The sequence below is a fragment of the Ranitomeya variabilis genome, chromosome 7 (genome assembly GCF_051348905.1).
Source record: "Ranitomeya variabilis isolate aRanVar5 chromosome 7, aRanVar5.hap1, whole genome shotgun sequence".
Classification (NCBI taxonomy): domain Eukaryota; kingdom Metazoa; phylum Chordata; class Amphibia; order Anura; family Dendrobatidae; genus Ranitomeya; species Ranitomeya variabilis.
Window position 1 is genome coordinate 59,581,696 of NC_135238.1, and position 144,179 is coordinate 59,725,874.

At 45.2% G+C, this 144,179-nt stretch overlaps 1 protein-coding gene across 2 annotated transcripts; it reads left to right on the forward strand.

The window, feature by feature from the left end:
- The first annotated feature begins 18,400 nt into the window (after window positions 1-18,400).
- ERCC4 (ERCC excision repair 4, endonuclease catalytic subunit) lies at window positions 18,401-75,066 on the forward strand. Of its 2 annotated transcripts, XM_077275167.1 has the most exons (12): window positions 18,401-18,860; window positions 29,632-29,812; window positions 31,788-31,983; window positions 43,046-43,253; window positions 44,767-44,947; window positions 45,542-45,661; window positions 46,765-46,875; window positions 56,444-57,020; window positions 57,766-57,858; window positions 63,440-63,552; window positions 72,916-73,577; window positions 74,962-75,066. In XM_077275167.1, exons 1-12 carry the CDS (start codon window positions 18,687-18,689, stop codon window positions 74,992-74,994), a joined length of 2,649 nt encoding a protein of 882 aa, XP_077131282.1. In that variant the 5' UTR covers window positions 18,401-18,686; the 3' UTR covers window positions 74,995-75,066. The 2 variants fall into 2 exon arrangements, with proteins under 2 accessions (XP_077131282.1, XP_077131281.1); XM_077275166.1 differs by lacking the exon at window positions 74,962-75,066 and having other exon boundaries at window positions 18,480-18,860; window positions 72,916-73,729.
- The last annotated feature ends 69,113 nt before the right edge of the window (window positions 75,067-144,179 follow it).

Below are 144,179 nucleotides of genomic sequence, written 5' to 3' on the forward strand. Positions count from 1 at the left end.
AGTTACATTGATGGCCGGCATCAGACTAACTGAGGAGCAAGGCTAAATAGGATACTCCCACATCCTGATGGAAACAGGTGAATAGAGGAAACAAAGCACACCAGACACCAGTACCACAAGTGACCACCGGGGGAGCCCACAAACCGAATTCACAACACAGGACTATCCCTAAGTACTCCTGTACCTGGCTTGGCACTACTCTGGATTTGGGCATGTTCAGTAGCCAACCTAGACTCCACAGAGAAGCCATGACCAAATCCAACTGTTGGAAAGTAGTGACCACGGCACTCAGGGATTCTTGGGAGGTGCTCAAGTAGGGGATCCAACCCGTCAATAGCAAATATAATATACTTGGCACTCAGGAGAAATTTGTAGAAAGGTTCAAAAAGTAGATTTTTATTCTAGTGCATCCAGCTCAACATCAACATAAACGTTTTCGGTCTCGACAACTGAGACCTTCATCAGATATGGTTGGCAAATGCTGTGGTGTATATACAAAAAAGATAAAAGAAATGCTTTTGAATAAAGAGAATACAGAGAATACTGTTTGCACAATAATATATGAGAAAACAAAAAGACGAATAATACGATCCATATTGTACTAAACAAAATGACAGTCTGCATACAAACATAAACAGTGGCATGCAGCGCAGATGGCAGAGATAGGTGGATCCGGCCTGAATTAGCGTGAGTCGTGAGTCCTGTTCAACGGAGTGCTGGAGAGTGTACACATGTTAAGGATAAGCTGAGTAGGAGAGAAAATATACATAGGTAACATGGAACGGGTGACATGAGTAGACATCGGGATGTGACCTGGTGGTGGGTCTGATGTGACATTGAACCCACTGTCCTAGGTAAAGGATACGGAAAGTGGACTACCCTCCACTAGTAGGTGTGATATACAGTGAGATATCTGCAAACATGAAGAAAATATACGCATCAGAGTTGGCACAGTGACGGAACGTGGGATAACCTATGGAATGCATGCCAAAATGACTAAAGGGGTGACCACCGTTAAACCAGACTGCTACTAAATGATATACGGACAACCATGGTCCAGGGAGTTTTACCTGGAGGATACCGGTAGTGTGTGTGAGAGTCACACACTGCGTGTGTAGCCGAGGAGCGGGAATGCAATGCGTCTGTAAATGCAAAGATAATACATGGAACCGTGTGAGACAGCTCTAAGAATACCACAGGAGGCTATCAAGGGCCTGGAGGTCATACCTGAAAGCACTGGACGGCAGTGTAGGGCGCTAGTAGTAATGCGAGATACTCGCAAGGTGAGGAGCGCTGTGGACAGAAGGTATGAGCAGGGGATTAAATGAGACCAGAGCCAACGTGGACAAAAGGCCAAGCCAGCGGGGAGCTGGAACCGGTTATGGTTTTACCTGAATGGTGCCGCTGCCAGGGGTGGAGAGGACGCTGCGCTGCTGTGGAGAGGACGCTGTGCTGCTGTGCAGAAAGGCGCTCCCGGGGCTGCTAGGAGAAGCGCAGCACTTCCGGGTATAAGAGCGCGCAGGGAAGGGTCACCTGACGTCTGACGTCATCGGAGCATGTGACCGGAGAGGCCGGCGCGTGCGCAGAGGAGCTCATGGGGCTAACAGAGAGAATAAGCACAGGGAGCAGTCAGCGCTTGTGTGGAAGGCTCAGGGGGACAAAGTGGATGAATGTAAAGCTGCATGGCAGCATGAAGGAAGGGCTGAATGTTGGGGACAGTAGTATGGAATAGACTATCAAAAGGGCCATCTGGTATGGGTCACCCCGATTATATAGAGACATGATTAACCCTCTATATAAAGGCATATAGTGCATACTATACCGTGTGCAGTGTTACGTGCAAGAGGTGCGTTTAACGATTCTGTGGAGAGAAATAGAAAAGAGCACAAGTTAGAGACATCCATGATGACTACAATGTTACATTATACAAGCCAGTGCTAAAATTTACATTAAAAACAATGACAACATATGTGTACGATGTTACAAATAAGCCGAGACGTCGTAGTCTCTATTGAGTCCCTTTGGTTCTAAGGTTTGCAGGGAGTAAATCCAGTAAGCCTCCCTTTTGAGAAGTAAACTAACGCGGCTTTGGCCCCTTCTTGGAGTATCCACCTGTTCCAGGACTTGAAAACGGAGTTGAGATATATTGTGGTTTTGTTTGGAAAAATGGTGGGGGAGGGGTAGATGTGTCTTATTGCAGCGGATTGTAGATTTGTGTTGAGCCACTCTGTCTCTAATTGGCTGTGTGGTTTCACCCACATATGCCAGCCCACAGGGGCATTTGATGATGTATATAACATGTGTGGATTCGCAGGTAAAGAAACCTTTTATGGGAATGGCCTTGCCCGTCTGAGGGTGAGAAACCGAGGGCCCCCTCTGGACATTGCTACATTGTTGGCAACTAAGGCACGGGAATGTACCTTGTCTCTGGGTTTGTAAGAACAATTGTTTGGGCACCCTAATATTAGAGCCAATGTCCGCTTTGACCAATTTATCCCTAAGATTTCTAGCTCGTTTGTAGCAGGGCATAAAAGGTGTTCTAAATTCTGGAATACCAGGGTAGCTTTTTGTCAGGATGCCCCAGTGTCTCCTGATGGTAGACTGAACCATATTGGAGAAGGGATGAAATGTGGAGACAAAAGGAATTCTCTTGCGGTCATTTTTGGGTCTGACCACTGAGGTATTGCGTTGGGCCTCTGTGAGGATGCGCTGTGGATACCCCCGGTTGGAGAATTTTTGTTCCATCTCACCCAGTCTTGTTTTTTTGATCTTGTCATCTGAGACAATCCTTTCAACCCTGTGGAATTGGGACTTCGGGATGGAATTTTTTATGGAAGGTGGATGACAACTGGTGAAGTACAGAAGGCCGTTACGGTCCGTTGGCTTGGTGTATAAATCAATAGATAGGCGGCCGTCCCTTTCCTTGTAGATAAGGGTATCGAGAAAGCTGATTTTGAAGTTGTCATGTTGTAAGGTGAAACCGAGTTCGGGCCAAATACTGTTGATGTGTTGGTCAAAGGTTATTAATGACTCAAGGGGACCGTCCCACACGCAGAAGATGTCATCAATATATCTGCGCCATACCCTACAGTGGGAGGTAAATAGAGGATGTTCATACACAAAGTCGTTTTCAAAAGATGCCATGTATGCGTTAGCGTACGGGGGCGCTACGTTCGCGCCCATTGCAGTACCCTGCAGCTGGGCATAATAGGAATCTTGGAACATGAAGTAATTGTCTCTCAGGACTAGGTTTAACAGGTCCGCACAGAAGTGACGAATTTTGATGTCAACTTTATTGTCTAGCAGGAGCCTATCGGTGGCAGCAAGGCCTTTATCATGAACGATGGATGTGTAGAGACTATTTACGTCCCATGTGATTAGTAGGGAGGAAGGAGATATAGGGCCTAAGGTTTTTATGACTTGAGTGAATTCACCAGTGTCCAAAAGAAAGGACCGGGTGGTTTTAACAAGTGGAGTGAGAATTTTCTCTAAGACTATGGACAGTGGTGAGAGCACAGAGTCTGTCAGGGAGACAATGGGCCGACCCGGAGGTTTAACTAGTCTCTTGTGTATTTTGGGTAGGATGTACAGGATAGGAGTTATCGGGTCTTTCTTAATGAGAAAATCTCTCATTTTACTGTCTATGGTGCCAGTTTGCATGTGAAAATCAATGATTGGTGCAATTTTCTTCACCAACTCATTGAGGGGGTTGTGTGGTATCAGTTTATATACCGTGGTGTCCCCCAGCTGTCTGTACACCTCCTCCAGGTAATCAGTTCTATCCATTATTACCGTTGCTCCCCCCTTATCCGCCGGTTTTATGATAAGAGATTTATCAGACGCCAGTTGCTCCAATGACAGTTTTTCAGAAGGTGAAAGGTTGGGCTGAAAATGGAACTTCCCTTGTTCCATTTTCCGAGTTAGTGAATGGATGTCCCTTTCAACAAGGGATACAAAAGTTTCCACTGGGGGATCCGACCGGGGTGGCATGTAGGAGCTGTGGTTCCGAAGCCCCAGGCTCTGGAGTTCCAGGAGAGTTTTTTCACCCCTGGCGGGGTTCACCACCGGAGGTTGTGCTGCAAAATGGACCCGAAGTCTGAGGTTCCGGTAGAACCTTTGAAGGTCCATACTAAGTTCAAAAGAGTTGAACTTGTATACCGGGCAGAAGGACAAACCCTTCTGGAGTACAGCCAGTTGTTGTGAGTCCAGGTTTTTAGATGAGATATTTACCACTAGGGGGAGATCCATACCTGTGAGCGTGTTGTCATCTGGTCTCTGGAGTCCCCGGTGGCACTGGCCGCCCCGCCTCGTCTTCCTCTTCTGCGACCTCGGTTGTTCCCTAAAAAAGAAGCAGAGCTTGAGGTACCGGGTCTGCTGTCGGTGGATCCAGAAGAGCTTCTTGAGCTGTGTCGCCTGGTGGAAGGCTGAGTATCTCGCCATTGATAGACCCGGTTCTGCAGGTAGTCTTCGGTATCCCGTAGGAACTTTGACCTCTTTCTCTTTTCGACCTCCAACCTGTGCTGTCGTAGTTGTTCCTGATTTTTTGTCTTTAATTCCTGGAATTCTTCCTGGGGCATCGTGCTGGTTAGTTGAGACTCGATGGCCTGTATCTGGGTGTTGACTGAGTCCAAGTTCTTTTGAAGATAGGAGAGAGTGAGCGTCATCAGATCGGCTGAGCATTTATTTAGGATGTGTTCAAATTTTTCACAATACTCCTTGTCTTCCCTGAAGAAGGTTGGTTGTAAGGGGACCCGCAAGCCACGTGGGATCCTATGGACTCGAAGGTACTCGGCAATGGTAACGATATGTAATTCAAGATTAACCGCTCTTCTGGATTCACGTTCCAGGTCACGGTTCTTTAGTTCCTTAGTTGGAATTTGGAGAAAATCGCTGGGTGCGGTAACTTTAGAGAGAATTTCTGCCGCCTCTGCTGCATTGAAGGAAAAGGTTTCAGACATCGTCCAAGGTGCTCGTGTACGGAAACAGCATATGGAAAGTAGTGACCACGGCACTCAGGGATTCTTGGGAGGTGCTCAAGTAGGGGATCCAACCCGTCAATAGCAAATATAATATACTTGGCACTCAGGAGAAATTTGTAGAAAGGTTCAAAAAGTAGATTTTTATTCTAGTGCATCCAGCTCAACATCAACATAAACGTTTTCGGTCTCGACAACTGAGACCTTCATCAGATATGGTTGGCAAATGCTGTGGTGTATATACAAAAAAGATAAAAGAAATGCTTTTGAATAAAGAGAATACAGAGAATACTGTTTGCACAATAATATATGAGAAAACAAAAAGACGAATAATACGATCCATATTGTACTAAACAAAATGACAGTCTGCATACAAACATAAACAGTGGCATGCAGCGCAGATGGCAGAGATAGGTGGATCCGGCCTGAATTAGCGTGAGTCGTGAGTCCTGTTCAACGGAGTGCTGGAGAGTGTACACATGTTAAGGATAAGCTGAGTAGGAGAGAAAATATACATAGGTAACATGGAACGGGTGACATGAGTAGACATCGGGATGTGACCTGGTGGTGGGTCTGATGTGACATTGAACCCACTGTCCTAGGTAAAGGATACGGAAAGTGGACTACCCTCCACTAGTAGGTGTGATATACAGTGAGATATCTGCAAACATGAAGAAAATATACGCATCAGAGTTGGCACAGTGACGGAACGTGGGATAACCTATGGAATGCATGCCAAAATGACTAAAGGGGTGACCACCGTTAAACCAGACTGCTACTAAATGATATACGGACAACCATGGTCCAGGGAGTTTTACCTGGAGGATACCGGTAGTGTGTGTGAGAGTCACACACTGCGTGTGTAGCCGAGGAGCGGGAATGCAATGCGTCTGTAAATGCAAAGATAATACATGGAACCGTGTGAGACAGCTCTAAGAATACCACAGGAGGCTATCAAGGGCCTGGAGGTCATACCTGAAAGCACTGGACGGCAGTGTAGGGCGCTAGTAGTAATGCGAGATACTCGCAAGGTGAGGAGCGCTGTGGACAGAAGGTATGAGCAGGGGATTAAATGAGACCAGAGCCAACGTGGACAAAAGGCCAAGCCAGCGGGGAGCTGGAACCGGTTATGGTTTTACCTGAATGGTGCCGCTGCCAGGGGTGGAGAGGACGCTGCGCTGCTGTGGAGAGGACGCTGTGCTGCTGTGCAGAAAGGCGCTCCCGGGGCTGCTAGGAGAAGCGCAGCACTTCCGGGTATAAGAGCGCGCAGGGAAGGGTCACCTGACGTCTGACGTCATCGGAGCATGTGACCGGAGAGGCCGGCGCGTGCGCAGAGGAGCTCATGGGGCTAACAGAGAGAATAAGCACAGGGAGCAGTCAGCGCTTGTGTGGAAGGCTCAGGGGGACAAAGTGGATGAATGTAAAGCTGCATGGCAGCATGAAGGAAGGGCTGAATGTTGGGGACAGTAGTATGGAATAGACTATCAAAAGGGCCATCTGGTATGGGTCACCCCGATTATATAGAGACATGATTAACCCTCTATATAAAGGCATTCTCCAACCGGGGGTATCCACAGCGCATCCTCACAGAGGCCCAACGCAATACCTCAGTGGTCAGACCCAAAAATGACCGCAAGAGAATTCCTTTTGTCTCCACATTTCATCCCTTCTCCAATATGGTTCAGTCTACCATCAGGAGACACTGGGGCATCCTGACAAAAAGCTACCCTGGTATTCCAGAATTTAGAACACCTTTTATGCCCTGCTACAAACGAGCTAGAAATCTTAGGGATAAATTGGTCAAAGCGGACATTGGCTCTAATATTAGGGTGCCCAAACAATTGTTCTTACAAACCCAGAGACAAGGTACATTCCCGTGCCTTAGTTGCCAACAATGTAGCAATGTCCAGAGGGGGCCCTCGGTTTCTCACCCTCAGACGGGCAAGGCCATTCCCATAAAAGGTTTCTTTACCTGCGAATCCACACATGTTATATACATCATCAAATGCCCCTGTGGGCTGGCATATGTGGGTGAAACCACACAGCCAATTAGAGACAGAGTGGCTCAACACAAATCTACAATCCGCTGCAATAAGACACATCTACCCCTCCCCCACCATTTTTCCAAACAAAACCACAATATATCTCAACTCCGTTTTCAAGTCCTGGAACAGGTGGATACTCCAAGAAGGGGCCAAAGCCGCGTTAGTTTACTTCTCAAAAGGGAGGCTTACTGGATTTACTCCCTGCAAACCTTAGAACCAAAGGGACTCAATAGAGACTACGACGTCTCGGCTTATTTGTAACATCGTACACATATGTTGTCATTGTTTTTAATGTAAATTTTAGCACTGGCTTGTATAATGTAACATTGTAGTCATCATGGATGTCTCTAACTTGTGCTCTTTTCTATTTCTCTCCACAGAATCGTTAAACGCACCTCTTGCACGTAACACTGCACACGGTATAGTATGCACTATATGCCTTTATATAGAGGGTTAATCATGTCTCTATATAATCGGGGTGACCCATACCAGATGGCCCTTTTGATAGTCTATTCCATACTACTGTCCCCAACATTCAGCCCTTCCTTCATGCTGCCATGCAGCTTTACATTCATCCACTTTGTCCCCCTGAGCCTTCCACACAAGCGCTGACTGCTCCCTGTGCTTATTCTCTCTGTTAGCCCCATGAGCTCCTCTGCGCACGCGCCGGCCTCTCCGGTCACATGCTCCGATGACGTCAGACGTCAGGTGACCCTTCCCTGCGCGCTCTTATACCCGGAAGTGCTGCGCTTCTCCTAGCAGCCCCGGGAGCGCCTTTCTGCACAGCAGCACAGCGTCCTCTCCACAGCAGCGCAGCGTCCTCTCCACCCCTGGCAGCGGCACCATTCAGGTAAAACCATAACCGGTTCCAGCTCCCCGCTGGCTTGGCCTTTTGTCCACGTTGGCTCTGGTCTCATTTAATCCCCTGCTCATACCTTCTGTCCACAGCGCTCCTCACCTTGCGAGTATCTCGCATTACTACTAGCGCCCTACACTGCCGTCCAGTGCTTTCAGGTATGACCTCCAGGCCCTTGATAGCCTCCTGTGGTATTCTTAGAGCTGTCTCACACGGTTCCATGTATTATCTTTGCATTTACAGACGCATTGCATTCCCGCTCCTCGGCTACACACGCAGTGTGTGACTCTCACACACACTACCGGTATCCTCCAGGTAAAACTCCCTGGACCATGGTTGTCCGTATATCATTTAGTAGCAGTCTGGTTTAACGGTGGTCACCCCTTTAGTCATTTTGGCATGCATTCCATAGGTTATCCCACGTTCCGTCACTGTGCCAACTCTGATGCGTATATTTTCTTCATGTTTGCAGATATCTCACTGTATATCACACCTACTAGTGGAGGGTAGTCCACTTTCCGTATCCTTTACCTAGGACAGTGGGTTCAATGTCACATCAGACCCACCACCAGGTCACATCCCGATGTCTACTCATGTCACCCGTTCCATGTTACCTATGTATATTTTCTCTCCTACTCAGCTTATCCTTAACATGTGTACACTCTCCAGCACTCCGTTGAACAGGACTCACGACTCACGCTAATTCAGGCCGGATCCACCTATCTCTGCCATCTGCGCTGCATGCCACTGTTTATGTTTGTATGCAGACTGTCATTTTGTTTAGTACAATATGGATCGTATTATTCGTCTTTTTGTTTTCTCATATATTATTGTGCAAACAGTATTCTCTTTATTCAAAAGCATTTCTTTTATCTTTTTTGTATATACACCACAGCATTTGCCAACCATATCTGATGAAGGTCTCAGTTGTCGAGACCGAAAACGTTTATGTTGATGTTGAGCTGGATGCACTAGAATAAAAATCTACTTTTTGAACCTTTCTACAAATTTCTCCTGAGTGCCAAGTATATTATATTTGCTATTGACGGGTTGGATCCCCTACTTGAGCACCTCCCAAGAATCCCTGAGTGCCGTGGTCACTACTTTCCATATGCTGTTTCCGTACACGAGCACCTTGGACGATGTCTGAAACCTTTTCCTTCAATGCAGCAGAGGCGGCAGAAATTCTCTCTAAAGTTACCGCACCCAGCGATTTTCTCCAAATTCCAACTAAGGAACTAAAGAACCGTGACCTGGAACGTGAATCCAGAAGAGCGGTTAATCTTGAATTACATATCGTTACCATTGCCGAGTACCTTCGAGTCCATAGGATCCCACGTGGCTTGCGGGTCCCCTTACAACCAACCTTCTTCAGGGAAGACAAGGAGTATTGTGAAAAATTTGAACACATCCTAAATAAATGCTCAGCCGATCTGATGACGCTCACTCTCTCCTATCTTCAAAAGAACTTGGACTCAGTCAACACCCAGATACAGGCCATCGAGTCTCAACTAACCAGCACGATGCCCCAGGAAGAATTCCAGGAATTAAAGACAAAAAATCAGGAACAACTACGACAGCACAGGTTGGAGGTCGAAAAGAGAAAGAGGTCAAAGTTCCTACGGGATACCGAAGACTACCTGCAGAACCGGGTCTATCAATGGCGAGATACTCAGCCTTCCACCAGGCGACACAGCTCAAGAAGCTCTTCTGGATCCACCGACAGCAGACCCGGTACCTCAAGCTCTGCTTCTTTTTTAGGGAACAACCGAGGTCGCAGAAGAGGAAGACGAGGCGGGGCGGCCAGTGCCACCGGGGACTCCAGAGACCAGATGACAACACGCTCACAGGTATGGATCTCCCCCTAGTGGTAAATATCTCATCTAAAAACCTGGACTCACAACAACTGGCTGTACTCCAGAAGGGTTTGTCCTTCTGCCCGGTATACAAGTTCAACTCTTTTGAACTTAGTATGGACCTTCAAAGGTTCTACCGGAACCTCAGACTTCGGGTCCATTTTGCAGCACAACCTCCGGTGGTGAACCCCGCCAGGGGTGAAAAAACTCTCCTGGAACTCCAGAGCCTGGGGCTTCGGAACCACAGCTCCTACATGCCACCCCGGTCGGATCCCCCAGTGGAAACTTTTGTATCCCTTGTTGAAAGGGACATCCATTCACTAACTCGGAAAATGGAACAAGGGAAGTTCCATTTTCAGCCCAACCTTTCACCTTCTGAAAAACTGTCATTGGAGCAACTGGCGTCTGATAAATCTCTTATCATAAAACCGGCGGATAAGGGGGGAGCAACGGTAATAATGGATAGAACTGATTACCTGGAGGAGGTGTACAGACAGCTGGGGGACACCACGGTATATAAACTGATACCACACAACCCCCTCAATGAGTTGGTGAAGAAAATTGCACCAATCATTGATTTTCACATGCAAACTGGCACCATAGACAGTAAAATGAGAGATTTTCTCATTAAGAAAGACCCGATAACTCCTATCCTGTACATCCTACCCAAAATACACAAGAGACTAGTTAAACCTCCGGGTCGGCCCATTGTCTCCCTGACAGACTCTGTGCTCTCACCACTGTCCATAGTCTTAGAGAAAATTCTCACTCCACTTGTTAAAACCACCCGGTCCTTTCTTTTGGACACTGGTGAATTCATTCAAGTCATAAAAACCTTAGGCCCTATATCTCCTTCCTCCCTACTAATCACATGGGACGTAAATAGTCTCTACACATCCATCGTTCATGATAAAGGCCTTGCTGCCACCGATAGGCTCCTGCTAGACAATAAAGTTGACATCAAAATTCGTCACTTCTGTGCGGACCTGTTAAACCTAGTCCTGAGAGACAATTACTTCATGTTCCAAGATTCCTATTATGCCCAGCTGCAGGGTACTGCAATGGGCGCGAACGTAGCGCCCCCGTACGCTAACGCATACATGGCATCTTTTGAAAACGACTTTGTGTATGAACATCCTCTATTTACCTCCCACTGTAGGGTATGGCGCAGATATATTGATGACATCTTCTGCGTGTGGGACGGTCCCCTTGAGTCATTAATAACCTTTGACCAACACATCAACAGTATTTGGCCCGAACTCGGTTTCACCTTACAACATGACAACTTCAAAATCAGCTTTCTCGATACCCTTATCTACAAGGAAAGGGACGGCCGCCTATCTATTGATTTATACACCAAGCCAACGGACCGTAACGGCCTTCTGTACTTCACCAGTTGTCATCCACCTTCCATAAAAAATTCCATCCCGAAGTCCCAATTCCACAGGGTTGAAAGGATTGTCTCAGATGACAAGATCAAAAAAACAAGACTGGGTGAGATGGAACAAAAATTCTCCAACCGGGGGTATCCACAGCGCATCCTCACAGAGGCCCAACGCAATACCTCAGTGGTCAGACCCAAAAATGACCGCAAGAGAATTCCTTTTGTCTCCACATTTCATCCCTTCTCCAATATGGTTCAGTCTACCATCAGGAGACACTGGGGCATCCTGACAAAAAGCTACCCTGGTATTCCAGAATTTAGAAGACCTTTTATGCCCTGCTACAAACGAGCTAGAAATCTTAGGGATAAATTGGTCAAAGCGGACATTGGCTCTAATATTAGGGTGCCCAAACAATTGTTCTTACAAACCCAGAGACAAGGTACATTCCCGTGCCTTAGTTGCCAACAATGTAGCAATGTCCAGAGGGGGCCCTCGGTTTCTCACCCTCAGACGGGCAAGGCCATTCCCATAAAAGGTTTCTTTACCTGCGAATCCACACATGTTATATACATCATCAAATGCCCCTGTGGGCTGGCATATGTGGGTGAAACCACACAGCCAATTAGAGACAGAGTGGCTCAACACAAATCTACAATCCGCTGCAATAAGACACATCTACCCCTCCCCCACCATTTTTCCAAACAAAACCACAATATATCTCAACTCCGTTTTCAAGTCCTGGAACAGGTGGATACTCCAAGAAGGGGCCAAAGCCGCGTTAGTTTACTTCTCAAAAGGGAGGCTTACTGGATTTACTCCCTGCAAACCTTAGAACCAAAGGGACTCAATAGAGACTACGACGTCTCGGCTTATTTGTAACATCGTACACATATGTTGTCATTGTTTTTAATGTAAATTTTAGCACTGGCTTGTATAATGTAACATTGTAGTCATCATGGATGTCTCTAACTTGTGCTCTTTTCTATTTCTCTCCACAGAATCGTTAAACGCACCTCTTGCACGTAACACTGCACACGGTATAGTATGCACTATATGCCTTTATATAGAGGGTTAATCATGTCTCTATATAATCGGGGTGACCCATACCAGATGGCCCTTTTGATAGTCTATTCCATACTACTGTCCCCAACATTCAGCCCTTCCTTCATGCTGCCATGCAGCTTTACATTCATCCACTTTGTCCCCCTGAGCCTTCCACACAAGCGCTGACTGCTCCCTGTGCTTATTCTCTCTGTTAGCCCCATGAGCTCCTCTGCGCACGCGCCGGCCTCTCCGGTCACATGCTCCGATGACGTCAGACGTCAGGTGACCCTTCCCTGCGCGCTCTTATACCCGGAAGTGCTGCGCTTCTCCTAGCAGCCCCGGGAGCGCCTTTCTGCACAGCAGCACAGCGTCCTCTCCACAGCAGCGCAGCGTCCTCTCCACCCCTGGCAGCGGCACCATTCAGGTAAAACCATAACCGGTTCCAGCTCCCCGCTGGCTTGGCCTTTTGTCCACGTTGGCTCTGGTCTCATTTAATCCCCTGCTCATACCTTCTGTCCACAGCGCTCCTCACCTTGCGAGTATCTCGCATTACTACTAGCGCCCTACACTGCCGTCCAGTGCTTTCAGGTATGACCTCCAGGCCCTTGATAGCCTCCTGTGGTATTCTTAGAGCTGTCTCACACGGTTCCATGTATTATCTTTGCATTTACAGACGCATTGCATTCCCGCTCCTCGGCTACACACGCAGTGTGTGACTCTCACACACACTACCGGTATCCTCCAGGTAAAACTCCCTGGACCATGGTTGTCCGTATATCATTTAGTAGCAGTCTGGTTTAACGGTGGTCACCCCTTTAGTCATTTTGGCATGCATTCCATAGGTTATCCCACGTTCCGTCACTGTGCCAACTCTGATGCGTATATTTTCTTCATGTTTGCAGATATCTCACTGTATATCACACCTACTAGTGGAGGGTAGTCCACTTTCCGTATCCTTTACCTAGGACAGTGGGTTCAATGTCACATCAGACCCACCACCAGGTCACATCCCGATGTCTACTCATGTCACCCGTTCCATGTTACCTATGTATATTTTCTCTCCTACTCAGCTTATCCTTAACATGTGTACACTCTCCAGCACTCCGTTGAACAGGACTCACGACTCACGCTAATTCAGGCCGGATCCACCTATCTCTGCCATCTGCGCTGCATGCCACTGTTTATGTTTGTATGCAGACTGTCATTTTGTTTAGTACAATATGGATCGTATTATTCGTCTTTTTGTTTTCTCATATATTATTGTGCAAACAGTATTCTCTGTATTCTCTTTATTCAAAAGCATTTCTTTTATCTTTTTTGTATATACACCACAGCATTTGCCAACCATATCTGATGAAGGTCTCAGTTGTCGAGACCGAAAACGTTTATGTTGATGTTGAGCTGGATGCACTAGAATAAAAATCTACTTTTCAAATCCAACTGTTGTTTGCAATGTTGGAATGAGGTCCCTGCCACAAGGAGGTCGTCCAGATAGGGAACTATTAGAACATTCTGTTCCCGTATGTGAGCCATCACTTCTGACATTATCTTCGTGAACACCCGAGGTGCGATAGCTAACCCGAAGGGGAGAGCCCGGAACTGGTAGTGTTTCACTTCCCCCTGGATATTCACTGCTAGTCTGAGATACTTTTGATGATTCCTGTGGATAGGCACATGGTAATATGCGTCTCGTAAGTCTAGAACAGTCATGAAACACAAGGGAAAGAGTATTTTCACGCAAGATTTTATTGTCTCCATTTTGAAGTGTTGAATCTCGAGGAAACTGTTTAATCTTTTGAGATTTATGATCGTCCTGTATGATCCGTCCGGTTTCCTCCGAAGGAAAAGGGGAGAGTATAAGCCCATGCCTCTTTCCTGGTATGGGACTTCTTGTAAGACTCCCTTCTGGATTAAGTTCAATATTTCTTCCTGGAGAGCTGACTGTTCGTGTGATTGTCTCTGCGGTGTTACCATGAAGGAATTGCCAGGAGGAATGCGGAATTTTAGTTTGAGACCTTCTCGTATTATGCATAGTATCCAGGAACTGTTTGAAATTTTTTCCCAGGCTGGAAGAAAACCGGCTAGTCTCCCTCCGACCCGGGGAATACCTTCATTGGGTTTTCTTATTATCGGATGGGGGGGGTTTGTTGAACAAAAACCCTCTGTTCTTATTTCTTTTGTCTTCCCATGCATCTTTATTTCCTTTTGGGGGTCTCCTTCGCATGAACTTTCTGTTCCGAAATGGACGCCTGTAAGACTGGTTGGGGAACCCGGGAAAAGATTTCTTCTTATCCCCCGCTTTGTCGAGGATGTCGTCTAATGTTGATCCAAACAAGAATTCGCCTTCGCAAGGTATTGAGCATAGCTTCGTTTTCGTTTGCAAATCCCCTGGCCAACACTTTAGCCACAGGGCACGTCTTGCAGCGTTTGAGAAGGAGGCTGACCTGGCTGGTAATCTAGCTGAATCTACCGATGCGTCAGCCAAAAAGGCTGCCGCACCTTTGATCACAGACACTGATTTTTGAATTGTCTGTCTTGAGACTTTTCCCTTTAATTGGTTATCCAAGTGCTAGAGCCACACCATTAAGGCGCGGGCCATGTAAGTGGCCGCGATGGCTGGTTTTAGTCCACCCCCTGCCGCTTCCCAGGAGCTTTTCAAGAAAGTCTCAGCTTTTCTGTCCGTCGGGTCTTTTAAGGTACCCATGTCCTCGAAGGGTAAAGCGAACTTTTTAGAGGCCTTTGCTATGGCCACATCTAATTTTGGTGCCTTAATACAGGATGAGCAGGCTGGGTCATCGAAAGGGTACTTTCTCTTGGGAGTCAAGAGAACTTTTTTGTCTGTTTTTTTTCCATTCTCTCTTGATTAGAGAGTGAATTTTTTCATTTATTGGGAATGCTCTTCTTTTCTTTTGTTCCAAACCGTTGAACATTATATCCTGCGCCCTTTTTTAGGGCATTCATCTACCAGACCCATTGTTGTCCTGACGGCTTTTACCAAGGCGTCTGTCTCTTCGATAGGGAAGCAACTGTGTCCCCCTTCTGAGGATAGCGAACAGGTGTCAGAGGCTGATGAATCACAGATATTTCGCTTTCCGACTCGTCCACACTAGATTCAGGGGATCTGACTTTTTTTGCGTTTTATCTTTGAGGTTTTAATGCCTTTGAGGGCACTCTCCACCTGACTCCTTATTAATGATTTTATGTCTGAGGCAAATGCCAGGGATTCCTCCTGAATCGTCTTCTCTATGCAAGTGCTGCATATCTTTTTCTCCCAGGAGGAAGGAAGCTCTTCTGAACATATAGCACATACTTTGTGCTTTGATTTGCCTGTACATTTTCTTCCCTAGGAGAAAGAGTAACCCCGTATTAAACTCAGCACTTTCACGTAGATCACTCACCTCCTGTGGATAAGAGATACCGTCTCAGACCTAGGGACTATATCCACCAATGGATTCGTCACCGGTCGTGTGGTTTTTGCAGAAACCCGGCTGCGTTGTGACTCTGAGCGTCCGCTGCTGCTGCGCTGTTGAGAGGAAGACTTTCCCTTGCGCTGATGCTGTGAGCGCTGGCGCTGTACCTGCGCTTGCTCAGGAGATAATTGTACGATCTCCTGCGCATCCTGCAGCTCCTTGTCGCTCATACTGGTCTCCGCACTGCGTTTAGTTCAAAGGAGGTTTGAATTGTCCACGTTCTTCCGCTTGAAAGCGCTCCTTTAATCGCTCGCGCCGCCGGTGGACGTGGCGATCTGCGCATGCGCCCGCCTGACTTCCGGTTTCCCGGACCACAGGCGCTCATATAGGGGAAGAAATAAGCGGGGACGCCCGCGCGCGCCTCAGCATTCCGTCTGCCGGCGCCTGCCTGCGCCCTGTTTGGAGCTTCCGGTTCGGACGGCAATGGCGCCGCCATTTCAGCGGTCCCACATGTCGCTCCGGCCCCCCAGCCTCCATCCGGCTTTGTCTGGGACCTCATGGAAAAGTAGCCGCCGCTACCTCCATGTACCGCTGTGCCTTGGTATAGAGGATATTTTGGTGACCGCCGCCACCTCCTCCTTCCTTCCTTTTTTTTTTTTTTACCGTGGGGAAGGCAGGCTTGATCCTCTTCACTGCCTCCCCCTTCACACTCACCCATAAGGCCCGCCGACCCCAGCGGTGGTGCTTCAGGGAAGGGAAAAGGGGGGGAGCTAAAACCCGCTCGACCCAGCCATGGCAGGGAGCCCCCTGTCAGGAAACGACTGGACCGGCCCCTGGAATCCCACGAAGATCCTTCAGGTCTGGACCGGCCCCTGTAATCCCACGAAGATCCTTCAGGTACGCGCTGTAGGTTCCCCGTCAGGGACAGGAAACCAACTGATGTGGGAGAGAGGTACGCCCTTTTTCACCTGTAGGTTTCCTGTCCCTGGGGGCGGACCCCTCTCTCTGTGGTCCCATCATGGGGATAGAGAAAGGTGAGCTCACACAATTCTACGCATGTGAAAATGATTCAGCTGTCTAGAAGCCTTCATTCACCCATCTATCTGTACATAGGCTCCCCATCTATCTGTACACAGGCCCCTCCGATCTATCCATACACGGACTCCCCTAACTATCCATACACAGACCCCTCTATTTATCCGTACACAGGCCCCCCACAGTTAGGGACCCCCTATCTATCCATAAACAGCCCCCCCGCCATAAGGGCCCCCTATCCATCCATACACTGACCCCCGCCATAAGGGACCCCTTATCCATCCATACACGGGCCCTCGCCATAAGGGACCCCCTATCCATCCATACACGGGCCCCCGCCATAAGGGACCCCCTATCCATCCATACACTGACCCCCGCCATAAGGGACCCCTTATCCATCCATACACGGGCCCTCGCCATAAGGGACCCCCTATCCATCCATACACGGGCCCCCGCCATAAGGGACCCCCTATCCATCCATACACTGACCCCCGCCATAAGGGACCCCCTATCCATCCATACACTGACCCCTGCCATAAGGGACCCCTTATCCATCCATACACGGGCCCCCGCCATAAGGGACCCCCTATCCATCCATACACTGACCCCTGCCATAAGGGACCCCTTATCCATCCATACACGGGCCCTCGCCATAAGGGACCCCCTATCCATCCATACAGGGGCCCCTGCCATAAGGGACCCCCTATCCATCCATACACTGACCCCCGCCATAAGGGACCCCTTATCCATACATACACGGGCCCTCGCCATAAGGGACCCCCTATCCATACATACACGGGCCCTCGCCATAAGGGACCCCCTATCCATCCATACACGGGCCCCCGCCATAAGGGACCCCCTATCTATCCATACACAGTCCCCCGCGCCCTCTCCCCCCTCTGAGCCCCCCCGCAACCTATCCCCCCAAAAGGGTCAATACGGGTATCACTGTGGGCACCCTCCTAAAGGGTTAATACGGGTATCACTGTGGGCACCCTCCTAAAGGGTTAATACGGGTATCACTGTGGGCACCCCCCCTAAAGGGTTAATACGGGTATCACTGTGGGCACCCCCCTAAAGGGTTAATACCGGTATCACTGTGGGCACCCTCCTAAAGGGTTAATACCGGTATCACTGTGGGCACCCCCCTAAAGGGTTAATACCGGTATCACTGTGGGCACCCTCCTAAAGGGTTAATACCGGTATCACTGTGGGCACCCCCCTAAAGGGTTAATACCGGCATAGCTGTGGGCACCCCCCTAAAGGGTTAATACGGGTATCACTGTAGGCACCCCCCTAAAGGGTTAATATCGGTATCACTGTGGGCACCCCCCTAAAGGGTTAATACCGGCATCACTGTGGGCACCCCCCTAAAGGGTCAATACGGGTATCACTGTGGGCACCCTCCTAAAGGGTTAATACGGGTATCACTGTGGGCACCCCCCCTAAAGGGTTAATACCGGTAGCAGACGTCCGCTGCCTTGGCATGCCGCCAAAACGAGAAGGCGGGAGAAGGGGGTCGGGGCGTGTTTCTCTGTGAGAGCACCCCGCCCGCCTGCCCCGCCTGCTATTGCACTCTCGGGCGGCGCGCAGTAGCCCTAGCTACTGCGCATGCGCCAGGTGCACGCGGCCGTGCAGCCTCGGGCGGCGCGCAGTAGCCCTAGCTACTGCGCATGCGGCAGATGCGCGCGGCCGTGCGGACGCGACTGCCGCGCGTGCATGTGACGCATGCGCAGTCAATCGACGGGACTGCCCACAATGCCTAGTCTCTCCACGGTCACTGCTTGTATGGTCTCACAGCAAGGACTTGCAGTCTGCCTGAAGGGTTGGCCGCGAAGGATTGTGGGATGCCGCAGTGCGTGCCGGGAGTCCCACAACCCGGAAGTGGCTTTCGCCGGCCTGCCGGCTCGTACAGTGTCAGGTTTCCTCACTATTCACTGTCAGGAAAGCTCCATGATCCGCGCAGCCGCACAGGAGCAGATGCTGCACTCTGGCACCCACCTGTGCTGACACCAAGTGCTGCCCTGTGAGGAGCCTTCTGTTGGACCGAGGCTTCAGCTGCCGTAGTCGGGATCGATCATGGCTCCCCTCCTGGAATATGAGAATCAGATCTTCCTGGACCTGTTCCACGAGGACGGACTGGTCATCGCTGCCCGTGGCCTGGGCATTGACCGGATCCTGCAGAACTTCCTGCGGCTTTATTGTGACCCGGGGAACCTGGTGCTGGTGCTGAATACGGGGACCGCGGAGGAGGTAACAGGGTGCAGGAGGTGACGGGGCGCAGGAGGTGGCGGAGGAGGTAACTGGGCGCAGGAGGTGGCGGAGGAGGTAACGGGGCGCAGGAGGTGGCGGAGGAGGTAACGGGGCGCAGGAGGTGATGGAGGAGGTGATGGGACGCAGGAGGTGATGTGGCGCAGGAGGTGACGGAGGAGGTAACGGGGCGCAGGAGGTGACGGAGGAGGTGATGGGGCGCAGGAGGTGACGGAAGAGGTAACGGGGCGCAGGAGGTGATGGAGGAGGTGATGGGACGCAGGAGGTGATGGAGGAGGTGATGGGACGCAGGAGGTGATGGAGGAGGTGATGGGGCGCAGGAGGTGACGGAAGAGGTAACGGGGCGCAGGAGGTGACGGAGGAGGTGATGGGACGCAGGAGGTGATGGAGGAGGTGATGGGACGCAGGAGGTGATGGAGGAGGTGATGGGGCGCAGGAGGTGACGGAGGAGGTAACGGGGCGCAGGAGGTGACGGAGGAGGTGATGGGGCGCAGGAGGTGACGGAAGAGGTAACGGGGCGCAGGAGGTGATGGAGGAGGTGATGGGACGCAGGAGGTGATGGAGGAGGTGATGGGACGCAGGAGGTGATGGAGGAGGTGATGGGGCGCAGGAGGTGACGGAAGAGGTAACGGGGCGCAGGAGGTGACGGAGGAGGTGATGGGACGCAGGAGGTGATGGAGGAGGTGATGGGACGCAGGAGGTGATGGAGGAGGTGATGGGGCGCAGGAGGTGATGGAGGAGGTGATGGGGCGCAGGAGGTGATGGAGGAGGTGATGGGACGCAGGAGGTGATGGAGGAGGTGATGGGACGCAGGAGGTGATGGAGGAGGTGATGGGACGCAGGAGGTGATGGAGGAGGTGATGGGGCGCAGGAGGTGACGGAAGAGGTAACGGGGCGCAGGAGGTGACGGAGGAGGTGATGGGACGCAGGAGGTGATGGAGGAGGTGATGGGACGCAGGAGGTGATGGAGGAGGTGATGGGGCGCAGGAGGTGACGGAAGAGGTAACGGGGCGCAGGAGGTGACGGAGGAGGTAACGGGGCGCAGGAGGTGATGGAGGAGGTAATGGGACGCAGGAGGTGATGGAGGAGGTGATGGGGCGCAGGAGGTGACGGAAGAGGTAACGGGGCGCAGGAGGTGATGGAGGAGGTGATGGGACGCAGGAGGTGATGGAGGAGGTGATGGGGCGCAGGAGGTGACGGAGGAGGTAACGGGGCGCAGGAGGTGACGGAGGAGGTGATGGGACGCAGGAGGTGATGGAGGAGGTGATGGGGCGCAGGAGGTGACGGAAGAGGTAACGGGGCGCAGGAGGTGACGGAGGAGGTGATGGGACGCAGGAGGTGATGGAGGAGGTGATGGGACGCAGGAGGTGATGGAGGAGGTGATGGGGCGCAGGAGGTGACGGAAGAGGTAACGGGGCGCAGGAGGTGACGGAGGAGGTAACGGGGCGCAGGAGGTGACGGAGGAGGTGATGGGACGCAGGAGGTGATGGGGCGCAGGAGGTGACGGAAGAGGTAACGGGGCGCAGGAGGTGACGGAGGAGGTAACGGGGCGCAGGAGGTGACGGGACGCAGGAGGTGACGGAGGAGGTGATGGGGCGCAGGAGGTGACGGAGGAGGTAACGGGGCGCAGGAGGTGACGGAGGAGGTAACGGGGCGCAGGAGGTGACGGAGGAGGTAACGGGGCGCAGGAGGTGACGGAGGAGGTAACGGGGCGCAGGAGGTGACGGAGGAGGTAACGGGACGCAGGAGGTGATGGAGGAGGTGATGGGGCGCAGGAGGTGACGGAGGAGGTAACGGGGCGCAGGAGGTGACGGAGGAGGTAACGGGGCGCAGGAGGTGACGGAGGAGGTAACGGGGCGCAGGAGGTAACGGGGCGCAGGAGGTGACGGAGGAGGTAACGGCGCAGGAGGTGACGGGACGCAGGAGGTGACGGAGGAGGTGATGGGGCGCAGGAGGTGACGGAGGAGGTAACGGGGCGCAGGAGGTGACGGAGGAGGTAACGGGGCGCAGGAGGTGACGGAGGAGGTAACGGGACGCAGGAGGTGATGGAGGAGGTGATGGGGCGCAGGAGGTGACGGAGGAGGTAACGGGGCGCAGGAGGTGACGGAGGAGGTAACGGGGCGCAGGAGGTGACGGAGGAGGTAACGGGGCGCAGGAGGTAACGGGGCGCAGGAGGTGACGGAGGAGGTAACGGCGCAGGAGGTGACGGAGGAGGTAACGGGGCGCAGGAGGTGACGGAGGAGGTGATGGGGCGCAGGAGGTGACGGAGGAGGTAACAGGGCGCAGGAGGTGACGGAGGAGGTAACGGGGCGCAGGAGGTGACGGAGGAGGTAACGGGGCGCAGGAGGTGACGGAGGAGGTGACGGGGCGCAGGAGGTGACGCAGGAGGTGACAGGGCGCAGGAGGTGGCGGAGGAGGTGACGGGGCGCAGGAGGTGGCGGAGGAGGTGACGGGGCGCAGGAGGTGGCGGAGAAGGTGACGGGGCGCAGGAGGTGAAGGAGGAGGTGACGGGACGCAGGAGGTGACGGAGGAGGTAACGGGGCGCAGGAGGTGACGGAGGAGGTAACGGGGTGCAGGAGGTAACGGGGCGGAGGTGATGGGATGCAGGAGGTGACGGAGGAGGTAACGGGAGGCAGGAGGTGACGGAGGAGGTGACGGGGCGCAGGAGGTGACGGAGGAGGTAACGGGGCGCAGGAGGTGAAGGAGGAGGTGACGGGACGCAGGAGGTGACGGAGGAGGTAACGGGGCGCAGGAGGTGACGGAGGAGGTGACGGGGCGCAGGAGGTGACGCAGGAGGTGACAGGGCGCAGGAGGTGGCGGAGGAGGTGACGGGGCGCAGGAGGTGGCGGAGGAGGTGACGGGGCGCAGGAGGTGGCGGAGAAGGTGACGGGGCGCAGGAGGTGGCGGAGGAGGTGACGGGGCGCAGGAGGTGGCGGAGGAGGTGACGGGGCGCAGGAGGTAACGGGGCTCAGGAGGTGACGGAGGAGGTGACGTGGAGGAGGTGACGTGAAGGAGGTGGTGACGGGGCGGAGGAGGTAACGGGGCGCAGGAGGTGACTGAGGAGGTGACGGGGCGGAGGAGGTAACGGGGCAGTGGTGCAACCGCTCTTCGCACATCACTAGACGGGTCCGGACAGGAGGGCGCTGCTCGTCTGCTGCATCGCTGCCTTCTGACACCCGCCGTGATCCTTTAAGGACACAGCCATTGTTTTAAATTTCTTTGCTTTCGTTTTTTCTCTTCCAAGAGCCGTGCCATTTTTATTTTTCCATCCACATAGACGTATGAAGAGTTTTAGGAGTCTTTTTTTTGGCAAGGATGAGGTTTGGTTTTGAATGGCACCATTGTTTTTACCTTACTGTAAAATAAGAAAAAAGTCCAGGTGGAGTATGATGGGGAAGTAAAATTCAATTCCACAATTGGTTTTAGGTTTTTGTTGTTACGGTATTTTGTGCTGTAAAAATGACCTGGTGATGCGACTCATCGGGTCGGTGTGACTACAGTGATCCCAAACTTATATCATTTTTTTTTTTCTTAAAGGAAGTCTCAACACCCCCCTCAACCTCCCCAACAAAAAAAAACCTAATTAAAACTACTTATGAAGCTGACATAACTCATAAAAATGATGCCTGCAGTATAAATTTTACTACTTCAGTGCGGTGGTTGTCGCACCCGGCGTCGGTGCCGTGGTTGTCGCACCCGGCGTCGGTGCCGTGGTTGTCGCACCCGGCGTCGGTGCCGTGGTTGTCGCACCCGGCGTCGGTGCCGTGGTGTGACAAACTCTCTTTACAGCATCACTCCAGCGGGTTTTTTTTAACCGCTGGAGTGGTGCTTTAAATGTAAGCCTCCTGCTCCACGTCGTATACTCACCCTCCGACGTCTTCACCATTTTTCAGTGTCAATCATGCAGTAAAATCTTGTGAGCGCAGCTTCTGAGTGGCCGGAAGTCAGAAGTTGCGTCACAAGCTCTCATTGTAAGTGTATGAGAGCCAGAACCAGGATCTCATAGACTTACATTGATTAGTGACTTCCAGTGTGCTAAATGAAACACTGGTGAAACCAGCAGGTCACAAACTGCAGGAGACGGAACGGCGGCAAAAACAGATGAAAACACCAGAAGGCGAGTATCAGGCAGCGAGCAGGGGCCTTTTTTATTTTAAGCACCACTCCAGTGGTGAAATAAAAAAACAAAATGCTGGAGTGGTGCTGAAAATATATTAAGGACTTTGGGTGGAATTGTCAGATTTTGAGACTTGTATCTTTATTATTTTGTCGATGTGACCATGTGAGGGCTTGTGTTCCCTGTTTCCAGGTCGTCCCTCATGACAGCACCACAAGGAGGTTGCTCTTCATATCCTTGATAGGGACAGGAACACAGAAGAGGTTAAATAGCCCCTCCCCACCTCCACCCTTCAGTGTTTTTCCTGTCCCTATCAGGGACAGACGCAGGAGAGAGTTCTCCAGAAGATTTACCTGATATCGGAGTCAGGTCTTGGAGCAGACGCTCCTGACTGCGGTCCCATCCTCCTGTTAGGGGGCTCTGGCCGCGAGAGTCTTGCGGAGAAGACTTCTCAGAAGTTGCTGGAGACCGACGGAGGTACCTCCGCAACGAGGTTGAGCTGTGTGCTCCCAGGGCCTGTCTCACCCCCTCACAAAGGGGCTCTGAGACTGCGGCTGCGGTGTCCGGCGCTCCCTCAGGCTCCACGTGCGGCTGGCGTCGTTCCCCGGACTTCCGGTCCAGCGCCCGGTCAGTGACGACTTCCAGGGGCGTGGCCGGATTCCTGGGGTCGGCGGCGCCCAAGCATTTCCGGATACGCCGGAAAGCCTGTGAGGGAAAGCAGTGACCGGAACAGAATGGCGGCCGGATGGTGCGCCAGAATCCAGGTCCCAGGCTGGTCGGCGTGCGTTCCGGAGGACGCATGCGCAGTACAGCGGGGCACCTGGAATTACCGTGGAAGCCGGCAGCTGAGCTCGGAAGGAGGACGAATCAGATGTCTTGAAGCAGGGTAAGACTGACTACTTAATGACAGACAACTGACAGCACACTTGACTCAGTAAAATGGAAGGTGCTAGTCGTCCAGTCGTCCAATCCTTAGAGCTGCCCATGGACCATGTGAGTAGTACGTGGTATGGGAGACATTACATTACCTTAGATCCGTAGCTACAGGGGTCTCCCTTACATTTACAGGATAAGGACATCCCTGAAAGGCCGGCGGTAAAGAAAAGGACCATCAGATGTCCGTTATGCTCCGTCAAGCTCCCAGACGGCTATAAAAAGAAGTTATGCGAAAAATGCATCGCTAAACTTCTAAAAGATGAACAGGCTTCGTTACTAGATGATATAAAGACCATGATTCGAGACGAAGTCCAAGCTACGGTGTCTACAATGGTGCCACCCCAGTCTCCACGGTCTCCACGACCTAAAAGGCCCAGATGGGACATGGACCTAAGTTCCGAGGAAGGAGAGGTCTCGGGGTATTCCGATCCAGGCTCAGAGGAACAGGGTCCGTCGGCGGTATCACCAGAAGAACGGAAGAGATACCGGTTTTCATCCGAAAATACGGACATACTGCTCAAAGCAGTTAGAAGCACCATGAAGATAGAGGACTCGTCTGAACCACTATCGGTTCAAGACGAGATGTTCGGAGGCCTAAGAACTCGCAGAAAGAGTTTTTCCGGTCAATAACCACATTACAGCAATGATAATGGAAGAGTGGGAAGACGTGGGAAAAAAACTAGTAGTCCCGAGAGACTTCAAGTACCGTCTTCCCTTCGATCCAGAAGAAACTAAAATCGGGGAATCAGTTCCAAAGATTGATATTCCTGTGGCTAAGGTCACAAAGAAAACGGCTATCCCCTTCGAGGACTCATCAGGATTAAAGGATCCGATGGATAAGAGGTCAGAAGATCTTCTCAAAAAAGCCTGGGAGTCATCGGCCGCCATTATGAAAACGAACATAGCGGCTACCTCTGTTGCAAGATCTATGAGTCTTTGGGTAGACGAGTTGGAGAGTCATATTACAGACAGAACCCCAAGAGAAGAGATCCTAAAATCTCTTTCAGTGCTGAAAATGGCGACTGATTTTATGGCGGACGCTTCCGCGGAATCGGTGCGTTTTGCTGCCAGGAACAATGCACTGTCAAACGCAGCAAGAAGAGCCTTATGGCTGAGATCATGGTCGGGAGATACCCAATCCAAAAACAAGCTGTGTTCGATTCCATTTTCAGGATCTCACGTGTTCGGTGCAGTTCTTGACGAGCTACTCGAAAAGGCGTCCGATAAGAAAAAAGGCTTCCCTGAAGAGAAGCCAAAGAAGACACAATTTTTTCGTAGAACTCGCTCTCACCCAAGACAGGACTACAGAGGAAAAGGGAAGTCCGGCAGATGGAGCTACCCTAAAGGGGGCAGAGGAAGAGGTTCCTTTCGAGACCAGTCATCAGGACCCAGCAAACAATGACGCCAACAATATAGGAGGAAGACTACAATACTTCCTGGAGGGATGGCAGAACATTACTCAGAATCAGTGGATTCTGCAGACAGTGGCACAGGGGTACAAGATAGAGTTTACTCATCTACCCCCCAAGAGATTCTGTTTGACACAGACGGAGTCATCAGCAGTACATCAAAGACTGCTAACGGACATACAGGAACTCTTAGAGTTACACGTCATAATACCGGTACCCCATCATCAGCATTTCCAGGGGCATTACTCCAGTCTGTTCTCCATAAAAAAACCGAGCGGAGAATACCGCACAATAATAAACCTAAAACCATTAAACAAATGGGTGGCGTACAAACGCTTCAAGATGGAATCTCTCAAGTCAATCGTACCGTTAATAAAAAAGAATTCGGTAATGTGCACGCTAGACCTCAAACATGCGTACTATCATGTTCCCATCCACCCATCACATCAAAAATTCCTCAGATTTGCAATAAGAAGTCGCAGGGGGATTCTGCGTTTCCAGTTTCAATGTCTACCTTTCGGTCTCTCCTCTGCCCCAAGAATATTCACAAAGCTCATGACAGAGATCATGGCCCACTTGAGGGAAAAAGAAATTCTCATTGCACCCTACCTGGACGATCTGTTGCTGGTAGCAAATTCATCCCAACAGATGGAAGAATCCTTAAGAGTTACCATGTCACTCCTGAAACATCTGGGGTGGGTAATAAATTTAAAAAAGTCGAGTCTCGAACCAGAGACACACAAAATATTTCTGGGTGTACTTCTAAATTCCGAGCTGGAATGCTCCTTCCTACCAGACCAAAAACAACGGTCAATCAAAAAAGAATTTCAAACGATAAAAAAACGGAAATACATTTCCATCAGGAAAGCCATGAGGATCCTAGGACTGATGACCTCGTTCATTCCTAGCGTACAGTGGAGTCAGTTTCGCTCCAGAACGCTCCAAAAGGAAATTCTTTCGGTATGGAATGGAAAGGAAGACTCCTTAGACAACAGGATGCGGTTATCCAGCGAAGTAAAACAATCCCTCTCATGGTGGATCGATATAAAAAACCTCAAAAGAGGAAAACCATGGAATATATCTCCATGCGTAAACATAACGACCGATGCAAGCTCAAAGGGCTGGGGAGCCCACATGGAAGGACGATACCTTCAGGGGACATGGCCACCATTGGTACCCGACAGTTCCACCAATTACAGAGAACTCAGAGCGGTCTGGGAAGCACTAAAGGGGTGCCAACACGAGGTGCAGGGACACCATATCCGAGTCTTCTCAGACAACTCGACCACGGTAGCCTTTCTCCTACATCAAGGAGGACCGAGGCACCGTCCACTTCAAGCGCTAACAGAGACAATATTCTCCTGGGCAGAAGATACTGTGAAGTCCATCACAGCAGTTCATCTAAAAGGCTCACAAAACCAAATAGCGGATTTTCTCAGCAGAGAGAAATTGCAACCGACAGAGTGGTCTCTAAACGGAGAAGTCTTTGCTCAGCTAATCCAACAATGGGGCACTCCGCAGGTAGATTTATTTGCCACAAAGGACAATACAAAAACAAAAGAATTTTTCTCATTAAATCCAGGAGACAATCCAACTGGCATAGATGCCTTGGCTCAACATTGGGACATGGAACTTGCATACGCGTTCCCTCCCCTAGCTCTAATTCCCAGAGTTCTGAGAAAAATTCAGGAAAGTCCAGCGGTAGTGATCCTAATAGTGCCATATTGGCCCAAGAGGAGCTGGTTTCCTCTGCTGAAGTGGATGGCGATAGAAGACCCAGTGCTACTACCGCTGAGGCGGGATCTTCTGACGCAGGGACCGCTGGTCCATCAAAATCTAAAGATGCTACAACTCTCAGCATGGATCTTGAGAGGGAAATCTTGAGATCAAAAGGACTGTCGGACTCGGTTATCTCAACCATGAAGAAAAGCAGAAAGCCGGTAACCTCTGCTATATACCAAAAAATTTGGAAGAAATTTTGTACTCATACCAATACTTCAATATCCGTTCTACAAGAACCAGATATCTCTCAAATCTTAAATTTCCTCCAAACAGGCTTTGATATGGGCTTGAGGCCTAGTACGCTAAAGGTACAAATCTCAGCGTTAAGTGCCTTTTATGACTATCCATTAGCAAACCAGTCAGAACTTTAACAATGAAAAAGAACGTTCTCTCCATTCCCTGGATGTTAAGAGAACAGTTTTGCAGTATTTGAAACTTACAGATGGCTGGAGAATTGATCCAAATCTCTTTATACAGATGTCGGGGAAAAATAGAGGCAAAAAAGCCTCAAAAGCGACTCTAGCTAGATGGATTAAATCTACTATTTGCGCTGCGTATATATATATGTGCGTGTGTGTATATATGTATATATGTGTGTGTGTATATATATATATATATATATATATATATATATATATATATATATATATATATATATATATATATACACACTCACCGGCCACTTTATTAGGTACACCATGCTAGTAACAGGTTGGACCCCCTTTTGCCTTCAGAACTGCCTCAATTCTTCGTGGCATAGATTCAACAAGGTGCTGGAAGCAATCCTCAGAGATTTTGGTCCATATTGACATGATGGCATCACACAGTTGCCGCAGATTTGTCGGCTGCACATCCCAAAGATGCTCCATACAAGGCAGGATGGATCCATGCTTTCATGTTGTTTACGCCAAATTCTGACCCTACCATCCAAATGTCGCAGCAGAAATCGAGACTCATCAGACCAAGCAACGTTTTTCCAATCTTCTACTGTCCAATTTCGATGAGCTTGTACAAATTGTAGCCTCAGTTTCCTGTTCTTAGCTGAAAGGAGTGGTACCCGGTGTGGTCTTCTGCTGCTGTAGCCCATCTGCCTCAAAGTTCGACGCACTGTGCATTCAGAGATGCTCTTAGGCCTACCTTGGTTGTAACGGGTGGCGATTTGAGTCACTGTTGCCTTTCTATCAGCTCGAACCAGTCTGCCCATTCTCCTCTGACCTCTGGAATCAACAAGGCATTTCCGCCCACAGAACTGCCGCTCACTGGATTTTTTTTCTTTTTCGGACCATTCTCTGTAAACCCTAGAGATGGTTGTGCGTGAAAATCCCAGTAGATCAGCAGTTTCTGAAATACTCAGACCAGCCCTTCTGGCACCAACAACCATGCCACGTTCAAAGGCACTCAAATCACCTTTCTTCCCCATACTGATGCTCGGTTTGAACTGCAGGAGATTGTCTTGACCATGTCTACATGCCTAAATGCACTGAGTTGCCGCCATGTGATTGGCTGATTAGAAATTAAGTGTTAACAAGAAGTTGGACAGGTGTACCTAATAAAGTGGCCAGTGAGTGTATATATAGTGAAGTAAAAAACATTTGGTATGTACGTGTCTGTAAAAGTCCAGTCTATCAAATTATAAAAGATAATAACTCAATTGATTTAGTTACCGGTAATCAGTTAAATATTTTGATACACTGGACTTTTACAGAAACGGCATAAAGAGTGACCTAAACCAGCCAGAATTGCGTTTTTAAGATACAGAAATGCCATAAAAAAAAATGCAACAAGAATCGATCAAAACATCGTATCTACCCCAAAGCGATATCAATAGAAACGTCAGGTCAGAGTGCAAAAAACAAATACTCCCACAGAAACAAAAAAGTTATACGAGTTGGAAAATAGTGACACAAGCTACCGTAATTTATTTATTTTTTTTACAATTTTCCCATTTTTTATCGCTACCTAAATTTAAAAAACAAACAAAACTAGACTCGTTTATCGTCCTATTCGTAAAAAAATAAAAACATTGCATAATTTTTATTTATTTATTTTTTTGCACAGTTTCATCGCACTTGGAATTTTATTTTCTCGTTTTCCAGTACATTGCGTGTTAAGGTGAATGGCGCTATTGAAAACTAAAACTGATCCCGCAAGACAGACACGTCTTCATTTGGCCGTGTAGATACCAATACATTTTTATGCTATGGTAGTGTAAAATTGAAGCTGCGAGTGATCAGCGAGCATGGCCGGGTGTTATCCGAATGTCTACGGCATGCTCGAATAATATGTTTACGTCCCTGCGGCTGTATCGGCAGACGATTTGGATGTATTAGCGCTTTGGACACAGCACATGTTCACTGAACCGTGCGGACTCACTGCGTTCAATACGTTATCTGAGCACGTTCGCCCATCACTAGAAGCTGCACACAATCTTGGTATCCGTGTATGGCCACCGCTTATGGCCTCTCTCTTTGTCATTTTCTATATAACGTGTGCTGCTTTGTCATTTCAGGAGTATCTGATTGAGCAGATGAGATCTGAAGGAGTCGCCCATTTGCCTCGTATTATCACCAATGAGGTTGGCAGTAATGAACGCTATGACGTCTACACACAGGGGGGAGTGCTGTTCGTCACTAGTCGCATCCTTGTGGTTGATTTCCTCACTGATCGGATTCCTGCCAACCTGATAACTGGTAAGTTCCTCAGCACTTGACGGGAAGAGCCATCATCCCTTACATAAGGAGCATTAATCACTTACATTAGGAGCATTAATCACTTACATTAGGAGCATCACTGCTGTCAGTCTGGCGTGAAGAGGAAAGGCAAAGCAATTACTATATCATGAAATCCTTCTCACAGAGTGCAGTAGAAAACACCTTTGTCTTTATCTGTTCCTCATCTCAGCCAGGGAATAAGGTGAAGAATTATGGAATGCTCGGCCCACACTCCACCAGGGGTCTTGAGTCTGAACTTTGGAAAGAAATGATTTCCGGGCTGTCATGGTGGTATATAGAATAGGAACCACTGCCTTAGACCATTTTACTAACAGGACTATAAATGTAGGAGGTAATGGGGCTGGAATTGTATCAGGACCTTGGAGCTTCACAGGGTACAAAATGTAGCTGCCATATATTAGTACGTTATCTTACTGGCCTCCTAAGCTCTGTAGAAGCAGTATCATTTCTCATTATATTTTGATTTGAAGCCCAGGAGAAGAGGTTCTCCAAGCATGTGATCTGTTATTAGCGCTGGCAGTGGCCGGATACTGCACAGCTCCATTCATTGTGTAGCGGCCGCTGTTGGGTGCTGGTGATCAGCTCTTACCTGCCCCACAATGTAACTGTTCAGTGTTTACATCCGGCCACTGCTGGTGATTCTCCTGCTGCCACTGACATCATGTCGACAGAGAAGCCTCTTCTCTTCTGCCATGTCAACAGGGCCGTCACTGCCGATGTCATGCTGATTGACAGTCGTCTCCCTGCTGCTTAACTGAACAGAGTCTGTCTGTCTCAATCTGCATGACGTCAGCAGTGATGTCCCATCAACGGAGTAGACCGGGAGAGAAAGAGCTGATCTGCTGATGTGAGGTTAAATGAAGCAGGATAGTCCCCTTCTGAGTCGGGCAGAATAGCCAGCTACCTGCCAGAAAGGTCTTATGGCTCTAACTTATTCTACAACACTTGATATGCCAATTGGGGCTAACTATCTTGATAATACTGTTCTGATCGCCCCTCTCTATCCAGAGATTACTTCAAACCCTGGAGAATAAATGTGGCATCCGATTCTTACATCCTGGCACTAGGTGTACATAAAACCCTGCTTATCCTAATTTCACCACTAGATGTCAGCAGAGCCCTGCTGTCTTCCCCTAATAATAGTATCCTATCTTGCAAAATATTTAGACGTGAGAGTCCTCAGTGGTTGAGACCTTTTAATGGCTAACTGAAAAGATGGTAACAAATTAAAAGGTCTCAACCACTGAGGACTCCCACGTCCAAATATTTTTCTATCTACTGGCTAACACGATACCAAGATATATATCTTTCCTGTATCCTATCTTGCACACATTTTACTTATTAACCATTGGGATTGCAAACAAGACTTGGATACAAATGGGGCCACTGAAGCTTTTTTGTCATAGCTTTACAGGGAACCTGTCACCCCAAAAATCGAAGATGAGCTGCGGCCACCGGCATCAGGGGCTCCCACCTTACGATGACGTCCTCTTCTGGTCTTCAGGCTGCGGCAGCGGCGCAGGCGTACTTTGTCTGTCCTGTTGAGGGCAGAGCAAAGTACTGCAGGGCGCAGGCGCCAGGAAAGGTCAGAGAGGCCCAGGTTCCCTTTAAGCATTGAACATTCCCCCTTATTTTCATAATTCGAAAACCCAATCCCTTGTATCTAGCTCCTATGATAACTGGTCGTGGTGCAGTGAGTAAGAAAAGGCTAAGGACACTTTTCTCTCTTACTGACTTTTTAGACCATTTCTGTGATGGAAATTCATACAGAATACATTGGATGTTTATGTTAAACTGTATGGGCATAAGTCATTTCAGCAATATCTTGTATACAATTGCAAAGGTGAATGAATATTGATGTGACAGTGCAGCATGATTGCTTTCATTCATCTGCTGTTTGACATCACTATAGTCATCATTCTGTCTTCTTCAGGTATCCTTGTGTATAAGGCACACAAGATTATGGAGTCCTGCCAGGAAGCCTTTATACTGCGCTTATATCGGCAGAAGAACAAGCAGGGCTTTATAAAAGCCTTCACGGACAATCCAGTCGCTTTTCACACCGGCTTCTGCCAAGTGGAGCGAGTAATGAGAAATCTGTTTGTCAGAAAACTTTACCTATGGCCGAGGTGGGTAGACACATTTCTATTAATCTCTAAACCTGACTAAAATTGGTGAAAAATGTGATGTTGGTCCTGGAAATAAAACTGATTTTGACTATATTTTTTTAATGTTTATTCGGTTTGCTGTATACTTTTACACATGAGCTGTATGTGAAAGTACAATAGTTCTGTGTAAGCTTGAACTTGCTGACATTAATGATGCTCCACAAACCCCATCAACTCGCACAACGATAGGAAGAATAAGATTGAGGCATTAATTCCGTCAAATAGGATAGAAACTGCACAGAGGCTCCGGATCTAGCCTACAATGCGGAAGTAAACCCATGCAAGACCTAATTCACACGTCCAAAAAATAGACGTGTTCAAGTACGATCCGACTTGTAAACCAAACGCCTACATTTCTAAGAATGTAAATGGTCAGCACATGGATTAAAGAAATAAATAAAAGACAAACAAGCGTGATTTCTGCCTAAGTTTCCCATTTTTTATTATCCTGTGCCAGTCACTAAATCCTTTATTGGAATAGTCGCCGTATCTGTATTGAAGATATTACATTAAGTAGCAACAAATAGTTAGAAACTATTAAAACACTAGGGCCATGTTCACATGTTGCATTTTTGCTGCAGGAAAAACCTGCTGTATTGACAGTAAAGAAGCAGCTTAAAAACAGGTTTTGCTGTGTTTTTCATGCTGATACAGTTTAGTGCTTGTTATTCCTGTGTTTTCTGTAACAAAAATGCAGCAAAACCGGATACCTGCATTTTTGCTGTGGTTTTGCTCACTCATTGCTTTTTATGGGTGTAAAAACACTGAGAGAAGTGACACGGTGCAGTTAGCAAAAAAAAAAAAAAGTGCAATTTTCCATTTCAGCCAGAGGAAAAAAAATTGTGTGTGTGCATGAGATTTCTTAAATGTCTTCGCTTTTGCTTTTGCTGGTGCTGTAAAATGCAGCTTTTCATTTGAATAAAAAACACAGCGAGATGCAACTTGAGAACGTAGCCTATTTCTATGAAAGTATAGAGGGGGAAAAAAAGTGGATTTAGAGCTCACCACTCCTGTTGCAAGATGAGATTATAGAATCCTAGAATGTTAGACTTGGAAGGGACCTCCAGGGTCATCTGGTCCAACCCCCCTGCTCAATGCAGGATTCACTAAACCATCTCAGACAGATGTCTGTCCTGCCTCTCTTTAAAGACTTCCATTGAAGGAGAACTCGCCACCTCTGTTGGCCGCCTGTTCCACTCATTGATCACACTCACTGTCAGAGTGTTTTCAAATATCTAATCTTTATCTTCTCCCTTTCAGTTTCATTACATCGCTTCTCGTGTTTCCATGTGCAATTGAGAATAAGGGCTCATTTCCACATGCGAGGCACACGTCCGTATCTCGCATGTGGAAACCAAGCTGTGGAGCCGGCACTCCAGAGCGGAGCTGTGCGGCCGCATAGGAACACATGGAGCTGCACAGCTCCGCTCCAAAGTGCTGGTGCCAGAGCTTGGTTTCCACATGCGAGATACGGACGTGTGCCTCGCATGTGGAAATGAGCCCTAAAGATGATCCTTCTACAATGTGACAGCCCTTCAGCTATTTGTAGACAGCTATTAAGTCTCCTCTCAGTCTTCTTTTTTCAAGCTAAACATTCCCAGATCCTTTAACCGTTCCTCGTAGTACATACTTTGAAGTCCGCTCACCATCCTGGAAGCTCTTGTCTGAACTTGCTCCAGTTTTTCAATGTATTTTTTTTTAAATGTGGTGCCCAGAACTGGACACAGTATTCCAGATGAAGCCTGACCAAGGAGGAGTAGAGGGGGATAATGACTTCACGTGATCTAGACTCTATGCTTCTCTTAATACATCCTAGAACTGTGTTTGCCTTTTTTACTGCTGCATCACTCTGTTGACTCATATGCAGTCTGTGATCTATTAGTATACATCTTTTTCACACGTGCTGTTGCTTAGTTCTATTCCTCCCATTTTATAGATGTAATTTTTGTTTTTCCTGTCCAGATGTAGAATCTTGCATTTCTCCCTGTTAAATACCATTCTATTAGTCGCTGCCCAATGTTCAAGCTTATCTAGATCCTTCTGAATCCTTTCTCTGTCTTCTCTAGTGTTAGCTATCCCTCCTATCTTTGCAACGTCTCCAAATTTGATTAGTTTACTTTCAATTCCCTTACCTAGATCATTTACAAAAATGTTGAACAACACTGGGGCCAGGACAAAGCCTTGTGGTACCCCACTTGAAACACTCTTCCAATTGGATGTGCAATCATTTATTACTAGTGATGAGCGAATATACTCGTTACTCGAGATTTCCCGAGCATGGTCGGGTGTCCTCCGAATATTTTTTAGTGCTCGGAGATTGTGTTCATCACCACAGCTGAATGATTTACATCTGTTAGCCAGCTTGATTACATGTGGGGATTCCCTAGCAACCAGGCAACCCCACATGTACTTATGCTGGCTAACAGATGTAAATCATTCAGCTGCGGCGATGAACACTAAATCTCCGAGCACTAAAAAATACTTGGAGGACACCCGACCATGCTCGGGAAGTCTCGAGTAACGAGTATATTCGCTCATCACTATTTATTACCACTCTTTGAGTACAATCACTGAGCCAGTTATGAATCCACCTAACCATAGCCTTATCAATCCCATAATTGATGATTTTGTCAGTAAGGATAGTATGAGATACTTTTATCAAATGCTTTGCTGAAGTCAAGATATACAATATCTACCGCATTTCCCTGATCCACCCAATCAGTGATTCCGTCATAGAAGGAAATTAGATTAGTCTGGCATGCTTGTTTGCTGAAAACCCATGCTTGCTCTGGATAATTACTGTATTTTTATCCAAAAACTTACATACATTACATGCCCAGATGCACTGAGATCTTCAAGGAAAGGTGCTGATGAAGCATGGGAAATTACCAAATGCTGGTGGGGAGAATAAAAATAAATTTTCTCCCTGCTGCGGGCAGGCTCCGGACAGCAGCATAATGCTGTTAACCTGCAGATTAACCTCGTATCTGCAGGATAACAGCGTTATTTCTGTTCCCTTTAAGAAAAAAAAACAAGATTCAGGGAGAAGAAATATGCATCCATCATACTGAAACGTGTTTGTACCCCCAAAAAAACTGAACCAGAGTGAGTGCTTGAATACGCCAAGGGAGTTCCTTTTTTAAAAGCTGAAAAGGCAATTTTAGAAAAAAAAAAAAGTTTGTTGGATAATACAATTAAATATAGTTTCCTAACATAAGTATTGGATCGTTCTAGGAATGATCCTGTCCTCTCAGGAAATATAATAAAAAAATCAAACATTATTTTTTGTAGAAATAGGAATCTTAAGAACCATGTTGCACCCAGCAACATCAGATCAGCAGTACCCCTGACTCACTCCACACAAGGACCCCTAACTCTGACCTCTATTAGAGGTTCTTTTCAGTGTGGGGGAACAAAATGTCTCAGTTGTAATATGAAAAATCACGGATGTACAACATCGGCAGTCAGAGGGGAACTTTTCCCTATTCATCAATTTTTAAACTGTGACACCAACGATGCGGTTTGTTGCAGTGTGACTGTAATCCCCAGTATGCCGGTCACACGACACAATGAGCAGTCAGAGATATACGAAATGGTATTATTACACATAGTTTGTCCCAAGCATTTCGTCACCGATCACAGGAAAGATCCTAATTGTCTGAATCTCCCTGTTCTAGAACAGATCACAACACACATCCAATAGGTTCCCGAATCTGGTGAACAGGGAGTCATATTGGATATTGGCACCCGAAGTTCTCAGTGAATGTGTAGACTGCACCGTTCAGTGAGGATTTGCTTGGATACTGGTATTGTAAACCATACAATTTTTTTTTTTTGCCCTTTATACTCAAATTGTTATAGGGACTAATATATTACTTTTCATCTGCAAGTAATTTTTAAGTGTGTTTTATGGTGAACCTAAGAATTGTAAATGTTAGCATTGTATGTAAATATTGAACACAAGAATTAATGTGATTGGAGGCTGTCCATCATTAAGGTTGTGATGTCACTATGGATAGTATAAATGACGGCATGTATTACTCAGTCGGTATTAGCCTGATGAAGGAGCTCCGTAACGCCTAGCTTAATAAAAATAATTTTAGTAAGAAAAGAAAAGTGAAGCACATTTTCCTACTTATAATTTTTATCCTGATTCTTTCAATCTGGACCTCTTGGTTGGAGGTTCAGGGGCACAGCTGCAGCTATGAAGAAGAAGCATATACTTCAATGTGCACATCCTACTCCAGTCCCTGCTGGAGTAAGATTTGTGGCATAGCGAACGCCACCCTGTCCTGTACTAGTGATGCCCACTTTGTTCGAAGACAAAAAGTTGAAGAGTTTTAGCACCATGTTGAAATTACCAAAGCTATGCAGCTCTTCAAAGCTCTTTACTGGCTTAGAAGCTTTGGTAAATCAGGCACAATGACCTAAATTTACCTCCAACATAAAGGGAAAGACATTCTGAGTTTATACCACGTAAATTGACACGTCACATTTGAATAATAGGGAATGCCAAAAAGTTGATAAAACCAATTTTTCTATAAGCTCTTCATACAGCTTATAAAATCTCAGCCACATTCTGTGGAGAAAATGCAAAATGGAAATTGATGTTCACAACAGAATAAGGCTATGTGCACACGTTGCAGATTTGGGTGAAGAATTTTCTGCACAAAATCTGCATTTCCTGGCAGAAAACGCAGGTGCAGATTTAATGCGTTTTTGTTGCGGATTTTGTGCGTTTTTTTTACCCCTGCGGATTTCTATAATGGAAGGGTGCAGAAACGCGGCAGATCCGCACAAAAGAAGTGACATGCTCCTTCTTTCAATCCGCTGCATTTTCCGCACCATTAGCACAGCATTTTTTTTCCTATTGATTTACATTGTACTGTAAATCACTTTGCGGATCTGCAGCGTTTCTGCGCGGAAAAAAACGCTGCGGATCCGCAGCAAATCCACAGATTGCCGGCGGATTGTTCCACACTGAATCCGCACCTCTTGACAGAAAACGCAGGTGCGTTTTTGTGCGGTTTTGATGCGGTTTTATGGGTGCGATTTGGGTGCAGTTTGATGCGGTTTTTGTGCGGATTTGATGCTTTTTTATGCTTTTTTGTATGCGTTTTTGAAAGCTAAAGATCTATTATTGAACAAAAAAAGATTTGTGATGTAATTTCTTGTTCAACCTCCTCTTTTACATTTGTCCAACCCACACTCCATTACACACACACAGACAGACAGACAGATGATAGACAGATCTATAGATAATATCTATCTATATATAGATCTATCTCATTCCTTCAATCTATCGATAGTTAGATAGATAGCTAGATAGATATGAGATAGATAGATCTATTGATACATGGATATATCTATTCATATATCTATCCATAGATATATCTATGGATAGATGTAGATATATGGATAGTTATTATTATTATTATTATTTATTGTTATAGCGCCATTTATTCCATGGCGCTTTACATGTGAGGAGGGGTATACATAATAAAAACAAGTACAATAATCTTAAACAATACAAGTTAGATAGATATATGGATAGATAGATATATCTATAGATAGATAAATCCATATCTATCTCTATAGATATATCCATAGATATATAATAGCAAGGCCGATGTTTATTAATGAACAGTATGTTTAATTTTTGAAAAAAACATGAAAGAAAATGGTGTGGGCTCTCGCGCAATTTTCTGCACCAGAGGGGGAAAGCCGGGGGCATTATATTTGTAGCCTGGAAATGGGGTAATATCCATGGCCCCTTCCCAGGCTATAAATATCAGCCCGCAGCTGTCTGTGTAGCCTTTACTGGCTATAAACCCCTTCACCCCCGGAGCTTTTTCCGTTTTTTCATTTTCGTTTTTCACTCCCCTCCTTCCCAGAGCCATAACGTTTTTATTTTTCGGTCAATATGGCCATGTGAGGGCTTATTTTTTGCGGGACGAGATGTACTTTTGAACGATACCATTGGTTTTACCATGCCACGTAACAGAAAACGGGAAAAAAATTCCAAGTGTGATGAAATTGCAAAAAAAAGTGCAATCTCACACTTGTTTTTTGTTTGGCTTTTTTGCTAGGTTCACCAAATGCTAAAACTGACCTGCCATTATGATTCTCCAGGTCATTACGAGTTCATAGACACCTAACATGTCTAGGTTATTTTTTATCGAAGTGGTGAAAAAAAATTCCAAAGTTTGCTAAAAAAAAAAAAAAAAAAAAAAAAAAAAAATTGTGCGATTTTTCCGATACCCGTAGCGTTTCCAATTTTCGTGATCTGGGGTCAGGTGAGGGCTTATTTTTTGCGTGCCGATCTGGCGTTTTTAATGATACCATTTTGGCGCAGATACGTTCTTTTGATCGCCCGTTATTGCATTTTAATGCAATGTTGCGGCGACCAAAAAAACATAATTTTGGCGTTTTGATTTTTTTTCTCGCTACGCCATTTAGCGATCGGGTTAATCCTTTGTTTTTATTGATAGATCGGGCAATTCTGAACTCGGCGATACCAAATATGTGTAGGTTTGATTTTTTTTTTTTTTTTATTGTTTTATTTTTGATTGGGGCGAAAGGGGGGTGATTTGAACTTTTATATATTTTTTATTTTTTTTATATTTTTAAACACCTTTTTTTTTTTTAATTTTGGCATGCTTCAATAGCCTCCATAGGAGGCTAGAAGCATGCACTACACCATCGGCTCTGCTACATAGAGGTGAAGTACAGATCACCTCTATGTAGCAGAAATGCAGATGTGCTTTGAACGCCGACCACAGGGTGGCGCTCAAAGCAATCGGCCATCGACAACCATAGAGGTCTCAAGGAGACCTCTGGTTGTTATGGCAATGCACCGATGACCCCCGATCATGTGACGGGGTCAGCGATGAGAGCACTTCCGGCCGCGCGGCCGGGAGCGCTAGTTAAATGCCGCTGTCAGCGCTTGACAGCTTCATTTAACTAGTTAATGGGCGCGGGCGAATCACGATTCCGCTCGCGCTCATTGCGCGCACATGTCAGCTGTACAAAACAGCTGACATCGCGGCTTTGAGGTGGGCTCACCGCCCGTGCCCATCTCAAAGCGGTGGTTCTGCCAGCTCACCTACAACTCCGTCAGCTGGCAGAAAGGGGTTAAAATAGGGGGATCCCCCCAAAAAAAGATGTAAGGCCCCGTGAGGGCTATGCAGACAGGTGCGGGCTGATATTCATAGCCTACAGAGGGGCCATGGATATTGCCCCCCCGGCTACCAACACCAGCCCGCAGCCGCCCCAGAAATGGCGCATCTGTAAGATGCGCCAATTCCAGCACTTAGCCTCTCTCTTCCACTCCCGTGTAGATATGGTTGGATATGGGGTAGTAAGGGGTTAATGTCACCTTTGTATTGTAAGGTGACATTAAGCCCGGTTAATAATGGAGAGGCGTCAATAAGACACCTATCCATTATTAATCCTATAGTAGTGAGAGTTAAAAAAAGACATAGCCAAAATAAAGTATTTTAATATTCTTTAATTTCACCATACTTACCATACTCGATCGCCTGCAAAAAATTAAAAAAAAATAAACCAACCGTATACTCCCTGTCCGACGCAGTGCAATTAATAACGAGTGTCCCATGATGATCTCCCTTATAGAACAGTGACATCGGGTGATGTCACCACTCTATAGGGCCTCCCAGTGACACACTGACAGGAGTCAATGGCTCCTGCAGTGCATCACTGAAGAGGTTACTGCAGTTCAGGCTCTCACTTTATGGCAAAGCTGCGTGGGAATTTTCCCACACAGCAGTGCCGCAAGTGAGAGTATGAACTATACTCACAGCGGCGGAGGGATACAGTGCAGAAGGATACCTTCCGTCATTGTATTGCCGGAGCCCCTGGTGAGCGGTCGCATCAGCTGATGTGGCAGCTCTCCACGGGAGATCGTCGTGGGACACTCGTATTAATTGGATATACAGGGAGTATATTGTTTGTTTATTATTTTAATATTTTTTACACGTGAGCGATGGCTTCAGGGATCAAGGTGATGGTGAGTATGTACTGTGTGTTGTATGTAGTGTTTGTTGTATGTAGTGTGTGTTGTATGTAGTGTGTGTTGTATGTAGTGTGTGTTGTATGTAGTGTGTGTTGTATGTAGTGTGTGTTGTATGCACGCCTATATGTGTGTGTGTGTGTTTTTTGTACCCTTGAATACAGTAGCCGGATGAAGGGACTATACTGTCCCATCATCGGGCTTCCTGTCACTGTAGCAGGCATAGCCGGATGGGACTAGTAGTCCCATCGGACGATGCCTGCCTACCAGTGATGAGCGAGTGTACTCGTTGCTCGGGTTTTCCAGAGCACGCTCGGGTGGTCTCCTGAGTATTTATGACTGCTTGGAGATTTAGTTTTCATCGTGGCAGCTGAATGATTTACAGCTATTAGCCTGCTTGATTACATGTGGGGATTCCCTAGCAACCAGGCAACTCCCACATGTACTCGGCCTGGCTAGTAGCTGTAAATCAGTCAGCTGCTGCGATGAAAACTAAATCTCCGAGCAGTTACAAATACTTGGAGATCACCTGAGCGTGCTCGGGAAAACCCGAGCAATGAGTACACTCGCTCATCACTACTGCCTACATACAAACCAGCACACACACACACAGCCGCGCGATCCCCTCCGCACAGCCGCGCGCGTAAATTGTAAATTAAATCAGGACTAAAACCTTTTAGATGAGGTCTCCCTTTGCTGTTTCTGAATCAGACATTTGCTCGTTGTCAGACTCCATCTGTATTGAGCTCCACACACACTGAATGCGCGCGTTCTCTTGTCTGACTCCATACTGTCAGGGCAGCAGCAGTTTACCACTGCTTCTCTGTCCTGTCAGCTGTTTCCTGTGTGCTCTGCGAGATCAGCACGCCTCTGTTCTGTCAGCTGTTCATGCTTCATTGTGTGCGTGGTGTTCTTGGGGTGATAAGCTGTGTTGGGTTTGACACCAGATATAACGTTTTACCTTGGTGGCCCAAAAGTTCCATTTTGGTCTCATCTGACCACTGTCATTTCCTCCATACATTGGGGGAGCCTCCCACATGTCTTTTCGCAAACTCAAAACAAGCCTTCCAATTTTTTTTTGTGTAAGTAAAGCCTTTTTTCTGCCTACTTTTCCATAAAGGCCACCTCTAATGGAGTGTACGACTTATTGTGGTCGTATGGACAGATACTCCAGTCTCAGGTTTTTTTTTTGTGTTCCAGTGCACACAAAATAAACATGTATATAACAAAACATGTAAATTGCAATAATGTTCTGGGAGAAATACTTCATTTTTCTGGAACAATTTCAAGGGTCCCAAAAAATGTGGCCACGACTCAATATGTGTGTCTGTTTTCTATGCATAAGTTGCATTTGCCTGATTATACATTGGCCTGATGAATGTCTATAAATCAATATCACCGCAGATTTAGTCGGCTCCGTTACCAATTCCCTATGTTGTAGTTCCAATATATATATGCAAAGTCAGCGACATTCTTTCCTTGAGTGAACCATTAAAATGTGATTTCTGGTAATAAAAGGAAGTGCCTTTCACCTATACTTATCACAGAAGAGGCTTATTTAGCTTCAGTCCGTCAGTGCTGGATTGAAAAGAGCATGGCTTCAGTTACATCGTTTTCTAAATGACGCAATGAATCCTCATTAGCTGTAAGACAACGTCAGGGTTAATAAAGAACGCCTTTTGATCACCGGGCGCTGTTGTGTTCAGCCATGTGTACTCTCGGAGCACATTACATTACAAACTGCTGACTCCCTGCCAGTTCTCCCATGTTTATCTGGCTTATTCGGGGCACTTTGGCTGCTCTTTGCAGCTTCTTCCAGATGGTGGATTTTTCTTCCCTCCAGTCCACTGAGCATTAGTGACCAAGAATGAAAGGTTGCAGACGAGCTCGGATCTGGCTGCTGTCCACAAAGGGATTAATGTTCCACTTTGAAGTAGTAAAAAGAGTAATAATCTGTTGGAGATGAATAATTTGTGTGTGTTCTGCAAGTCAAGATAATGCCACATCATTCTGTGAAATGTCGATATAAGGATTGTATCATGGGCAGAGTAACCAGTGAAACATGGGTAGCATAAGGCTGGTTTTACACTTGCCGTGTTTTTTCGGCCCGTTTTTGCAGGCTCAATGCATTTCTATGGGACAGCAAAAATTTGTAGGACCGCCGGTCACTGTTACGGCCGTGAAAAAATATCTAGCTTGCTCTATATTTTTTTTTTTTTCGGCTTATGGACTCGGCCCCCATTGAAAATCAATGGGGCCCCAAAAACAACACAAACTCGTTTTTGCGGTGCACCGTGACTTCCGGTTTTACGGAATGCCGTTTTTTTTTTTTTTTTTCCCCAATACTTTTTCCATATTATTGGGAACCTGAAAAATGGCTATCAGCAAGATTTTTGTCAATGTGAAATATATCACATATGAATAGCAATACGGCTTTTGAATATTATTAAAAAATGAATGAGACGCTTTGCACAAAATTTGGCCAAATAATGTCTGCCCATCAACCAACGTCAAGGTGGTCCCATAAGACTGATGGGTCCCTAACCAGTGTGAATACCTCTCTTAGGCTGATGTCTGAATTCCTGGGTGAATTCTCTTCATCTTTCATCCAGCAGAATGTGCCACATCATGTCAGTCCACATCAAAGAAATCCCAGAATCTTTGATTGATACATGGAGCATCACTGATGCCACAGTGTGATCTGTGGTGGTCTGTGAAACTGCAGGATAACTGGCTGCATGGTCTTTTAGGGGTTGCTTGCTTTCTAAAAGGCCAAATCGTGTTCTCTACAGACTAAAGCAGCTGCCCCTTGATTTCGGTGTGTGTAAGGATGGCACATGTGGATGCCTTTCTCTATAAGTGCTGGATATGTGGGGTTTTACACTTACATGCTTGTATTTTGGGCTAAAATTCATTTTTGCCATTTGATTTCATTGAAAAAAAATAAGGTTGTGCATTCAAAAACAAATAACGCCGCTTTGTTTTCTGAAGGTTTCATGCGACTGTGAATTCATTTTTGGAGAAGCAGAAGCCTGAAGTGGTGGAGCTGCACATCACAATGACCCCGGCCATGCTGGCTATACAGGCGTCCATCCTGGACATAATGAACGCTTGTCTGCGGGAGCTGAAACGCTACAATCCTGCACTCGAGGTGGAAGATCTGTCCCTGGAGAACGCCATTGGCAGAGCCTTTGACAAGGTATTTCACCTGTATATAATAATTGGCGGCACTAATATAATAATACTCATATCATTGCCTATGGCTTCATTTGGAGTTCGTGATATTACAGGAGAGAAGAGCGATATTGTCAGATAATCTATAGTAGACCAGCAAACAAATTGCATTTTAACACCTTCATGACATTACCATTTTTCGGTTCTTGTGGCTCCCGTCCAGCAGCCGCACATTACTGATATGGTCAATGCTCCAGGTCCTGTGAAACAATTCTCACAAACTCGAGTTATTATACATAAAGGTCATCTCATAGAAATCTCGTTGCTATTTGTGGGGTATATTTTGGGTGACGGTTAATAGTGGTTGATTGGCCGAGAGATATTTGTCCATCAGCTGTGTAGTGGCAATGGCCGGCCTGACAAAGGTTACCCATCTCCTTTGTTGTAATAGCCTTTCAGACACAAAACAGCAAACAAAAAATAACCATTTAGAATGTCATATCTGGATAGTAATGTATTAAATAAAAGTGGCAGAGAGGAGAATAATTATTTTATTGCACCCCTAGCCACCATAGCTTGCTGCAACTGCAAGCATACATGTGTTTTGAAAGTAAGGAGCCTGCAGACACTGGTCAGAGACTCATCTCTCCTGAAAACAAAAGGATCATAGTGCCTGATCCTTGACATCACCTGTCGGGGGGGAAGAAGGGAGCCCCCATACTCCAGAAAATATTTAGTTGTTTTGGGGCGATATTGCTGTAATGTGTATGACAACACTAGCTACAGTCTGCTGAAGTTGTCACCTACATAGAACTGAAGTTCCAATTGACCAAATAGTTATCGGCAGAATTTGAATACAACTATGTATTAAAATCTAGCGACTTTTAGCATTTTGGCTAGTCTTGGCCATTTTGAAAATTGGGGAGGGTTCAACCAGAAGGTTAAAGAAACAGGAAAGAAGAAGAATCAACGCCTTCGAAATATGGTGCTGGAGAAGGATGTTATCAATACCATGGATGGCGAGAAGAACAAACCAATCAATTTTGGAACAAATCAAGCCAGACATGTCACTCTAAGCAAGGATCACCAAGCTAGAACTTGCATAATTTGGACACATCGTACGAAGAGGGCAATCAGCGGAGAAGGACATCATGGTCAGAAGAATAGAAGGAGCAAGGCGAAGAAGACCAGCAACTCGATGGCTTGATAGAAACAAGATAACAGCGGAGAAGACCTTGGTGGACTTATCTAGGCTAGCACAAGATCGATCTTCCTATAGAGCGTTCATCTTCGTCACCGTGGCTCGAGATCGAGCTGGAGGCTGTTTAAATAATAAAAGTAAAAAGGAGGAGAGTGTTCAAGCGTGGCTGACAGATTCATCATCATTTATGCTACAAAGCATCGTACTACAGTGCACTGTTCATCTCGGCTGCTGTGCAAAACGCCAGTCTTGATGAATCCAGGCCAAAAAGTGTGCAGTATAAGGGCTAAACGTTATAAAGCATTAATGCATGTGGTTTGGTTTTGTTCTCCTCTAGACAATACGTCATTACTTGGATCCCCTGTGGCATCAACTTGGAGCCAAAACAAAATCTTTGGTTCAGGATTTAAAAATCCTTCGCACGCTGTTACAGTACCTCTCCCAGTACGACTGTGTGACTTTTCTGAACCTGTTGGAGTCGATGAAAGCCAGTGAAAAAGCATTTGGACAAAATTCAGGTGCATTCTCATATTAGACAGTTATTGGGTATTATGGTTTCAGGACATCAAATTTTAGTTTTTTTTTTTTTTTTTTTTTTACATTTAAAGCACCTCTCCAGCGATGTTGGGGAAAAAAAAACAAAACCGATGGAGTGGTGCTTTAAGAAAATATGTAATATGTGCAATGCATAATCAGCACATGAACAGAAATGGTAGCGAAAAATTGTGTTTTGAAGTTCAGTACATAAATGGATTCACTTCCAGGTCCTCAGCCTCACGCTGTATGTCCTGCCTAGCACCACTCTGGTCTGGTTCAGTGACAGGTCGTTGGCGCTGATACACAGGAGGGAAAACGGCGTGGGGCTGAGGAGCTGTAAGAGCATCGCTATGCCCCAAGCACGTCCAGACACATGGATACTGAGCTTCAAAACGTGATTTTTCACTGCTAGAGCAATGCTTTGGGGGTTATCAAGTACTTAACTTATCTTTTAATGACCTAGAAGTTTGTCAGGTTCCCTTTTAAAGAATATCTGTATATATGGAACAGTATTGGTTGCCTTTAAGCGCTTTATATGGTGCCATTCAGATGTGTATTTTTTGCTTCCCTTTAAGGCTGGCTGTTTCTTGACTCGAGTACTTCCATGTTTGTTCATGCCCGAGGCCGGGTCTATAGGGCTCCTGACTCAAAATCTATCAAAAAATGTAAAACTGCTGAAACAAATGAGAAGCAGGGTAAGAAACAAACCTCTTCCAACTCTTCTGTGTTCTTTTCAAATGCAACTTTTTTTGTTCCGTAAATATGGCCGTATGACGGCTTGTTTTTTTGCGGGATGAGTTGTACTTTTGTACAATTGTTTTTTTACTGTCTTCAGTAGTCCCCTTGGGATGATCGCAGCTTCAAGTCTACTAGCAGGGCTTCAGCAGGCTGGCATTAATAGGAGGATCGTAATGACAGGCACAGGGGTCATCAGCAGACACCCGGCAGTCATGACAATCCATCAGCGCCCCGAGATCATGTGACCGGCACGCCGATGGGTAGGAGGAACGACCCTCTCCCTGCTGCCACCCGCGGCTGTTAGAGGCACTTTATGGCTGATTAAATCATCCATCAAGTGCGGGGAAAGATGCGGGCTCGCTGTGTGTGCTCTTACCAGAGGCAGGGACTCTACATACAACTCTCATAGACTTACATTGTGTTGTGACTTCCGGATCGCCCAGCAAACAGTGGAGCGATCCCTCAGGTCGCAATCTGCAGAAGACAACCAGATTTCAACATTTAAATACATTTTTTAATATTGCTAATTTCCTCCTTAACTTTGGCTGCCATATTATTCCGTACCCCACCTGCACTGCAGAGCTTATTGGGGTCTGCTAAGACCGGGCAGCTCCTGCTTCCTCTTGGCACCCAGCATTCACATGATCACTGATCATAACTACTTGACTCCCACCTGTTCTGCTCACCGCTGCCTCTGTCCCCCTCTGGTCTCCTTTACTGTCTCATTGCGGGCAGTCATGTGACTTCTGCAGTCAGTCAGTGCCCATTGATTGCTCGCAGTGGTGATGTTTTATCTAATCCAAAAGAGACTGTCTACTAGGACTTTCTTCTGGCTCAGACGACTTGTGACCGCTGCAGCCAGTCAGTGGCAATTGGTTGGCTGCATCTGTCATGTGCCCAACAGAAAAGGAAGCTGGGAGAAAGCGCTGATTTATAAAATAAAAAGTTATGCATTTACTGAACTGTTTTTCTTACCCATTAGCACACACACTTTTTGGTGCAAAACATAAATGACTTGTTTTGTCTGACTTTTGTCTCTTTTTCTAATTCATTTTATCAGATGGAAAGCGTGAGCTGGTGCTTGAGAGCAACCCCAAGTGGGAAGCTTTGAGCGAGGTTCTCAAAGAGATTGAAGAAGAGAACAAGAACAGTGATGCTCTAGGCGGGCCAGGTAAGATCGACGTATGCAAAATCTGATTGTTTAATTTTGTGTGCTCATGTGTCTTAGAATTGGTAAGATACTTGACAAATCTGGAAGAAGCCTATAAGAGATAGGTCATGCTGCAAATATTAAAGTCTGCAACACTATTTCAAATCTGCTTTGATTGCAGTAACCTCCACTGCACTGTATTTTAGGTGTGAACGTGGCCGTATGTTTCATTGCATTCTAGCTATGTTATTCCCCTTGTATTCCTCAGTACTACAGGAAACACCTGTTGCTTACATCTCACAATCCTTGTGTAAATCTAGGAGTCGGAAACAGAGCGCAATAGGGTGATATCGGATGGAGGGAGAGTGCTGGTTACGCTAACCTGGTAGTGTTGTCACTTGCACAACTCCTATGTAGGGATGAAGAAAAGTAGCTGCTGTCCCGTGGCTGGTGGACAAATCCTCAAAGGAGATATTGGATCCAGTTGGTTAAACACGTAGGTGGGCTGCGCTGCTGGCGTAAATCAATTCTCTAGAAAAGACTATGAGCAAAGGCTTTTAATTCACATGGCGTTTCACGCCATAGCGGTGCCTTTTTTAAGTGAAAAACCAACAAATGTCATAACCCTTACCACACTCATTTGCTGGTCTCCAATCCTGAACCAAGGTGTCTCACTCTAGTTTATATTAACCTGAACCATGCGTGATCAGACTAAAAAGTAAAACCTAACTTAGGTAAAATCCTCCTTCGAACAGGATATTGTACCAAAGTTATGCCTGTCATGTATTTATCAAAACCTTGGCCAAAATGCGGAAGCAGTGTGTGAAAAATTAAGTACTCCCTTACTGCTTCCATAGGAATTAATGTGAACCTGACATCAGAAAAATGCCTGTTGCTAATCCCAGGTAAGACTAATGCTGGTGGGTGTGGACCCACTGCACCAAGGGTCGGGTTTACCCTCCAGGGATTGGGACTAAACGACTACCTGCTTTTCGCTAAGGTCTCTGGGGGTGAGGTTAGGCTTGGCTGCAGGTAGTCACCAGGTACCACTCCAGAGCACTCCCCAGGTCTGCGGCACCTGACCGGAGGGTCAGTGGCATGGACGCGTGTTCAGATGGGCCGAGCTCATGAGTGCAGAGATCAGGTAGGACGAGACTTCTAGCTAGGTCAGCAACAGGCAACGCAATACAGAAGAAAGCATACACATGAACAAAAGGGGTAGGAACCAAATGTTCGAGCTGCCTTTTATATGGAGTCTGCTTGCTTGGCATATGCCGAGAGAGCTAAATCTCTGCAGGACCCAGCAGGGTTAAATTCCTGCAGAGACAAGCCATGCGCCCCTAAGGCCAGATGGAACCACCATGCTTTAGTAGCAGTGTACAGGAGTGCAGCAGGAAATAAACCTCAGCAAACTGACCTGATGCTAGGAGACGCCGCATGGTGAGTGGGGCGTTGTTGAGAAGGCACGCGGTTTATCGCCGTGACAAAGACATCAGCGAGGATCTCAGACAAGCAATTGTTGCTGACTATCAATCTAGATAAGGCCATTTCCAAACAATTTAGAACTCATAATTCTACAGTGAGAAGGATTATTCACAAGTATAAAACATTCAAGACAGTTGATAATCTTCCAGGGAATCGATGTCCCAGCAAATTCACCCTAAGGTCAGACTGCAAAGCTCAGAGAAATTGCAAAAAAAAAAAAGAGCTACAGCTCAGACTCTTTAGAATCTGGAAGATAATTCTGCCTCCAGATCTGATTCTACATGAAGGGGGAGTTACCAGTGGGATGTGTGATGGCCGCTGTCTTCTCTCCTGATTTCACTGCAGTGCTGTGTGTAATTATACCTGACACATCTGCAGGTTCCTCTCAGCTCCAGTTTCCAACTGCTCGCAGCAGCTCATTCCTCAGTGACCAGCGGTGACATCATCGACGTTACTTCTGGTCACTGAGGCTGCGTTCCCAGTTGGGCAACAGAACTGCGGGGACCTCTGTGAAAAAGTCTTACGTTGCAGTGGTGAGTTCACCCCCAGTTCACTGGTAGAAATTTCTCATTGATGACCTCAATGATGTAACAGCTGGTCACTGATGCTGCGCTCGCAGCAGCTCATTCCTCAGCGGTTCTCAGCCTGGAAAAAGGAAAAGTGTGTTGTTGTTTTTTATTTTAAATAAAAGACTTTATTCTGGCTATGTGTTTATTTACAATATAACTATAGGATTAGTAATTATAGACACCTCTCTGTTACTAATCCGTGGGCTTGATATCACCGGACAATACAAAGGTGACATCAACCCCAAAAATATGAACCCCACTTGCCACCGCCACAGGGCAAGTGGGAAGAGCCAGGCAAATGGCCAGAATTGGCACATCAAATAGATGCGCCTTTTTGGGGAGGCTGCGGGCTGCTATTTTTAGGCTGGGGGCCAATATCCATGGCCCTTTACCAGCCTGAGAATACCATCCCCCAGCTGTCTGCTTTAGCTTGGCTGGTTGTCAAAAATGGGGGAGCTCATGCTTTATTTAAAAAAGGCATGGGGGGCCCCTATGATATAGTGAGCCTGCAGCTGTGATTTAACAGCGTGGGAACAGCTGCTGTCTGAATGGCCGTCATGATTTTTCCGCCAAAAAGAGGCAATGTTTGCCATGCTGTCAGCATGGCAAACACTGTATGTTCAGGCCCCCATTCAAGTGAAAGTGGTTCAGCTCTGGGTACAGTTCTGGTACCTGTACCTGAACTTTTTTTTTTTAACTGATCAGTGGATCCCGCTGGACCCAAACTTCCAGGGGTCCGCCCATGTCTACTCAAAAGTATTCTAGGACTATCTGAAATGTCAAGCTATCTATTCAAAAGTAAAGCTCAGAACGGGTCATGCAACAGGACGATGATCTCAAGTGCCTGCGTGTGTATGTAATAATAAAAAAAAAAAAAATATATATATATATATATATATATATATATATATATATATATATATATATATATATATATATATATATATATATATATATATATATATATATATATATATACAGGTCCTTCTCAAAAAATTAGCATATAGTGTTAAATTTCATTATTTACCATAATGTAATGATTACAATTAAACTTTCATATATTATAGATTCATTATCCACCAACTGAAATTTGTCAGGTCTTTTATTGTTTTAATACTGATGATTTTGGCCTACAACTCCTGATAACCCAAAAAACCTGTCTCAATAAATTAGCATATTTCAACCGTCCAATCAAATAAAAGTGTTTTTTAATAACAAACAAAAAAACCATCAAATAATAATGTTCAGTTATGCACTCAATACTTGGTCGGGAATCCTTTGGCAGAAATGACTGCTTCAATGCGGCGTGGCATGGAGGCAATCAGCCTGTGACACTGCTGAGATGTTATGGAGGCCCAGGATGCTTCAATAGCGGCCTTAAGCTCATCCAGAGTGTTGGGTCTTGCGTCTCTCAACTTTCTCTTCACAATATCCCACAGATTCTCTATGGGGTTCAGGTCAGGAGAGTTGGCAGGCCAATTGAGCACAGTAATACCATGGTCAGTAAACCATTTACCAGTGGTTTTGGCACTGTGAGCAGGTGCCAGGAAGCATGAAGTGCTCCAAAATCTCCTGATAGCTAGCTGCATTGACCCTGCCCTTGATGAAACACAGTGGACCAACACCAGCAGCTGACATGGCACCCCACACCATCACTGACTGGGTACTTGACACTGGACTTCAGGCATTTTGGCATTTCCTTCTCCCCAGTCTTCCTCCAGACTCTGGCACCTTGATTTCCGAATGACATGCAAAATTTGCTTTCATCAGAAAAAAGTACTTGGGACCACTTAGCAACAGTCCAGTGCTGCTTCTCTGTAGCCCAGGTCAGGCGCTTCTGCCGCTGTGTATGGTTCAAAAGTGGCTTTACCTGGGGAATGCGGCACCTGTAGCCCATTTCCTGCACACGCCTGTGCACGGTGGCTCTGGATGTTTCCACACCAGACTCAGTCCACTGCTTCCTCAGGTTCCCCAAGGTCTGGAATCGGTCCTTCTCCACAATCTTCCTCAGGGTCCGGTCACCTCTTCTCGTTGTACAGCGTTTTCTGCCACATTGTTTCCTTCCAACAGACTTACCATTGAGGTGCCTTGATACAGCACTCTGGGAACAGCCTATTTGTTGAGAAATTTCTTTCTGGGTCTTACCCTCTTGCTTGAGGGTGTCAATGATGGCCTTCTTGACATCTGTCAGGTCGCTAGTCTTACCTATGATGGGGGTTTTGAGTAATGAACCAGGCAGGGAGTTTTTAAAAGCCTCAGGTATCTTTTGCATGTGTTTAGAGTTAATTAGTTGATTCAGAAGATTAGGGTAATAGGTCGTTTAGAGAACCTTTTCTTGATATGCTAATTTATTGAGACAGGTTTTTTGGGTTATCAGGAGTTGTAGGCCAAAATCATCAGTATTAAAACAATAAAAGACCTGACAAATTTCAGTTGGTGGATAATGAATCTATAATATATGAAAGTTTAATTGTAATCATTACATTATGGTAAATAATGAAATTTAACACTATATGCTAATTTTTTGAGAAGGACCTGTATATATATATATATAAAAAAAAATATATATATATATATATATATATATATATATATATATATATATATATATATATATATATATATATATATATATATTTTTTAATATATATATATATATATATATACAGGTCCTTCTCAAAAAATTAGCATATAGTGTTAAATTTAATTATTTACCATAATGTAATGATTACAATTAAACTTTCATATATTATAGATTCATGATCCACCAACTGAAATTTGTCAGGTCTTTTATTGTTTTAATACTGATGATTTTGGCCTACAACTCCTGATAACCCAAAAAACCTGTCTCAATAAATTAGCATATCAAGAAAAGGTTCTCTAAACGACCTATTACCCTAATCTTCTGAATCAACTAATTAACTCTAAACACATGCAAAAGATACCTGAGGCTTTTAAAAACTCCCTGCCTGGTTCATTACTCAAAACCCCCATCATAGGTAAGACTAGCGACCTGACAGATGTCAAGAAGGCCATCATTGACACCCTCAAGCAAGAGGGTAAGACCCAGAAAGAAATTTCTCAACAAATAGGCTGTTCCCAGAGTGCTGTATCAAGGCACCTCAATGGTAAGTCTGTTGGAAGGAAACAATGTGGCAGAAAACGCTGTACAACGAGAAGAGGTGACCGGACCCTGAGGAAGATTGTGGAGAAGGACCGATTCCAGACCTTGGGGAACCTGAGGAAGCAGTGGACTGAGTCTGGTGTGGAAACATCCAGAGCCACCGTGCACAGGCGTGTGCAGGAAATGGGCTACAGGTGCCGCATTCCCCAGGTAAAGCCACTTTTGAACCATAAACAGCGGCAGAAGCGCCTGACCTGGGCTACAGAGAAGCAGCACTGGACTGTTGCTAAGTGGTCCCAAGTACTTTTTTCTGATGAAAGCAAATTTTGCATGTCATTCGGAAATCAAGGTGCCAGAGTCTGGAGGAAGACTGGGGAGAAGGAAATGCCAAAATGCCTGAAGTCCAGTGTCAAGTACCCAGTCAGTGATGGTGTGGGGTGCCATGTCAGCTGCTGGTGTTGGTCCACTGTGTTTCATCAAGGGCAGGGTCAATGCAGCTAGCTATCAGGAGATTTTGGAGCACTTCATGCTTCCTGGCACCTGCTCACAGTGCCAAAACCACTGGTAAATGGTTTACTGACCATGGTATTACTGTGCTCAATTGGCCTGCCAACTCTCCTGACCTGAACCCCATAGAGAATCTGTGGGATATTGTGAAGAGAAAGTTGAGAGACGCAAGACCCAACACTCTGGATGAGCTTAAGGCCGCTATTGAAGCATCCTGGGCCTCCATAACATCTCAGCAGTGTCACAGGCTGATTGCCTCCATGCCACGCCGCATTGAAGCAGTCATTTCTGCCAAAGGATTCCCGACCAAGTATTGAGTGCATAACTGAACATTATTATTTGATGGTTTTTTTGTTTGTTATTAAAAAACACTTTTATTTGATTGGACGGTTGAAATATGCTAATTTATTGAGACAGGTTTTTTGGGTTATCAGGAGTTGTAGGCCAAAATCATCAGTATTAAAACAATAAAAGACCTGACAAATTTCAGTTGGTGGATAATGAATCTATAATATATGAAAGTTTAATTGTAATCATTACATTATGGTAAATAATGAAATTTAACACTATATGCTAATTTTTTGAGAAGGACCTGTATATACACATACACGCACTTGGGTTCATCGTATCATCATCCTATTGCATGACCCTTTCCGAGCTTTACTAATAGCGAGCGAGAGGGAGAGATAATCTCAGTCATAGCCAAAAGTGTTAGAGCCCTTGAAATTGTTCTAGATAATGCAGTATTTCTCCTGGAAAATTATTGCAATTGCAGTTTTTATAATCCACATGTTTATTTCCTTTGTGTGCACAACACAAAAAAAAAAGCTGAGAAAAATGGCAAATTGGACCTAATTTCACACAAAACTGCAAAAATGGTCCAGACAAAATAGTTGGCACCCTCAACTTAATATTTGGTTGCACGAAGTTTAGGATAAATAACTGTAATCAGTCGCTTTGTATAACAATTAACAAGTTTCTTACACCTCTCTAGGATATTTACCACTTTTCTTTTGCAAACTGCTCCATGTCTCTCATATTTGAAGGGGTGTTCAATGAGATTTAGATCCGGATTCACTGCTGGCCACTTTGGAACTTTCCAACGATTTGCTTCCATCCATTTCTGGATGCTTCTTGAAGTATGTTTGGGGTCATGTCCTGCTGAAAGACTCATGACCTAGGATGCAAACTCAGCTGTCTGACACTGGTCACTACAGTGCAACCCAAATTTTTTTGGTAATCTTCAAATTTCATGTGGCTTTGCACACAGTCAAAGCACCCAGTGCCAGAGGCAGCAAAACAACCTCAAAACATTGTTCGAATCTCCACCATATTTGACTGTAGGTACTTTGTTCTTTTCTTTCTAGGCCTCATTCCGTTTTCAGTAAACTGTAGAATAATGTGCTCTACCAAAAAGCTCAATATTGGTCTCATCTGTCCACAAGTTTCTTTCCCAGAAGGATTTTGGCATATTCAAGTGCATTTTGGCAAACTGAAGTATAGCTTTTTTTTATGTCTTGTCAGGAGTGGGGTCCTCCTGTGGGTCTCCTGCCATAGCTTTTCATTTCATTCAAATGTCGACAGATAGTTCCCTCTGACACTCATGCACGCTCATCCACCATCTGGACTATCCTGCGTTGCAACCATTAATCAGTTTTTCTCTGCCATCCACGACCAAGATTAGCTACAGTGCCTTGGGTTGTAGCATCTTGATTATGTTGCTCACTGTGGTCAAAGGGACATCAAGATCTCTGGAGACGGACTTGAGAACCAGAATTGCTGAAGAATATCAACAATCTCATGGTTACAAGTTCTCAGACAGTTCTCTTTTTGTTCTCTATGCTTAGTGAGGCACACAAAGCGAAGATTGAGTCCACTTCTCTTTTATTTGGTTTCAGGTGTGATTCTCATATTGCCCACACTTGTTACTTGCCACAGGTGAGTGTGAACGAGCATCACATGCTTGAAAGAAAGGTGTTTCCCTACAATTTTGTAAATTTGCCAATGATTTTTGTCCGGACCATTTTTGGGCTTTGTGTGAAAATATGTCCATTTTGCCTCTTTGTCTCTGTTTTTTTTTTTTCTACTTTTCCAATACACACAAAGGAAATAAACATGCATAAAAGTACATGTGTAATTTTCTGGGAGAAGTAATTCATTTTCTGGAACAATTTCAAGGGTGCCAAAACCTTCGACTAATATATATATCAAATTCTGCATTTTGCAACAAACCAACGGAAAAGGAACAATTTAAACTATACTGGAAGTGTTTCCAATTTCCATATTAACTGTTTCCACTAGATTGACTCCTGTAATCTGAATCCATACATTTTAGTTTGATGAACATAATTTACTGTTAAGTTCTGAAACCGTTCGTACACAATTTACCGTACTTTTATTTTCTATTTTCACAGCAGTTTCCTTCTGAACTGAATTCTCTATGCCGACATCTGGCACCAAGACTGTGAAATGAGGAGTTATATTTTTAGCATTAACCTGACAGATTGTTATGAAGTGCAAGATCGCATATCTGCTTTCTTCTGGAATGTTTTCACGTGGAGTGTTGCATTATTTGTTTAAATATCTGTAATCAAGATCAATCCCATTAAATCAGATTGAGAATAAGACAGTATTTATGCAATTAGGTGCTCGACCCCTGAACGCTCTTAGAGGTTATATCTGACGTGTATGGTTTTTTTATACCTCATTTCTTTTCAGTGCGTACTCCGATTTTGTTGCACAAAATATTTATTTTGGGAAAGGCAAAATCTGAAACAAATGCCTATTGTTCATTTTGCTGTTAAATCTAGAAGTTCTAAAAGGGGAGTAAAAAACAAATCCTAGACTCTGGGCAGCTCAGTGGTTAGTCCTGCAGCGCTGGGGTCCTGGGTTTAAATCCCACCAAGGACCACATCTGTAAGGAGTTTGTGCAGGTTTCCTCCCACATTCCAAAGACATCCTGATAGGGAATCTAGATTGTGAGCCCCAATGGGGACAGTGATGATGTCTGTAAAGCACTGTGGAAATAATGGCGCTGTTTAAGGGAGTAAAATATAATACTGCCCCCTTTAATTGCCCTTTTGAGGCTTCTTCCTTTTTTCTACGCTGTTCGCTGTACCCCAGGCCTTCATTGATGGTGTCTCGTCACAGTTGCTATCTTGGAGGCCGAGTCTATAAAGGCTGGGTGGAGAAGGGGCTAGAGAAGTGTTTACATACAAGCTCCAGATAATGATAAAAGTTATAGGTTGTTTTTTTTTTTATTTATTGTTCTTTTTGTTTTTTATTGCCTGTTTCTTTTGTCGATAAAATCCACAATCAAGTTTATACCCTTTGGCGTGGATTTTCCTACAGGCTTGTTCAGAATTGCAGTGACCATTTGCAACAGCAATTCGGCTGCATGTGAACGTACCATAAATGATAACATATTTTACACCAGTTTTTTTTTTCAATTTACTTTATTTTTTTTGTCTTTTTTTTTGAGTGGAGCTATTCGCATGTGAGTTTTTTTCAACTGACCCTCGTGCTAGATCTGAAAAAAAAAAAAACCTGCACATTTCCGTGTCCGTATTTGCAAAGCAGACTCGACTATTCAAGTCTATGGAGGAAAAAGTTGGCCAGAACAGGATGTTATCTAAGTGCCTCCGAGCATTATGCATAGCGGTAGCATCACCGAGATAGGAGCGCTCACTCACACAGCATGGCGGAAGAAAAAATAAGTGTACAAAACGTAGCGCATACATAGAATACTGGTCTTTTCCTCTGTATTTTTGATTAAAAGTTTAAATGCTCCAGTAAATGTCCAAGTGGTAAAATTCTCTACAGGAAAGTTCTTCACTTTTAATTTCTAAATTGGATCCAGGTATGCTTTATTAGTAATATATTGGTCATTTTCTTCTCTCGTCAGGCCGCGTGCTGATTTGCGCCAGCGATGATCGTACCTGTGCCCAGTTAAGAGAATACATTGCAGTGGGGGCCGAAGCCCTGTTGATGAGACTATACAACAAAACCTTTGGGAAGGATCAGAAAGCTGCTGAACTGTGGCTGAAAAACCGAAAAGATGTCAAGAAAAAGGATCTGGGGGCAAGTGGGAAAAACCCCCTGGCCAAAAAGACTAAAGAAGGCAAAAGTAAACAGAAAAGAAACGTAAAGACGACAGAACTGACTTTAACCCAGATGATAGGAAAAGGCGGCGAAGACGAGGCGGGGAAAGATCAGGAAGAAAAGTTTCGTCAGGAAAGTGAGAGCAGTGTTGAAGAACCGAACTATGAAGACCTTCAGTTGAACTTGCCTTCAGACTGTTATTACGGCATCTTAAAGGAGCCCCTCACAATCATCCATCCTTTGCAAGGTTGCACCGATCCGTACGCACTTACCAGGGTGCTGCACGAAGTGGAGCCGAGATATGTGATCCTATATGACGCGGAGCTCAGCTTTGTGCGACAGCTCGAGATATACAGGGCAAGCAAGCAGAAGACGTTGAGGTATTTGTAGCCAAAAATGAACAATGATTATGAATATTTGTTCTTGGGGGGGAAAAAAAAATTTAAGGTAGAATTTCTGTTATGAGCAATATGACCAACACCCCGTGCACTGACCGGCACTCAGGGCATGTGGGAATTAACTTTGTTGCTTGCTGGGATACTCCATAGTTCACATCCTTTTGGATATAAAAAGGTATTACAACATTTACATTATGGGCATAGACAGTTTCTCTTTAAAACGTTATTTTCAAAGTGCTTGCAAAAAACCAGAAACTTTGCAATTTACTTGGAATTAAAACTACTTTCCATTCTCGGGAAACGAGGGATTCTTAATTCTGTAGTTTACGGCTGGTTGCCTAGGTTACCGGCCACCTTTTGCAGTCTCAGCTGTAGCTGGTGTCCTAGGGAAAAAGCCCAGCCCTTGCAAGCCTTTTATTAAAAGAGCTCACAAGAGATGAAGCTGCGCAGATCTCTGTATCCGGCCAGCTTCAGTGCCTCTGCGCACCTCCTAAGTTGCTCGCATCATGGGAGAGCTGTTGAGACGAGCAGTCGAACTATACCGCTAGTCCAAACTACGAATCTTCAAGAGCGCACCGCCGCTAACCAGCAGGAAGCCGGGAGGCAGAAGTGGCGGTGCGCTCCTCAAGATTGAACATGACAGCACCCTTTTACGCATAATTATTATTATTATTGTATTTTCACATCTACATTCTATTTTAACATATTTTTCCTTTCTCACTTGTAGAGTTTATTTTCTCATATACGGTGGCTCCACAGAAGAGCAGAGATACCTCACTTCACTCAGGAAGGAAAAAGAAGCATTTGAGCAGCTGATTAGGTAACAATATGACCATCAACCAAGGATAATATGTCTGAGGCCAAAATAAATGGAGATAAATTAAATTAAATGTTAAATTCTTTGAGTGCTGCATTTTTCTGTCTTTTGTAGCATAATATGCCTCACTGCCAGCAGGTGTCACTATTTCAGATGATATCTATAGAAAGGTTATCACTGTGCGTAAAGTGCTGTGTGTACAGGTGGTAGGAAGAGCAGTAGAACTAACAAATGTTAGGACGTAGACTTTATAGTGTTCATATATGCAATGCATTTATTAGATTTGTGATGGGAACTAACTTTTTCTGTAATGCGAGAACTTTCTCTATTTCTCTATGCTTTATGATATAATTCAATTATGAATTTTAATCAGCCCTTGTCATCCTATCTTATCGGAGGTATAATCTATTATTTCGGGATTTATGTGTAAATTAAACCAAAGGGGTCAGTTTAAGAGCTCATTCAGGCGACCGTATAAATTGGTCCGAGATCAGACCGCAATACTCAGACTGGCAGCGTCTCTGCCGACTCGAGCTGCATAGAAATATATGAAGCTGTCTTGTTTGGGGAGCCGTGGTCAGTCCGTGCATTGTGGTCCAATCTTGGGCCGAATTTATATAATCTGAATGCACCTTCTAATGGACAATTTTTAATTTGTCGCGATTATGTGAAAAAATTTTTTTTTTTAACATGAAGAGGGGAGTATGACACTGACAGACCTGGCTGTCACTTACCTCTTTTGAAAACAAAGGATCAGGCATAGGGAAATTCATCATGCCTTATCCTTTTTTTTTTGCTCCTGCATTGCTCGATTGAACGCTGAAGAAACATCCAGTTCACAGTAGATGATCGTCTGGTCTTGCCGAAATCATTGGGTTTGGCCAACTGTAGCCTAATGTGTAAGGCCACTTTAAAGGGTTAGTCTCAAAGTCACAATGTGATCTTATAATACAGTGCACACATTTATTAATCTGTGCCAATTGAACCTATTTTTAAATCTGCCCCATTTTGCACATATCACACTCCCTAAGGATGACTTTCCAGGCTCTATGTACCCTCCAGCTGCCATTGGAACCGGCCTGCTGGGAACTCATCATGCACAGTGCAGTGTCTCTCTTTTACTCTCTCATTTGGCATCCTGCCATCATAGGTGTGCTGTCTCTAGGAGCATCTACTGTGAGAGATGATCTCACGGAAAGGGACTGAGCCTCCTTCATTACAGTGCAGAGCTCATCTCATAAAGCAGCAGCCTACATGCTGATAAATAAGAGGACTTATGTACTGCAGGTTGAGGTTGTATACAGGAGCTGAAAGGAAGAGCTATACTGCAGAAAGGGCTGTGTACAGCAGCTGAGAGGAGAGGTATACTGTAGAAGCGGCTGAGAGAGACTTTACAGGATGGGCTGTGTACAGGGGGTTAAGAGGAGAGAGATACTGTAGGATGGGGCTCTGTATACAGGGAACAGAAAGAAGAATATAGTTCAGGTTGGGACTCTGCACTAAGGGGCAGAGATTGGTTGAGCTGTAATTGTTGCCTAGACCAGTGATGAGAAACTGCAAATGGTGCTAATTTGATGCATACGACAGAGGATTATTTTCTGACATATGTATCAATAGAGGAGCATTTGCAGTTTCACAAAGCTGATCTGTCAGCAGCAGGCAAAAAACAGCGGTCTACTGTACACTGTCATTAAGGTGGAGTACAGGAGAGTTGTTCTCTGCTAGAAACCAGCTAAAAATTATGTAAAATCACACGGGTGGCTATATGATGTGGATGGCAGAAGATCTAATCGGTCAGGCAGGGAACTGTACAGGAGAAGAGAGTGCACAGAAAAATAGAGTGAGTTCTACACTTAAAAGTACTTAGGCCATGTTCACACTTTGCGGTTTTTACCGCAGAACCGCCGCGATTTTGCCGCTGCGGGTCCGCTGCAGTTTCCATTGCGTTTACATTTACATGTAAACCTGTGGAAACCGCAAACCGCTGTGCACATGCTGCGGGAAAAAACGCGCAGAAACGCAGCGGTTTACATTCCGCAGCATGTCACTTCTTTGTACAGAATCGCTGCGATTCTGCAATCATAGGAATGCATTGATCCGCTTACTTCCCGCATGGGGCTGTGCCCACGTTGCGGGAAGTAAGCGGATAATGTGCGGGTGGTACCCGGGGTGGAGGAGAGGAGACGAGACTCTCCTCCAGGCCCTGGGAACCATATTTGTGTGTTAAAAAAAAAAAAAAAAAAAAAAAATTAAAATAAAAAATCATGTTATACTCACCTCTCAGCGCTGCACGCGGCCGGCCGGTCAGAGTTGCAGTGCGAACAGGACCTGCGGTGACGTCGCGGTCACATGACCGTGACGTCGCGGTCACATGACCGTGACGTCACGAAGGGTCCTTCTCGCACATCATCTTTGGAACCGGACCGCCGGGTGCAGCGCCGAGGAGATCGGGACATCAGAGGGTGAGTATATAAACTTTTTTTTTTATTTTAACATTACTATTGATGCTGCATATGCAGCATCAATAGTATAGGCGGAAACCGCGGAACAAACCGCGATAAATCTGCAGGGATAACCGCAGCGGTTTTGCCCTGCAGATTTATCAAATCCGCTGCGGGAGAACCCGCAGAGGTCACCCGCAAAGTGTGAACATGGCCTTAATGTTAACTCAGAGATGGGGCTCATCAGGAGCAAGTGCTCCGTGGAAATGTAGTTTTAGCAGATAAGAATAGTACTACCCATTCTGCTATGTGAACCTGGATGCACAGAGGGACAGATAAAAATGAAAAAAAAACAAAACACAATAATACAAGAAAAAAACATTTTTTATTGGGCTTAGTCTGTGTATTGACAATGCGTATGCATTTACTCTGCTTTGTGAAAAATAATGTGATTCTGGAAGTTCTCCTTTAGTAGATAACTAATTAGAATTTTTTTTTACATACCGTATATACTCGAGTATAAGCCGAGATTTTCAGCCCAAATTTTTGGGCTGAAAGTGCCCCCTCGGCTTATACTCGAGTCACGGTCGGCGGGTGAGGGGGAGAGGGCGCTGAGGCATACTCACCTGGCGCTACCCCTGCCCGTCCCATTGTCTTCGGTGCAGCAGCCTCTTCCCCTGAGCGGTCACGTGGGACCGCTCATTAGAGAAATGAATAGGCTGCTCCACCTCCCATAGGGGCGGAGCCGCCTATTCATTTCTCTAATCAGCGGTGCCGGTGACCGCTGATAGAGGAAGAGGCTGCGGCACCGGAGACCAGCTGTCCGGGGGAAGGAGCGGGACGCCGGGAGCAGGTAAGTATCGCATATTCACCTGTCCTCGTTCCACACGCCGGGCGCCGCGCCATCTTCCCGGCATCTCTCCGCACTGACTGTGCAGGTCAGAGGGCGCGATGACGCATATAGTGTGCGCGGCGCCCTCTGCCTGATCAGTCAGTGCGGAGAGACGACGGGACGGGACGCTGAGGAGCTGCAAGCAAGAGAGGTGAGTATGTGTTTTATTATTTTATTGCAGCAGCAGCACAGCTATGGGGCAATAATGGACGGTGCAGAGCACTATATGGCACAGCTATGGGGCAACGGTGCAGAGCACTATATGGCACAGCTATCTATGGGGCAACGGAGCAGAGCACTATATGGCACAGCTATCTATGGGGCAATGGTGCAGAGCACTATATGGCACAGCTATGGGGCAACGGTGCAGAGCACTATATGGCACAGCTATGGGGCAACGGTGCAGAGCACTATATGGCACAGCTATGGGGCAACGGTGCAGAGCACTATATGGCACAGCTATGGGGCAACGGTGCAGAGCACTATATGGAACAGCTATGGGGCAACGGTGCAGAGCACTATATGGCACAGCTATGGGGCAACGGTGCAGAGCACTATATGGCACAGCTATCTATGGGGCAACGGTGCAGAGCATTATATGGCACAGCTATGGGGCAACGGTGCAGAGCACTATATATATGGCACAGCTATGGGGCAACGGTGCAGAGCATTGTATATATAGCACAGCTATCTATGGGGCAACGGTGCAGAGCATTATATGGCACAGCTATGGGGCAACGGTGCAGAGCACTATATATATGGCACAGCTATGGGGCAACGGTGCAGAGCATTATATGGCACGGCTATGGGGCAACGGTGCAGAGCACTATATATATGGCACAGCTATGGGGCAACGGTGCAGAGCATTATATGGCACAGCTATGGGGCAACGGTGCAGAGCACTATATGGCACAGCTATGGGGCAACGGTGCTGAGCACTATATGGCCAGCTGTGGGGCAACGGTGCAGAGCACTATATGGCACAGCTATGGGGCAACGGTGCAGAGCACTATATATATGGCACAGCTATGGGGCAACGGTGCAGAGCACTATATGGCACAGCTATCTATGGGGTAACGGTGCAGAGCACTATATGGCACATCTATGGGGCAACGGTGCAGAGCACTATATGGCACAGCTATGGGGCAACGGTGCAGAGCACTATATGGCACAGCTATGGGGCAACGGTGCAGAGCATTATATGGCACGGCTATGGGGCAACGGTGCAGAGCACTATATATATGGCACAGCTATGGGGCAACGGTGCAGAGCATTATATGGCACAGCTATGGGGCAACGGTGCAGAGCACTATATGGCACAGCTATGGGGCAACGGTGCTGAGCACTATATGGCCAGCTGTGGGGCAACGGTGCAGAGCACTATATGGCACAGCTATGGGGCAACGGTGCAGAGCACTATATATATGGCACAGCTATGGGGCAACGGTGCAGAGCACTATATGGCACAGCTATCTATGGGGTAACGGTGCAGAGCACTATATGGCACAGCTATGGGGCAACGGTGCAGAGCACTATATGGCACAGCTATGGGGCAACGGTGCAGAGCACTATATGGCACAGCTATGGGGCAACGGTGCTGAGCACTATATGGCCAGCTGTGGGGCAACGGTGCAGAGCACTATATGGCACAGCTATGGGGCAACGGTGCAGAGCACTATATGGCACAGCTATGGGGCAACGGTGCAGAGCACTATATATATATATATATATATATATATATATATATATATATATATATATATATATATATATATATATATATATATATATATAGCACAGCTATGGGGCAACGGTGCAGAGCACTATATATATATAGCACAGCTATGGGGCAACGGTGCAGAGCATTGTATATATGTCACAGCTTTATGTGGAGTATCTGTGGGGCAACGGTGCAGAGCATTGTATATATGTCACAGCTTTGTGGAGTATCTGTGGGGCAACGGTGCAGAGCATTGTATATATGGCACAGCTTTATGTGGAGCATCTATGGGGCTATAATGAACGGTATGGAGTGTCTATTTTAAATTTTGAAATTCACCAGTACCTGCTGCATTTTCCACCCTAGGCTTATACTCGAGTCAATAAGTTTTCCCAGTTTTTTGTGGCAAAATTAGGGGTGTCGGCTTATACTCGGGTCGGCTTATACGCGAGTATATACGGTAGTTTAAGAAAGCAAATTCTTATCAGGTAAGATATTCAACATTAATATATTTTTCTTTTATGTTTTCAGGGAGAAGGCCAGCATGGTGATCCCTGCGGAGAGGGAAGGGAGAGATGACACAAACTTGGATCTTCAGAGAGATTCTGCGCCTGCATCAGATGCCACCGATACCCGCAAAGCTGGTAAGTAGTGTGAGATCCCATTACTGCTTTACAAGGACTCTTCCTGGGATTGTAAATATTATTTAAGCCGATTTATTTTCTTCATGTAAACGCGATATAAAAGCTTTTGTTCTCGGGTAGTTATCTCATATTTCCAACAAAGAAATCTGAAGTGCAAATAGAACAAGTTCTACAAAAGAATTTTAATGTCTTCATCTTATCACCAGCTTTTAGTTTCAGGTATAGTATTAACCAGGCTAAACGATGTGTGCTTTAAATCTGTAGGCAGACCACACAAACATTACTCCTCTTCAGTAGTCTCTGCCAGTGGGCTACAGTTTTTGTTTTTATTTTTTATATTTTTATTTAGGGGAGGCAAGATGGGACTTGAAGTATTAGCAACAATGGCAGGATAAGGATAGAACTAGAATTCTGAAGTCATATTATCGTCCTGGATCAGTGGTATCCGTGATAAATGTGCATCCTCCACCATGTCCAAAGTCTTAAAGCATTCTTGTAAGGGGCTGGATCAGGAATAAGTCTTTACTATTGTACTGGTTGTTGTTTTTTGGTATAACACATTTGTTATTTTATACATACATGTCAAGAAGGCGTAACAGAGTAATGTCAAAATGCTGAGAAAAAGGAAAATCACTCTACAATTGTCACAAGTTGTCAGACACTGAAAGATAAAGTTGTTGATTACATAAGCTGCTTAAGGTACCGTCACATTAAGCGACGCTGCAGCGATAGCGACAACGATGCTGATCGCTGCAGCGTCGCTGTTTGATCGCTGGAGAGCTGTCACACAGACCGCTCTCCAGCGACCAACGATGCCGAGGTCCCCGGGTAACCAGGGTAAACATCGGGTTGCTAAGCGCAGGGCCGTGCTTAGTAACCCGATGTTTACCCTGGTTACCAGCGTAAAAGTAAAAAAAACAAACAGTACATGCTCACCCAGCGTCCCCCAGCCTCTGCTTCTTGACACTGACTGAGCTCCGGCCCTAACAGCACAGCGGTGACGTCACCGCTGTGCTTTCACTTTCACTTCAGGGCCGGAGCTCAGTCAGTGTCAGGAAGCAGAGGCTGGGGGACGCGCAGGTGAGCATGTACTGTTTGTTTTTTTCACTTTTACGCTGGTAACCAGGGTAAACATCGGGTTACTAAGCGCGGCCCTGCGCTTAGTAACCCGATGTTTACCCTGGTTACCAGTGTAAAACATCGCTGGTATCGTTGCTTTTGGTGTCAAACACAACGATACACAGCGATCGGACGACCAAATAAAGTTCTGGACTTTATTCAGCGACCAGCGACATCACAGCAGGATCCAGATCGCTGCTGCGTGTCAAACACAACGATATCGCTAGCGAGGACGCTGCAACGTCACGGATCGCTAGCGATATCGTTTAGTGTGACGGTACCTTTAATGAAGAGCTTTAACGATCAGTTCGCTAGGCATTTTATGTGACTATATGTCAGACTTCACTGTAGTCTCATCAGTGTTATATGAGGAACTACTGAGAAGTGCGAACAGAGATTCTTCAACAAGAAGATAAGATCTCTAGGACCAAACTGATAAGATTGGACCTCAGTGCTCTGCAGGTACTTCTGGTTCAAAGGCACAAGGAATGTATTTATATTCTTTGTTTCTTGTGTTCTGCACTGTGGAAATGAAAGGGGTTGCATAGAATTCAAGAAACATGTCTGCTGTCTTTATAAAAAAAAAGAGGAATTTTTGGTTCTTACCGTAAAATCTTTCTTGGAGCCTTCATTTGGGGACACAGCACCCATGGTTACCTGTGTCCCCCAATGAAGTGAGAAAGAAAGAGGGATTTTTGGTTCTTACCGTAAAATCTTTCTTGGAGCCTTCATTGGGGGACACAGGTAACCATGGGTGCTGTGTCCCCCAATGAAGCGAGAAAGAAAAAACAGTGCCTCACCTGTCCATTGGTTGTGTGTAGTATTGCAGCCCACACAACTAGTGAACATGTGTTCTGCTCTAACAGTAAAGAAAAAGAAAAGCAGCTACCGTATATACTCGAGTATAAGCCGAGATTTTCAGCCCAAATTTTTGGGCTGAAAGTGCCCCTCTCGGCTTGTACTCGAGTCACGGTCGGCGGCGGGTGAGGGGGAGAGAGGACTGTCGCATACTCACCTAGTCCTGGCGCTCCCCCTGCCCGTACCACGGTCTTCGGTGCCGCAGCTCTTCCCCTGTTCAGCGGTCACATGGTACCGCTCATTAAAGTTATGAATATGGACTCCACTCCCATAGGGGTGGAGCCGCATATTCATTCCTCTAATCAGCGGTAACGGTGACCGCTGACAGAGGAAGAGGCTGCGGCACCCGGAGACCAGCTGTCCGGGATAAGGAGCCAGGGATGCCGGGAGCAGGTAAGTATCTCATAGTTACCTGTCCGCGTTCCACACGCCGGGCGCCGCTCTGTCTTCGCGTCCTCTTGCTCTGACTGTTCAGGTCAGAGGGCGCGATGACGTACTAGTGTGCGTGCCGCCCTCTGCCTGAACAGTCAGTGCGGAGAGACGCCGAGACGGGACGCTGAGGAGCTGCAAGCAAGAAAGGTGAGTATGTCGTTTGTTTTTTTTTTATTGCAGCAGCAGCAGCAATGGCACAGATTTATGTGGAGCATCTATGGGGCAATAATCAACGGTGCAGAGCATTATATATGGCACAGCTTTCTATGGGGCAATAATCAACGGTGCAGAGCATTATATATGGCACAGCTTTCTATGGGGCCATAATGAACGGTGCAGAGCATTATATATGGCACAGCTTTATGTGGAGCATCTATGGGGCCATACTGAACGGTGCAGAGCATTATATATGGGGCACAGCTTTATGTGGAGCATCTATGGGGCCATACTGAACGGAGCAGAGCATTCTATATGGGGCACAGCTTTATGTGGAGCATCTATGGGGCCATAATGAACGGTGCAGAGCATTATATATGGCACAGCTTTATGTGGAGCATCTATGGGGCCATAATGAACGGTGCAGAGCATTCTATATGGGGCACAGCTTTATATGGAGCATCTATGGGGCCATAATGAACGGTATGGAGCATTATATATGGCACAGCTTTATGTGGAGCATCTATGGGGCCATAATGAACGGTGCAGAGCATTCTATATGGGGCACAGCTTTATATGGAGCATCTATGGGGCCATAATGAACGGTATGGAGCATCTATTTTTAATTTTGAAATTCACCGGTAGCTGCTGTATTTCTCCTACGTATCATTGGGGGACACAGGACGAATGGGTGTTATGCTGCTGCCACCAGGAGGACACTAAGTTAAACACACACAAAAGATTAACTCCTCCCCTGCAGTATACACCCACAGGCTGGACAATCCAGAGCCAGTTCTTACTTAGTGTCTCAGGAGGCACTTGGGTCCTCAGGACCCCACCAATTTTTAGTTTTTGATTTAACGGAAAGAAGGGAGCGACAGGCAAATTTTTAGCTCTGATCTCTCCCGCACCAACAACGGGCAAGTACACGGAGCGTTCCTCCTGTATCCTTTCCCGCAACGATGGATGCCAGCCCTGGCTCACCTTTCAGTGTGGCGACGGTTCCCTAGCGTCCCGATCTCCTTCCATCCTTCTCAGGCGACCATGGGGACTAATCATCCACCTAAGTCTCCTGGAGCCAGGGCACAGCCGGACAAATTGACAGGGCGTCCGCGCAGCCGCCCACTGCACCACCACTGATATAGTGGCTGATACATGGCGGCATTAGCTCTCCACCCTCTCCCTATCATGGTGAAGGTGGATGGAGCATCGGTCCCATCGCACAAGGTAAGTGCGGGGACCGACCAGCTGGCAGCAGGGGGCCCCCCTTACTCTCTTCTAAATGCGGCCCTGCAGCCGCGGGACAATGTGCGGCTCTGCAGCCGCGGGGCAGCGTGCGGCTCTGCAGCCGCGGGGCAACGTGCGGTTCTGCAGCCGCGGGGCAGCGGGTGGCTCTGCAGCCGCGGGGCAGCGTGCGGCTCTATAGCCGCTGGGCAGCGTTTCCTTTCTGAGAGGGCTCGGCGGCTCCCAGGCCTGGGTCGGACTACAGCGCCCGCCCACAAGCATGCCGCCGCCCGCCCACGACACGCCCCCTCCCTGGGCGCTTCTCGCTCCCGAGAAGCGCCCTTCTCACTTCTCGGCGGCCATCTTGGACCAGGAAGTGCACTGGCGGCTCTGCAGCACCGCAGCGCTCAGGACAGGAGGAAAGCTTCAGGATCTCCCTGCCAAGCCACCGCGGATCCTAGGTGAGACGCACCCAATAGGATTGCCTCTCTCCCCTGCCAGTACGCTCACTCCACAGCAAATATGTCACAGTCTAGGCAAAAACGGACTGGAAAGACCCACTCTGTTATTTTTGCTGTGTGCACCTCCTGCAAGATTTCTCTGCCCCGAGGTCACACCACCCCGCTGTGCTCTGCCTGTGAAATGCCCGCGGCACAGGATAATCCGGCCTCTGACCCGGAATGTACTGAACCTAGTACCCCCGCATGGGCGTCCTCCCTTGCTCGATCTGTGGCATCCTTGGAAAGGACGATACAGTCCCTCCGTGAGCCGTCCCTTACCCAGGGTACTTCCAAGGATGATGTAACGCGGTCTAAGAACCCCTCACGGCCCAGAGGTCGTTCCGTTTCCAGAAGCCCTCACTCATATAGAAAGAGGTCCAGGGTAATATCTCCGGTCCGTGATCAGCCTTCTGGTTCAGAGAGCGAAGTCTCTCGTCACTCATCCCCAGATCATAGCAGGGAATCTTTTCTGGACGACGCTTCCAGCGTGTCCTGTTCCCCAGAGTACCGTCATGACCAAGAGACCCTTGATTCTCTCATAGACTCTGTAAGTCAGACTCTACAGTTAGAGGAGGAAGCCCCGTCTAAGGCGGCTCATCCCGTGTCATTTGGGCGGACTACAAAGGCTCATAGGTTTTTTCCCACGCATCCTCAATTCAAGGACATTGTCGATCTCCATAGAGTCCGTCCGGATAAACGCTTCTCAGGTCAGAAGGCTATGCAATTGAAGTATCCGTTTGCTCAGGACCTTGCTAAGGAGTGGTCTCAGTCACCCTCCGTGGACCCGCCAGTGTCGCGGCTAGCCACAAAGGCGGTTCTATCTTCCTCCGAGGGCGCGTCCATCAAGCATCCCACGGATAGACAAATTGATCAGATGGCTCGCTCGGCTTTTGAAGCTTCCTCGGCTTCTCTCTTTCCTTCTTTTGCCGCCACATGGGTTGCAAAAGCCATGTCCCATTGGGCCGAGTCTTTAGCCTCTACTGCACTTCATGCCGACTTACCCCCTGAGGTTTCTCACCTGGCCACTCAGATTGCCAGAGCGGGGGACTTTGTAGTTTCCGCATCCTTAGACGCGGCCAACTGTGCCTCACAGGCAGCGGCCAATGCTGTCACGGTCCGCAGATCCCTTTGGCTCAGGGACTGGAAAGCGGACTCAGGATCCAAAAAATCCCTCACGTCCCTTCCATACCAGGGTGAACGTCTGTTTGGGGACAAACTAGATAAAATGATCGCAGACTCCACAGGGGGAAAGAGCAAATTCCTTCCCCAGCAACGGACCTTTCGTCCCTTTCGCAACCAACAGGGCCGAGGCCGATATTTCCGTTTCGGTTCCAACTGGTCCAATCCTTCCTCCGCGCCACCTGGCGTCGGGAGAGGTCAGCGCAAGGACAGAACCTCCCAGCCATCTTACAAACCTTCTCCCTCTTGGAGAGGCAGACCCAGACAACAGGGGTCCAGGGGGTCCAGATCTAACAGGTCTCCTCCTCAATGACTCTTGGCAGACGCCAAAGGATACCGACAGAGTTGGCGGCCGCCTACTCTTCTTTCGGGACGCGTGGCTCTCGGTAGTTCCCGACCGATGGGTCCGCGATCTGGTATCCGTCGGTTACAAGATAGAGTTTGTCTCTCTTCCCCCATCTCGTTTCTTTCAGTCCCCTCCTCCCAGAGCAAGGGTCCGTCAGTATTTCCAGGCCATAAAATCGCTATGGGACGACGGGGTCATCATCCCGGTACCTCAGGACGAAAGGTACCAAGGTTTTTATTCCAATCTTTTCATTGTACCAAAGAAGGACGGCTCCGTACGTCCGATATTGGACCTCAAACTCCTCAACAGGTACGTCCGTGTGCGTCAATTCCGAATGGAGTCCCTCCGCTCGGTAATTGCCTCTCTGGAAGAGGGCGAGTTTCTTGCATCTCTAGATGTTCAAGACGCTTACCTGCACATTCCCATTCTGCCGTCTCATCAGCGCTTTCTCCGCTTCGCGGTCCAGGGCCACCATTTTCAGTTTGTCGCCCTACCGTTCGGGCTGGCCACCGCTCCTCGGGTGTTCACCAAGGTCATGGCGGCTGCCGTGGCCATTCTCCATGCTCGAGGCATAGTGGTGTTGCCCTACCTGGACGACATTCTTATAAAGGGTCCCTCTTTCCGGTCCTGTTCAGAGGCGGTAGATGTCACTATAAATACTCTTTCACGCCTGGGCTGGAAACTCAATTTCAAAAAATCTTCCCCAGTCCCGGCCCAAACCATACCCTACCTGGGCATGATCTTAGACTCCTCTCAGGGTCTAGTACTCTTGCCTCCGGAAAAGGTATCTACTCTACAGAGAGAGGTCCGGAAGCTTGCTCAACCTCGCTCTCACTCCCTACGCTTCTCCATGAGGGTACTCGGCAGGATGGTGGCGGCAATGGAGGCAGTGCCCTTTGCGGTTTTTCACCTCCGGCCCTTACAACACGCCATTCTGGCAGTATGGGACAGGAATCCCGCCTCGCTCGACCGCCGTCTCCTTCTCTCTCGCCAAATCAGACAATCCCTCAGGTGGTGGACCGAGAGGTCCTCCCTGACTCGGGGGAAGTCTTTCCTTCCGGTGCACTGGCTGGTTGTCACAACGGACGCCAGTCTCTTCGGCTGGGGTGCAGTGTTCCAGCGTCACTCGACCCAGGGTCGCTGGTCGCCGCAGGAGTCCCAGCTACCCATCAATATCTTAGAGATTCGGGCAATCAGACTAGCCCTCCATCATTTTCAGCAGTTCCTCTCCGGACGTGCGGTAAGAGTCCAGTCCGACAACGCTACTGCAGTAGCCTACGTCAACCGCCAAGGGGGCACTCGCAGCAGGGCGGCCATGGTCGAGGTGACGCTAATTCTCCGTTGGGCCGAGGCACATCATTCCATTCTCTCAGCAGTTTTCATACCAGGCGTGGAAAACTGGGAAGCGGACTTTCTAAGTCGCCACAGCCTCGATCCCGGAGAGTGGTCTCTTCATCCCGCAGTCTTTCACCAGATCTGCTCTCGTTGGGGGACCCCGGACGTGGATCTAATGGCATCCCGCCTCAATTGTCAGGTTCCCGTCTTCATGGCCAGGTCTCACGACCCCTCAGCCTTCGGAGCCGACGCTCTCGTCCTCTCATGGCAGGGCTTCAGTCTCCCATACATCTTTCCCCCAATTCCCCTTCTGGGGAAGGTTATCAGGAAGATCAGGGCAGAACGGATTCCAGTAATCCTCATCGCTCCGGATTGGCCACGCAGGACATGGTATGCCGAGATGGTTCAACTGGTCTCAGACGTACCTTGGAGGCTGCCGAATCGCGCAGACCTCCTGTCTCAAGGGCCCATTTACCACCCGAACTCAGAGGCCCTGTGTTTAACGGCGTGGCCGTTGAGTCCTGGGTTCTGAGGCAGAAGGGGTTGTCTCAGACGGTGATATCTACCATGCTCCGTGCACGCAAGTCTTCTTCTATGCGCATCTACCACCGCGCTTGGAAGGCATACTTCGCCTGGTGCAGGGATCGGAGGCGTTCCCCCCTCCGTTTTTCTATTCCTCACATTTTGGAATTCCTCCAATCAGGCGTAGACTTGGGTCTTGCACTCAGCTCTCTTAAGGGCCAAATTTCTGCTCTCTCGGTCCTTTTTCAGAGAAGGATCGCAAACAGATTGCAGGTCAGGACCTTTATCCAGGGGGTTTCTCATATGGTTCCGCCTTACAAGATGCCTTTGGAACCATGGGACCTGAACCTAGTTCTCTGTGCCCTTCAAGAGCCACCTTTTGAGCCCTTGCACGAGGTGTCTTTACTGTTCTTGTCTTGGAAGATTGTCTTCCTCGTGGCTGTCACGTCTATTCGACGTGTCTCTGAGCTGGCAGCTCTGTCGTGCCGACCTCCTTTCCTCGTGTTCCACCAGGATAAGGTAGTTCTGCGGACATGTCCGACTTTTCTTCCGAAGGTCGTTTCCTCTTTCCATCTTAATGAGGAAATTGTTCTTCCCTCACTGTGCCCTGCGCCTTCCCACCCCACGGAAAGGGCGCTCCACACTCTGGACTTAGTGAGGGGTCTCAGACGTTATGTCTCCAGGACTGCGTCTTTCCGTAGATCAGATGCCTTGTTTGTTCTTCCGGAGGGGCCACGGAAGGGACTACCCGCTTCCAAGGCCTCCATTGCCAAGTGGATTCGTTCCGCCATCCAAGAGTCCTACCGTGTCAAGGGTCACGCTGCACCTCCGGGGATCAAGGCTCATTCTACCCGGTCAGTCGGCGCGTCCTGGGCCATCCGGCACCAGGCATCGGCAGCACAAGTCTGCAAGGCTGCTACATGGTCCAGTCTACATACGTTCACGAAACACTACCATGTGCACTTTCAGGCTTCGGCAGACGCTTCCGTCGGTAGGCGAATCCTACAAGCGGCTGTGTCTCATCTGTAGTTGTAGGCTCGCACAGCATTTATAACTTCTGGTGACCCACCCAGGGACTGCTTTGGGACGTCCCATTCGTCCTGTGTCCCCCAATGATACGTAGGAGAAAAGGAGATTTTTGTGTACTCACCGTAAAATCTTTTTCTCCGAGTCATCATTGGGGGACACAGCACCCTCCCTGTTAGCCTAGTTGGCTCAATTGTTCTTTTCAGTCTGTGTTTTGACTATGACATGTTTTCTGTTTGATAACTGGTTTACTCCTACTGCTTTGTTACCGAACTGGCTCTGGATTGTCCAGCCTGTGGGTGTATACTGCAGGGGAGGAGTTAATCTTTTGTGTGTGTTTAACTTAGTGTCCTCCTGGTGGCAGCAGCATAACACCCATTCGTCCTGTGTCCCCCAATGATGACTCGGAGAAAAAGATTTTACGGTGAGTACACAAAAATCTCCTTTTTCCACCCTAGGCTTATACTCGAGTCAATAAGTTTTCCCAGTTTTTTTTGTGGCAAAATTAGGGGGGGTCGGCTTATACTCGGGTCGGCTTATACTCGAGTATAGACGGTAAGTTATTTTAATCCTGGGTGACCCCTTCAATATTTCTACATGATCATTGTCTTGCTTTTTTCCTTTAGCGCACATGTCATTCTAGTTCTTTGATTTTTTTTTTTTTAGGAGGCCAGCAACAGAAGAACGTGCAGCACAACATCATTGTTGACATGAGGGAATTCCGCAGCGAGCTACCATCTCTGATCCACCGACGCGGCATTGACATAGAACCTGTCACTCTAGAAGTGGGAGATTATATTTTAACTCCCGACATATGCGTAGAGCGGAAAAGCGTGAGTGACCTGATCGGTTCATTGAACAATGGCCGCCTCTACACGCAGTGCGTTTCCATGTGCCGATACTACAAGCGGCCTATTCTTCTGATAGAATTTGACCCCAACAAGCCATTCTCTCTCACATCTCGAAGTTCCATCCACCAGGAAATTTCTGTGAACGACATCACCTCAAAAATCACCCTCCTTACTCTGCACTTTCCTAGACTTCGTATTCTGTGGTGTCCATCACCTTACGCCACTGCAGAACTGTTTGAGGAGCTGAAGCAGAACAGGCCACAGCCAGACGCCGCCACGGCCATGGCTATTACTGCAGACTCTGAAACCATCCCGGAATCTGAGAAATATAATCCAGGCCCTCAGGACTTCCTTCTAAAAATGCCAGGGGTTAATGCCAAAAATTGCCGAGCCATAATGAATCATGTAAAGAACATAACAGAACTGACAACCTTATCTCTAGACAGATTGTCTGAGATCCTCGGAAACTCTAATATGGCAAAACAACTTCACGATTTCATTCACACGTCTTACACAGAAGCGATTTCCCAGGGGAAAGCCAAACGCTGAGATACGTGCCCATACGTGTGTGTATAAAATACATAGGTGTGTATGTATGTATGTATGTATATATGTGTGTGTGTGTGTGTGTGTATGTATATATATATATATATATATATATATATATATATATATATATATATATATATATATATTAGTACAGTTGTGTGAAAGTGTTTGCCCCCTTCCTGATTTCCTATTCTTTTGCATGTTTGTCACATGTAAATGTTTCAGATCACCAAACAAATTTATATATTAGACAAAGATAGCACAAGTAATCACAAAATGCAGTTTTTAAATGAAGGTCTTTATTATTAAAGGAAAAAGAAATCCAAACCTACAGGGCCCTGTGTGAAAAAGTGATTGACCCCTAAGCCTAATAACTGGTTGGGCCACCATTAGCAGCAACAACTACAATCAAGCGTTTGCAATAACTGGCAATGAGTCTTTTACAACTCTCTGGAGGAATGTTGGCCCACTCATATTTGCAGAATAGCTGTAATTGGAGGGTTTCTGAGCATGAACCGCCTTTTTAAGGTCATACCACAGCATCTCAATCAGGTTAAGGTCAGAACTTTGACTAGGCCACTCCAAAGTATTAATTTTGCTTTTCTTAAGCCATTCAGAGGTGGACTTGCTGGTGTGTTTTGGATCATTGTCCTGCTGCATAACCCAAGTGCGCTTCAGCTTGAGGTCACAAACAGATGTCCACACAGTCTTCAGGATTTTTTGGTAGACAGCAAAATATTTAGAATTGACAGTCCTCAGTGGTTGATACCTTTTAATGGCTAACTGAAGGTATCAACCACTGAGGACTCTCAATTCTAAATATTTTGCTGTCTACTGGCTAACACGGTACCAAGATATTTATCTTTCTTGGTAGACAGCAGAATTCATGGTTCCATTTACCACAGCAAGTCTTCCAGGTCCTGAAGCAGCAAAACAGCCTCAGACCATCACACTACCACCACATTTTACTATTTGATGTTACTTTTCTAAAATGCTGTTACTTCTACACCAGATGTAAAGGGACATACACCTGCCAAAAAGTTTAACTTTTGTCTGATCAGTCCACAGTATTCTGCCAGAAGTCTTGGGGATTATCAAGATGTTTTTGGGCAAAACTGAGATGAGCCTTTATGTCTTACTGGTCAGGCAATCACTTTTTCACACAGGGCCCTGTAGGTTTGGATTTTTTCCCCCTTAATATAATAGTAAAGGCCTTCATTTTTTTAAACTACATTTGTCTAATATTTACATTTGTTTGGCGATCTGAAACCTTTAAGTGTGACATACATGCAAAAGAACAGGAAATCAGGAGGGGGGCAAACACTTTCCACATAAATGTATATGATTTATATATACACACACATTGACAGATATATAAATAACGATATTATTTAATAAAACAAATATTTATTTTTTTTAGACTTGTAATTGCTTCTGTTTTCCATCATGAACTGTATTCAATTATCTTTTTTTATTTTATCATCCTGTATTAATAAATTATATAGTTACACCATAATTAAAGGGAACCGGTCACCAGCGCCGTCCCTGTGACTGAAATGGGACGGGAACGCTGCTGGGGGAATAAAGTTAATTTTCTCCCTGCAGCGTTAGGCTATGTGCAGACGTTGGCCAGCATAACAACACTATTAACCTGTAGATTAACCCCATATCTGCAGGTTAATGGTGGTTTTTCTGGTGACAGGTTCTCTTTAACATTAATAATAATGTAAGAAGATCAGATAAGAGTCTGTTCAACTGTACAGCAAGTGTGTATGAAATAGACTTTAGGATTAGTGTCCGGTTCAAATTATGTGTACTTATTACTCCGGGAGCATCAACTTGATCAGTGATGATTTACATTTTTACTACAATTTATACATAATTAAATATACCTGTTTTAAAGGCCCCTTTATGTGCAGATATTTTTTAAACCATCAACAAACCATCAATGGTTTGTAAAATCTTGTATCTGATGTGATGAACTTAATTACTTAAAGGATAGGTACACATTCGCACTGAATTTTGTTTTTCATTCATTCATTTTCTAAATAGTCTTCATTAAAAAAAATTTCTACTTCTTTGCCGCTGCACAGTGTCTGTAAGTCTTTTTTTCCAGCTAAGTGATCTGCGAAAAAGTATCAACTGTCTTAGCTTTTGATTATGACAACTTTTTCTGCTTCTACCCCCTATCCCCCCCCCCTCCTCTTAATTGTTAGACCATAGCATAGAGGGGGTTGTTGACAGATCTTCACAGTGTGGAGAGGCGAGAAAGCATGTATATTCTCAGAGATGGCAGAGGCACACTATAGAAAAGGAGGAAAGCACATGAAAGGAATTGTTGGATTGAAGCAGTGCTGATATATGACCTAATGAAGACAGCAGTTGTAATAAATGATAGTCAATTGTTTTATCTTGTACCTGGTGGCCCGTGTACTGTCTGGACAATGATTTGAATAGTCATCTAATACTAATTATAATTACATGTTCCTGAATATTGTTTGGTTTCTAAAGAAGCATCCAATCATGATTTCTTAATTTGCTTTACTTATTCCTAGTTCACAAAATATGTCTCAGAAAGTTTCTTCTATTTTGTTTTTTGTTTTTTTCTATTCTTTTTCCAGCATTTCAATGTTAACAGTACCAGGATGCCATTAGTGTCACAATTGATTCTTCTTTTTAAGTGAGGAATATAATCGCGTAAAACAGCCAGTGTGTGGATGCCTTTGGCTTCATAATTAGATAGGTTGGAAAAAAAGACATACAGATCTATCAAGTCCACACTTTCTCCACCAGTTATACATTTTCTGTCGCTAAATTATTTATAACGCACAATGCCTTTTGTTGTGAGAAAAGTACCCAGACCTTTTTTAAATGCGTTTATAGCATTTGCTATTACTACCTCTTGCAGCCAGGAGTACCCCAGTGTAACTGCTCTAACTGTAAGGAACCCTTTCCTATTTAGCAGCCAAAATTACATTTCCTACACAAGTAAAGAATGTCTCCTGGTACTTTCTAAGGTCTTTGGTAGGAATAAATCAAGTGCCAGACTGTTGTATTAACCACAAGTATTTATACATATAAATGTGATCACCTCTGAGATGTCTCTTTTCTAAGCTGTAGTGTCACCTATTGGAAGTAGCTATCCTAAAAGTCAATATCGAGCCTTGCCATATAACTTTGTATAAAAGATAAAACCGGATCTCGATTTGCAGGCATGTGGTTTGGGGTGTTGTCCTTCCTCTGTGCAAAGTATGAGATCTAATTTGGCTGTATGAGAGGCCTCTGACTGGCATTCTTGAGGAGAGCGATATGCTATTGTAAGGAGACTTATAGGCCAAGTCATATGGCAAGCTTCATTATAGGGTCGATAGTGACTTTTAGCATTGCCACTTTCAATAGGTAGCACTAGAGTTCAAGTCCTCTTGAGACAATTTGCATATTTACCGTAATTTCACATAGGAGCATTGCATGGCCTATAAGTCTCCTTACACTGGCATTTCACTCGAGACAAGGAGAAACGTTACCTTTTAGACCCAGAGTAAAGTGTAGTAATACAGCATCTAGTTATTCCTACTCCAGCATAAAGTATTCTAAGCATCCCTCTAAATATAATGCTAATAGTCTAGGAACATTGATAACTTAACAGGAAGCTAAAATAAAGGGAACATGTTATGTCCTGAAACACTATTAACCTGAATATAGGGTTAATCCTGCAGTTTAATAGCACTACAAAGCTGTCTGGCTATCTCACTGAAAGTGCAGTTACTGGGGAAAAATGAACTTTATTCCTCCCAGGAGCTGCTGGCTTTCAGTCATACAAGGTGTGCCCACAGTCAAGCTGTTAGCACGCCCCAGCATTTTGATTGACAGCTCACTCTACACAGATGCGCTGCAGAGTGAACTGTCAATTAACATTTTTTCACCATGCTGCCTTTATGATCGCCTGTGCAGCTTTTCAGATAAGTTGTTTCCCTGCGAAACTAAGTAACTACATTGAGCACTTAACATTGGAGCTGCTCAGGTGCACCGTGATTTTTTTTTTCGGCAGCGAGTACTTAAAGTGGGCAGTGTATCCATTTCCCCTGTGTATATAACTGAAAAAGTGGGCTGACAAATATTTATCACCCAAATAATGAGTATTATTTTTATCTATGACCCATCAATTCTGATTAGTTATGGTTTTACTAAGAATCATGTTCTTCTTTTACACTTGCCATTTTTTATCACTAGGAGACATTCACATTGTAATGAAGATATGTGATTGGCCTAAATAGTGTAAAGGCGCATTTTACACTGCATGATTATCACTAACGAGTGCTCCTACGACTGCAGTCTGAAGAAGAAAAAAAAGCTGCTTGTTAGTCGGGTGAAAAGATCTTTTGGTTTGCTCAAAAAAAATCATCATTCTCGGCGGTGCATCGTCCTTTGTAAACAGGACCTGCACAGCCGACAACGACGTATTACTCATTGCTCTGTGCAGCTGAACTATGCAGACAGCTTTTAAATGACCACCAATCAGTGGTTGTTTTAACCTTCGGAAAGTGTGAACGCACCTTTGGGCAATTTTTAGCAAAAAAAGAAAGCCAGATTAAATTAACTTTACATATTTATATTTTCTTTGATCTCAGAAGAATCCTTTCTTTCTGCTATGTAACACTGTGCGCACCATGTGTTACAGAAACAGAACGGGTTAATAACTATTTATATTATATAAAATGTGTGCTAATCAAGATCAAAGAAGGTGTGTGTTTTTGTGCTGATATATTTACAGTGGGGGAAATAAGTATTTGATCCCTTCCTGATTTTGTAAGTTTGCCCACTGACAAAGACATGAACAGTCTATAATTTTAAGGGTAGGTTAATTTTAACACTGACAGATAGAATATCAAAAATAAAATCCAGAAAATCACGTTGTATAAATTATATAAATGTATTTGCATTTTGCAGTGAGAAATAAGTATTTGATCCCTCTGGCAAACAAGACTTAATACTTGGTGGCAAAACCCTTGTTGGCAAGCCCAGCAGTCAGACGTTTTTTGTAGTTGATGATGAGGTTTGCCTATCCTTAAAATTATAGACTGTTCATGCCTTTGTCAGTGGGCAAACTTACAAAATCAGCAAGGGATCAATTACTTATTTCACCCACTGTAGGTATCTTACAAAAATATTCTCATTCACAAACATGTTGAGTATGACCAGCTTTTGACCTAAGTCAGCCAAGAACGTTCTCCTTTTAAAATTCATGCATTGCTATTGCGTGTATATTGATCACCGTGTACAGTGGACTTCACTAAAATGAATAATATCTCTAAAAGTAAAGTGCAATTTCTCCCAGGATCCTTATTCCTCATTTATTTGATCTATGATATGTCATCAAAGAAATGTGCCTTTTCAAAGCAGTTAAAGGGAATCTGACTACACTTTTATCTACGTATGGAGGTAGTTGTATGGCTTCATAGGTGCTTGTCACCCAATAAAAATTCAACAAAATTTTTTTTTTAGAGATCCGATGTACCAGTCATAGGAAATCTAGTATAGAAGCCATATTCAAATCAGGCTGTGAGTGCACTGGGGGCGGGTCAACTCTGACCACTCCTTCTACTTGTCACACCCCCAATGAGTTGTCATATCTACATCTGGCTTCTACATTAGATTTCTCATCTCTGGGATGTCTGACGTCTACAATAAAGGTATAATTATTATTGGTGGACAAACTTTTCCACAGCTGATATCGCTCCTTGTATATGCAAAAACATGTTAATAGGATTCCTTTTCTGCAATGAGTGCAATAATATTTAAAGGGGTTGTGCCAGGAACAAAAGTATATTTTCGTCAACATAGAATATTTTCTTAGAATAAAAGTAATTTCTACAATTGGATGTGTTAAAAAAAAAAAAAAAATGTTCCTGTCCTGAGATAATCTTATAAATGTGCCTCTGCTGTGTAATGGCTGTGTCTGACCGTACAGGAACATGGTTCAGAAATACCACAGTTACTGGGCGGGGGGGGGAAGTGAAAGAGAGTATACAGACAGGGTAGCACAGGATCACAGGTGACGCTTTGAGGTAAAATATTGTTTACATACAGGCAGTGAAATGTTTTACTCAAAAAAAAAAAGAATCATCTGTTATCCCCTGCTGTAATGTCAGTATTGTCTTTTGCTTCCTCCCCTGCCCAGGAGCTGTGGTATGATCAGACCACAAACAGGGCAGTCTGTGAGTCCACCACCTCCAGGGGAGAAAAACTGAGAGCTGATTCCGCCTCCGATTATGGTACCGTAGACTTGAACGCCAGAATAGTGCGTGATCTTTATATATTAGAGATGGCAAACCCAAATAGTAAAGTTCGGTGTCCGTACCGAACACCTATTGTTTGAGATGGACACCGAATATGGACTTCACGTGGAAATCTGTGTTACTGTTCGGGTTTGGCCACCAAATACTGGGTGTTTCTCGCACTGTCATGCATATGACAGTGCGGCAAGCCCTGCTTCTGATTGGTGGTAAAATCATTACCACTGGTCAGACATCCACGGTTCCCACACTGTCAAATGACAGTGTAAATGTGCAGCTATGATCGGACTGGTGTCTGCTGATGGAACTACTACTCCCATCAGCCAAAGCCTGCTGCTGTTAATAACCGTGAGAGTAGGCGGCAGCAGATGGGAGTATTCACTAGCCGGTGTCTGTGCTCTAAATAAATAATTTAAAAAAACCACGTGAGTACCCCTGTATTTTTGATAACCAGCCAGGCACAACTGACAGCTCTGGGCTGCAGCCCTCAGCTGTCAGCGTTAGCAAGGCTAGTTATCAAGAATAGAGGGGTCCCTACACTTTTTTTTTTAATTATTGAAAGAAAAAGCAGTGTGGGGTCCCCCCTATCTTTGACAACCATCCAAGCTAAAGCAGGCAGCTGGGGGCTGCTAAGGGGCCATGGATACTGCCACTTCCAGACTAAAAATAACAAATGGCATATATGAGCCTGTTGAGCTCCGAAGAGGAGACCTGCGGTTAGTCTGTGCAGAGCAGTCTGTATTTGGACCGTGATACAAGAAGTCTGAGTTTGGCTTAAAAATGTCTTATATAGTATGTACTCTATGTCATGAACACAGGTTGTTCATGTTCCATCCCTTCATTTCTGCTGTCTTCCCTATGTCGGATGGATTCTTACATCAGGGCAGCGCACCATTCCACAAGGGCCATGTAGTTCTGGATTGGTTCCAGGAACATGACAGCGAGTTTTCCTTGCCACCATTGTCTTCACAGTCCCCGGATCTTAATCATGTAGAGCGTCTCTGGGGCATGGTAGAACGAGCTGTTCAGAGCATGTCAGTACCTCCATCTAATTTGTTAATTGCAATAAACAATCCAGTCCATATGGATTCAGTGGTATTCAGTGATTATGGTGCCAACAATGTCTGAACGGTTTCATATTAAAGAGAACCTGTCGCCATTTTTTTCGGATATAACCTACTGCCACCACCTTTCAGCCCCATGTGACAGCATGCTATAATGCTGTACATATAACGCTAATTTGCTCAGCAAGGCAAAAAACTAATTTTAAAATACTCAACCTACGGGGTGATCTGGTCAGATGAGAGTCGCTGGTCTTGGTCCGTTGCCTCCTATTTTCTTATGATGCTAAGAAGGTCATGGTTTTAAGAAAATGTATGGACAAGACCGTGATAGTTAGATAAGTATGTTGAGGTGATAGGCCAGTTTGAAGAAATGTGTTTTTAGGGCACGCTTACAACTGGGGGATTAATTGAATCGAAGTGTCCTGGGTAATGCATTCCAAAGAATTGGGGCAGCGCGTGAGAAGACTTGGAGATGGGAGTGGGAGGTTCGGATTATTGGGGATGTTAATCTTAGGTCATTAGCAGATGGCTAAAATGTCAGTTACTCTTTATTGGCTTTTTGCAACAGATCATTTCTGCAGGAACCAGAGAAGTGATGTCTGCCACTGTTCATCAGGTTCTGACCTCAGAATTTCATTTTTCTATACAGATTTTATTTACTGGCTAGATTTAAAATTGCCATTAAAGTGCATTATAATGATAACAATATCATGCTTCATTACTGCTTCAAGTTAGCAGTAAGACAACATTCTGCTCCTCGATTGCACAGACCATAAGATTTTAATTTTGTATTCGGGCTTGGAAACTGCAGCAGCAGCGCACAATGTAATTCTTCCTGCTTTTATTATTTGGAGATAAGATGGTTCATAACAACAATGCCACAGGGAATATAAATGGTACGGTAGTTTAAACTCAACATTTGGAGTGGATTACATCAAACAACAGATTAAAAGCAAATGTATAAACTACTGATGATAGAAATTGTTTTTACAAGTAACTACTGAAATCATACTGCTCTTATTATTACTGCTGCTGAAGGCTTGGCTTATTGGCAATAGTGATGAGTGAACGTGCTCGGGTAAGGTGTTATCTGAGCATGCTCAACTCCGCAGAATGGAGAAGGTGGAGAAACTATTTTTTCTCTGTCTGAGAAAAACTGACGCCACTCTGATCAGTCATCGGAGCGTTTTTCTCAGATGTGGAGAAAACGGTAGAGTGAACCTGCCCGTAGAGTGCGTCAGAGTAGAGTGCGTCAGTGATTGCTGCAGGTATAAGATAATGCAAAAAATGGTGCTTGCCTAAGATATGACAAATATAGCATTACAATGGAAAATGCAGCTGATTTTCCCAGAGTCCATAGGCATGGATGGACAACCAAGCCTGGGATAAGTTTAGAAAAATAAGGGCAAAACAGAGGGGATCGCAAAAAAAGGTAGAATAGTACAAATTAATCCAGTAATTGTTAGGCCGGCGTCACACTAGCGAGTTTTACGGACGTATGAGCGCAGAAAATACGTCCAGAAAATACGCATTGCACACGGCCCAATGATTCTCTATGGGGCAGCTCCTATCTGCCGTATATTAAGCATCCGTAATATACGGCATGTTACCGGCGTAGAAAATCGCAGAATGCAGCGTTTGTCAGCGTACTGCGCAAAAAATACGCCAATGAAAGTCTATGGGGGCGAGAAAAATACGGACCATGCGTATGACTTGCGAGAAACACGCACCAGTGCTCTATAGAAAAGCCGGCAATTCAGTGCGGTGTACAGTAAAATCACACTGACAGAATAGAAAACAATAGCTAGAATAAATGTGTACACATAGAATAGGTGTATATATATATATATATATATATATATATATATATATATATATATATATATACACATTCTAATTGTCTAAGGGGTACTTCCGTCTTTCTGTCGGCAACTTCCGTCACGGAAATCCCGCGTCGCTGATTGGTCTCGCCAGCTGCCTGTCATGGCTGCCTCGACCAATCAGTGACGGGCACAGTCTGATTAGTCCCTCCCTACTCCCCTAAGTCAGTGCCCGGCGCCCGCTCCATACTCCCCGCAGTCAGTGCCCGGCGCCCGCTCCATACTCCCCTCACTGCTCACACAGGGTTAATCCCAGCGGTAACGTACCGCGCTATGCCGCAGGTAACGTTACCGCTGCTATTAACCCTGTGTGTCCCCAACTTTTTACTATTGATGCTGCCTATGCAGCGTCAATAGTAAAAAAAAATCTAATGTTAAAAATAATAATGATAAAAAAACCCTGCTATACTCCCCTCCGTACTCCGACGATGCAAGGTGACATTAACCTTTCATTACCCCATATCCCACCGCTACAGGGGAGTGGGAAGAGAGAGGCTAAGTGCCAGAATAGGCACATCTTACAGATGTGCCTTTTCTGGGGTGGCTGGGGGCAGATGTTTGTAGCCAGGGGGGTCCTATAACCATGGTACCTCCCTAGGCTATTAATATCTGCCCTCAGTCACTGGCTTTCCCACTCTGGCGGAGAAAATTGCGCGGGAGCCCACGCCACTTTTTCCAGGATTTAACCCTTTAATGTAATAGCTAGAGCCCCCAAATTTTACACACAGACACTTCTTACATTAGTAAAGAGGAATATGTAATAAAATAAGGGATATGAGATGGTTTACTGTATGTATGTGCTGGAGAACCGCCGTCACCAGAGCGGAGAATATCAGTTATTACTTTACTGGGGGGGGGAAACACATGGATTGAGAAGTGGTTGTCAGAGTAGTAGACAATCCCTTTGACCTGGGTCAACTTCCCAACTTCATTTGCTGAAATGCCATAACAAAATTGTAAGTCGCCTCCATTGTTCACTGTTGCCTGCAGACAATCATTATTTTACCTCTCTCCAACCCTTGGCTGGACAAACTACCTTCTGATATAGCCAGATATTTAAAATTTTGACTCATCAGTCCAGAGGGCCTGCGGCCATAGTCCTCCATTCCAGTTGCTATGATTTCGTGCACAGTTTAGTCACTTAGTCTTGTTTCCATGATGATGGATTGGATTTTTGGACGCAATTCTCCCACAAAGAAAATTTTTGTCCAGACGTCTTCAAACAGTAGGTGGGTGTAGCTGGGACCCGCCGTTACTGCCAGTTCTGAGCTGATGGCACTGCTGGACATCTTCTGATTTTCAAGGGAATTTGACCCTGTTTGTCTTTTATCTGCTGCACTAAGTTTCCTTGGTTAGCCAGAGCATCTATGGTCCTCAATATTTCTCATTTCTTGGTGCTTCTTCAAAAGAGCTTGATCAACACATACCGAAACCATGTCTGTTTGGAAATCCTTATTTATTATGCTTTTCTTATATAGTGCCATCATATTCCGAGGCACTTTACATATGTTCCTATCCCCAAGGAAGATCATAATCTAAATTCCCGAACACAGTATGTCTTTGGAGTGCAAGATGAAACTAGAGAACCTGGAGGAAATCCACACAAACACGGGGAGAACATACAAACTCCTTGCAGATGTTGTCGTTGGGGGGATTTAAACCCTGGACCCCAGTGCTGCAAAGCAACAGTGCTAACCACTGAGCCAGCATGCTGCCCATTGCCTAGGAGACACCTTGCTGAAGCAGTATATTTACCTTGTTGCTCTGCTCCGGCTTGTCTTGATGTATGACCTGTTCCATGAATCTGACCTCTACAACCTCACCTTTGTAGCGGAGTTTGATTCTTTCTCATCAAGTTTTAAGTCTCCTTCCTACATAACTGTTTCTGTTCCTTAATCGCAGTGTGCTGATGCACAGCATTTGCATATGTGTTTGTATATTGGCAACGGCATATTTGTGCATTTGGGTATTCAGCTTATACTAAAGTTGTGCGGGACCCTTTTTTATGCTCTGTACATACTGTCAGCAGTCAGAGACAGTCTCATTACTCTCCGATTGGTCACACTAGTAATGAGCAGAGATCAGCCAATTTGTTTGAGTCCCTCCTTATTCGACAAGCTATAGCTGCAGAGGGAACCCGGACACATGGAGCGCGCCAGCTGATCAGCTGCATGGGTCACAGCTGTGTGACAGTCACAGCACATGCATTAAGAGTCTCTTTGTTAGGATCTCCACGCATGTGTTGTGACTGTCACACAGCCGTGACAGAAGCAGCTGCGGCACCGGACAGCTGATCAACCGGCACGCTCCATGTATCCGGGTTCCCTCTGCAGCTATAGCTTGTTGAATAAGGAGGGACCCGAACATATTCGCTCATCTCTAGTAATAAGCGAATGTGCTGGGATAAGGTATTATCTAACCATGCTCAGGTACTAACTGAGTGACTTCAGCGTTCTCAAATAATATGTTTGAGTCCCCGCACCTCTATCTCTCTAGGCTATTCGACAGCCGCAACACATGCAGGGATTACCTAACAAATAGGCAATGTGTTGCATCTGTCAAACAGCCGCGATACATACAGCAGTGGGGACTCGAACATATTTTTCAAGCACTCCAAAGTCACTTGGTTAGTACCTGAGCATGCTAAGATAACATCTTATCCCAGCACATTCGCTCATCATCTCTCACGTGAGCAGCGTTGCACAGCTATTGCACTAGATGAAAAGGGTTTTCCAACAAAACCCTAGATAAATCATTTTTAAATAGAAAGTCATGACATTTACTAATCTATTCATTTTAGGCTAAATGACCCTTAAATTCAGCTGTCAACCTCTGACAGCGGCATTAAAGTGGGCTTTCGGGGGATCGCACTGTTCCACACCCCCGTTGGCACCCCTGCGTTTTGCTGATGGTCATGGGAGCCCCTGTAGCTGCCATCTTGGTACCAGTCAATGGCTGATCTCCATTAGAGAACGTGAGTTATACTATATACTGCAGTACTGTTGTACTGCAGACTATAGAATAGGTGATCAAACGATCACAGAATCCAATTCCATAAAGGGACTACAACATTAAAAAAAAAAAAAAAAAAGTTTTTAACAATACGAAAAAGCCAACTTTGAATCATCCCAATTTACCCCTTCATGAAATATATAAAGAAACTAGCTGTTTCCAGCCAGCTAACGCTCGGCATGCTCATTGCTATCTAATTAACGCTGCTAGTGATTAAACTAAAGTAAATAATGACAACATTCAATAGCGCTTACGCAGGTGGTAAATTAACTTAAAATAAAGTTAATAACAATAATAATTAAAAATCAGAATAATACTAATACATTTTATTCACAGTGTAAAATCAAACGCAAACTGGATTCGTGTGGTAATGTGTGGGGACGGAGCCTCGTGTGGTAATGTGTGAGGACGGAGCCTCGTGTGGTAATGTGTGGGGACAGAGCCTCGTGTGGTAATGTGTGAGGACGGAGCCTCGTGTGGTAATGTGTGGGGACAGAGCCTCGTGTGGTAATGTGTGAGGACGGAGCCTCGTGTGGTAATGTGTGAGGACGGAGCCTCGTGTGGTAATGTGTGAGGACGGAGCCTCGTGTGGTAATGTGTGGGGGATTATGTGTGGTAATGTGGTGGGGGGGTGGGATTATGTGTGGTAATGTGGTGGGGGGGTGGGATTATGTGTGGTAATGTGTGGGGACAGAGCCTCGTGTGGTAATGTGGGGGGGATTATGTGTGGTAATGTGGTGGGGGGGTGGGATTATGTGTGGTAATGTGGTGGGGGGGTCGGGATTATGTGTGGTAATGTGGTGGGGGGGTCGGGATTATGTGTGGTAATGTGGTGGGGGGGTCGGGATTATGTGTGGTAATGTGGTGGGGGGGTCGGGATTATGTGTGGTAATGTGGTGGGGGGGTCGGGATTATGTGTGGTAATGTGGTGGGGGGGTCGGGATTATGTGTGGTAATGTGGTGTGGGGCGGTATGTCAGGTGATGTGGTGGGGGGCGGGATTATGTGTGGAGGGGCGGGATTATGTGTGGTAATGTGGTGGGGGGGTGGGATTGTGTGTGGTGATGTGGTGGGGGGCGGGATTGTGTGGTAATGTGGTGGGGGGTGGGATTGTGTGTGGTAATGTGGTGGGGGGGCAGGATTATGTGTGGTAATGTGGTGGGGGGGCGGTATTATGTCAGGTGATGTGGTGGGGGGCGGGATTATGTGTGGAGGGGCGGGATTATGTGTGGTAATGTGGTGGGGGGGTGGGATTGTGTGTGGTGATGTGGTGGGGGGCGGGATTGTGTGGTAATGTGGTGGGGGGCGGGATTGTGTGGTAATGTGGTGAGGGGTCGGGATTATGTGTGGTAATGTGGTGGGGGGCTGGATTATGTGTGGTAATGTGGTGGGGGCGGAATTATGTGTGGTAATGTGGTGGGGGGCGGAATTATGTGTGGTAATGTGGTGGGGGGGTCGGGATTATGTGTCGTAATGTGGTGGGGGGGTCGGGATTATGTGTGGTAATGTGGTGGGGGGCTGGATTATGTGTGGTAATGTGGTGGGGGGCGGGATTGTGTGTGGTAATGTGGTGGGGGATGGGATTGTGTGTGGTAATGTGGTGGGGGGTCGGGATTGTGTGTGGTAATGTGGTGGGGGGCGGTATTATGTCAGGTGATGTGGTGGGGGGCGGGATTATGTGTGGGGGGTGGGATTGCGTGTGGTAATGTGGTGGGGGGCAGGATTATGTGTGGTAATGTGGTGGGGGGGTCGGGATTATGTGTGGTAATGTGGTGGGGGGTCGGGATTATGTGTGGTAATGTGGTGGGGGTCGGGATTATGTGTGGTAATGTGGTGGGGGGCTGGATTATGTGTGGTAATGTGGTGGGGGGCGGAATTATGTGTGGTAATGTGGTGGGGGGCGGGATTGTGTGTGGTAATGTGGTGGGGGGCTGGATTATGTGTGGTAATGTGGTGGGGGGCGGAATTATGTGTGGTAATGTGGTGGGGGGCGGGATTGTGTGTGGTAATGTGGTGGGGGGCTGGATTATGTGTGGTAATGTGGTGGGGGGCGGAATTATGTGTGGTAATGTGGTGGGGGGCGGGATTGTGTGTGGTAATGTGGTGGGGGGTCGGGATTATGTGTGGTAATATGGTGTGGGGCGGTATTATGTCAGGTGATGTGGTGGGGGGCGGGATTATGTGTGGAGGGGCGGGATTATGTGTGGTAATGTGGTGGGGGGGTGGGATTGTGTGTGGTGATGTGGTGGGGGGCGGGATTGTGTGGTAATGTGATGGGGGGTGGGATTGTGTGTGGTAATGTGGTGGGGGGGCAGGATTATGTGTGGTAATGTGGTGGGGGGCGGTATTATGTCAGGTGATGTGGTGGGGGGCGGGATTATGTGTGGAGGGGCGGGATTATGTGTGGTAATGTGGTGGGGGGGTGGGATTGTGTGTGGTGATGTGGTGGGGGGCGGGATTGTGTGGTAATGTGGTGGGGGGTCGGGATTATGTGTGGTAATGTGGTGGGGGGCTGGATTATGTGTGGTAATGTGGTGGGGGGCGGAATTATGTGTGGTAATGTGGTGGGGGGCGGGATTGTGTGGTAATGTGGTGGGGGGTGGGATTGTGTGTGGTAATGTGGTGGGGGGTCGGGATTATGTGTGGTGATGTGGTGGGGGGCGGGATTGTGTGTGGTGATGTGGTGGGGGGCGGGATTGTGTGTGGTGATGTGGTGGGGGGCGGGATTGTGTGTGGTGATGTGGTGGGGGGTGGGATTGTGTGTGGTAATGTGGTGGGGGGTCGGGATTATGTGTGGTGATGTGGTGGGGGGCGGAATTATGTGTGGTAATGTGGTGGGGGGCGGGATTGTGTGGTAATGTGGTGGGGGGTGGGATTGTGTGTGGTAATGTGGTGGGGGGTCGGGATTATGTGTGGTGATGTGGTGGGGGGCGGGATTGTGTGTGGTGATGTGGTGGGGGGCGGGATTGTGTGTGGTGATGTGGGGGCGGAGCTACTGTGCAGGGGGCGGGATTAGCGAGTAATCACGATGCCTCTTATATATATATAGATAATGCAAAATAAACAAAATAACCCCAAGTCCGATCAAAATATAAAAAACCCACTTGGTAAGCGCAGTAAAGAGAAAAAGACACGAAATGCCAGAATTGCTGTTTTTCAGTTCACTTTTGACACACAAGCATTGTATCCACCCCACAATAAGGTCACTAATCATGTCAGCTCGCCACACAAAACCCCTCACACAGCCCCATCGACGTGAAACAGGAAAACAGTACAGGTCTCGAAAACTAGAGAAGCACATGAGCTCCTGTAAGAATTTCCACATTTTTTTTCACCACTTACAAAAGTTATTTTTTTTCTTATCACTGTAATCGCAACTGCATAGTCATAAAGACAAAGTCCAGAAAACAATTGCAGGATTGTGGTTTTTTTTGCACTGTCAATGCACTAGGACTAGGAGGTTATTTGCCTTTATCCAGTGCACGATGAGGATGCGCAGACTAGCGCCATCTCCTGCTGTAAAGCTGAATACTCCGGTCGCTGCAGCGCTTCTTCCTGACACCATTTGTAAATTTTGGCTGAAATCGAAATTTGAGCCATTTTTTACTTTTTCCAAGTTTGGGAAGTACAGGAAAAAAGGTGGCCTTGTTGCCATTAGCAACCAGCTACATGTGAGGGGGTTGCTATGGGTAACCCCTATGCGCCACAGCTCCCACGTTCCCAGACTGCACAGTGCCGGCGCTCGGAGGGAGGGACGCTGTAGCAGGAGCCGGCTGCTCTGCCCTGTGTGACAGCGGGACAACCATTCCTGGCCGCTGCGTTTACCTCTCCGGCAGAGCGTCTACCCGGCAGCGCCGTGGTACCCAGGGAAACTTCATTTTTGTCCCGCTCCTGCTCACTTCGCCTCCTATCTGCGGGTGGGCGGGGCCTGGAGGAGGCGGAGCTTCCTGCGCATGGCAAGCGGTGATTCCAGGCTAGGAGACAAGAGGAAGAAAAGGAAGGCGCAGAGCCGGAGTGCTGACCCTCAGGTAAAGGCATACGTGCGGCAGCGGGTCCTGACCACCGGCTCCCCGGCCTGGGACCTGCCAGTCACCGCACATAATAGCATAGTGCTGTCCACTCTGTACACTACAAGTAAAGTTATTTAAAAAAAAAAACAAACTCAACACATTCCCAGTAGTGCTGTGCCAGTGTGAGGTGTATGAACACAACTGCCTATACCTGACTGTGGACTACAACTCCCAGCATGCCTCAGGGCTCCCACATACATGTACCCTGTGTGTCCTGGTGACAGACCAGTGTGGCCCGGGGCTGTCTGCATGTCTCTTCTGTGGTGCAGCAGCCATGTTTACCCCTGACTGAGGTTTTGCTGCCAGTCCACCATTGCCCGGACCACCCCACATACCGATATCACCTGTATGGTCGCCCTGTGTGGTATATGTGGTCGGTGCTGACCTTGAAACGCGTCGTCGTCAGCAGTGCCCCCCAGGCGGGCAGCGTCTGCGGCGTATGCTGTATTCACTCATGGCAGTCGGTAAGCCGTTAGCGAGCGCTGACAGACATGCGACCATTCACGGTGACACAACACTGGGGACAGAATGGTCGCTCATACCATCGTTCTGTCCCTACACAGCGTCATGTTGTCGGCAGCACATAATTACACAGAGCAATGTGCTGCCGAGAATGAGGATTATTATTCGCCTGCGCAATCCTCTCACCCGACGAGCAGATGACCACACATCACGATAGCCCACGAACACTCATTCCGCAATCATCTACTAGTGTGAATGCACCATTAGGCCATGTTCACACGTTGCGGAAAGTTTCCGCTGCAGATTTTGTTGCGGATTCCACCCTACTCCATTACAAAGCAATAAATGGGGTGAGATCTGCAATGAGAATCCGCACAAGATATATTTTTCTCACAATGTGGAAATTGGGATTTTGAAGATCTCATTTATTTGTATTTCGCCGTTTTCAAAATGTCATTCACACTGCAGGAAAAAAAATGATAGAAAAAATCGCAATGAAGATGGAAAAAGAGAAATCTGGGCGTTTACACATCTCTATCGGAGCAGATCAGTCCCGTGTAACCATACCCTAGAGGTGTGTGCTGACATCAGGGGGTCCTCCGTTGTGCTGCTCTGCTCTGGTCTGACTTTCAAGCTGCACAAAAGATTTTTTTCTCAATAAGTCGATGAAACTACAAATGGTGCTGTTCTCCTCTGTATGATATTCTCCCTTCATACACGAGGCCGAGCCGCTCTGTGCCGCCATATAGTGCACAGGTGCTGTACTGGGGGGATGTCTACTTTAGGATCAGTCCTTCCAGAGGAGAATTGCGCTATAATACATGGCCTGATGGAGCATGGCACCATTCATTTTGGTCTTATTCCATTAGAATCTGTTAGGTTATGTTCACACTTTGTTTATCGCCTGCGGGAAAAAAAAGCAATCGGCTTACAAAAAACAGGTTTTGCTGCGTTTTTGTTGTCTCTTGTGTGTGTTGATAAAGCTTATTGACACCCCCCAAAAAAAGCCTGATTTAACCCCTTCATGACCCAGCCTATTTTGGCCTTAATGACCTTGCCGTTTTTTGCAATTCTGACCAGTGTCCCTTTATGAGGTAATAACTCAGGAACGCTTCAACGGATCCTTGCGGTTCTGAGATTGTTTTTTCGTGACATATTGGGCTTCATGTTAGTGGTAAATTTAGGTCGATAATTTCTGAGTTTATTTGTGAAAAAAACGGAAATTTGGCGAAAATTTTGAAAATTTCGCAATTTTCACATTTTGAATGTTTATTCTGTTAAACCAGAGAGTTATGTGACACAAAATAGTTAATAAATAACATTTCCCACATGTCTACTTTACATCAGCACAATTTTGGAAAGAAATTTTTTTTTTGCTAGGAAGTTATAAGGGTTAAAATTTGACCAGTGATTTCTCATTTTTACAACAAAATTTACAAAACCATTTTTTTTAGGGACCACCTCACATTTGAAGTCAGTTTGAGGGTTCTATATGGCTGAAAATACCCAAAAGTGACACCATTCTAAAAACTGCACCCCTCAAGGTGCTCAAAACCACATTCAAGAAGTTTATTAACCCTTCAGGTGTTTCACAACAGCAGAAGCAACATGGAAGGAAAAAGTGAACATTTAACTTTTTAGTCACAAAAATGATCTTTTAGCAACAATTTTTTTATTTTCCCAAGGGTAAAAGGAGAAACTGGACCACAAAAGTTGTTGTCCAATTTGTCCTGAGTACGTTGATACCTCATATGTAGGGGTAAACCACTGTTTGGGCGCACGGCAGGGCTCGGAAGCGAAGGAGCGCCATTTGACTTTTTCAATGAAAAATTGGCTCCAATCTTTAGCGGACACCATGTCGCGTTTGGAGAGCCCCCGTGTGCCTAAACATTGGAGCTCCCCCACAAGTGACCCCATTTTGGAAACTAGACGCCCCAAGGAACTTATCTAGATGCATAGTGAGCACTTTAATCCCCCAGGTGCTTCACAAATTGATCCGTAAAAATGAAAAAGTACTTTTTTTTCACAAAAAAATTTTTTAGCCTCAATTTTTTCATTTTCACATGGGCAACAGGATAAAATGGATCCTAAAATTTGTTGGGCAATTTCTCCTGAGTACGCCGATACCTCATATGTGGGGGTAAACCACTGTTTGGGTGCACGGCAAGGCTCGGAAGGGAAGGCGCGCCATTTGACTTTTTGAATGAAAAATTATCTCCATCGTTAGCGGACACCATGTCGCGTTTGGAGAGACCCTGTGTGCCTAAACATTGAAGCTCCCCCACATGTGACCCCATTTTGGAAACTAGACCCCCCAAGGAACTTATCTAGATGCATAGTGAGCACTTTAAACTCTCAGGTGCTTCACAAATTGATCCGTAAAAAATGAAAAAGTACTTTTTTTTCACAAAAAAATTTTTTTAGCCTCAATTTTTTCATTTTCACATGGGCAACAGGATAAAATGGATCCTAAAATTTGTTGGGCAATTTCTCCTGAGTACGCCGATACCTCATATGTGGGGGTAAACCACTGTTTGGGTGCACGGCAAGGCTTGGAAGGGAAGGCGCGCCATTTGACTTTTTCAATGGAAAATTAGCTCCAATCGTTAGTGGACACCATGTTGCGTTCGGAGAGCCCCTGTGTGCCTAAACATTGGAGCTCCCCTACAAGTGACCCCATTTTGGAAACTAGACCCCCCAAGGAACTAATCTAGATGTATAGTGAGCACTTAAAACCCCCAGGTGCTTCACAGAAGTTTATAACGCAGAGCCATGAAAATAAAAAAATATTTTTCTTTCCTCAAAAATTATTTTTAGCCCGGAGTTTTTTATTTTCCCAAGGATAATAGGAGAAATTGGACCCCAAATGTTGTTGTCCAGTTTGTCCTGAGTACGATGATACCCCATATGTGGGGGTAAACCACTGTTTGGGCGCACGGCAGGGCTTGGAAGGGAAGGCACGCCATTTGGCTTTTTGAATGGAAAATTAGCTCCAATCATTAGCGGACACCATGTCGCGTTTGGAGAGCCCCTGTGTGCCTAAACATTGGAGCTCCCACACAAGTGACCCCATTTTGGAAACTAGACCTCCCAAGGAACTAATCTAGATGTGTGGTGAGCACTTTGAACCCTCAAGTGCTTCACAGAAGTTTATAACGCAGAGCCATGAAAATAAAAAAATTATTTTTCTTTCCTCAAAAATTATTTTTTAACCCACAATTTTTTATTTTCCCAAGGGTAACAGGAGAAATTGGACCCCAAAAGTTGTTGTGCAGTTTCTCCTGAGTACGCTGATACCCCATATGTGGGGGTAAACCACTGTTTTGGCACACGTCGGGGAGCGGAAGGGAAGTAGTGACGTTTTGAAATGCAGACTTTAATGGAATGCTCTGCGGGCGTCACGTTGCGTTTGCAGAGCCCCTGATGTGCCTAAACAGTAGGAACTCCCCACAATTGACCCCACTTTGGAAACTAGACCCCCAAGGGAACTTATCTAGATGTGTGGTGAGCACTTTGAACCCCCAAGTGCTTCACAGAAGTTTATAACGCAGAGACGTGAAAATAAAAAATGTGTTTTCTTTCCTCAAAAATATTTTTTTAGCCCAGAATTTTTTAATTTTCCCAAGGGTAACAGGAAAAATTTGACCCCAAAAGTTGTTGTCCAGTTTCTCCTGAGTACGCTGATACCCCATATATGGGGGTAAACCACTGTTTGGGCACATGGCGGGGCTCGGAAGGGAAGTAGTGACGATTTGGAATGCAGACTTTGATGGAATGGTCTGCGGGAATCATGTTATGTTTGCAGAGCCCCTGATGTACCTAAACAGTAGAAACCCCCCACAAGTGACCCCATTTTGGAAACTAGACCCCCCAAGGAACTTATCTAGATGTGTGGTGAGCACGTTCAACCCCCAAGTGCTTCACAGAAGTTTACAACGCAGAGCCGTGAAAATAAAAAATCATTTTTCTTTCCTCAAAAAAGATGTTTTAGCAAGCAATTGTTTATTTTCACAAGGGTAACAGGAGAAATTGGACCCCAATATTTGTTGCCCAGTTTGTTGTGAGTACGATGGTACCCCATATGTGGGGGTAAACCACTGTTTGGGCGCACGTCAGGGCTCGGAAGGGAAGTAGTGACATTTGAAATGCAGACTTTGATGGAATGGTCTGCGGGCGTCACGTTGCATTTGCAGAGCCCCTGATGTGCCTAAACAGTAGAAACACCCCACAAGTGACCCCATTTTGGAAACTAGACCCCAAAAGGATCTTATCTAGATGTGTGGTGAGCACTTTCAACCCCCAAGTGTTTCACATAAGTTTATAACGTAGAGCCGTGAAAATAAAAAATAATTGTTCTTTCCTCAAAATTATGTTTTAGCAAGTAATTTTTTATTTTTGCAAGGGTAACAGGAGAAATTAGACCCCAATAGTTGTTGCCCAGTTTGTCCTGAGTACGCTGGTATCCCATATGTGGGGGTAAACCACTGTTTGGGCGCACGTCGGGGCTTGGAAGGGAGGGCGCACCATTTGACTTTTTGAACGCAAGATTGGCTGGAATCAATGGTGGCGCCATGTTGCGTTTGGAGACCCCTGATGTGCCTAAACAGTGGAAACCCCTCAATTCTAACTTCAACACTAACCCCAACACACCCCTAACCCTAATCCCAACTGTAGCCATAACCCTAATCACAACCCTAACCCCAACACACCCCTATCCACAACCCTAACCCCAACACACCCGTAACCCTAAATCCAACCCTAATCCTAACACTAATCCCAACCCTACCCACAACTGTAACCCCAACACAACCCTAACCCTATCCGTAACCCTAACCACAAGCCTAATCTTAACCCTATTTCCAACCCTAGCCCTAATTCCAACCCTAAGGGTACCGTCTCACATAACGATTTACCAACGATCACGACCAGCGATACGACCTGGCCGTGATCGTTGGAAAGTCATTGTGTGGTCACTGGGGAGCTGTCACACAGACCGCTCTCCAGCGACCAACGATGCCAAAGTCCCGGGTAACCAGGGTAAACATCGGGTTACTAAGCGCAGGGCCGCGCTTAGTAACCCGATGTTTACCGTGGTTACCAGCGTAAAAGTAAAAAAAAAAAAACGTACATACTCACATTTTGGTGTCCTTCAGGTCCCTTGCCGTCTGCTTCCCGCTCTGACTGAGTGCCGCCGTACAGTGAGAGCAGAGCGCAGCGGTGACGTCACTGCTGTGCTGTGCCCTCACTTTCCGGCCGGCAGACAGTCAGAGCGGGAAGCAGACGGCAAGGGACCTGAAGGACACCGAAATGTGAGTATGTACGTTTTTTTTTTTTTTTTTACTTTTACGCTGGTAACCACGGTAAACATCGGGTTACTAATCGCGGCCCTGCGCTTAGTAACCCGATGTTTAACCTAGTTACAAGCGAACGCATCGCTGGATCGCTGTCACACACAACGATCCAGCGATGACAGCGGGAGATCCAGCGACGAAAGAAAGTTCCAAACGATCTGCTACGACGTACGATTCTCAGCAGGGTCCCTGATCGCTGCTGCGTGTCAGACACAGCGATATCGTATGGATATCGCTGGAACGTCACGGATCGTACCGTCGTAGCGATCAAAGTGCCACTGTGAGACGGTACCCTAACTCTAATTCCAACCCTAACCCTAAGGCTATGTGCCCACTTTGCGGATTCGTGTGAGATTTTTCCGCACCATTTTTGAAAAAAACGCAGGTAAAAGGCACTGCGTTTTACCTACGGATTTACAGCGGATTTCCAGTGTTTTTTTGTGCGGATTTCACCTGCGGATTCCTATTGAGGAACAGGTGTAAAACGCTGCGGAATCCGCACAAAATTGACATGCTGCGGAAAATACACAGCGTTTCCGCACGGTATTTTCCGCACCATGGGCACAGCAGATTTGGTTTTCCATAGGTGTACATGGTACTGTAAACCTGATGGAAAACTGCTACGAATTCGCAGCGGCCAATCCGCTGCGGATCCGCGGCCAATCCGCTGCGGATTCGCAGCCAAATCCGCACTGTGTGCACATGCCCTAACCCTACCCCTAACCCTAACCCTAATTCTAACCCTAATTCTAACCCTAGTTCTAACCCTAACCCTAGCAGAAAAAAAAAAAAAAAAATTTATTTATTTTTATTATTGTCCCTATGGGGGTGATAAAGGGGGGTCATTTACTTTTTTTTCATTTTGATCACTGTGATAGGCTATATCGCAGTGATCAAAATACATCTGGAACGAATCTGCCAGCAGGCAGACTCTGCGGGCGCAGTGCGCATGCGCCCGCCATATTGGAAGATGGCGGCGCCCATGGAGAAGCCGGACGGACACTGGGAGGCCCGGTAAGTATGTAGGGGGGGTGATCGGATCACGGGGGGGGGCACCGGAGCACAGGGAGGGGGCACCGGAGCACGGGGGGAGCGGACAGGAGGACGGAGGAGCGGACAAGACAATTTAGGGGGGGCGGCCACGTAACGGAGCACTGGGGGGGCGATCGGTGGGGTGGGGTGGGGGCAGATTAGGTTTTCCAGCCATGGCCGATGATATTGCAGCATCGGCCATGGCTGGATTGTAATATTTCACCGTTTTTTGGGGTGAAATATTACAAATCGCTCTGATTGGCAGTTTCACTTTCAACAGCCAATCAGAGCGATCGTAGCCACGGGGGGGTGAAGCCACCCCCCCTGGGCTGAAGCACCACTCCCCCTGTTCCTGCAGATCGGGTGAAATCGGAGTTAACCCCTTCACCCGATCTGCAGGGACGCGATCATTCCATGACGCCACATAGGCGTCATGGGTCGGGAAGGCACGGGTTTTCATGACGCCTACGTGGCGTCATGGGTCGGGAAGGGGTTAACTTCCTTAGGTTTGTGCACCAAAAACGCAGCAAAAACTGATACCTCCGTGTTTTTGCACTTACCCATTGTTTCCTATGGGTGAAAAAACGCTGAAAGAAGTGACTTGCTGCAGTCATGAAATCATAAATTGTGGCCCCAGAAACCTTAGATATGTGTTTCACGGCTTACAAGTACGTCTTCTATGAGTCTGCACATGGCATCTTACAGATTTCCGAGACCCCTATAGTTTTTGACACAAAAGATGCGGCTTTTTTTTGGAAGCGTCCTCTTTGCCAGTCTTCTAGTTGTTTTTGTGGTGGACTTCTCTGTATATTGCAGATTATGCATCGTATATATAATCTTTGTTCCGTTTAGAAATATGTTTAAACTTTTTCAAGTGGTGAAATTTCTGTTTGCAAATTCCAAGACGCGAGAAATTACGACTGTACATATCATGTTGTGATCTTAGTGTCATGTTAGGTCACGAAGACTGACAGATGTGATAATGGGATATGGATTAAGACGAGGGCCTCGGAGTAAAGTGCTCTGAAACCCTATCACTCAGGTAACACGTACAAATCCCCGGGTTGGGAGGAAACATACGTTTGTATTTTTTGTCCTGTCTGAGACATCAGAATATAGCATTTCTGGAGACATTGCCAACATAGATTAGGATACGTGAAACCTAGGTAATAAGTGGGGTTCTCTCAGCTCAGATGACTGGACCCTACCATGCTTTAACCCAGGCGTGAGGAACATTATGCTGCCAAGGGCCATTTGGATATTCCTAACATCATTTGTGAGCCGTACAAAATTATCAACTTTAAATTTAGCCTGCTGGAACTGTTTCTTTTTGTTGTGGCTGTGATGTTAGGTGGTATTGATGATGTAGCTGCTTTTTCAGGTTTGCATCGGTCTGGAGCGCGGTCGACTCTTTGCGATAAGTTTTGAAAAGAACTCGCAGCAGTAAGTGGTTTCAAACTCAGATGTATATTTCAATGTTTGTCTCCCCAAAGTGGGAAATTCATTACTGCTCACAAAACTTTTAAAAATTAAAGCAGTGGGAGGTCTACTGTATAGAATACACTGAGACTGCTGTATATACATCACATAGGACACACTGAGACTGCAGTATATACATCACATAGGACACACTGAGACTGCAGTATATACATCGCATAGGACATACAGACTGCTGTATATACATCGCATAGGTCACAGACTGCTGTATATACATCTCATAGGACATACAGACTGCTGTATATACATCTCATAGGACATACAGACTGCTGTATATACATCACATAGGACACAGACTGCTGTATATACATCACATAGGACACACAGACTGCTGTATATACATCGCATAGGACACACAGACTGCTGTGTATACATCACACAGGAGGTAGTGAGACTGCTGTGTATACACCACACAGGACGCAGTGAGACTGCTGTGTATACACCACACAGGGTGCAGTGAGACTGCTGTGTATACATCACACAGGCCGCAGTGAGACTGCTGTGTATACATCACACAGGACGCAGTGAGTCTGCTGTTTATACATCACACAGGACGCAGTGAGACTGCTGTGTATACACCACACGGCGCAGTGAGACTGCTGTGTATACATCACACAGGGCGCAGTGAGACTGCTGTGTATACATCACACAGGGCGCAGTGAGACTGCTGTGTATACATCACACAGGACGCAGTGAGACTGCTGTGTATACATCACACAGGACGCAGTGAGACTGCTGTGTATACATCACACAGGACGCAGTGAGACTGCTGTGTATACATCACACAGGACGCAGTGAGACTGCTGTGTATACATCACACAGGACGCAGTGAGACTGCTGTGTATACATCACACAGGACGCAGTGAGACTGCTGTGTATACATCACACAGGACGCAGTGAGTCTGCTGTGTATACATCACACAGGACGCAGTGAGTCTGCTGTGTATACATCACACAGGACGCAGTGAGACTGCTGTGTATACACCACACGGCGCAGTGAGACTGCTGTGTATACATCACACAGGGCGCAGTGAGACTGCTGTGTATACATCACACAGGGCGCAGTGAGACTGCTGTGTATACATCACACAGGACACAGTGAGACTGCTGTGTATACATCACACAGGACGCAGTGAGACTGCTGTGTATACATCACACAGGACGCAGTGAGACTGCTGTGTATAGGTCACATAGGAGACGCCTCGACTGCTGCATGCATCCAAGGAAGGAGAGGGACAATAGCACTCTAATTCCACTCACAAAGAACGTCTTGATGCTGGCATGGCCAGCATTAGTTTGTAAACCCAGCATTGCATGCACTGCAGTGTTCAATAGTGAGCGCTGCATATGGGTGAGCATACTTTAGGGAAAGATTAAAGGAAATCTATTACCAGTTTTTTGCTGCCCCACCTCAGAGCAGATTAATGTATAGGCAGAGACCCAGATTCCCGCGATGTATCGCTTACTGGGCTGCACTCCAGTCGGGCATGGATGGACTACATGCCAGCAAGTGTTTTAGTGATAATCTCTTATTGATAAAACAGTGATTGTATCCCTAAAGGACTGCAACGCTTGGTGCCATGTAGTCGATATGCCTGACTGGAGTTAGGCTTTGTGCACACATTGCGGATTTACCCGCGGATCTGCAGCAGTTTTCCATGTGGTGTACGGTACCATGTAAACCTATGGAAAACCAAATCCGCTGTGCACATGGTGCGGAAAATACCGCGCGGAAACGCTACATTGTATTTTCCGCAGCATGCTCATTCTTTGTGCGGAATCGCGGGGATTCTGCACACATAGGAATGCATTGATCCGCTTACTTCCCGCATGGGGCTATGCCCACCATGCCCAAAGTAAGCGGATCATGTGCGGATAGTACCCAGGGTGGAGGAGAGGAGACTCTCCTCCAGGCCCTGGGAACATATACCTGTAAAAAAAAGAATGAAAATAAAAAATCGTGATATTCTCACCTTCCAGCGGCCCCCGCAGTTTTCCCGCTCCTCGCGATGCTCCCGTTCCCAGTGATGCTTTGCAACAATGACCTGTGATGACGTGGGTCTCGCATGATGCTACGTCATCTGGGGTCATTGTCACGAGGCATTGCTGGGAACGGGAGCATCTCGAGGAGCGGGAAGGCTGCGGGGACCTCCGGAAGGTGAGACTATCACGATTTTTTTTATTTTTTTTTTATTATTTTTAACATTATATCCTTTTTGTATTGATGCTGCAGAATATATAGTAAAAAGTTGGTCACACTTGTCAAGCACTATGTTTGACAAATGTGACCAACCCGATCAGTTTTCCAAGCGATGCTACAGATCGCTTAGAAAGCGCTACCATTCTGCAAGCTAATTACGCTTGCAAAACGCTAGTGTTTAGCAGGAATACGCATGCCAATTCCGCATGCGTTTTAGCGACAGGGAGTTGCGGAATTGCCTCGGAAATTTCCGCGGCAATTCCGCAACGTGTGCACATAGCTTCAGATTTCTGGCATGGCTGACAAAAGTGAATGCTGCTTGTCAGACACCTCTAGGTTCTTAAAAAGGTGTCATACACTGCAGGGACATTTTCTCACTCAAGTGAATGGGAAGCTTGTTGCAAGCGGATTTGAAGCATTTGATATATAGATTTTGGCACAACAAAAAAAAACTTGGTGTGAACACTGATAGGACCGAAAAAAAAATAATAATGTGAAACAATTTTGACCAGCCATTAAAGAAAATGTCTTATGCAGGATACAAGTAATTAATGTCAAATCACATACTCAGATAGGGAGTGTATTTCGTAATTAGAACTCGTGTAAGACTGTAATCATGCTCTGTTAATCATTATGGTTTGGTACGTCAACAGCAAATTAATAAATGCTGCTCTACTGTATAATATAATCTTACATAAAGGGAGATTCACCCCAAGAGGCTTGGTCCTCATTTAGCTTCATATTCAACCAGTGAGTAGAGCAGAGCTATGCGTCTTTAGGATGCGTATAAATGGGACTGAGATCAGACTGTAATGCACGGTCTGGCTTGTGGCTCTCCCGAGCATGCAGCTGCACAGAAATGAAGCTGTCATGCTCAGTTTGGGAGAGCTGCCAGCCATTCCATTAAATGCATCTGATTTTATACAGAGAACATCGGGCAGAAATGCTGCATATTTTTTTGTATTCTAACAATTCCTATTCTGTTGAAGATATTGTAAAATCCATATCAGATATAGAGATGTTGTCTCAGTCAAATCTTCTACAACACACCAGTTTTGTGCTCAATCTTGAGTTTTGCAGTTCTTCCTTTTTCTGGGGTACGCTGGCTTCTAGTATGTCCTATTAAGTATAAGTGATAAAGTCAATCCCCATAGTGAGTAGTTGTTTTTGGCTTGTACAGAACCTTCCTATTGTTATTTACTTACTCAATTTGTTATTGACCGAGCATTGTGTGATCTCCACAATTGCTAGACATCCCTAAGGGCTTGTTTACTCAGGCAGTCATCACCCTGCAGTAAGCACATGACGAAGCACTCGCAATGTGATCGTAAGGGTATGTGCACACGTCAGGATTTCTTGCAGAAATTTTCCTGTAAAAAAAAACGGAAATTTCTGCCAGAAATCCGTATGCTTTTTTTCGCTTTTTGTGACGCGTTTTTGACACGTTTTTGATGCATTTTTTCCCAGATGCATAGAATTGCAGGAAAAACGCAGAAAATCTGCAAAATTAATGAACATGCTCATTTTTTTACCGCGATGCGTTTTTTTCGCGGAAAAAAACGCATCCATGTGCACAAAACATGCAGAATGCATTCTAAATGATAGAATGCATAATGCATGCGTTTTTAATGAGTTTTTATAGCGTTTTTAGCGCAAAAAAACGCGAAAAAACCTGAACGTGTACACATGGCTTTACTGTATCTCCTATGTGCATAAACTCGCATGCATATAATGGGTGTTAATGACAAAAACTACCCTCTGGCTGCTAGATTCTTGTGGTTTGGCTCCAATAATCTCCATTAAACGGTTGTCCACTGAAATCAAGTTATCACCTATGATATCAGTATATATGGCGATAAGCTATACATCAGTGAGGTCCGACCTCTGGGACACGCACCGTTTTGCAGAATGGGAATATTTTTTTATGCTATGGGGCTGCTGTAAAAAGCTAAGTAAAGCGCTCAGCGGCCACATCAGGAATGAGTGGAGCATGCGCTCTGCCATTCCATGCTAATGGGGATAAAAGGTCCCTGTTATTACGATCAGTGCTGGTGCCAGCGGCTGAACCCCAATCACTCAGTATGATATCTCATGCTGTAGAAAGGTGATATCTTGTTTTCACTGGCCAACTCCTTTAAGCTGAATAGGAGGCCTATGCTTTGATAGGTAGGGTCCCAGCATTCAGCATCCACTGATTTATCATTTATCTCCTATCCCTTTAATGGTATGTGCACATGACATAATTTAGATGAGTTTTTGAAGCAGAAGACTCTTAGAGCACCGCTCCGGGTTTTTTTTTTTATTGCACCGCTGGACTGGTGCTTTAAATGTAATTCCTCTGCCCCCTGTCTCATACTCACCTGCTGCCACCTTCGTAGTTTTCCAGCATCACTCGATCTCTGGCGAAAAGTGACATGCTGGCAGCTGCAGTGTTTCATGGAGTGGCGCGGAGGTCACTTTTCTATACAAGTGGGGAGCACGGTGGCTCAGTGGTTAGCATTGCAGTTCTGGGGTCCTGGGCTCATATCCCACCAAGGACAACATCTGCAAGGAGTTTGTATGTTCTCCCCGTGTTTGTGTGGGTTTCCTCTGGGTTCTCCGGTTTCCTCCCACATACAAACACATACTGATAGGTAATGTAGATTGTGATCCCCAATGGGGAGAGCGATGATGATGTCTGTAAAGCGCTATGGAATATGATAGAGCTATATAAGCAAAGCATAATAAAGAAATACAAGTCTATGAGAACCTCGTTCTGGCTCTTAAAGACTTAACCTAAGACAGAAACAAAATGTGCATACACTCTGCTGTAAGTAAATAAGTAAAAGCGATAATGCATAGAAATAACATAGGGTACTTAATATACACTGCTTTTGATTAAAAAAAAAAAGCTTAAAAGCCATCGCACCAGCGTCAAGGTGTTCCCAAATTCGGGATGGTCCTAACCTCTAGCCTCACCATGCAGCATAGTGACATCAGTGTGAATAAGGACTGAGCAGGACCAGGACTGTGTAACACAAGCGATCAGATGATCGCAGCCTCTAGACTATTGAAACAAGTAACAAAAAAATATATAAAAGTCCAAATCACGCCCCATTCAAAATAAAACAGTAAAGAAACAAAATGCACATATTTAGTATCGCCGCGTTCAGAATTGCCTGATCTATCAATATATAAAAGGAATTTATCCGATTGGTGAAAGGTGTAACAAGAAAAAAAGTAAAAACATGAGAATTGCGTTTATTTTGGTTGCTGCAACATTGCGTTAAAATGCAATAACGGGCGATCAAAAGAATGTATATACACCAAAATGGTATCAATAAAAACGTCAGCTCGGCGCGCAAAAAGTAAGCCCTCACACAACCCGAGATCACGAAATTGGAGACGATACAGGTCTTTTTTTCTTTTTTTAAGAAACTTTGGATTTTTTTTTCAACACATAAATAAAAATGAATGTATACATCTTTGTATCTATGAACTCGTAATGACCTGAGAATCATAATGACAGGTCAGTTTTAGCACTTAGTGAACATGGTAAAATAGCAAAGTAAAAAACAATTGTGGAATTGCACTTTTTTTGCAATTTCACGGCGCTTTGAATTTTTCCTCATTTTCCAGTCCATTATATGGTAAAACCAAATGGTGTCGTTCAAAAGTACAACTCATCCCACAAAAACAAGCCCTCACATGGCCATATTGACGGAAAAATAAAAAAGTTATGACTCTGGGAAGGAGGGGAGCGAAAAACGGAAACTCAAAAACGGAAAAACCCAGGGTGGTGAAGGGGTTAAGGTCTGCCCGAGTTTTTGTCCTGCCTTAAGGGCCACAGGGAATATAAGGGCCATGTGGTTTTAAGGGTTCGTGCACATGGCCTTAGATTCTCATAGCCGAGAGAATCTGGCCGATTATGTTAATGACACTGATCAGAGTTTGATCATGGTGTGATCGGATTCTCTCGGGTGAGGACAAGATAAAGAAAAAAATGTCTCCATCTTCTACATTCTGTGAGGGTGTGGAAATTGAGCTGCACTCAGATGTCATCCGAGTGCAGTCCGGTGTGGAACAACAAAACGTCCATGTGCATGAGACCTAAATAGGAGTAATTTATGTCAGCCTGTATTCTGTGAATCAGGAGAACAAACCTCATCTTCTTAAAGCAGTTATTCATGAATATGGCCCCTCTCCATTCTCCATGTGTCCTGTAGGACATCATTAATGCCTCCCTCGTTCTTGGTACTCGATGAGCCACAAAAGATAGATCTATGGCCCCAAATGGAGAGTCAGGTTGTTAAGGGTATGTTCACATGGAGTTATTTCATAAGGATTTTTCTGGCTGAAAAATTCATGTCTTTAAACTACTGCTAAAAAAAGCATGGTTTTTGTAAGAAAAACGTTTTGATGTGTTTTTTTAAGCATCTTTTTATTCTAAAATGAGGTGCATTACTGCAGCCAAAAAAACAAGTCAGATAAGAAAAACCCACTAATTTGAATGGAATTGTGTCTTGAAAAATGTGGCAAAGAATTGAAATGACACTTAATAAAAACCCTGAAAAAAAAATACACATGCTCTATAGATACATCCTCATTCAGATGAATAAGCCGTGTGTTGTAGCAGGTTTGACGCAGTTTTATGATGTTCATTTAGGTATGGAATTAGCTAAAAAAAAAATTGCAATCGTAAAATCATAAAAAAAAAAAAGATTTCATGTTAAGCGAATGGCCACCATCTAATACATTTGCCCTGCAGAGGGCGCTACATGGAAAATGTAATATATGGTAGCCATGAGATGAATGCGTGCCCGCCAGCACAGTAGGCACTCTTGCCGATTCCTGGCACAAATATTATACTCATGTTTTTTTCCTTTTTTAAGTCGATGATATAAATTTGTTTTAAGCCAAATATTTTTCTTTTGCAACTTTACATAGGAGTAGCGCACTGTATACGTGTAAGCTCCACACTTATTCGCAGTATCCTTCGTAGTAGCCATTATTTGGCCAAGCAAGGAGTCATTCGCAAATGTATATCAAACTGATAAAAAAGGGATTATGTTCTCGTTTTAATTCTTTCAGAAGGGCCACTCTCCAGCTGTCTCTACATGGTAGTAAATAATACCGCTCCCTGTTGTCTCCATATATCAGATATCTTCTGTCTAGCAGATGGGGGGTCACTTATTTGATCAGGTATGCATCTGTTAGGGCCCATGGTGTGCGCTCTGCTGTGCCCTGTACCAGATAGTCCTAGAGATCCAAGGGAGCGCACATGACCCATCTCCTTCATCATACAGATTTACTCTCACACAATTGTGCCGATCTTCTAAGAAACACAAAAGTAAGTGGATATATATATATATATATATATATATATATATATATATATATATATATATATATATAGTGTCGTCAAAAAGTGCCAGTGGGATGTAATCGCATGTCCGAGGTCTACTGATATTCCTCTGTGGCTGCTGTGGTAGTGCTTCTTGATGTAGCTACATAGGCGATCTGTAATTATACAGTGGATGGTGTAATTTCCAGTGTAATTGCTGTATTGTAAAGGTGAGCATTCAATTAAACGATCAGGTCCCCTAAGGGCCGAAAATGTAGAAAAATAAGGCCGGAGTCACACTAGACCGTAATACGGACGAGTGCTATGCGATAAAAAATCGCATAGCACTCGGCCCAATGTTAATCTATGGGGCAGCTCCTATCATCCGTTGTTTTCTCGGCCGTTTTCAGGATCCGAGTGAAATCGCAGCATGCTGTGATTGTCAGCGTATCTCGGCCGAGACTCGCCAATGCAAGTCTATGGGTGTGAGAAAAAGTCGCACACCACACGGACCATCATTGTGACATCCGTATGGCATCCGTATGCAATGCGATTTTAACATGAGCTTTTACATAGAGAGAACTGCTGTATGTTAAAATTGCATTGCATACGGATGCCATACGGATGTCACACTGTTACTAGATGCGAGGAAATCACATCCTCGCATTGCACTCAGATGACATACGGATCACTGTTCGGGAACATTTGTGCGATTTTCAGCCGTCAAAATCGGACCGATTTTTTTACAAGGTAAGTGTGACGCCGGCCTAATAAATACACTGCTCAAAAAAATAAAGGGAACACTAAAATCCCACATCCTAGATATCACTGAATGAAATATTCCAGTTTTAAAGCTTTATTCATTACATAGTGGAATGTGTTGAGAACAATAAAACCTAAAAATGATCAACGTAAATGACAACTAAAATCCCACAGAGGTCTGGATTTGGAATGATGCTCAAAATCAAAGTGGGAAATGAAGTTACAGGTTGATCCCACTTCAGTGGAAATGCCTCAAGAAAAGGAAATGATGCTCAGTAGTGTGTGGCCTCCACGTGCCTGTATGACCTCCCTACAATGCCTGGACATGCTCCTGATGAGGTGGCGGATGGTCTCCTGAGGGATCTCCTCCCAGACCTGGACTAAAGCATCCGCCAACTCCTGGACAGTCTTTGCTGCTGCGTGACGTTGGTGGATGGTGCGAGACATGATGTCCCAGATGTGTTTAATAGGATTCAGGTCTGGGGAACGGGCGGACCAGTCCATAGCTTCAATGCCTTCATCTTGTAGGAACTGCTGACGCACTCCAGCCACACGAGGTCTGGCACTGTCCCTGCATTAGGAGGAACCCAGGGCCAACCGCACCAGCATATGGTCTCACAAAGGGTCTGAGGATCTCATCTCGGTACCTAATGGCAGTCAGGCTACCTCTGGCGAGCACACGGAGGGCTGTGCGGCCCTCTAAAGAAATGCCACCCCACACCATTACTGACCCACTGCCAAACCGGTCATGCTGAAGTATGTTACAGGCAGATCGCTCTCCACGGCGTCTCCAGACTCTGTCACGTCTGTCACATGTGCTCAGTGTGAACCTGCTTTCATCTGTGAAGAGCACAGGGCTCCAGTAGCGAACTTGCCAATCCTGGTGTTCTGTGGCAAATGCCAAGCGTCATGCATGGTGTTGGGCTGTGAGCACAACCCCTATCTGTGGATGTGGGGCACTCAGACCATCCTCATGGAGTCGGTTTCTAACTGTTTGTGCAGACATATGCATGTTTGTGGCCTGCTGGAGGTCATTTTGCAGGGCTCTGGCAGTGCTCCTCCTGTTCCTCCTTGCACAAAGGCTGAGGTAGCGGTCCTGCTGCTGGGTTGTTGCCCTCCTACGGCCCCCTCCACGTCTCCTGGTGTACTGGCCTGTCTCCTGATAGCGCCTCTGGACACTACGCTGACAGACACAGCAAACCTTTTTGCCATAGCTAGCATTGATGTGCCATCCTGGATGAGCTGCACTACCTGAGCCACTTGTGTGGGTTGTAGAGTCCGTCTCATGCTACCACGAGTGTGAAAGCTCAACCAGCATTCAAAAGTGACCAAAACATCAGCCAGAAAGCATTGGTACTGAGATGTGGTCTGTGGTCCCCACCTGCAGAACCACTCCTTTATTGAGGGTGTCTTGATAATTGCCAATAATTTCCATCTGTTATCTATTCCATTTGCACAACAGCATGTGAAACTGATTGTCAAACAGTGTTGCTTCCTAAGTGGACAGATTGATTTCACAGAAGTTTGATTTACTTGGAGTTAGATTCTGTTGTTTAAGTGTTCCCTTTATTTTTTTGAGCAGTGTATATAGCAACAAATATAATAGTATATATTAGTGATGAGAGAACATGCTCGGATAAGGTGTTATCTGAGCATTCTCAGGGGCAACAGAGTGTCTTCGGCGTGCTCGAAAAATATGTTTGAGTCCCCGGGGATGCATGTCTCCTGGCTGTTTGACAGCTGCAACACATGTGAAGATTACTGAACAAACAGGAAATCCCTGCATGTGTTGCAGCTGTCGAACAGCCGTGAGACATGTAGCCATGCATTTCCATAATGCAAATCATGAAATCTAACAAAATAAAAACAATGAAGCTGTTTGGTATGTCTAAACTAATAAAATATAGTATTTTAGTAATGAACACTGAAAAAAGAAAATCAAAATGACAGAATTGTTTTTTTTTGTCATATCTCTCCCCCTTAAAAAATAAAAAGTAATGGAACCAAAAGAGATCACAAAGCCATATTAACCCCAAAATGGTATCATAAGAACTTCAGCTCACCCTCTCAAAAAACAAAAACTATATTTTTCCATATCTATCTATCTATCTATCTATCTATCTATCTATCTATCTATCTATCTATCTATCATTATTATTATTATTATTATTATTATTTATTGTTATAGCGCCATTTATTCCATGGCGCTTTACAAGTGAGGAGGGGTATACATAATAACAAGTACAATAATCTTGAACAATACAAGTCATAACTGGTACAGTAGGAGAGAGGACCCTGCCCGCGAAGGCTCACAATCTACAATCTATCTATCTATCTATATCTGTATATGAATTTTGCACCGCAAAAAATGGCCTTGTCTCCAAGGGGGTTAAACAAGAATATGTTGAAGAGAGCCTTTCAGCAGGATTGAGCCCTTATAAACTAAAGGCACAGCCATAATGGCGCTGTGATGCTGATTAATATGATTCCTGATGTGAAGGGATCCGCTCAGTGGTTGTTTAATACTCGCCTTAGTAAGTTTTCAGAAAATGACGTCTGGCGTGCTTTAGGGCGGGTCGTGGGGGCAAGGTCTTCTAATTCTCCGCCCCCACACCAGCCTCCTCGCGTTGTGCCATCATTGTATAGGCACCGGCATCCTGTGTGCAGGACTTCAATAAACTGGCGCAGAGCGACTTTTTGGCTCAGGTCAGAGCCAAAATCTTGATTTGTTCTATTTGCAATCCACAAATATTTTAGATAGCGTGAGATAGTTATAGAATCACCAACGGTTTTATCAAGGTCAACAAAGTGTGGCCACTAATTTTTGTGAAACGGCAAAATAATGGTTGTACAGTTGTGGTTGTTGGGCGGAGTAGTAGCGCTCCAACAAATGCTGCATGCTGTTTTTGACATTTGTACTTTGGATGGATAAGAAAACTTTCCTGCTCTAAGCCTCAAAATGTCTGCGGCCTATGTGTAGGTACAGTACACACTATAATACAATGTACACAAATCAATTGTCTGTCAAATGCAATCCAAGAAGAGGTCAATGAAAATTATTTTTGGGACACTGGCACAAATGGGAATTCGACAGGTGTCGACTAATTTTATCACGGGTTGTATGTAGCTGGCACTTGACTTCTGCTGTCCTAGAATGTTACCAAATGTACAACTCCCGGACCGGGGCGGAGAAGAAATTGCCGGGGTTGTGATTAATGCTCAGCACATTCTATAGTGAGATGTATTCACTTGTTTTAATGATTCAATGTCCAAAAAATACACTTTAAAATTCGAGAAAATTAAATTTTATTATTAATTTCACATTTGAAGCGATGCGTGATGGAAACTTTCTGGTGCTCTTGCAAATGAAAAAGCTTTCGGTGAGTGTTAGTGACCCCCTGAGCTTAATTGTGTGAAATCATGAGGTTCTGGCCTTGCTTTTCTTTCTGAAGTATTTCAGCAATTATTCACTTAATCATTGATTTTATGATATATGTATTGAATGTGTGCCGTTTGCTAGAGATTTTTATACCTTTTTACTTTTTATAATCGAATATTCTGAATGAAATTTGCATTGAGGCCCCTGATTCATCGAGATAAGTGTTTTTCACGCTAGTCTTGATCAGGGGGCATCATGGAGTGCACTGTTCTGGAGTAATTAAGAGGGCCTTTTAATGAATGAGACAAGTTTCAAGCCTCCATGCGCGCCTCGCCACAGTCTTACTCCAGTCGGGGCCGTCAAATTCACGGTGAGAGGTGGCCGCCGCACCTCCATTCACTGGGATACACTCATCTCAGCAGAGCTGGGCATAGCTGGCAAAAAATCGTATGTCACAAAAGTTTTGCATTATGCAGAATTTTTTCAATTTTTCAAATATTATTAAGCCATTATTCTGGCGTAAAAGCTTTGATGAATCGGTGCTTGGGTGTTTTATCTATTGATTATACTTTGGAAAAAATACAAGTAAAAAGTTAATTTTATAGTGGTGGCATATCCTAAGGATAGGACATGAGTATCTGATCGGGGGGGAGTCCGACACACCTATCAATCAGCTGTTGTGGGAGGCCGGATGTTGGCAGTTGTAGAGCTGAACAGCACGGCTTTGGCAACTTTGTAGTGGCTGCTGCCAGTTACTGCATTTCTGGCCCTATTGAAGTGAATAAAAGTGGATATGAGGACCTCGACAGAGGCCACTACACAGTTGACGAGAGTTTTGCACCTGCAAACGTGGCCTGCCGCCAGCACGGGGAACACCTGATTGGAGGAGGTGCTGTGTGTTAGATACCAACCATTTCAATATTTATAGCCTAGACATTGGCTAAATCATCAGTGTAAAAGTAGAGGGGGAGCCCTTTAGGCTATGTTCACACATTACCTTTTTGCTATTTTTTTTTTCTGCAGCCAAAACTGATCTCTTGGCAGTAAAAAAAGGCTGCAGACAAAAGTCAGGTTTTGCTGGATTTTTTGTTGCCGTTTTTCTTGCCGCATCTTTTGCTGCGTTTTTTAGGATCCCAAAGTTGAGCTTTGCTTCCATTATACAAGCATAAACAATGCAAGGTGTTAGGCCACCAATGAAAGACATGTAACACCATAAAACATTTTTGGAAAAAAAAGAGCAATTTGATCAAATGATTTAGTGGAAAAAGATTTTTTTCGTGTCTGAAAAAATAGTGACTATTCTGAACAAAAAAGTTCATATGAAGTCATGAAAAATACACAGTTGCAAAAGTAAAAACAGCAGGGGGAGCTGAATTGGCCAGGCATAGTTTACCTAGGTTTAATTTTATTTTTCTTATTACGCCGGATTAATTTATTTCATATTTTGATTGATCGCACTTTTCTGAACACGATGATACCAACAATGTGTATTTTTATTTTGTAATGTCATCGCAACGCAGTCCGATGTACTCGTACACTCAAGACAATGGAGAAATGTAAGTTTTCTTTTTTTTTTAATTTTCTTTTCAACAGTTGTAAAAGCGGCTGAAAATATTACGTTGGGGGTAAATAGTTTCAGGAGGAATGTAAGGTACTAATTCTTTTGGCACTCCTTAATGAACTTTACTCCTATGACAACTTCTCTTAGTAGCTGAGTAATACGAGCGCATGGTGTGCAGAGGAATGGGAGGGTGGGGAGGCCAGCCCTCCGGTAAACCAAAACTTATCGTCTTATTTATATGACCAGAGTGCAATGTGTGCATGGGGTTTGTGATTATGTGACCGCGATAACGTCTCAATCAATAGTCTAAAATGTAATTCCTAAAAATGTCCTGTAAACTAAATGCAGATTGATCAATCGGTCACAGAAGCACTGATCCAACCAGACCTGATTAAACCCCCGCAGATTTGTTTGATACGATGCAGTTTGGTCCTTTTTCTGTTGATTTCTGAGCACAGTCGCACTGACCCGGCTGTTTTCTTGTCTTCAATTATAACGACCATTGTTCGCTAACCCGCTCCACCACTAGGAATGGGACTGGATCTTGCATTGTAGGGTTCTCCAAAAGTGTGCACCACTGGTGTTGTCAGTGATGACCAACTGGCCTCCAGTTTTGCTTGCCTTTGGGAATATTAGCGCATACATTTTTATAAAAGTGTAAAAACCAAGGCTGTGGAGTCGGAGTCGTGGAGTCAGAGTTGGAGGTTTGGCTTACCGACGCCACGGCCCTGGCAGGTCTGTGGAGTCAGGAGTTGGAGCCCATTTTGGTGGAGTTGGAGTCAGTCGGTGTCATGGAAATTGAGGAGTCAGAAGTTTGGCTTGGCAGCTCCACAGCCCTGGTAAAAACCGTACATAGCTTGGAAGGTCACACAAATTAGGTAAAAGAGGGGAATTCAGTGTTTTTTATGCTCCTGAACCTCTTCTGCGCTTACTAATTTCCCATAAGGTAGCTCTACGCATTAAATTATAAGGCCTCGTTCAGGCAAAAAAAAAACCAGACCCATTTTCATCAGTGTTTTGGATAGGATTTTCATCAGTGTTTGGTCAGTGTCAGTTTTTACCTTTTAGTGATTAATCAGTGATTTTCACATTTGCAAAAAAAGTGAAAATTGAAAATCTTCTCCTTTTCAATTACAGTGCTAAAAATGGTCAGCACATGGATAGATCATGGATGATATCCACGTGCTATCCTTGATATTCCCAGATCATAAACCTTTCTTGCTGACTTTCATCCATGAAACGTTTCAAAAACCATGCAGAGTTTAAAAATCACAAGTTTTGTTTGGAGAGTTTCTTTGAAGAAAAAAATTGAACATACTGTTAAATACATAGGACCTGATCTGCAGTACCCAGCTGTGGCTGCTACACATTGAATGGAGCATGGCAGTGCAGCTTCTCTCAGTATTTACATCTGACCGAAGCTATTAACAACTGATTTTTAGGGCTACCGTCTGCCAGACCCTCACATATAATAATGATGATTTATTTATTTGATAGGTTATCAATATCATGTGCCCAGAAAACCCCTTTATTGTTGTTTGAACCTGTTTATTTTGGCTAGACTCACCAATCGTCTAACATACAATCTCGGTGGGAAAGATATCAGGCATTTTGAGTATCCACACCAAATCCTTTTCTTCCAAGGTAAGGTAATCTTCTGACAAAGGTATCTGTGGACAAGTTTTATAAGATTTAATTAAACCGTTCACGATGGAAACGGCAATCTGAAATCATTAGCATTCTCCATAAACTTCCTTGTAGGAGGCTGAGTGACCAATGTTGGCTTGAGTCTGTGGGAACTTCTTGAGAGGGACACAAGTGCAACCTTTTATGGCACCCAGGGCTGTGGAGTCAGTAAGCCAAACCTCCGACTCCTCAATTTCCATGACACCGACTCCACCAAAATGGGCTCTGACTCCACGACTCCGAATCCAAAGCCCTGCCAGGGCTGTGATGTCGGTAAGCCAAACCTCCGACTCCTCAATTTCCATGACACCGACTCCACGACTCCGAATCCAAAGCCCTGCCAGGGCTGTGATGTCAGTAAGCCAAACCTCCGACTCCTCAATTTCCATGACACTGACTCCACGACTCCGAATCCAAAGCCCTGCCAGGGCTGTGATGTCAGTAAGCCAAACCTCCGACTCCTCAATTTCCATGACACCAACTCAGACTTTGACTCCACCAAAATGGGCTCTGACTCCACAGCCCTGATGGAATCCATATGTCCTATTTAGGCTTCTTTCACACTTGCTTCGGAACGGGTCCATCCCTAAGAGTCGGCATGAGGTACCGGCGCACGTTGTGAAAATGTGGCACGAAGTGGGCAGCGGATGCAGTTTTTCAACGCAACGCAAAGTCCGGGGAGGAGGGGGCGGAGTTCCGGTCGCCCATGCGCGGTAGAAAATGATGCTTCGTACGAAAAAACGTTCCCTTGAACGTTTTTTTCCTGCCGACGGTCTGCCAAAACACAACGCATCCGGTTCATGACGGACGCGACGTATGGCCATACGTCGCGATCCGTCGGCAACACAAGTCTATGGGAAAAAAAATGCATCCTACGGGCACATTTGCAGGATCCATTTTTTTCCCAAAACGACGCATTGCGACATACGTCACACAACGCAAGTGTGAAAGAAGCCTAAGACATATGAATAGAGGTGTTGTCTATCTGAGTTAATGCAATTAAACATATTTAAGCATTAAGTAATTTTACTGTAATATTTAACCGTATTTTTCAGCCATATACTGGCTGTAAATGGAGATTTTGAGAATTCTGGTTTATAGCCACTTCCATACGTAGCCATGTTCCTCACCATGATTATAGAAGGGAGTACAACTAGTTTTTGGCCAAACTCCCTTATTGGGTTTGAGTTTACTTAGTTTCAGCCTTGTGTTCAGTCATCACCAGGTTTTTTCTGACTATAAGCATGTGGATAATCTTTACTGGAACTTTTTACTTCATGAGCTATATATAGTACTGGGAAATTGACAGCCAGCTTTTGTTGTAGATATGTCTTGTACTTTGCTAGCACTTGTAGTAGGTTTTTATGGAGGGGAAACACATTGCTTTATTTGCTGTGGCTTTTTTTCTTCTTTTGTCATAAAGTATTCTTGACTTTTGTCCTCCCTATCTATCCACTATGAAATATTCTAACTGGCCGAACACATTACCATTTTTATTTATGGTCCTGTAACTTGAAGGCTTAGTCCACCTTTACCACCATTTTTTACTGTTCAGATGTATTAAAAATTTTTTAGAGGAGACCCAAATTGTGAAAGGAGTATAAAAGAAAGAAAGCTTGCAGACTTCTATCCTGCTTTTCCGCTGTAGTGGCGGCGAGCAGCTCGTGCACTCATTCAGTATAGCAGGTCGGGTACTCCTCTAGAGTAGGTGTAGCAGGGGCTACGCCTTCCTCAGGGGCTTTCACTGCCTCAGAAGTGAAACCAGCGTCTTTTACCCCTCTCCACTGACCCACTGCCTAACCGGTCATGCTGGAGGATGTTGCAGGCAGCAGAACGTTTTCCACGGCGTCTCCAGACTCTGTCACGTCTGTCACATGTACTCAGTGTGAACCTGCTCTCATCCATGAAGAGCACATGTCGCCAATATTGAATCTGTCAGTTTTGGTGCTGTCAAATACCCATCGCCCTGTACGGTGTTGGGCTGTAAGCACAACGCCCACTTGTGGACATCGGACCTTCATGGAGTCTGTTTCTGACAGTTTGAGCAGACACATGGATGTTAGTAGCCTGCTGGCGGTAATTTTGCAGGGCTCTGAAAACTGCCCCTCCTGTTCCTCCTTGCATAAAGGAGTAGGTAACAGTCCTGCTGCTGAGTTGTTGCCCTCCTATGGCCTCCTCCACATCTCCTGGAGTACTGGCCTGTCTCCTGGTATCTGCTTCATACTCTGGACATTGTGCTGACAGACACAAGCTACCCTTCTTGCCACAGCTTGCATTGATGTGCCATCCTGGATGAGCTGCACTACCTGAGCAACTTCTGTGGGTTGTGTACACGCCTCAGGCTATTGTACAGTACCTCTACAGGTGAGAGCAAAGACAAAATGCAAACGTGACCAAAACAGCCAAAAAGGATGAGAACAGAGAAATGGTCTGTGGTCACCCCCTGCAGAAACACTGCTTTATAGGTGTTGTCTTACTAATTTCCAATCACTTCTACCTGTTGTCTGTTCCATTTGCACATCAGCAGGAGAAATTGATTCACAATCCGTTTTGCTTCATAACTGGACAGGTTGATTTTGCAAAAATGTGATTGACTTGGATTTAAATTGTGTTGATTTAGTGCTCCCTATATTTTTTTGAGCAGAGTATATCAATCATATAATTTTCGGCTCACAGGGGGTCTTCCCTGGGGGAGCCTTCATTACCTCCAACTGGATAAAGCAATACATTTCTGGCCGTGGCCATGGGACTGTATTGCCAGGTTTCTGCTATGTCCTCTGAGACCAGCGTAATTTAGGGAAAGAGACCTTGATTCCAGAGATAGATAACTTAGTTTACTGGGTATAGCTGCCCTCGCCCACACCACAGCTATCTGTGTACATTGTACAGTGACAGAAAGCTACTAATCAGTGCTGGGGGGTGGGGTTGGACCAGGAGGCACAAGGAAGTTAGTCCTGTGGTGATAATATCCTGTTGATAAAACACCCATTGTATTGAAACAGCACACAGCCTAATAAGTGACACATCCCTGATATGTGTCTCATCCTCTATCTGACGCTGCCCTCAGATTACATAGCAAACACCTGCTGACATTCCTTTTAAAAGCAATCTACTATTTATATTATTTTTTAAATAACAATAATGGTGCACATTCCTCCAGTAGAATACTTCTACTATATAACTAATCAGATCTTTATTACTCGGCTCTTCCTCTGTACTCATTGCTGTGGGTGATATTACAGGTAGAAGTTATTCTCTCCTCCAGCATGAGATAAGATGACCTGTAATTTACAAGATGAGACTCCTGGTAATAAAAATAAAGTTTTTTTATACTTTCAGCACAGTTTGGGAGGTGTATTCGGCATCTTGTCCTTTTTTCGACAGGCCCTAATCCTTCCCATAAATCATTTTACTGCAGCCTAACCAACGTTCGGACCATAAACAAACCCTTTTATCAAGATAGTGATTTTTTTTATATGCTTTCTTTGATCTTCGAAATCTATTAAACATCGGCGTCTTCTTTTCACACACTATTTCTCACTGTTATAAATGAAGACTTGAGTGCTGGCGTTGGTTTTCTCTTGGGCGTAATTCCCAGCGGTTACAGTAAATATTCACTGCTAATGCCGATGTCTGTTACACAACTCTGATACTATTAATAGTGGAATCCACAAAAGTTGCATTTTTCTTCCTTATTCTAAAAAAATGACTTTTTTTCTGATATAATATTTTTGTTTTAAATTGTATTTTATGTTTTTTAGCTCTTCTCATTCGCATGCATGAAAGATAAAAATTGCACAAAAATAATAAAATAATTTTGGATCGACCAACGCTTTTCTACCTTGTATACCTCACTTACAGGCAAGTACACAAAGTGTCCATCTAGAAAATGTAAAATACTACTGCAATTGCAATGAGTTTTTCATATTCCGTATGTGAAGAAGCCAGTATACCGTCATGGCTGAAAGTGTTGGCACTAATAATAATAATAATTATTATTATTATTGTTATATAGCGCTATCATATCCCGCAGCGCATTGAAATTGTTCCAGAAAATGAAGTATTTTTCCCAGAAAATTCTTTCAATCGCACATTTTGTTATACATGTTTATTTCCTAGTGTGTGTATAGGAACAGCACAATAAACAGAGGGAAAAAAAGGCAAATTGGACATAATTTCATACAAACCGCCCAAAATGGGCTGAACAAAATTGTGGGTGAACAACTTTGTTTGAAGCACGTGATGCTCGTTCAAACTCACTTGTGGCAAGTAACAGGTGTGGCAATAGGAAAACCACACCTGAAGCCAGGAACAATTTCAAGGGTGCCAACACCTTCAGCCATGACTGAATATTCTCGGGGCATTTTCAAGACATTTCTATAGACGTATTCATTTAGCCCATTGATTGACGCAAGTATTGCGTAAAGTACCTCCAGGAGCAGGCAGAGAACCTGCCGGAGCTGAGGCTGCACCGCTATCACTTTGTTGCAGCAGATTTAACCCCTTAGTGACTACTAATATGATTTAAAACTGACCTGAGATGTAAGTGAATAGCATCCCCAGATGTAGCAGGTGTTCACTATAGCCATCATCCTGCTACATCAGTCACAATCAGTGTTTGCACCAACAATGGCCGTTCAACCCCTTTAGATGCTGCTGTCAATAGTGACTAAAGCATATAGAGGGTTAACAGAGTTTGGTGAATAGGTCGCTAAAAAAATAAGTTTTGTTAATTTACTTGAAAGAATGAAAAATGACTGCTACAATTTTAAAGCTTGTAACATCCTAACAAAATAAAAGAACCTTTTACAGCTGGTGCTGATGTAAAGCAGACATGAGGTGAATGTTATTTATTAACTATTTTGTGTGGTATGACTATCTGGATTAAAAGGATGATCATTCAAAGTTTGAAAATTGCACATTTTTAGAGATTTTGGTCAAATTTCTGATATTTTTTGGAAATAAAAGCAAAACATATCGACCTAAATTTACCACTAACATAAAATATAATGTGTCACTAATAGTGTTGAGCATTCCGATACTGCAAGTATCGGGTATCGGCCGATACTTGCTGTATCGGAATTCCGATACCGAGATCCGATATTTTTGTGATATCGGGTATCGGTATCGAAACAACATTAATGTAAAAATGTGTAAAAGAGAGAATTAAAATAAAAAATATTGCTATACTCACCTCTCCGACGCAGCCTGCACCTTACCGAGGGAAGCGGCAGCGTTCTTTGTTTAAAATTCGCGCTTTTCTTTCCTTTACGTGAGTCCCGGCTTGTGATTGGTTGCGTGCCGCCCATGTGACCGGGACGCAACCAATCACAGCAAGCCGTGACGTAATTTCAGGTCCTTCAGGATTTTAAAATTACGTTCCGGCGTTGTGATTGGTTGCGTCGCAGTCACATGGGCGACGCAACCAATCACAGCAAGCCGTGACGTAATTTCAGGTCCTTAAGGATTTTAAAATTACGTCCCGGCTTTGTGATTGGTTGCGTCGCAGTCACATGGGAGACGCAACCAATCACAAGCCGTGACGTCACGGGAGGCTGGACACGCGCGCATTTTAAAATGGGCGCGTGTCCAGCCTCCCGTGACGTCCCGGCTTGTGATTGGTTGCGCCGCGATCAACCAATCACAAGCCGGGAGGCTGGACACGCGCCCATTTTAAAATTTTAAAATGCGCGCGTGTCCAGCCTCCCGGCTTGTGATTGGTTGACCGCGGCGCAACCAATCACAAGCCGGGACGTCACGGGAGGCTGGACACGCGCCCATTTTAAAAAGCGCGCGTGTCCAGCCTCCCGTGACGTCACGGCTTGTGATTGGTTAATGGCGGCCATGTTGCCGGGACGCGGACCAATCACAGCAAGCCGTGACGTAATTTCGTCACGGCTTGCTGTGATTGGTCCGCGTCCCGGCAACATGGCGCCGTGACCAATCATAAGCCGGGACGTCACTGGAGGCTGGACACGCGCGCTTTTTAAAAAGCGCGCGTGTCCAGCCTCCCGTGACGTCACGGCTTGTGATTGGTTAATGGCGGCCATGTTGCCGGGACGCGGACCAATCACAGCAAGCCATGACGTAATTTCGTCACGGCTTGCTGTGATTGGTCCGCGTCCCGGCAACATGGCCGCCCTGACCAATCACAAGCCGGGACTTCACGTAACCAAGTAAAAGCGTGAATTTTAAACAAACAACGCTGCCGGTTCCCTCGCTGAGGTCCAGGCTGCGTCGGACAGGTGAGTATAGCGATATTTTTTATTTTAATTCTTTCTTTTACACATTTATATGGATCCCAGGGCCTGAAGGAGAGTTTCCTCTCCTTCAGACCCTGGGAACCATCAGGGATACCGTCCGATACTTGAGTCCCATTGACTTGTATTGGTATCGGGTATCGGTATCGGATTGGATCCGATACTTTGCCGGTATCGGCCGATACTTTCCGATACCGATACTTTCAAGTATCGGACGGTATCGCTCAACACTAGTCACTAATAAACATTCTCAAAATCACTGGGATGTGATTAAACGTTCCAGCGTTATTGCCACTTAAAGTGACACATGTCAGGTTTGAAAAATTTGGCCTGGTCAGTAAGGGGTTAAACATACTGCATGCACATATCTGCCCCTTCACATACAACATGCCATAATATGTAAATTAATTACTAAATCCCAAATTATTTGGGTTTAATTACACTGGTCTACAAAAAAAAATTCTAGCATGGACTTTAAGAACAGTTTTAGACTAATTTGAGGCTGCTGAATTCAAATGTCATCTTATAATTTCTCTATCACATCACGTTTTTGCTTTATAGGTATGTAGCCCATTTTCATGAATTCCATGATAAATATAAGTAGTGTATGAAAAGTGCCTTTTTATACGGTTCACTACTTAAGGTAAATTTAGTTTAATTTGGGTGGTTAATTTGTGTTGATTTGAAAATGGTTAAAGGGCCACTGTCACCCCCCTCCAACCGTTATAAACTAAAAGAGCCACCTTGTGCATCAGTAATGCTGCAGTCTAACAAGGTGGCTCTCTTAGGTTTTGTTGCTGTTATTCCCACAATAAATGTATTTATAATTTAGTACCTCTTTGTACCTGGAGGCGGGTCTGAAGCCTCCTCTTAGAAGCGCCCAACTGCCGTCAGTCATCTCTTCTGTGTTGATTTTCGCCTCCCTCTCAGCGCTGTTATCGTCCGAAATCCTGCTCTCTGCTCTTCTGCCTGGCGCAGGCGCATAGAGCAATCGGCCGTCCTAGAGCTGATGCCGGGTTCAGACCCGCCTCCAGGTACAAAGAGAGGTATTTGAGCTAAATTATAAATACATTTATTGTGGGAATAACAGCAACAAAACCTAAAAGAGTCACCTTGTCACAATGCAGCATTACTGCTGCACAAGGTGGCTCTTTTAGTTTCTAATGGCTGGAGGGGGTGACAGTGTCCCTTTAACTTTCTTTTGGGTGTGCAAGGAGGGTACACAAAACACCCTTGTTTTCTGTGCTACTGGGACAGTAGCGCTACAGCAGAGCATTGGGTGAAAGCGGAGTGGCCTCAGCGACAGAGTTTGGCATCTGGCGATAAGAATGTCATCCATGATCCCCTAGTGGATAGGAAGAACATTGTCTTTCCTCCCTTACACATAAAACTTGGATTGATGAAGCAGTTCGTCAAAGCTCTCAATCACAGTGGAGAATGCTTTATCTATATATGTTCAACTTTTCCTGGTCTTAGTGAAGAGAAGAAAAAGGCTGGAATATTTGATGGACCTCAAATAAGAACACTTATGAGAGACCCAAATTTTATCACATCAATGAATGAGACAGAAGAAAGAGCTTGGAATGCATTTTGTAATGTGGTGCAGAATTTTCTAGGGATTAAGAAAGCAGACAACTATGAAGAGATTGTGGAAGAGCTACTAATGAGTCTGCGAAATCTTGGATGTAGAATGAGTATCAAGATTCACTATTTACACAGCCATTTGGACTTTTTTCCAGAGAACCTTGGGGATGTGAGCGAGGAACAAGGGGAGCGTTTTCATCAGGACATTAAAACAATGGAAGAACGGTATCAAGGCCGGTGGGACTCACATATGATGGCTGACTATTGCTGGAGCTTGATGAGAGACAATCCAGAAGCTGTACATCACCGATCAGCCAAGAAAAGAAAGTTCAAATAACTGCCATTTGTCATTCATCTGTGTGCCATATATATGTGTTTTTATATTTTGTAGTTTAATTCTGTAAGTATATTTGATTTTCTGTACATAAGACTTTTTTTAATCGTTGTTATTCCTTGATTAAAAATATACAAAATGTAGTACCGAAAATCACGTGTTTTTATCATAAAACATTAGGAGTAATTTTCATCAAAAATTGAAAATATCTCGAAATCCTGATGTGATAGCCAAAAACGGAGTTCATATTCGTAATCAGCAGCCAAAATTGACTTAAAATATGTTTTAAAACCTTTTTCCAGAAAAATTGCGTTGACCAGTGTTATCAATGATTTGGGATCGATTACATATACCATGTATTTCTCCGATGGGCCACCTTCTTGTTTTCTCTTCTAGGCGTGCAATTACTGCAGTGTGTGTATACATATATGCAGCAGATGAAATAAGTATTGAACACATCACCAATCTTCTAAGTAAATCTATTTCTAAAGGTGCTATTGACATGAAATTCTCACCAGATGTCGATAACAACCCATCCAATCCACACAGGGCAAGAAATCAACCCATAGATGTAAAGAAGTTATGTGTAACAATGAGAAATAACACAAGGGAAAAAAAGTATTGAGCACGCTTGCTGTTATTTATTTAATACTTCATACAAAAGCCTTTGTTGGTGATGAAGTTTCAAGACGTTTCCTGTATGGAGAAACTAGTCGCATGCATTGCTCAGGTGTGATATTGGCTCATTTTTCCACACAAACACTCTTCAAATCCTGAATGTTCCGTGGGCTCCTTCTATGAACTCCGAGCTTTATTTCCTTCCATAAATTGTCTATTGGATTCAGGTCAGGTGATTGGCCGGGCCATTCTAGCACATATATTTTCTTTCTCTGAAACCAACTGAGAGTTTCCTTGTTTGTGTGCTTGGGATCATTGTCTTGCTGAAATGTCCATCCTCATTTCATCTTCACTACTCCTGTTAGATGGCAACAAGAGTTTTACGAACAATGTCGCGGTACATTTGTCCATTCATCTTTTCTTTCAATTTCTGAAGTTTGCCAGTGCTGTTTGCTGGAAAACAGTCCCAGACCATGATGATCCCACCTCCAAACTCCCACTTCCACCTTCCACTGTTGGTATGGTGTTTTTGGGGTGATATGCAGTGCCTTTTGGGCTCCAAACATGGTGTGTATTATGATCTCTAAATAGTTCAACTTTGGTCTCATCTGACCAGACTATATTCTCCTAGTATTTCACAGGCTTGCCTAAATGTTCTTGAGCAAACTTTAAACTTTTGGTTCAGCAATGGAGTCTCACTTGGTGAATGCATGCATACAGGCCATAGAGGTAGCCTGCATTACTTATTTTTCTTTGAAAAAATTGTACCTGCAGATTTCAGGTCTTTCTGTAGCTTTCCACAGATGGATGGCCCATGGCTCTCGATCAATTCTTCTGATAATTCTTTTCAGTTCTCTGTCTGAAATCTTGCAGAGAGCATCTGGTCGTGGCCGGTTTATGGTGAAATAATGTTCTTTCTACTTCCGGATTATGGCCCCAACAGTGCTCACTGGAACCTTCAGTAGATTAGAAATTCTTCTGTAACCAATGCCATCAGTATGTTTTGCAACAATAAGGGTGCGAAGGTCTGAAGACTGCTCACTCATTTTCCCCATCATGAGTTTTCTTGTGTGACACCTTGGTAATGAGACACTGTTTTACAGGCCATCAGTAGAGCCAGCTGATATTATTTTTTACCAAGTGGCAGGATTGCTTTCTAATGACTGATAGATTTCCGCCAGTGTCATCACTTTCCAGGGCTTTTTGCACCTCTTTTTTTCTGTGTTCAATATTTTTTCCCTGTGTCATTTCTCATTATTGTACATAGATTAATTTATGGACATTAATTGTTTCATTTCTTTGCCCTTGAGGATTATATGGAGAATTTCATGTCTATATCACCTTTAGAACTATATTTACTTTGAAAATTGGTGACGTGTTCAATACTTATTTCACCCACTGTATGTGTGTGTTTTGGGTGGTTGTTGTTTGGGTTTTTTTAAGGTCAAAGCTGTGTTTGTCTGCTCAGTTCCCTGCAGTGACATAGACTTCAAATACTAACCTGCCAGTAGCCACCACTAGAGGAAGCTTACAAGCTTATTGCATACTTTATTATCGAGTATCATATTAGTTTGCATGCTCCCTCTAGTGGAGGCTGTGAACAGTGCATATGTTCTGTTTTAAAGGGAACCTGTCACCCCCAAAATTGAAGATGAGCTAAGCCCACCGGCATCAGGGGCTTATCTACAACATTCTGTAATTCTGTAGATAAGCCCCCAATGTATCCTTGTCCGATGGGCGTCGAGGTCCAGTCTGGGGCCTCCCATCTTCTTACAATGACGTCCTTTTCTTGTCTTCACGCTGCGGCTCCGGCGTACTTTGTCCTGCCCTGTTGAGGGCAGAGCAAAGTACTGCAGTGCGCAGGCGCCGGGAAAGGTCCGAGAGGCCCGCAGCCTGCGCCGGAGCATGAAGAGGACGTCATCCTATGAAGATGGAAGGCCCCGGACCAGACCGCGACGCCCATCGGATTGAACCGCCCCCCCACGTGAGTATAATCTAACCTCTTTTTCTCATCTTTTAGGATACATCGGGGGCTTGTCTGCAACATTACAGAATGCTGTAGATAAGCCACTGATGCCGGTGGGCTTAGCTCATGTTCGATTTTGGGGGTGACAGGTTCCCTTTAAAAGGGCTGAACACGTAGACATTTCTTTGACTCAGAATGGGTAAAAAAAAAAAAATACTCCCCTCACGGAATGCTGCCTTTCCAATTGTGTCTGGTCCTCTCCAGTCCTGTCTTCCTTGTGTAGTGATGATGCCCCATATAGGTGTACATATACACTGTGGCCATTAACAGACAAATATAACCTAAAATAAAAATGCATACTTACCCTGAAATATGTAAATAAATATTAAAACAAACCCCCACAAAACTGTATAAATCAAAAACTGTAAAAGCCATCCTACCGCATCAAGGTGTACCCAATCAGGCACAGGTCCTGTCTGCCGGCACGTAACAAGGGGAGTTAGTAGAGTTAGAGACCCTTCTAATTGGATGCACCTTGTTGCGGTGTGACTACTTCTTAAGCTTTTTTTTTTAATGTTATGTAAGTACGGTACTTTTTGTATTTTTTGCCTAACCCGCCTGGATTTCTGTATAGGGACATCTAATCTTTCTGTTTTGGCAGTTTCCATCATAGAAGGTGAGAAATGATACCGTAAGTTATCAAGACTGTATAAACGCTCATGAAATAAAATGAGGACACTTATTACACAACGTGCTGACATTTATCAAGCATGGAAATCATTTCTTGGCTCTAGTTCTCCCTTTCTAACGACTTGGGAAAAGTTTTTCGGTATAAAAGAATATAAAGTCCTATTTAACAAGAGACTTGATATTCCATAATCGAGATCTGTAACTGAAAACCTTGAAGGTTTCCGTTAAGTCTCCTCGTTTATAAAGGCGTCTGTCATCCTGTTCTAATTTATTTAATGTATGACTAATTAATTCAGTGTGATTCTGCAAACTTTTTTTCTTTTCTGTTAAAGATCGGAAAAATTACTTAGGTTCACATAATGAGCTGTTTTCACAGATACGGCAAACCTTCCCACATGGATGGACAAAGATAAATCTGTAACGTGAATATCACACTATGCAATGAGCATGTCAGTACAGGCCATAAAAGAGAGGTCATTTCTGAGATGCATCAAATTGACTTAGCGGTGGCCAAAAATGATCTGATGTCTCAAAAAAAGAAAACCCTAAATACATTATTAATAAGACCTCTTAGAGGTGACGAGGCTGGTGTACGGAGCGTGAAAATCCAAGTCAGAATGTCTTAAAGGGTTGTCCACTACTAGGACAACCCCATTCCCCATGCTTTCCCTCGATAAAATATAAAGCCTTTACTCCCCTCCCGTGCGCACGCCGTTCATGCAGGGTCGGCAGTCGTTGTCCCGGAGCTCTCGTGTGGTTGTATGACTAGTGGTGTCTGGCACCCAATCAGCGCTGGTGTAGCTGTCCCCACCGTCGGAGAGATTGAACATGAAGAGAAAGCCAGGGATCAGCTGCAGCCCGGACTTCCTCTTCATGTTCAATTTGTCCGTAGGCGTTGACTGTGATACCAGCGATGATTGGACGCCAGGCACCACATGTCATGAGAGCCTCGGGACCATGAGTGCCGACCCCGCAGGAATGCATGGGAGAGGAGTATAGGCTTTTTTATTGGGGGCCAAGCGTGGGGAATGAAAAGGGGTTATCCTAGTAGTGGATAACCCGGTCATATAAGTTTCCCTTCCTGATATTAAAGGGTTGTGCACATCTATTTGTACTTTAAAAATGGGACCGGCATAGTGGTGAAAAAAAAAATTACCAATTCCTAGCTGTTTTTTACAGACCGATTTCTAGCTGTTTGGTTTTTTTTACCGATTCCTTGCTGTTCTTTATCAATTCCTTGCTGTTCTCTGCCGATTCCGTACTGTTCTTTGCCGATTCCTTGCTGTTCTTTATCGATTCCTAGCTGTTTTTTACCGACCGATTCCTTGCTGTTTTTTTACCGATTCCTTGCTGTTTTTTGCTGATTCCTTGCTGTTCTTTACTGATTCCTAGCTGTTTTTTTACCGATTCCTTGCTGTTTTTTTTACCTACTCCTTACTTGTTTTTTACCGATTCCTTGCTGTTCTTTATCAATTCCTTGCTGTTCTCTGCTGATTCCGTACTGTTCTTTGCCGATTCCTTGCTGTTCTTTATCGATTCCTAGCTGTTTTTTACCGACCGATTCCTAGCTATTTTTTTACTGATTTTTTTTACCTATTCCTTGCTGTTTTTTTTTTTACCTATTCCTTGCTTGTTCTTTACCTATTCCTTGCTGTTTTTTTACCGATTCCTTGCTGTTCTTTGCCCATTCCTTGCTGTTCTTTGCCCATTCCTTGCTGTTCTTTGCCCATTCCTTGCTGTTCTTTGCCGATTCCTTGCTGTTTTTTACTGATTCCTTGCTGTTCTATGAGGTATTGCTGCAGAACTTCCCAGCTGATGACCAACTGCTTCTTTCAGCTCGAACTGCACACGACCAACGTGTCACCTCCGTGACCAGTGTTTGACAGTAGTAGTCACTAGTGATGAGCGAATATACTCGTTACTCGAGATTTCCCGAGCATGCTCGGGGGTCCTCCAAGTATTTTTTAGTGCTCAGAGATTGTTTTCCTCACCTCAGCTGAATGATTTACATCTGTTAGCCAGCTTGATTACATGTGGGGATTCCCTAGCAACCAGGCTAAACCCCCACATGTACTTATGCTGCTGACTGCTGAGCTCAAAGATTGTCCAGATGTCACTGCTGCAGCGAGCAGGGACAAGAGACATTGCTGGACTTGAAGATGAAGCTGGGAGTTTAGGGGACTTTATTTTTTATGTTCTTAAGCCTAAAAAAAGCTCTTGGAAGACCTAATTTATTAATGTATGCAGTTTGTATATTGAAATCAGGTGACAGATCTGCTTTAATGGACTTGTCGTGTCCAGAAAAGCCATTTTCCTGCAGATACAGCGTTAATTTGGAGGAAAATAGCATTAAAATCACTGGCTGCCTTACTGGAGCAGCGGCTACAGGGAGAAAATTAATATACAGCTCTGGCAAAAATTAAGAGACCACTGCAAAATTTTCAGTTTGTCTGATTTTTCTCTTTATAGGTATATTTTTGAGTAAAATGTAAATTGTTCTTTTATTTTATAAACTACTGTCAACATGTCGCTGAAGTTCGAAGCAATACATTTTGTATTTATTTTCTGAAAACGAGAAATGGTCAAAATAACAAAAAAATGCATTGCTTGCAGACCTCAAATAATGCAAAATAAAAAAAAAGTTCATAATCATTTAGAAGCAACAATACTAATGTTTTAACTCAGGAAGAGTTCAGAAATCAATATTTTGTGGAATAACCATGATTTTTAATCACAGCTTTCATGTGTCTTGGCATGCTTTCCATCAGTCTTTCACATTGCTTTTGGGTGACCTGATGCCTCTCCTGGTAAAAAAAAAAAAAAAAAGCAGTTCTTCTTTGTTTGAAGGCTTGTGACTATCCATCTTCCTCTTTATTACATTCCAGAGGTTTTCAATGGGGATCAGGCTTGGAGATTGGGCTGACCATGACAGGGATGTGATGTGGTGGTCCTTCATCCACACCTTGTTTGACCTAGCTGTGTGGCATGGCGCATTGTCCTGCTGGAACAACCAGTCCTCAGAGTTGGGGAACATTGCCTCAGCAAAGGAAAGGATTCAACTGTTTTTCCAGGATAACCTTGTATGCGGCTTGATTCATATGTCCTTCGCAAACATTATCCTGCCCAATTCCAGCCTTGCTGAAGCATCCCCAGATCAACATCTGGTCGTCTGATGGTTAGACGGAGACCTGGAGAGGCATACAAGCCACAGTGTCTTGCACCCACTGTGAAATTTGGTGGAGGATCGGTGATGATCTGGGGATGCTTCAGCAAGGCTGGAATTGGGAAGGTTAATCTTTACGAAGGACGTTCGAATCAAGCCGCAAACAAGGTTATCCTGGAAAAACTGTTGATTCCTTCTGCTCAGGCAATATACCCCAACTCTGAGGACTGTTTTTTCCAGCAGGACAATGCGTCATGCCACACAGCTAGGTCAGTCAAGGTGTGGATGAAAGACCACCACATCAGATCCCTGTCATGGCCAGCCCAATCTCCACACCTCATCCCCATTGAAAACCTCTGGAATGTAATCAAGATGATGATGGATAGTCACAGGCCTGGATTTAGGGGGGGGGCCCCAGGGGCCCGGGCCCTGGGCCACCCACCAAGCGGGGGCCTCCCACCAATATAGGGATAAATATTTTAAAACATGTAAAATGCACGTCTCTTTGCTCTGAACCGTTTCTAATGATAAGGAACATTTAAAAAAAGAGAAACTATTGAACGTGCAGGGACCTGGCTATGGTCCTACATCTCAGTGGCTGATGCAGAGCGGAAGTCATGGCACCTGACCTGCGTCAGCAACCTCTGACCTGGCTGGCCTAGCCAGACTTCCTTAGTACCCTCCCTGAACCTAATGCTTAGCTTATGGCATGCGGCAGCTGTCAAGCTGCTGCAGAGCAGCATAGTGCAACCTCCACCAAAGGGAGCTTGAGAGGGAAGTGAGACTGAGCACACGGAGAAACACCACAGAGCAGCAGCACAGGCGCCACCAAGGGGCGAGAGAGTGGTCAGACAAGCCGAGTCAAAAAACAGAGGCAGAAGTACTTAAAGGGATCAGCAGTACACATGGTCAGGAACAAGCCAGGAGGTTCAGCAACAGTCAGGAGTGGATAAAACAAAGTCAGAAGGCAGAAGCAAGTCCGAATACAAGCCAAGTCAGAAACCATAAAATCAAACCGACAAACGGAAATGCTGGGAAAAGGGCAGACAGAGGGAGTCAACAGACACAGGGTAAGTCAGGGATCACCGCAGGACAAATCAAGGGCTACCTGAGTCAGGTTCACACGCCGAAGGCAGAACTATAGCTGACACCGCCAGCAGGATGCATAGGAGCTAAATAGTAAACCTGAACCCAGAATGAGGCAATGCAAAGTTAACCCTTGACATGATCTGCTTAGAAAAAGGGCAGACAGGAATAATCCCTGAAACGGAGCGTGACCGCAGCCTTCTCCGATCCCAACAGAAGCTTCTAGGCGCTACCTATTCAGCTATATGATCGCTCCCACGGATTAGATCAGATAAGAGTTTGTTCAGCTACCTTCGAGGAAGGAGGCGGAGCCATAATGTTGGCGCAAGAAGAGGATTCTCCACGGCAGGACTTCACTCTGGATGTTCAGTCACTGAATTACTCTGTGTAAATGATTTTTGTAAAAAAAAAATTTGCGTTCGTTTCATTTTGTGTTTTTGCATTACATATTGCAACACCTTGAAAAATGGGCCTCCTTCCAAAATGGGCCCCGGGCCACCCATCTCTTAAATCCGGCCCTGACAAGCCATCAAACAAAGAACAACTGTGTACATTTTTGTACCATGAGTGGCATAAGGTCAGTCAAAAGCAGTGTGAAAGACTGGTGGAAAGCATGCCAAGACGCATGAAAGCTGTGATTAAAAATCATGGTTATTCCACAAAATATTGATTTCTGAACTCTTCCTGAGTTGAAACATTAGTATTGTTGTTTCTAAATGATTATGAACTTGTTTTTTTTTTTTGTTTTTTTTTTTTGCGTTATTTGAGGTCTGCAAGCGATATATTTTTTCTTGTTATTTTGTCCATTTCTCATTTTCTGAAAATAAATACAAAATGTATTGCTTGGAACTTCGGAGACATGTTGTCAGTAGTTTATAGAATAAAAGAACAATTTATATTTTACTCATAAATATACCTATAAAGAGAAAAATCAGACAAACTGAACATTTTGCAGGGGTCTCTTAATTTTTGCCAGAGCTGTGTATCCTCCTCGTGACCAATCTTCAGTCATGGGGACTATGCAGTGAGTGCAACGTTAGTATTCCCCGCCACTTTGATTGACAGCGTGAAGCGTGTGTATGGCGGGCTGTCAGTCAGTGTGCCGGGAAGTGATTTTCAGCGTACTCACAGCCTAGTGAGCGCTGACAGTATTGTCTCCCTGCACCATCCCAATGACTGGAGGTGAGAGGATGCAGGGAGGATATAAGTTCATTTTCTCCCTGTAGCCACTGCTCCAGTAAGGCAGGCAGGTTGGATTTTATCGCTATTTACGTTACTTGCCTTTAAACCCTGTGGCCCTGATTCATCATGATCAGCTATTTTTTTTTTTTGCTGATTTTAGAGGAGGTGTGTTGGAGTCACAAGCTCCTAATTCATGAAGAGGTGCACATTTCTTAATGAATTGGGAATGTCCGACCAGTGACACTTGAATCCGTCCATCTCGCCTCTAAACTTACTCCAGTCAGCGAGTGGAGTAAGATTTCTGGCATAAGAAACGCTACAGTTTGACAAGTCAGACAAGCTGTGACGTCCCAACGCACCCCTGGCCCAAAGTGTAGTGGTCTTGAAAAAGGCAAAAGCCACAAGATTGTTGCACAGCTCTGAGTTACTTCAAAAGTTGGCGAATTTTCCAAACAACTTACTCCAGAATTCTGGCAGAACTGCTTTGAAGAATCGAGGCATATGTGTCCAGGAAAATAGCATTTCTGGACATGACAGGTTCCCTTTAAAGGGTATATTCTAACTTGCCCTTACATCTTGGATCTCTGGACCCGTGTAAATATGATTTAGGAGGATGCTTGGGGCGAGTGCAGTCACACCTGAATTTTTAGGTTTTTAGCTGAACAAGGCAATAAAAAAATTATACGTAGTCTTAAAACATATTGAGCAATGTACTTTATGGGATAGCACTGTAATGAAAGAACGGCTGAGCCACATCCAAAACATTCCCCGATTTAATAGCCGTAAGTTCATTGCCCTGCTTAGAATAGTTTATCCTCATTCCACCCGACAAGCTCTTGTTTGGGCGTCTACGTTCCCTATAACCTGGGTTATTAAACTTTCTCCTAATGAATTTCTCCTATTATTTGTCTGTTGTGGACAAATCTAATTTTTGATAAAAGGAACTGTTACTGTGTTCAGAAAATGCTACAGAAATACCCGACTATCACTAAGACTCAGCATCGCGCCGACTACCAGAGCACGGGCTCCCCACAGTTTATCCTTTTTGGATTTTATTGTCCTTTTCCTTTGTAGATATTTCATTTTGTGCAGTATTTCATAAGCGATTATCTGGTTTAGAAAGTAGTGGCACTGAAAATTCAACTTGGACACCAAGAAAAAGAAAAAAAAAAGATTGCAAAAAAAAAAGAAAAAAAACAAACATTTAAAGTGACAGCTTCATCATCTTTTACCGATATGGCATATACTGTATGATTTATGTAGCTTGGGCCTAAAGTTCTTATAATGGGTTAACATCAGAGATTGGCATCTGGAGGCAATGTACTGGATGTAGGGATTTGTCTCTGGATATTTAGAAGAGTATTTAAAGAAAAAAAAAAAAAAAAGTTGAGTTTGATTTAACTAAAGCCATCAGGACCGTGGAATGTAAGGTACATGTTATCCCATTAGTCGGAACGTCGGGCAACATGATTTAGCCGGGATTTAATGGACATCGTAAAAGTATTTTATGGGTATAATGTATTTCATTAGTCAGAATCCAGGTTCCGCCTAAGCCTTCAACTGCTTTGGCCTCGTCTTTGTGCTGTCAGGGTCTCAATGTCGTGGCCCTCCCCGGTGTGTGGCGGCCCTCCCCGGTGTGTGGCGGCCCTCCCCGGTGTGTGGGGCCCTCCCCGGTATGCCGCGGCCCTCCCCGGTATGCCGCCGCCCTGCACAGTATGCCGCCTCCCTGCACAGTATGCCGCCGCCCTGCACAGTATGCCGCCGCCCTGCACAGTATGCCGCCGCCCTGCACAGTATGCCGCGGCCCTGCACAGTATGCCGCCGCCCTGCACAGTATGCCGCCGCCCTGCACAGTATGCCGCCGCCCTGCACAGTATGCCGCCGCCCTGCACAGTATGCCGCCGCCCTGCACAGTATGCCGCCGCCCTGCACAGTATGCCGCCGCCCTGCACAGTATGCCGCCGCCCTGCACAGTATGCCGCCGCCCTGCACAGTATGCCGCCGCCCTGCACAGTATGCCGCCGCCCTGCACAGTATGCCGCCGCCCTGCACAGTATGCCGCCGCCCTGCACAGTATGCCGCCGCCCTGCACAGTATGCCGCCGCCCTGCACAGTATGCCGCGTGTATACATTTCTGTATCTGTCCTGTGGGATTTATTGGGTCCTGATTTTGAACAAATGTGCCAAACATACATATATCCTTACACTGACTTCTCTATAGAGCATATTTTTCCTCAAAGCATACCTGTTCATCCGAAAAATCTGCTGAAAAGCACGGTCATGTTACTTTCACTTTTTAAAATGTTTTTCTGATTTTGGTTAAAATACCAGTCTAACACGTCCAGGAACTGACCTGATGCTTATGGGCTGTAACTTGCCATCCACCCTTTTTGAGTGGACGCTTCCACTTTGCCAGCATTCTGCCAGAACTATGTGTTCTGGAGCTTTCTCTCAGACTTTCTAGTGTGCGTTGCTCCAAACATTGTCTAATGGCTTGCCTGCCCCTAATGGAAAGCCCAAGTCTGTTATACCTGTATGCAGTTTGACAGGAGAGTAGGAGGAAAGAGACAAAATCCTGCTCTGATTTCCATTTAATCCATCTCAGTGCTTCTGGAGACAAAATACGCATGGCAGCATGTTGCACAGTAAAGTGAAATCTAGTGGCAGTCACTTTTTAGCGATTTTTTTTATTAATGCAATTTGCAGATCATTCATAATATGGTTCAAGTCCAATAATGCTGTAGTTTTCTGTATGGCAGTACGGTGGCTCAGTGGTTTTGCAGCGTGGGGGTCCTGGGTTAAAATCCCATCAAGGACAACATCGGCAAGGAGTTTGTATGTTCTTTCTGTGGTTGAGTGGGTTTCCTCCCTGTACTCCGGTTTCCTCTCTCACTCCAAAGACATAGTGAGTTAAAAAGTAAATGTCTTTTTAATTTTTATTTCACCCATCAGTAGTACACATCAAAGTAAGAAACTTTATCAGCGAAATCTGCTTCTTTCTCATTCTGGACTGATAATCTTTCATTTCATTCTCCGTACTTGGATAAAAATTTGTCTTGAGTGAATGCAGATTTCAGAGATAGATGACAGTTGGTGCTCATAATGTTCTACGGAGAAATGTAGCTGCTGTTTGAAGTGAACTTGCAGGGGAATGTCTGCCTCTGACTCCTCCTCTTCCTCTTTGCCTTCTCCATAGAATTTTAATGTCATCTCTGATTTCAGTAATGGGAAAGTCTCTCTTCACTGAATGCAGATTTTACCCATGAATTGAAAGTGAGAGCTCAATACAGGAGGAGAAAGGAGCAGATTTCTCTGATGAGATATTGTACAAAGTTTCATATTTTTATTCATACTATTGATTTATGAAATGAAAATGACAGTTCTCTCTAACAAATACATTGTGTATAGTGACTATGCTGTTTAGCCCTTATTTTTATCATCCGGCACGAGTCCCCGTGGTCAGCTCGGCCTTCCGGGACGGCGTTTCTGCTGTATGATTGATAGGCCGGATTAGTGAATCTGCCCCATTGTCCCTATAAACGGGATGAGTGTATGTTCTTGGCTGTATGCAACCTGCAGATACGGGAATGATTTTCTTGTATTGTATTGGCCTAACCGTTGACGTTTTAGCGACTGACTATGTATCATTGTGTTGGGACGCTCAGGCTGCACCGTATTGTTTTAGTCCCATGAGCTCCACTGGCTTAGAAAGCGAGAAGTCATCGGCGCCAGGGAACATTACACTTGATGCACACGGATGTTTGTAGAGCTTTCATAGAGCTGCTTTTCCTAGATTCGTGGAGTTGGATGATCACTTTGTTCTCTTCAGATGCTATTAAAGAGGAATGTTTTGTATGGGAAATGATGAAAACATCTTGTTTTGTCTCCAAGCTTGTGAATTGAATGAGAATCTTGATGTCTCATGCACATGTTGCTTATTTGTGACTTGCAGATTTAAGGCAGTTGTCCACTACTTTAGTATCAGTGACCTATCCTTAGGATAGGTGATCAATGTCTGATCCGTCGGGGTGTGACCCCCGGCAACCTCTGCCGATCAGCTGTTCTCGGTGGCTGCCAGCCAGAAGTGCTCACTTGCCTTAGAAATGAAAGATAATCGATCATTGGAGACCCCTTTAAGGCTGGGGTTACGTGTCTTGTGCCATCTTTGACTTGCTGTCACACGACTATTTTAGAGCTGTGATTTTGCTATTAACAAAAATGGCTAAATCATTGAGTAGTCGCATAGTGCGGATTGTGGCCAGAGCAGAAAGCTGTACATATTTGGATACATTTGTGACTCTACAGGAAATCACTACATGTGATGTGCAATGCGACACTTACCGCCATGCAGTCCCTAGTGGTGAGGTGTGGACACGGCCTGCTGCTTTGCGTTCAAGCATCTGACCAAGGCATGTTACGTTACGAAATTAATGGCATGTAATGAATTCTTACAACATTTAGATATCGTACTTTTGGGTAATCCTGGCTGTAGCGATGACATTCTGAATGATATAAATGTTTTCTGTTCCATACTCTGGTCTTTTATTCGCCGCCCAGCTCTGATGTTTGGTTCCAGCACTTGGCAGCGCGGTTTGTAATTTGCTCTAGGATGTGTGTGTATAACAAGGAATGAGCGGACTGTTTAGCTGGAGAGTGTCACTATTTTACACAAGTCTTCACAAAGTAAACAGTGTTGACAGTGCCAGATTATGACTATCCGACTCCAGCAACAGGTGGCAGGGTGGAAATTATAACAGCCGTGGATTAGCTAATTTATGTACAAACAGGATCATCTCTTAAATCCGCTCTGGTTGTAGTCACTGATGACTATAAATGATCAGAGTCTTTGTTACATGGGCGGTGGTGCTGTCACAGAGGCCCAAGAACCGTCTTGAAACAATATGTTCTTGCAGATTCTTGTATAGTAGACCTCTTTAATTACCGTTTATTTTGTTTTGTGAATTGCATGGATTTTTCAAGTTTAAGAAAAATTAATCAAAAGGCAGTAAATGGCCTCAAATAATAGAATATCAATACTTACCTGATACAAGTACTCTGCTGCTGCACCACTACTCTGCTTCTCCAGTGCCGTTACTCTGCTGCTTCAGCGCCACTACTCTGCTGCTTCAGCACCGCTGCTCTGCTTCTCCAGTGCTGTTACTCTGCTGCTTCAGCACCGATACTCTGCTGCTTCAGTTCTGCTCCTCTGATGCTCCAGCGCCGCTACTCTGCTACTTCAGTTCTGCTCCTCTGATGCTCCAGCGCCGCTACTCTGCTGCTTCAGTGCCGCTACTCTGCTGCTTCAGTGCCACTACTCTGCTGCTCCAGCACCGCTATTCTGCTGCTCCAGCGTCGCTACTCTGCTGCTTCGGCGGCGCTACTCTGCTGCTTCGGCGCCGCTACTCTGCTGCTTCGGCGCCGCTACTCTGCTGCTTCGGCGCCGCTACTCTGCTGCTTCGGCGCCGCTACTCTGCTGCTTCGGCGCCGCTACTCTGCTGCTTCGGTGCCGCTACTCTGCTGCTTCCGCGCCGCTACTCTGCTGCTACAGCGCCGCTACTCTGCTGCTACAGCGCCGCTACTCTGCTGCTACAGCGCCGCTACTCTGCTGCTTCAGTGCCGCTACTCTTCTGCTTCAGTGCCGCTACTCTGCTGCTTCAGTGCCGCTATTCTGCTGCTCCAGCGTCACTACTCTGCTGCTCCAGAGTCACTACTCTGCTGCTTTAGCACCACGAAGTGGCGTGCACCTCTTCACGAATTGGGCAACTCGCACTTCACCCTATCCCCTCATCAAGACCAGCGGGACAAAGCCATTCTTGATTAATCTGGCATGGTCTTTACTAAGGGAGCGTGGCGAGTCTTACCTTGCAATCAGTGCCTTCTTAGTAAGGAAAAATTTTAAAAAAAACATAAAAAGGAGCACTGAATAAAAAAGGCCATATCTATGGACCCATATGGTGGATATAATAACTGTAAAAAATAAAATTAAAAAAAGAACTCTGGAGCAGTGGGAATAAAATAGGCGCACAAACTGGTGACAGGTCCTCTTTCAGGTGAGATTGTCACAGCTTTTACTCGTGTCCCTCAGTAATACATTTTTCAAGAATAGAATTTTTAGTGTAGAAAAGTTTAATTTTTGTAGTTATTTTGGCATCTGCAATGTTAGACTATAGTGTCATGATATCCTTTGAGCTCAATAAAAAGAGATCGGAACCAAATCTTGTAATCTGTACGCTTTTCTTCACTGCTTTTTTTGTGATTTCTGGGGCAAATTTAATTTGTTTGCTGATTTTCACATCAAGGGGCTTGAAAACCACAAACACGCACCCTTGATGTCCAACTAAGATGTCAGTCAGTCGAGGTAGGGGGTCACTTTTTACTGCTCAAGGCTTCAAATAAAGATTATTATTATTACTCTTCATTTTTTTTACTGCATTTATTCATTCTGCATAAAAATGACTTTTGACCGAAATCGTTTAGCCTCATTCTGTCTTTCATAGACTGACATTGAGCACTTGTGGCCGTTATCTCTGACTTCTGGCCATGTTCTCAATCATTTATTTTTTATTCTATCTCAATAGTAGGAGTGGTAATAATAAATGTCATAATTTAAAGTATATTACAGAAAATTGCCTCCTTCCCATGTGTATAGAGCATTGTTTCTCAACTCCGGTCCTCAAGACCCACCAACAGGTCATGTTTCCAGGATTTCCTTAACATTGCACAGGTGATAATTTCATCACCTGCTCAAGCATTTAATTCCATCACCTATGCAATACTAAGGAAATCCTGAGAACATGACCTGTTGGTGGATCCTGAGGACTGGAGTTGAGAAACACTGGTATAGAGAGAAGAGGAGGAAGGAGTAGCTGCGGACAAAGAAAGTGAAAAACAGGCACTGTTTTTAGTGTTCACTCTTGCCTCAGTGTTGGATTCACAGTTGCACTGCTCAGTGCTTCTGTGTAATGTCTTTCTTCTGCTTTAGGACATCATAAAAAGAGAGAAATTTGGATAAATGCAGGAAACAAGGCTCATAATATTCTGAAATATTGCTATTCTTTGCACTCATGGCGGCTTTTGTTGGAAATGTACCCATGCCAATTTAACATGAAAAATGGTGCTGACCGGTTCTCCTTAAGTGATTAGAACACTATAGGGTCAGTGATGGCTTATACTGTCAGTTTGGGCTGATGAACTCCCTTCTGTCAGCAGGTTTTTGCTATTTAATCTGAAGACAGCAAGAGATTAAAGGCTCAAACACAGAATTCAGGGATGTGTCACTTGTCAAAGTGTGTGCTGTCATTTACTAACTGTGAAGGATTTATCACTAAGAGATTAGCTTTGCTGGACTACATTAGTCTGTCAATGCCACCCCCTCTTCCTGTGATAATCTCCTCACTGTCTATAGACTTTGTACATACAGAGCCTGCTGGGGGTGGGATTAGCTTTCTCAGCTCTGCTTCATTCTAAATCTAAAAGCTCTGATTGTGTCAGAAGAGCTGCACCTAGTAAGCTACAGTAAGTGATACATTGTTGGATTCAGCTTCTCTTTGCCTACATTACGCTGCTCTCAGATGAGGTGGAAAAAATGTGGTAACAGATTCACTTTAAGCTATATATCATCTGCTGGAAAAAGATTTTAGTCATTTCTAATACACAAGTGCTTCTCACTAACTTAAAATATTATTAAAAAGTTAATTTATTTTAGTTCTTCACTCTGTTTGTAATGACTCTATATAATATATGAGTTTCACTTTTTTGTATTGATCTAATTTAAGTGTTTATTTCTGTTAATGTTGATGATTATGGCTTACAGCCAATGAAAGCCCAAAAGTCATTATCTCAGTAAATTAGAATACTTTAAAATCTGAAATGTTGGCCTACTGAAATGTATGTTCAGTAAATGCACTCAATACTTGGTCGGGGCTCCTTTTGCATCAATTACTGCATCAATGCGTCGTGGCATGGAGGCGATCAGCCTGTGGCACTGCTGAGGTGTTATGGAAGCCCAGGTTGCTTTGATAGCAGCCTTCAGCTCATCTGCATTGCTGGGTCTGGTGTCTCATCTTCCTCTTGACAATACTCCATAGATTCTCTATGGGGTTAAAGTCAGGAGAGTTTGCTGCCAATCAAGCACAGTGATACTGTTGTTGGTAAACCAGGTATTGATGCTTTTGGCAGTGTGGACACTGGACAGGTGCCAAGTCCTGCTGGAGAATGAAATTTCCATCTCCAAAAAGCTTGTCGGCAAAGGGAAGCATGAAGTGCTCTAAAATTTCCTGGTAGACGGCTGCACTGACTTTGGTCTTGATAAAACACAGTGGCCCTACACCAGCAGATGACATGGCTCCCCAAACCATCACTGATTGCGGAAACGTTACACTAGACCTCCAGCAGCTTGGATTGTGGCCTCTCCACTCTTCCTCCAGACTCTGGGACCTTGATTTCCAAATGAAATGCAAAATGTACTTTCATCGGAAAAAACCCCTTGGACCACTGAGCAACAGTCCAGTTTTTTTTCTCCTTGGCCCAGGTAAGAGGCTTCTGGCATTGTCTGTTGGTCATGAGTGGCTTGACACAAGGAATGCGACACTTGTAGCCCATGTCCTGGATACATCTGTGTGTGATGGCTCTTGAAGCAATGACTCCAGCAGCAGTCCACTCCTTGTGAATTTCCCCCAAATTTTTGAATGGCCTTTTCTTAACAATCCGTTCAAGGCTGCTGTTATCCCGGTTGCTTGTGTTCCTTTTTCTACCACACGTTTTCCTTCCACTCAACTTTGAATTAATATACTTGGATACAGCACTCTGTGAACAGCCAGCTTCTTTAGCAATGACCTTTTGTGGCTTCCCCTCCTTGTGGAGTGTGTCAATGACTGCCTTCTGGACATCTGTCAAGTCAGCAGTCTTCCCCATGATTGTGGAGCCTACTGAAACAGAGTATGGGACCTATTTAAACGCTTAAGAAACCTTTGCAGGTATTTTTTTGTTAATTATTTTAATTTACTGAGATTACTTTTGGGTTTTCATTGGCTGTAAGCCATTATCATCAACATTAACAGAAATAAACATTTGAAATAGATCACTGGGTAATGACTCTATATTATGAGTTTCACTTTTTGTATTAAATAAATTCACTTTTGATGATTTTCATCAAGCATCATTTCTTTCTTGTCTTATGATCTTGGCCACTAGTAGTTTGATCTTAGTGCTGTGACACCTGTTAGGGATCATTGGGTACTATAGTTTGTAGCTGAGGCATTGTTGAAACTTTCCTCCAGCATTCTTTCTTGGAGACCATTGTTTCCTTCCCTTACTTTCTTGTATGGCGATTTCCGAGTGCTGGTGACAGAAGGCGTTTCTCAATACCGCAGCACAAGATTTCTCCGCTGCGGAGACGTTGGTGCTTTTGTTCTTGCAGTGTAATGTCAGCTGTAAACATGAAACCGCATGCTTGGCGTTATCTTTGTTTACTGCTCTGCTCGTGTAATTATTACTCTGGCCCTAGATCAAAGACATCAGTCTGGATTTATTTCTCCGGAAAGCAGAAAATGGCTGGCTTCTTACTGTTCTGTGTGAGTGCTTTCTGTACACCGTCCTGGGCCTCCGTACCACGTATAGGTTTCTTGTTTTACGTTTGTGTATTTATATGAAGTTTATAGCAACTGTTTTGTGAAATATTTTATATAAAACAGATATTTTCATAGGCATACTGTTCTAGGGCTATTGTCAACAGTAAGGGCTTGTCTTGTGGTACATGGACGTCATACAAAGGTTCTTAGGCTATGTGCACACGATGCGGATTCGCAGCGGATTTTTCCGCGCAGAAACGCTGCAGATCCGCACTGTGATGTACAGTGCAATGTAAATCAATGGGCCAAAAAAAAAAGCGGTGCGGAAAAATCAGTGCGGAATTGCTGCGGATTTCAAAGAAGTGCATGTCTCTTCTTTTGTGCGGATCTGCAGCGTTTCTGCACCCTTCATGATAAAAATCCGCAATGGCAAAAAACGCACAAAATCCGCATAAATTCTGCATAAAAACCGCACAAAATCCACGGCAAATCCGCGTCTGTGGATTCTGCCAGGAGATGCGGATTTTGTGCAGAAAATTCTGCACCTCTTTTCCTACGTGTGCACATAGCCTTACTCGGGCTCTTATTGAATACCGGACATGACATTCTGCCTTTTGTATAGGCTAATATTGATGAACGAGCGTTCCCGCACCACTGCTCAGTACTCATTCGAGGAACGGGGTGTAACAAGCAAATGCATTGAAGTGCTTTTACGCAGGTGTTTAAGCCTGGTTTTAATAACTAATTTTTAAAAAATGATGTAAAAGCAACACAGCGGTGGTCTTATATTATCAGTTTATTGGGCCCTTCCCAGGCTAAAAACACCAGCCCAGAATTGGCGCATCACAATAGATGAGCCAATTTTGGCGCTTTGCTCAACTCTTACCGATTGCCCCAGTGCGGTGCCAATCAGGGTAATGGTAGTTGAGGTTGAAAACAACTGTGATTTGTCACAACTCACTGGGGTTAGTAATCGAGAGGTATCTATCAGACACCCCCATTACTAACCCGGTGATAAAAAATAAAACTACACACAGAAAAAGAAACACTTTATTTTAATTAAAACTCCCCCAGACTACCCCTCATTTACCAATTTATTGAAAAAAAAATTCCATGCAGGTCCAAAGTAATCCAACGGATCCAGAAATGGATACCGAAAAACATACAAAGACAGAAATATAAATAATGAACACTCCCTCGTAGACCAATGTATTACCCAAAATGTTGCTATGCAGGTCTGATGTAGTGCACGTTCCCAGATTCTGTCAAAGTAAAGTTGATCACAGGCGCCAAGTAGTGACTACGACACTCATCAGCCATGGGTGATGCCAGACTAGGCTCGTCTTCCTATGGTCCCCAGTTTTCCCTTCAAATCATGATTTCTTTAAAGCACCAGAGCATTTAAGAGAAAAAAATATCTGGATGCCATCATGCAGCCAGGCTCCCACTCATGCTATCTGTAGGTTAGGCAGCGTGAATTGAGGGACAGGTTCCCTTTAAATCCCACTGATGACAGGACACAGCAGAAAGGCTTCTGCTGCAGACAGTTGTCTTACAGCCAGATACAGGATAGTGAGGGGAAAGAGTGGGGACATGGCTGGGATACAAACATTCAATTTATATATTATATATTTGTATACAAACAATTCTTTATATATTTCTCCGTTGTCATGGTGATGTGAGACAGAATAGGATTATACATAAGGAAATGTTATTGAGAACGGCATTTTTAAGGATGCAAGAAACGTGTTTAAGCCAGAAAGGGCAGGTGTTGGATTAATATTAAGAGTAGATAAATCCAATGTTCACACTTAACGCTCGATAAAAATGGTTTTATGCAAACAGCGTAACATCTCCACTGCTATGAGAGTCAGGGAACCTGATTGTCTGTTTCCGGGAATATCGTCCTCCTGTAGCCAACACCAAAAGTGAGACATTCCCACCTCGGCCCTAAATACCTGGGGTGGGAATAATAACGCTTACATTTTTGCAGATCGGAGGCATTATTTGCAATAGCCATTCTGGTAGCCATGTAAGTCTTGCTTGGTTGGGTCAGGAGGGCACTTGTTACCAGGTTTTAGCCACCTAATCTGAGACTAGCATAATATAGAGGCCGAGCCCCTGATTCCAGTGATGTGTCACTTACTGTGCTGTTTGCAGGAGATTATCACTAGAGGACTAGTAAACCTGCTGCCTTGTAGTCCTCCATATTCATGAGCTCTGCATAACCCCGCCACTACCACTGATTGGCAGCTTTTTTTTCTTATGCAAAGTGCACACAGAAACCTGCCAATCAGTGGTGTGGGCGGGGTTATACAGAGCTCAGCATTCAGAGAACTGGGTCAGCTGCAGCAGAGAAAACTGTGATTGTATCAAAACTGCAGCAAGAAGCCCAGTAAGTGACACATTGCTGGAATCAGGGTTGTCCCTACATCACACTGCTCTCAGATGGGGACAGATTCCCTTTATTGTGCCGAACAGGATTGTAGTTATAAGCAGAGAATAGGATTGCAGCTTGTTTGCTGTTGATATAGGGATGTGTTTAACCAGAATAATAGTGAGGTAGTGCTATAAAGAGCTCCACGTTGGAGAACAAAGAGGGTTTTTTTTTTGTAAACTACTTTAGATCACCACTAACTTAAAATAACACATTTAGGAAATGGATCTCTGGGTGTTCTTGGCCCCTACAATTACCCATTTTAAGTTTATATACATTATCCCATGGTGGTCTCAATATGGTCTCCATAGAAAGCTGCCTGCTGTGTTCCGTTTGCGGTGGTCTGTGGGAATGATAATGTCAGAAAGTGTTTGGTAAAGTAGAAGTAAATGGAAATAAACAATCAGGGAAGAGTCCCAGGCAAACACAAGTATCTGCGATCCTCTGTATAGATAACTAGATGACTACAGTGACACCATGTCACTTGCACAGAGCAGAAATCATCATGAACAGGATTGACGTGTCATATACAGTTGTGTGAAAAAGTGTTTGCCCCCTTCCCGATTTCCTATTATTTTACATTTATGTCACACTTAAATGTTTCAGCTCCCCAAGCAAATTAAATATTTAGACAAAAATAACACAAGTAATCACAAAATGCAGTTTATAAATTAAGGTCTTTGTTATTAAGGGAAAAATAAATCCAAACCTACAGGCAGGGCTGTGGAGTCAGTAAGCCAAACCTCCAACTCCACCAAAATGGGCTCCGACTCAGACTCCACGACTTCATCTCCACAGCCCTCCCTACAGGGCCCTTTGTGAAAAAAGTGATTGCTGCCCCCTCCCATGCACCTGCCGAAGGACACATTCCAAAACGCGTGTCGGGGTGTGCGCCTCATTTGGACCTATGGACCACCACAGTATCTCCACCCTTTCTGTCAATCCATCTTTCTCGTACCCTCATTATTCACCATTGCCTTTCCGCCATTGTGCAAAACTTTGCCCCCCCAACCCATCATTTTTAAATTCATATATGACATTTCATTTTTGTCCAACACCACCTACTACTCTCTGTGATATTTATTTACTGTCATTATATAGCTTTCCATTTACTTGGTACACCCCATCTCCATCCAGTGGTCTGTTTTTTTTTTTTTTTTTTAGTTTTTGATTAATTCATGATATATAAATATTTATTTATTCTATATCGTGTATATTAGTAATTGTTTTTCATACAAGTGCGGGCACTTCTTTGTGCATAGTGGTACCATCTATATACATAATTGTCTAAGGGATACTTCCGTCTTTCTGTTGGCAACTTCCGTCACGGTTATTCATTCGCTGATTGGTCTCGCCAGCTGCCTGTCATGGCTGCCGCGACCAATCAGCGACGGGCACAGTCCGAATAGTCCCTCCCTACTCCCCTGTAGTCACTGCCCGGCGCCCGCTCCATACTCCCCGCAGTCACGGCTCACACAGGGTTAATGCCAGCGGTAACGGACCGCGTTATGCCGCGGGTAACTCACTCCGTTACCACCGCTATTAACCCTGTGTGACCAAGCTTTTACTATTGAGGCTGCCTATGCAGCCTAAATAGTAAAAATATCTAATGTGAAAAATAATTTAAAAAAAATAACAAATCATTATATACTCACCTTCCGCCGCCTTTCCGACACTCCGGTGACCGGTCCATGCAACCGGCAGGTTCCGGTGCTAAGTTTGGTGTGCGACAAGGACCTGCCATGACGTCACGGTCATGTGACCGCGACGTCATCACAGGGCCTGCGCGAGAAGGACCTGCCATGACGTCACGGTCATGTGACCTCGACGTCGCCGCAGGCCCTGCGCGACAAGGACCTTCCAATGCGTTACGGTCATGTCATGGCAGGTCCTTCTCGCGCAGGCGCGAAGAAGCTGCGGTACCATGGGACAGGCAGGGACAGCGTCAGGAGCGCCAGGAGCAGGTGAGTATTTCATATTCACCTGTCCGCGTTCCGGGCGCCGCTCCGCCTTCCCGTCCTCTTGCAGTGACTGTGCAGGTCAGAGGGCGCGATGACGTATTAGTGTGCG

Coding starts and splice junctions, on each gene's coding strand:
- ERCC4 (XM_077275166.1), top strand. CDS start 18,687: ATGGCTCCCCTCCTGGAATATGAGAATCAGATCTTCCTGGACCTGTTC. Junction 45,662..46,764: donor TGAAACAAATGAGAAGCAGG/GTAAGAAACAAA, acceptor TCATTTTATCAG/ATGGAAAGCGTGAGCTGGTG. Junction 57,859..63,439: donor GCATTTGAGCAGCTGATTAG/GTAACAATATGA, acceptor TTATGTTTTCAG/GGAGAAGGCCAGCATGGTGA.